Genomic DNA, 139,413 nt, shown 5'->3' with positions numbered 1-139,413 from the left:
TAAAATCTGGAACAGCAATAGAGTTGGTTATTTAACCCTTTTTCTTTCATGTTTCTGTTGGCTGCAATTATTTTTGTACTCTCAAAATAGTATCTTTTTTCCCCTCTGATAGTGCCTACATAATAAAGGACATGAAATGGGTGGTGTAGGAATTTATTTCAAAATCCTTTGGTTACATGATGAGAATTCAGGGTTTGTGGCAAGTTGCTGTGTTTATGAACAAGCAAACTCAGAGGAAATAGCTTTTTTTTTCTTAGTTTTTTTGTTGACATTTCTGAAAAGCAGAAAGTATTGCTTCTCCTGGCCTTCCAGGTTAGTCGCCTTTCAACAAGGCTGTGAGAACAGGACGCCCAGAGAGAAATCTGGATATACTTTATGTTGTGCTTAAGAAGTCATGAAAGTGTCTGGATGCAGCATGAGAACCTTGAACCAAAAACTCTCTGAAGTCTCTTGTTTTAATATAACCATCTGGACTTGCTCCACTAAACCCTGTATTTATTGGATTGGGGTGGAAGATGGGATAACAGTCCAACTGATAATGTTGAATGTAAATGTGCTGCCCAGGCTGAGTTCCTTTATGGACATAAACCATAAACATTAACTTTATGGAGCTTTTAGTGCCTGGTTGCTACTTTTACAGTTGATTTGCAACCGTTGTGCATATTAAATGGATCAACCAGAGAAATCTGTGTGCAAAAGAAATGGGTTACTATGTTCAATATGAACTTGAAAACGCGTTGCAGTTTGCCTTTTTGATCTGAAATACTTCAGTACTGGGAGCAAAGAAAATGTAAGCAGGGTCTCATGCTGGGGTGTGTGAAGTGTAGGGCTCACATGTGATAAACAGCTTTAATTTGATGTGTTTTCGAGCTTGTCACTAAAACCACTTTTACCAAAGACTTGGCAGCGAATGCCTGCAGCTGAATACCCAGGCCTAGCTCCTGTACTTCATAAACTTACAGTGATTCTGGAAACATGGGCCTGCACCGTGAGGCTTGCACAGGTTCAACCTTCTGGGTTTCTGAGTCTCTCCTGCCCCTGTTTTTGCTGCCCAGTGCAACATTGGGCTGCACCCTGAGTTCATGCTGTGTCCCTCCTGCCGAACTTGAGCAGCAGCCCCTCAGTTACCGACAGAGAATGCTTTTGTAAAATGAAAGGTGAAGTTGTTTCTTTATATTAAGAATTGCTTTCTAGTGACTCCCGAATAGGTTCAACTTTTTGCCACCATGCTTTATCTCTTTGTTGTCTTCAAGTTTGGGAAAAAATACAGCCCCTTGAGAATTTAATTTAAAAAGAACCTCCCCTCTTCCTTTCAAAGACATCATAGTCTGTGGAAAGACATAAAATAAGAGGCCTGTACTGTCCTGATTGATTCACTTGATGCTAATTTCCCAGTATTTTAAACTACTTCTAAATGGCAAATAGAAAAATTAAGTAACACTTATAAAACGCATGGCACCACCCAGTGTACCATTGTGGTGGGGTGATGTGTGTCACCCTGGTTTTATTGCTACCAAAACACAGAGTGCAGAATAATGCAAAAAGACCTGCCCTTGCTGTCACTTAACTTTCTCTAGCTCTTCTATAAAACTATTCATATTTTTTAACTGTTAGAGTGGATATGTTTTTTTCCCCATTCTTAAGCTATTGTGTAATGCTGTTATTGACAGATATGGTGATACCCATGCGATAAAAACAGCAGTATTAGGTTGCTCCAAGGGTCCATCTCACTCAGTGCCGTGTCTCCAGCAGTGCCCGTGAGTGGATGTCTGAGGAAGGTGAAGCTCAGGCTTGTTATTTGGGATACTTCCTCCTTAGCTTCTTCCAGCCTCCCAGCAACTACCCAGAGGGATGTGATTTCTAGGTATTTGAAATGGTCTTAGGGAAGAGAGGCGCACTGTGCGAAGCAGCATTGGGGGCTGTTTATCACCAGGTACCAAAGTGTTTGCTCTTACACTACTATGGTTCTGTCCTAGCAGTTTTGCAGGGTATTACAGATATTTAAGGAAGAACATATGCTGCCAGACTCAAGGAGAGGAAAAAGTTCAGTTAAGCTTCTGATTAGCATGACTTTCACTCAGTTTTCCCAGCTAGCAGGGTCACAGTTGTTTTGTCCATGATGGGATATACCCCCTCTGCAAGCATTTCCAAGAAAGCGCTTGAAGTGATGCAATGAAGAAAGCATGTGCTAGCTATAACATTTATCTCTTCCTGCTTGCAAGGCCAGAAGCTGGAAAAGAAAAAGGGGATGCAAATAGAAATAATGCTGAAGGCGTGTGCCTGCTTAGGAAGTGACATAGTCCCTTATATGGGAAGGTTTTCTGCTATGAGCTCCCTTTGGGATAGCTGGTGATGTCCCATGTTCTCCCCACACGTGAGCTGTTTGCATTCAACCTTTGCTGCTGGATTCAAACTCGAAGTCTGTGCTTTATGTGTGTTGTACAAGTTGCTCGTGTTCATCGTGTTTGTTTCTTGCAATCCAGATATGCTGTGGTGTAATTGTCTGCCTTTGGTTGTGCTCTGCAGGGAGAGGAGATGGTCGAGGAAGCGCATTCCTTGCTGCGAGGCAGGAAGTAACCTGGGATGCCTTCCAGGGATCTCTGCCTGCAGCCCAAGCCAGCAGGAGAGTTCCCAGTCTCTTGCAATCCTCTGCTTTAGTCCAGGCCTGGGGGCTGCTGGACTGTCAGAAGAAAGGGGGATCAGAGGAAAGAGCATTCTGGTCAGTATTACCTGCCCAGCTGCTGTGGGAGAAGGGCTTTCATCTGGGCTGGAACCGGTTTAGAAAGGGGCTGCTCGGCATCCAGCTGCAGCCATGTGAATGGCCTGGAGGAAGTAGCTGAAAGCAAACAAACTCGGGGTTTGCATTGCTTCCAAGAACTGGCTAAACAGCCTCCTTATCTGTGATTTATGTAGCTTGCAAATAGGCTGCTCGTCTATCTGGGCAAGGGGACTCACTGCCTTGGAATTAAAGCTGGGAAACGCTTCTGGAAAAATGAGAGAATGTGCTGGATGAGGAAAGCGTTGTCCCTCTGGCCTGGCTGGTTCGTGGGATTTTTTTTCCATTAAGAGGAGAAATTGATTATATTATTTGGAGAGAGGTATTCCTTGGAAAAATCACGAGTTACTTGCAAGCCATGTACATGGAGTCCTGTTGCTATGATCTCAAAAGAAACAAACAGCTGCCTTGCTCAGAAGTCTGTGACGCTCCTCAGCAAGGTCTATGTGCCATAAGCTCCGTGTCTCTCCCTCCTCATGCAGACGTGCCTCCCATTTGGTCCTTTGGATTTTCTTCTTCCCTTAGGTGTACTCAAAGGGCAGGTTGCCTTGTCTTTAGCTTGTCTGTGGATCTCAATCATTACCATCACCCAGGGCGAAGAAGATTACAGATCGAGCATGGGATGGAGCAACAAAAAAGACATTTGAACTGGCTTTTCTTTTGAGTTTTCTCTTTTCAAAATGTTTATAGATCCTTTTCTTTTCTCTGTATGGCAGGTTCTTCACCCCTTGTGGAGTTGAAAGTAAGATCAAAAGACAGTTGTGGTAAAGGATAACTGGGTTAAAAATAGCAAGTGGTGAGGTAGTTTAATGATGCTTTGAAGTCTGAGTTTATAATCGATGGACATAAAACGCTCAGTGTCAAATCTGTGGCTGCTAAGGAAAGTAGCCAAGTGTGAAGGACAAGGGGAAAGTAGCCCTAAATTGCAGGAAAGAGCTGGTCAAGCAGGGAGAATGTGCACTGTTTGTGCTTCAGAGTATTGAAATTATTGCAACAGTTGAATAAGGCTATTTTTTTTCTTTTTCTTCCCCCTCCTAGGTCTGCTCTTGATAACAGAGAAGTTTCCTGCTGACCACACCTCCCTGGGGATTTCTTGGCTCCTCGGGTAATCCCTTGTTTACTGGCTCCTCGACCTCCTGCAGTGTGGGGGCTCCCCTTCCTGGGATGGCTGTTGTTTGCTCTGGGATTTCCCAGTGCATCCAGGCCGGCTGTGGTGAGTCCGTTTCTTGCACGGAAAGCTCAGGTCTGTTGTAGAGACACAAATCTGTTGGATGGCACGTGCGCAACTTCCGAGAGAGATGGATTTCACTGAGCTGCTGTTCCACATTGCATAGGTTTGTCAGACACTTCCTCAAATCTTTGACTCGTGGAGAACATAAATTCCTATCGGACTCAATCTCTGGACAGGAACAAAGCACATGTATGAAGAAATATGACCTTATCTCTTTTTATCTTGCAGAGTATAGGTTGTTGTTGATTTATGTCTTGGTGCCACTGGGTTCTGCCTGAGCTGCAATAGAAGGAAATCTGTTTGATCACAGAGCTGCTGTGTTTGTATCTATTTCTGTCAAGCAAACTGGGTAAGCCCTTTGGGTCCCATTCAGCAGGTTGAGAGGGAAATGATTCAGTGGCCAAATTTAGACTCGTGGCCGAGTTGGTCACCCTGCCCCAGTACATACAGTATTTGTGTGTACACAGATTCACTTTGCTGCCTTGCTTGATGAGAGTTGTTTGTTGTATGCAGCATAATCTCATCCTGTTAATTCTCTGATTATTCTGTTCTTCCCTGTGCTCCACAGTGAGAAGTTAGAGCGTTATCACTTTTGATGCTTGGCAATGGATGGGCAGCCTATAGACTTAATTACATGGTTTTGGTCTCCTCGTTCTCATTTCCAGCTTCTTTCAGGGCATTTTTCTTCAAAACAGCTCATATCTTATGCATGCCCTTAATGAGGAGCAAGATTTTTGTAGTTTCTAAATAGATGTGACATGTAGGATGGGCTATTTTCAAAGCACACTTACTCTGGTAAACTCCACTTCTCTTGAAATTGGTGGTAAATGACCTTGATTTCCATGTGTCAGTTAGAACAATGGGAATTTCATAAAGTTCCCTGAATACTGAAACCTTGGCTGTGTTCATGATCCTGAATTCTCTTTAGAAACAGGAAAGAAAATCCAAACAGAAAAACCTAAGTGCACGTAAAGTCTTCTCCATTCATTTCAGGGCACAACTTGGGAGCAGGGAACTCTTGTGAACTTCTCTTAATAGTCCTACTTCGGTTTTATGCTGTAGAACAGATGTATTAGAAATAACTGAATAAAAGATGAACTTCCAGATGTGTAAATATGTAACAGGAGTGAAATGAAAGGACTTGGCCTTGAAGCATCGGGACATCTTGTGAATGGCCTCTGCTTAAAATAGAGTATTTCTACTGACAACAAGCCTAGGGGAGATGGATTTCTGCTAAAATTATCACCAATAACAGGCCTGGCCCTGAAACCTGGGTCATAAAGCTGTAGAGTTAGCACCTCAGCGAAACAAGGTTTCTTCCCTGGACATGGGTTTTGTGCCTCTAAAATGGCAAAATCGTCGTGAATTTATAGCTCAGAATGGGCAAGGTCAGAGAATGGTGCAAGGGGGACCTGAACTCTGTTAGGAGGCCCTTTTTCTGCTCTGCAGTTGACCCTGGCTGTCAGGGGGGCAGTGGATGTAGTATCTGCAAGCTGTAATCTAGGCTGCTGCTAAAATTCAGCCCAGAGTCACTTGATGACACCTCTGTAGTGTCTTCAGTGGAGAAAAGAGAACTGCCTTTTTACTGCCCCTGGGACCCAACTCAAGGACCTCTCAAAGAAAAGCGATGAGGCTTTTTCTTCTAGCTGGTTGAAGAAGTCCAGTGCCCTTGGTAGCATCTGATTCAGCAGACCACTGAAGCTTGAGCCTAAATGGCCCTAGAGCTGTTGTTTCTTTCAGGTCTCTCTCCCAAATGCACCCCCGTAAAGACAGCAGCTCCCTGAGCAAGTGGAGCAGAGCTGGAGCTCCCTGTGCACGGCCTGTGTTCCTGGCTCTGCCTGTGCAAAATAAATAAATAGCCATACTTCTATTTATTGGAAATATCGAGGATTTAATTATCATCTGTTTTTGAGCTCCTTTCAGCCGAGACTAAGGAGATATTAAGAGCTTGGCTGCTTTCCCTGCTCCTGCACCACCCAGCCGTGGTGAGAGCTAGGACAACTCTGTGGCTACTGTATTTTTAGGGGCCTGTCTGGCAGCAGGAGAGGAGAAGGAATGAAGTTACTTCAATATCCCCTTGTTTCAGGCGTGCTCCTGTCTTTCCCCATCAACACCCTTTGCTCTGCATGGCTGTCATTGGAGCTGGCTTTATATGAAAGAGGGAAAGTAAAACCTATTTATAGGCGGTCTGAGCGACACATTATTCGGGACTGGGAGGTTGACTCATGCCCATCTGATACCATTTAGAGGGTTAGATACTGCCAGTGAACAAAAATAAGTTCTGTTGCTCCCTTTGAGTCAATAGTTAGCTGTTCCTCAAAGAACAAGTCGTTTGTTTTTTCAGCACGAGAAGCGTTGTGTCTCGAGGGCCCAGATGTGGATGTATACATTGCCAAAATATGTTAATCTGGATTTCCCAGGGATCGTGGAGATATAGCCTGCAATATGAGGACAAAGCCAGCAGAAAGCCTTCATCTGTGCTGCGTATCTCATACCTGTGGTCTCTATTAAAAGAACATGCAGAAATCGGGGAGAAGGAAACTTAAGGCAGTCCCGTTAGCACCAACAGTTCCTGCTTTTCCATAGTCTTGGAGAAGGCCTTTCCTCGGGCTCATCCCAGCCTGTCTCAGGAGTATTCTTTCTTTTTTTTTCTTTTTTTTCTTTTTTCCTAATAGAAATAGTACTGTGTTTCCTGTCTATCTTGAGCCATTGGCTTTTGAAGTCAGTTTCCAAGCCCTGAATCCCTCTTTGGGGCCGCGTGCTGGAAAGCTGACGGGGACGCGTCGCCTATCAGCAGCTGAGAGGCAGTTCTTGGCTCTGCTCTTCTTGGGAATCGCTGTGTGCAGACCTGGGCCTGGACAGTGTCATGCACATAGTGTAAGAGCCCAAGCACTTCTCGTGGGCTGGGTGAAACCCTGAGGCAAATGCTTCCTGCAAACCTTGGGGCACAGGGGAGGTATGGGGTGGAAAATAGTAACTCCTAAAGCTTTGCCATTTGGCTCAGGAGAAGGAAAAGAAATGCAAGCAGAAGGAATGTAGTTCCTTTTCTTTTTTAGGTCACAGCTGAGGTTAACCACGAGATATTTACTGCTGTGAAGCGAAAGAGAGGGATCCAGATGCTTGAAAATAGATGCACCAAATGTGTCTTTCCAAAGACAGGACTTGCTTGGTGTAGGGTCATGCTTAGGAACAAGAGCCTCAGCTCCCTACCCTCAGCAGGGATAAAGAAACTGAGGCGCAGGCTCCAGGCATCCTGCAGAATCATAACATGAAGTTAAAATTGATGTGAAAGAGGCCTCCCATATGGTCCTGGAGGAGGGGATGAACTGGTGGGACCCCTAGGCTGTCTCTTCTCTCCACCCTTGAGAAACAGCAACTCTGGTGGCTTTGGAGACTTCCTTTATTCTTCTCAATGTGGTGATGGTGAGTGAGGCCACTGGTTCCTTGGCCTGTTGGACTCTGTTGGCCTTCCCTGGTTGGACTGCTACAGTGACAGCTAATCAATGTTAAATGGCATTTTGCCTGTAGCGTGGGCTTGGGTGACAAGCAGTTTTTCTGTTCCATGATAGTAGTGGCCATCTCAAAAGCATTCCTGGAAGGGTTTTGTTCGTATTGCAAACGAGAATGGTGGCAGAGACTGTCTCATAACAGCCTACAGCCTTGGAATTTGGTCCTGACCTTGGGACAGTCTGGGAGGCCTTCTTTAAACTGTTGCTCTGCCTCATGAGATGTATAACACAGAATTTAGTGTGCTAAATTCTGTGTGCAGAATGTTGTCAGCACTGCAAATGTTGGGCTGGACTCCCTCTAACTAGGAATTTTAGCTTGAGCATGAAAAGCCTTCCCTAATGTAGATAGATTTCTTTTTAATAAACACCCATTTTCTTTTTTTTCTGACAAAGCAAGATTTTTCATGAGACAAGTGAGGGAAAATTGCATCCAAAAGCACACAGCAAGAAAGCACATTGTGAGAAGATAGGCAAAGTAGCCATCAACATCAGAGTAACCTCTTGGAGAGGGGCCTGAAACAGCAAAATAGGCTGCTGGGCTTGTGATATGCTGATTAATGATGTGCTAATAGCCAAGAAATATCTGTAATAATTAATTGGTTTTAAAGAACCAAAGCAGATCCAAGCTCCTCTCTGGGCCAAGGGGGCATTTACAGTTTTCCAGGAAGGGCTCATAGTAGGATTGGACCCAGCAAATCTGGGAAATCATGGACATGGTTCAGCAAAGCCCAGAAAGCACATGCCTAATCCTACCCTTCCTCCAAAAATAAAAAAGAGAAGAAAATAGTGATATATATACATAGACAAGACTGAGCAAAACTGCTGCCATTGAATGAGCTGGAGAAGAGAAAGTGAGTTGGCCAAGTCAGGCAGGAGGCCCGTGTCAGAGCCAGGAGCTGAAATCACCTCTCCTGAGGACTGGCTTTAATGTCATTGCCAAAGACAGGCTCTTCTCTAATCAAGCACTGACCTCCCTGTGGCTCTGATTGTGCAAGATCCCTCTGCTTGGCAGGCTCTGCCATTTGGATCCAGTGTCTCATTTTTATCTTCCTTGCTTCTCTGCCCTTGGTCCGTTCTCTGAGTGGGCCTAAATGCTGAAAGCATCTCTATGGAAAGGCCTGCGGGTGGACAAGCATGAGAAGGCCGTTCCTATGGGAAGAAAGAAAATAAAAAATCTGACATTCTTTTTTAACCCAAACTCTCCCAAAAGTTTGGGATTGTAGCATGGGACCTGTGGTTGTGGGGTGGTCTTAAAGATAGGGAGCAGAGGGAGAGCAGGAATTAATCCTATGGGATACAGTTAGCAGACCCCCCAATACTGGGTAAGAGGGCCTTTGGGGACTGCCAGAATTGACTCTGATCAATCCTGGAGCAACAGAGTAACCAGGGAAGAGCTTCACCTTTTTCTCTGTTCCTGTCCTATAGGAAATCCTCAGTTTTGGAGAAAGGAGCCAGCCTACAAGCTAGAGGGGATGCAAGGACAGACTGCTGAGCCCTGTGGGCAAGAGATGGAGGTTGCTGCACAGCCTAAAGGAGGCGGATGGGGTGAGCAAACGGGGGGGACCTGGTATTTGGCAGGCAGGGGAAGCACGTGAAGCGGCAGCAGAGACAGCCCATGTGGGCAAGCCAAGAGGAGCTCGCTCAGTGGGAGCTCAGCCACGTGGTGCTGCGCTGGGGAAGGGGAAGCAGAGCTACAACCCTCAGGTTGATGCTCACTAAGCCAGTACCCTGGTTTCCCCTCTCCTGCTTCCTCTCCCAGGCAGCTCACAGCTGATTTGTGTTTGTGGGAGGCAGAGGATCTGAGGATGGGCCAGGGTTACCCAGAGAGGGGCAGAGAGGGTGGACAGGCTCTCCCTGCTGCGGAAAGGGGGTCTCAGGTGGCCAGGACAACACCTAAGAGGCTTGATGTGGAAGCAGGGGAAAGAGAAAGCAGGAAGGACGATGAATTCATTCCAAACAGTTGCACTGGTGCAGGCAGGCAGCAGATTAAGACACGTGTGACTCTTGGTTTCTGGGGAAAAAGCACATTTCTATGGGCTGGCAGGTAGGTCTTCCAGGAAAAGGACTATGAGGTGCAGGAAGGATGACAGGGAGCAGTGGAGCAAACCTCCCTGCGGACACCTCTTCCCTTCCTCATCCGTCTCAGCTTTGGGACTCAGCAAAGCCATTTCAAGGAGCAACGCTGCTGCACCACGCAGAGCCGGCGTCTCTGCAGCCGGTGGGGATGGACTCCCTGCACTTACCCAATCCCTGACCTTTCAGGTCAGTGGAAAGAGTCCCAGGGAGTCAGCAGGCTTGGGAAAAAGCCCCAAATGACAGAGGAAATTAGACCTTGGGATGTCTGAACTGTTGTTGCTGTTTGACTCACGGCTGTGGGTATTTTCCTGCGAGTGCAGCTGTTGGGAGAACTGGGGGTGGCTACTGGGAGATGATTGAACACATGTGGCATCCCAGAGGTAAAAGAGCTCTGTGGTGAGGCCTGTTACAACAGTCCAAGCAGCTAGCAGCCCTAACAGGCCTTACTGTATTGCAGGAGAAGGCTAGCAGCGGGTGGAAGAGCAGGACAGCTTTGGGGTCCCACTTCCTAAAGCACAACTTCCATGTAGCTTCTGCAAGTTGTGACGTTGATTGGAGTCATGCTGGGGCTCCTTGCCAGCACTCGCAGCTCAAACCCTAAAAGCTTTCTCAGTACATGGACATGAGCCCAAGCCAACAGAGAGATTCTTGCTGCCTTTTGGGGCTTGAGTCAGATCCTCAGAGGCACAACAGGGTAGGTAAATTGTGGGTGCCTCTTCTAGCCACCCTGAGAAGGTGCCTTCTTGAAACAGGCCAGCTCTCTAAGGTGAACTTAATGAGATGAGCAGGGTCCTGCCCTTATCTGCTTCTCATCTCCAGAGGGCAGGACCCAGAACCACTCAGTCCTTGTTGGCCAGATTCTCTGTGCAGGGGGAGCCAGGGTCAGAGGCAGGTTTTGAGACTTGATGAGAGAAATATGGACCTCCAATCTAAGAGGTGTAGCGGGAAATAATATCTAGAAGACAGGGTGTCCTTTCTATTATTGCTTTAGCTACATCCAAAGATCTGGGAATAAAGAGCTAAGGATGAGGGCGCAGAGATCCATCAGCCCGTAAAGCTTTTAGCTGTTGTGGAAACGCCTGTTTTCAGGTGTGTGCTCTCGGGCCACAGCTAAGCTGGCCGTATTGCAGCTGCTGGCTCTTATCTCTTCCCAGCTCGGCATCGCAGAGAGGTTAGAGTCAGGGCAGCAATCAAACTGCCAGGGAAAACTCTTCACGATGATAACTGCAGCTCTCCTCCATCTGCAAAGCCAAACACCTTACAATGATAATAATAATCCCCAATTCCCTCATCTCACCCCACCCTTTACTTTTCCCTTCAGGAGGAAAATGTTTCCCCAGCACTGCTGGCATCCTTAGCGGGATGGATCCAGTGGGGGAGTTGTGCTGAGGGTCAGGCAGAGAGACAGTGTTATGGGCTGGGACAGCACTCTGGGCTTTCCGTCAGTGCAGTGAGTTCAGGTTGTTACTAAGCCAGAGGTTTTTCCATGTGGCCATAAGCTTGTATTTTGTACCACCATCTGCCTCAGTTTTCTAGCAGTTAAATGGAGCAATACGTTTCTTTTTAGCTGTTTGTCTTGTAAGCTCTTTTCACAGAAGCAGTTTCTCCTTGCGTTCTTGTACAGCACCTAACGCACCTGACCTTGCTGTATCTGCTCTAGGGTTATCCCATCTCCTTCAGTCCCTGCTCGGCGCTGGATTTTCCATCAGAGCAGTTGTACCAGGCTCAAGAAGGTAGGATTTGACTCTGAGTTCTTCATGTCCTCAAGTTGCAAAGCTTGGCACGTGTTGAACCAAGCAGATCATGAAGCATCCCTGAACCACGTGCAAACCCTTTGCCAGAGCTGTAGGGAAATACATCGACTGCATCGGGGGAGGACAGCATTGCTGCACAGCACGAATTAGCCAGGCACATATGCAGAAAAGATGGGACAGCCTCTGCTCAGGAAGGGAAATTGCTGAAGGTTGTATGTCAGCCCTCAGCGTGTCCTGGGACACCGTGTGTACATTCAGCAGCTGGGTCCCTCTGGACCGCTGGGCTCTCGGTAACAGAGCTGGCCGTAGGACTCAGAACAGGTGTTGTGAATTTTGCTGGTTATTTATTTATTTTATAAGCAAGGCAAGGCCATCTGGTCTGTTAATTTCTTTGGCTCTGAAGTCATTAATGATTTCCACTTGCCAGGAAATAGAAAATATTTCCGCAGTGTAGAACATATAGGGCAAACAAATACTATATAGACATGCAAGACAACAGGCTGGGCTGCAGTATTTTATGAAATTCCTTAGCTCAGTGGCTTCCAGAGGGGTTTGCCTTAGGAAGCTGCACAGCTGTTTCAAGCTGCTGAGCACTTGGGGAGATGATCTGTGTTTGCATGACGAAGACAAAAACAGCGCAGCCTCTTCCTCCCCCCTGTCTCTGTGTGCCATGCTGGGGTGCTTTCCAGCACCCGTCTGGGATGGGGGACAGGACTCCCCATCCTGTCCCAGTCATGCACCACAGAGACACGGGGAACGTTCTCCTTTGCCCAGGCCCACCTCTGGTCTAGAGAACGTGGTGTTTTGGGTGGTAGCCCGGAAAGGAAGGCCTGCTGAAGCCAGTGGGAACCTTTCCATGAAATGCTCTGGGGTTTTTCCTTGGATTTCACGTGCTCTCTGCAAATCTGACCCCAAGCCAGTGGAATGACTCTGTTTTGGGATCCTTACGCTGTCCCTTTGAGGAGGGTCCTGGAGATGAGCAAGCGACAGCCTCTGGACAAGAAGCAGGGCCCTGCGATGCCGGGGAGCACGTGGGCTCCTTTGGATGCAGTCATGCCTCAGTCTCTGCTATTTTTTCATTGTCATCAAAACAAACCATTTCCACATCAGAGAAAAAGAGAGCTTTTATGTTATCAGATTTTTAAAAAATCAGCTTATGAAGGAAAACTCTTCTGTTAGTTCTGTGTTTTTGTTTTTTTAAACTAATTTGGTGTTATATTTCAATAAGGTTCTGTAATTGTAATTCTAATAATTCTATTCAATTGGCCTTATTCCATCAGTCACTCCAGCAGTTTGAGATTGCCTTAATAGAATCTATAAAACATCAGTATTTCACAAATCCATGTAGCCTGGCACTTAAGAGATAGTAGTAATTTAATATTGCCACTTTTGTATGAATTATTAAATCTATTTGAATTCCAGTAGCATCCAGGGGCCTTAGCTGACCTTCATGCTGGACACTATGCCAAGTGGAGAAGATCCCTGCCCAATTTACTAGTATAAAACAATTGGGAGAGGTAGTATTAATTTTCCTGTTTTACATCTGGGGAATTTAGGAATGGAGGGAAGAATTATTTTCCAAAGGCTGTGCTGGGAATTGGAGAGAGACCAAACCATAAGCGCAGATCCTAGTGTTCCCATGCCTTGGCATCAGGATCCACAGTAGCTCCCTCATGGCAGTCTGGGGAGCATCCTTCATTCCCATTTTTCTTTCCTGGCTGATGGTTTCTGCGGATCCCAGGTATATGAGATGAGAGGCCTCATGAAGGGCTGTCAGGAGTGACCTCTCTGTCCTTTCATTGAAAACTTGGCGGTGTCCGTGAGGAAGTTGTCTTCTCTCTCTTGAAATTTGTGGTATCTACCACAAATAGATATAATGTCACAGATCAATCAATGTTTTCCTGATGAAATTGTTCCATCGACAGCTTTTTCCCATCCTGATTGTTTATTATCTGCGAACTCTCAAGAGTGATGACTAATCCGTGCAGCTTTTGGATTCGCCCAAAGCTAGGAGTCCCCCACGAATGTTCCCAATTTACGAGCCACCTTGGGGAGTACTAAGACACTTAATCAGGCAGTTGTAGTTTGATGGTCCTCCTCAGGCCGCAAAGAGCATCTTTGTACCATGTATGTGGTACACAGCCTCCCAGAGAGCTCCTCTGCATTCCAGGGAATCTGCCGCAGGCTTTCCTGGTGTAAATCCCAGGTTCTCATGTGCTGGGGATGCAGGAGGCTGGGGATGTTGCAGGCTGACAGCCGTGCACTGGCTTTGTCCAGGAGCACTAAATGCTGCACAAATAAAAGATCTTTGAAGCAAAGAGTTGCCTTTAATTCTGTTTACAAGATGAGCAATGTGGTGCCGTCTGCAGCCTTTTATCCTGTTGCAGGCACCAGGCTTAAAATAAACAGGCTGTTAAGATAACTGGGAGGCTGCAGCTTTGCAGTGGCCTGCTTTATTGAGTCCTCACCTGCCAAATGCTCAGGCCAGAGTCAGCTCTTTTCTTTATGTATTTTGCAGCCTCCTGCGAGCTTTCTAGGAAAACAGTTTTCCGTAGACAGGCCCAGTATCCAGATATAGTTGTGATTCCTGTAGTGACAACACTATTGCTATGGTGTTCGGAACAAACCCACAGAAGCAGGATACTAAATAATTAAAAGAATAAATAAATAAAACTTCTTCTCTATTCAGGGCTCCTGTTCAAAGCCAAAGGGAATAAGAACCTAATTCATCCTGATGAGAACCCTGGCATTAACTTTGGAGATGGTGCTTTGATCTGGACAGAGCTATGTCATGCTTGTGGACTGTAGAAAAACACTTCTCTGCATCTCTGTAGGGCTCCCAGATGTATCTGGGACAATTACTGTATTTGATATGCTTTCCATCAAAAACAAAGAAAACTTCAACTACTTTATTAATGATTGGTGACTTTTTTAAAAAAAAAAAGTGACAATATTTTGGATGTGTCAGTAAGCAGAACTCTTTGTAGTATGAGATTAGCTTGGTATTGTTCATATTTATCATGTAATAAGGATGCAAATTGAACAGTGTCATAGAAGGCTGAAGTAACCTCCTAACCCCTTTAGTAACCTAAATTCAGTGAATTTAGAGGATTTTAAATTGGTGAAAATTGGTGTGTCCACTGTCACTTTTGAGAATATTGGTGTCCTGTGTGGCATATATGGCTTCATAGCAGAGGTGAATATGCCAGTCAATATGTAAGTCTCAGACCTTCTTTTTTATTTTTAGCTTTTTATTTCTAGCTTTGCATTTTACATAGACTCTTGAACTGAGTCCAAGATATTCAGTCCTCTCTGTGGACCCGTGACAAAGGGAGATGCTTTTCACGGCCTGAAACCAGTCAGTGAGAGCTTCACATCCCAAAATAGCACTGAAGCTTGAGGGACCCACCTGAGGGATTCAGCCAAATGGGTGAGGTAAGGTCTCCATGCGTGGTACCTCTTGGGGCTGCCACGTGAGAGCCTGCTGCTGCTTCACAAATGGAGCCTCTAATCTGGCGTCTGCAACAGCGTCCTTGAAATAGTGAGACTGAGCTTTTGTTAAGCAGTTCTTGCAGTGCTGGACTGACCTCATCTTGCTGTGCTTTAGACTCTTCTCACATAACTAAAATACCCAAACAAGTCACAATAATGTTCAATGTTTCATTTGCCTTTGGCTAGACGGCAGCCAGACTACAACCCTAATGTGTTTCATATGGCATTGGCCTTCTTTTTTGTCCCTGGGAAGGGAAAAAAAAAGATAATTGTGCATTTACATGCCAGGAAGATTATTGTTGATTAGACTCTAAGGGCAAAGGCTCACAGGAGAGGGGATTTGTGCCAAGGCTGGTTGTTGGTATAAGCCAAGCGAACCATTGCCCGAGGCAGCAAGCTGTGGAACCAGCCAAAATGACCATGACCTGGTTGTCTGGCCAGAGTAGCTGCTGGTGGCACAAAGGGAATCGTGGGCTGGAAGAAATGACAGTTACAGTTGGGAAAATGGCAGAATATCGTTGTTTCAACCCATTACTAATCCCTGAGGCAAGGGAGGAAATTGAATGAAAAAAAACGCTGAGTTTGTATCAACTCACAAGCTTCTTCTTTTCCAAGTTTTCGTTTGGTCTCCAAAGTTGCTCTATTTCTGAACTTTTGCATTTTAGACTCTGCATCTCTAATGCACCTTTATCGTGTCTCAGGAGGGAAATAATTTATGCTGAAAAGCAGAGGAGCAGAGGACAGAGCAGTGCTATTCAGCGCTCTGTGACTCTTGAAATAACTTGAGTGGGCAGGAGCCCTGCCCAGGAAATAGATCTTAATCTTAACCCCAGATCCAGCTGCCTATATCCTAGGAGAGACATTTCTTCTCTGCTCTGTGTGTGTGTTAACTGTCCCAGGAAAGCTTGTGAGCATCCTCCAGGCTTTGAAGTCTCAGTCTTCCTCGGGAAAATGAACTCACTTGAACCTCCCTAAAATGTGTTGGAGGCCTTCCTAGCTTAATGTATATTTAGTTTTCCACATTCTCTGGAGTCAGGAAAGGATTTGTCTTGTGTAGCCATAGGTTATCAAGAATTGGGAGAACTCTAGCAGAAAAGTGTCCCTCACCACAGACAAAAGATGGAAGATTTGTCTTAAAATCTTGGATCTAATTGAACTGCCTCAGCGGTGGAGACGGGCACTGGGTCAATTGTGTGGGCCCTGTGAAATGCACGGTGTGCGTGGGAGCCTTTAACCCACTGCTTCCATGTAACTTGAACTTATAATTTCTGTTAAGGGAGATTTAATTAGGAGATGTCTGCGATGTTTTTCAAGGATAAAAAGGAGGGTATTGGGAAAAGTGAACTGGCACCAGCCTGTTGAATGTCCAATAAATATTCTTGGACAGGAAGACATGGGATATGCTCTCTGGGGAGTCTCTCCCTTTTCTCTCCTTTGGCTCTGTGCCTCTTGCTAACAGTTTCCAGTGCTGTCATCGTGGTGATGTTCCTGTCTCACTTCTTCCTCGGCTATTGGATACGGTCCTCAGACTCACAGACCAAAATCCTCATCCTGGTTTGGCTCAGGGCCTACCTGGTCACCGTTCCCAACCTTCCCCCAACTGCTGCATGGACTTGGGCGCCCACGGATGCCGGCAGCTTTTTCAGACTCATAATCAGCTCCAAGGGGCCTCCAAGTGACTCATGGCCTGCAGTGATAGGGGTCTTTTCTTCCAGAAGGCTCCCAAGAGAGCACATTGTAAAAAGAGAGCAAAAGTCATTCAGAAAATGCTCTAATCTGCAGCTAAAATGTAAGTAAATAAATAAATAATGGGGCTTGCAGCCTTGTGGGGACAGCTGGTTTAAATATACATCCCTCCCACCTATCTTCAGGCAGGCTGACTGTGCAGCTCTGTGCAGCTGCTTCTCCCTCTCTGTAGGCTGGAGACAGAGCCCTCATGCATGGCCAAGGTGGGCATGTAGCTTCTAGGGTCCCTCCAGGTTGCTCTGTCACCTTAATTTCTCTTTCCAAAAGTCTGTTGTTGCTTAGTGTGTCATTAGACTATTTCTGAACAGTCATTTGACACATTAGAGTTCAGTCTGGCAGAGGGAAATAAGGAGCTGCTTTAGATTCCCTTTAGGCTCCTGATCCTGCTAGGTGAGCATGGAAAGGAGGAGCCAGTGCTAGGGTGGGTACAGAGGGAATGAACAGCTACTGGTAGACACTGGGCATTGCCTGATCCCACCCTGGTGGAAGCCCAGATATCAGCTTCTCTAGTGTGTGAACCTCCAGACCTGGAGTTCTTTACACCTCAAAAACTCCCTGCAAAAACATTCACTTCTTGGGAGGTGAGTATTCACCCTCATTATCAAGGTAGATTAAAACGACTCTTCTTCCCTGCTACTTCTGTGGGCTGGGAGCCTCTGGGCACTTGGCTTTTATTTTGCTTAAGTACCTGAATAGAAAATTAAACAGAAAGTAAAACTTAACTCATGCAAAATGTTTTACTTTGCAAGCATCATGTAGATGCACCCAATTGTGGAGAATGGTGTATGTGTGTGAAGGCAAAGTTTTGCTTTAAAGATGATTTCTCTATGATGTTGAATGAAAATAGGCTATTTTTAATGAACAAAGATATTTTTCCCATAGGTTTTTGTAGTTCTGTGGCTGCACAGCCCACTTTACTTACAGTACAGCCCTCTTCACAGTCATTACATCATGAAGTTAATATCTCTCCATGGGAAAAGAAACACTTTTTAGGAAAAAAAAATATAAAGGAAGTACTTAAGAAGATTAGAAAACCTCAGATTCCTCTGGGGTCCCCAGCTGTACTGTATGTTGTCCCAGCTGAACGCCAGATATTTCCGCCCTGCACGTTAATGCATCCAAGGAGAAATCAAAGCGGCCGGCTAGAGCCTGCTTTGGGCCAAGTGTGCACGTCCCACCTCCAAACAGCCCTGATCCCCAAGCTTACAGTGCTCTCATCTTACCCCCTAGCTTTCTGGAGCTCCTTCTGGAGCTCTGCACGTCACCAAATCAATGGGTGGACGGATCTTCATGTGCTTTGCAGTCCCACTGCCTGGAAGCCACATCCTTTGCCGGGCTGGTTCCAGTGATTTTTGCTTCCCTGTCGAGGGAAAGAGCACTTCCCTGCTTTCCTGCTCTCCGTGGCCTTTGGAGGCCCATGCTGGTGGTTGGCCAAGCGCCAACGGCCCTGGGGCAAGCCTGGGTGATAATTAATCCAATGCAATAGGAAAGGACCGCGAGACACAGTGTCCCTTGGGGCTGGCTCATTGCTGGGACACCAGCTGGGCCCAGCCCTTAGCATCGAAGCCAGGTTTTGGTGAGTCACGGCTGTTGATGGAAACCCTTGTCACAGTCCCCCTTTCCTCGTGTTGGTGGTGAAACTCTGCCTGGGGCTGGGACCGCAGAGCGGAGCCTTCGGCTGTTGTGCCTTTGGTCTTGGCCGTCGGATGGGAGCCCTGCGAGGCTGGGCACTCCCAGCTCGGCCCTGCAGGAGCATCTCCCCAGAAGAGGAGCAATGAACTGAAGAGCTAGCAAAAAACAGCCTTGCTGTGTCCGAAACGAAGTAAAGCTGCAAGGGCCTGGGCTGGGGGCTCTGGGCACGTGGCTTACCTGGCTCTCAGGTCTCTGCTTGTGCTGCAGTAGTCATTCACATCCATCCCCACACTTGTGTGGTTTGCCATCCCTCAGCCTGCAGTACGATGGGTTGTGTCTGCGTCCGTGTCTCGGGACCAGCTCTCCTTGCCTAAGAGCCATGTGTGATCACTTGCTAAAATGACACGTGTTACCCAGCTAAAAACAAAGCCATAAAAACTTAATAGCCAGTAAGTGATAGAAAGCAGCATTTCACATGCGTTGGCAGTAATTGCTCACCCTGACTATGAAGAAAACAATCACCAGCAAAAAGGCAGGTGTAAGGGCTGATTTGGGAACACTGTAAGGAGCGCTGTTGCCTCAGGACTGTTCTTGGCAGCTTTGATCTCCAGAAAAGCAGGGAAAATGGAATGGCAGGCAGAAGATGTGAGGTGATTTTTTTTGGAAGCATATGTATTTTGCTTTTCTGCAAGCACTCAGATACCTTGTTCTCATACAGTGTTTCCTCTAGCAGCTTTGATCTATTCTTTCCATGGACTTCAGTGGCAAGAGTTCGATTTGAGGCAAAGAAACAAAGCAGTTTGGAAAAAATACTGAAGCGAAAAGTGATAAAATGCAACATTACTCATGTACAGGATTCCATTTCATGTAATTCGAGTGATTTTTGGGATCAATTACAAGATTGTCAGCGGCCACGTTATTGCTTGATGATTCTCTTTTGAAAATATTTGAATTCAGTCGAGATAATTGAAAGCCAAAAACGGCAGGAACATTAACACTGAAACCAGCCAACTCCAAAGGAAGCAACAGTCTTTGGTTCAGGGCTTAAGAAGCGCAAATTTGATCCCTGGTTTTGCCAGGGACTTTGGGGGTGATTATTTTGGTATATATCAACACTGAGGATTAAGAAAGACCTTGAGATGACCTGGACCAAGAAGATCTGCCTGGCCTTGTTTTTCTTCTCTCGTCTTCCCGTGCCTGCTCTACATATCCCACAGGGGAAGAATCATGCCTCACTAATGTCTTTTCTCTGTTTAGGTTGAAGGCAAGGGCAAAGGTTGACTCTTATTGTTCAGATAAACAGTATTTGACACATAACAGAACCCAGCTTGGTTACTCTTCTCTCATTGATTACAAGGCCACGGGCTGTGCTGGCATGGTGTATCTGGTGTGGAGGAGAAGGCTGTGAAGTCAACTCCCAATATTTTCTGTTGGGGGGAAAAAAGCCCTTGAGATGCATAGACATTGACTGTCTTTTAATCTCCATTTAACGTGTTTCACCAGGGCTGTCCTCTGAGCAGCCATCACTGAGTGCAAACGAGAGGGGAAGATCTGCTGAAGATCAGAAGTACTGCAGACAGCAGAACATGTTGCAGAAGAGGGAAATGCTAGCTCGGAAATGCTTTCCTAAACTGGAAATACCCCAAAACGTTATTCCCAGCACAGGACCATCTCAGGGGGGAAATCAAGGAGCAGTGAGTAGCATCTGCAGTGTGCCCCTCACCGCTGCAGCCCTGCGTAACCCTCCGGGGAAGGAGAGGAACACTATTTGCCATAGATCCCATGACCTCATGATCTCATGGCAAACCACCAGGGAACTTACACCCTGTAAAATTCCCTTAATTTGACTGTAACTGCCAGTAAATCACTCAGCCTTCCTGAAAAGAAGCTACTGTTCTGTGGCACCCGACCTCAGCCCATTAGACAGTCACCGCTCACGTCATTCCCGTGCTCCTGGGGGCCTAACAAATGTGTCTGATGTGTTTTTAGCACTCCTGGCCTGATCCTCACCTTGGGGCCTAGCACCTTGGAGGAGGCAACCGTGCTGCTTACGAGCTTTGGCCTCTTGCAAGAAAACATGGAAAGTGGCAACTCAGAAAGTCACTTGCTGGAGGTTTATCTACAGGGTTATTTGTACTGTACCCTAGATGACATCTGCTCTTAAATCGTGGAGAACAGCCAAGGAGCCATCTCTGCTACGCAGGGAGAACGGTTGATGGGTGACAGTGGAGGAAAACTAAATGTCCTGCTATCGTGGCTTTGATCTCGTGTGTTTTCCTTAGCCAATGGAGGTAGGATGTTGAGCTAGATACTCTATTTTGTTAGCAGTAGCTACAGATGTTGATGTTGTCAGTGTCTTGTCCACAACCACCTATCAGTTGTGCTGCTGTCTGCCTTGCCAGAGCCCATGGGCAGAGTTTGTCCTCATGTTGACTGCAATGAATCTGACTGTTCTCATCTATTAAGGAGTAATGACTTGAATTCCAGTTCCCCACTATTTAGCCGTTTGACCTACCCAAGGTCTTGTTTGTTGTCTCCACATTCACTCCACCATTAAGACTTTGCCTCCACCTCTCCAAAAGTTTCTTTCTCCCACATGTTTTCCTCCACTAACCTCCTTTCTTTTGTTTCAGGACTAAGAAGGCAAAAGAGTGAAAGTCTCAGAGGCCACGAGGACCACAGAGCAGGCAGTGCGCGTGCTCGAACCCCAGCTCACTAAGGCTCAGAAAGTCCCTGGTCCTCCTGGTTTCCGAGGAAGTCTTGAACACAACCCCCCCTAAAAACCACAGGAATGAGTGCGAAAAAAGGCAAAACTTTTTTTTTTTTTTAATTTAAAAATCAGGCTTTTTTACGGTAACAGAAAGGCTTTTCCCTACGTTTGACTCATCTCTTCAGAAGAGCCAGAGCTGAGGCGCAACCTCACCAGGAGGCCCCGCGTGGGACGAGGTGTCCAGGTGTGTCCAGGTGTCCCGGTGTGGGCAGGGAGGGCTCCTTCCCGTTTCCCTGAGGTAGAGCTCGGCTCTCACGTGCCTCGGGAAAGAGCTGGATAGGGCGCACGCCTCTTCCCAAAGGCCCAGCCCCACGCTTGCTGCGTGGGTTTTTTTTCCTACTTGCTGGCTGGAAAGCTGAGGGTTTCTTGGGAAATTGAGGTTTGGTTTAACTGCAGCTCGTTCCTGGATGCTTTGCCCAAAATCCCCCCTTTTGCCATGCCTCTCTGGCTCAGGGCTGGGATTTACTCCGTCCGGATTTGGTTGTTTTGCTCTCTGTCCTTGGCGCTGGAGGGACCCGCGCCATGACTAAACTTTTCTGACTGCAATGCCAGCACAATCATGTGAGAGGTTCAGAGGCTAAAGAAAATGCTGAAGAATCCCATCTGAAAAAGGAGATCTCCAGCTTTTCGCACATTAGGCTGCAGAGGAGAATGAGCAAATTTAGGTGAAATTCAGGTGAAAGCTATTCCTTGTAGGCAAGCCAAAAACCACCCAGCATCTTTCAGTGCTGGGGCCAGAACTGCTAAAACGGAGAAGAGTTTTGTGCTGGGATGCCTGCAGGGTCTGGGCTGAGTATTTGCTCTTGAGGAAACCCCTTGGACTGATGCATCTCTGAGCACTCAAAAGCTCCTTTCTGTGTTTGCCTGCCCATCACAGCAGCACTGTGGCAGACAGCGCAGAGCTGCTGCTCACTGGTGGCTTTTTAGGGTGCAAAATAGGGTGTCTTGCTAAGGAGGGAGATAAAACACCCTCCCCCATGCTCCACAGCAGTCACATATTGCCAAAAAACCAAAACAGGTGAATGGGGTACGTGCTCCCATCAGCTGCCAGACTTGCAGATGAACCTGTGGCCCCAAAGCATAGAAGGGCTTAGGGGGCTGTGTCTCAGGAACAAGCTGGGCTTTGAGATGGGGCCCTCCCACAGCTGCAAGCCCTAGGGGTCATTGCCCAAGGGGTAACGAGGTGATGGGGCTGGCCTGGGTGCCTGCTCACAGCTGGGTTGTGTAAGGGTAGGTGGGTGGGGGGCTTTGGCTTGGGCTATGAAGGTCTGGAGGAGGTTGCTGTGCTGTTCTGGAGGCTTTCTGGGGATGGTTTGAAGTGGGGAGAGCTCTTTATTTTTCTCTTGGTAGGGTAGCCAAGAAGTTGTTGCTATCAGAGAGGCTTTCTTCTAGACAGAGTTAGCTCAGTTTGGGTTAAAAAGGGAGAAATTTGCTGGGAGAAGCTGTGTTCTCTTCACTGGCTTGGGCAGAGCTGCCTGTGTTCAGCAAAATGTCTCCTGTTTCTAAACTGCTGAGAGGGGCTGGGTGTTAGCTCAGGGCTTCCTAAGGAGCTCTGTGAGCTGCATCCAAAAGCATCTGCCTGGCCCAGGAGCTTCCAGCTGCTTTCTAGAATAATGCAGGCTTGGGAGACCTAAGCAGCATCCTCAAAGCTAAGGTAAGACTGCAGTGATAGTGCAAGCATGGAGATAAACGTCTTGGGTTCCTCATCTCTGCAGTCACTAATGCCAAAATAACGGGTTTAATTGCTGGTTCTGGACAGCGAACTATGCTAGAAACACACGTTGCTCCCCTGTGCTGTATTTAGCAAAGGAGAGTGTTAGAAAACTGTTAGCAAAGCTGGCTTCTTCTTTGGGCTTTTCTTAAACTGTGTTTAGCCTTGGGTATAATTTCACTCATTGCCTGTGGCTGTGTCCTGGAAGAGGAGCTGCTGTTTGGGGGGCAGTCCTGGAGCACCTTGGAGCTGGTACAGAAACCCATGTGTTAAATATTGGAAGGGCAAAGAGACAGTCCCCTTGCTCCAAGAAAGCTTCCATTTAAGTTAGTACTTGTATTAGCTCTGCTGCAAAAGCAAAGAAACAGAAAAAAAATAGAGAGCCATTCACCCATGTGAGTTAAGATATCATGGAGGAACATTGACTCCTTTCCCTGTGCCCTGAGAAAGGACATCAAAAAATGCCAAGGTACTGAGGCAAGTGTGTCCTCGCTTGCATTCAAACACCTCTTTGGCCTTCCTAGGACTCCTGAGCTGTTCCAAAATCCTGTTGGAAGCGGCTAGAGGAACGTGTGGTGCATGCTAGCAATCCCTGCCTCTGGCCCAGGGCATGTTGTCGGTCTTCTCTCTCTTCCCTTTGTGTTTTCCTACAAAACCTGATGAAATATTTGTAAAAATACTGTCCCAGGACTATTTTTTTTAACTACTTCCTCTCTCCCCTCCTTGCAGTGGTTAGGCTCCAGCTGAGCTCAGCAACAAGCTCAGGCCGCAGCAGCCACCGCTGAACCGCTGCAGAGCTCCCCGGCTTCGCTGATAGAAGAGGCAAAAGCGGCTCACAGGGAGCCGAGCGTCTCGATGTGCATCTTGGCCAGGTAAGCAAGTCCCAAAGAGGCAGCGAGAAAATCCATTCCGACCCAAATCCTGACTCGTGCTCTGCATTACTGAGGCACTTGCTGTCTGCTACCCGTCCCTTCAAGCACTGGTGCTCAAAGGGGACACTTAAACAACTTGTTGTGCCATTAGCTGTGGATAGGTTTGCCTTGGTTTCCCTTTAGATATATGCCTGTGTCTTGTTCAAAATTCCTATGGCTTTCCCAGGGCGGACTCTTTGCTCTCTTTCCTGCTCACCCACCCATCCCTCGTCCTCCTGTAGTTATCATGGTGCAGTGTCCTGTCCTTATCCCAGAGACCTGGAGCCGTGGCTCAAGCTGTGACCAGGTTGGTGCCTGTTAGGGTTTGTCCTTTTTTAAAAAATGCGAGTTTCACGGGAGGATGAAGCCATCGGGAGAGGGACACAGGGACGCTTTGAGCTTCACATACAAAGCCTTGCTGGCAGCGTCGCAGCCAGGCAGCCTGAGCAAAGTTTGCAGAGCTGTATGCAGGAAGGCAGAGAGAAACCAAAAAGAAACAACGAGCACCATTATTGTTGTCTTCACTTGATGAGACAAATTGTTAAAAGCCTTAGATGAAAGGCGTCTCGAGGGAGAAGTTCTCATCCAGCATGTAAATCAAAAGTTCACCTATTTTTTTCCCCTCCCCGTTTGTGCCAGTGTTTTACGTCTCCTGTTTTATTTGGCAGCCCTTGCTAATTTGCAGAACATTAGAGGACTGCATTAGAGAATTAGACTTTTTCCTCTGCGGGCTTTGCTCAATGGCCTCTTGCCAGCTCCTCACTGGGATGGGGACCAGCTACTTCTTTAAGTAGCATCAGTGCATACAAAGGGGTAGCTGGGTTTTCCGTGCCCTGCCCAGCCACGTGTTTGCCCCGTTCTCCACATGTTGGAGGGTCTCGTGGGCTCTCACAACTCGGCAAGGGCCAGGAGTGCCAGCCTGGCTCTCGCTGGACCCTTCTTCATGGCTGGTCCCCGCATGGGACACTGGAGAAGTCTCTTTCTCTGGGCACAGGGGTATTTTAGCAGGACATGAGGGCAAAGAGTGTTTCTTTTCCCAGAGCGTCCTCCACAAGCAGCTGCAGCTATGACTAGTATCTGCTTTTTAGTTTTCTTAATGATTGCCCCCTTGTGAGGACACAATCAGGCTCTGCAAAGAACTTCTTAGTTGCTGCTGTTTGATAGTCCAAGTGAGGATGAAGGAGCTGCGGCTGGATGTTTAGGAAAGGAGAATGATAAAACGGGGACTAGGCCAGAGAGACAGGAGCGGGACTTGAGTGCCTTTCATTTGGGCTTCAGGGTCCAAGTGTCTCCAAGCTGCCGCGTGTGCTCGTGAGCTGCAGGAGGGCTCGGCGAGCTGGCTGCACTCACGCTTGCAGAGCTCTTCACTTCCCAACCACATTCCTTTCACTGCCTTTTGCTGGTGTGCCAGCTCTCTGGTTGAACGGCTCCTTTCCCTCTGTGGTATCTCCCCATCCCAGCAGATTTACCCACAGAAGAGTTTTGCTCTGTAGGGATTCATCAGCCTTGCAAACCTTGCAAAATTGTGCAGATCTTGCAAAAATGCTGCATAGCCAGGGCCACCGTGCTGCCACTAGCTGTGTGCCCTGGCCTCTCCCTGCCCAGGGAGCGCAGCGGGCAGCGGGTACATTTTGGGGTCTTCCCCCTTTCCTGCAATAGTTGCTTTGTAGTGGTGTCCCCACGCACTGGCACTGCTGGCAGCCGTGTGTCACCGCAGCGAGCACGCAGCTGTGCCCTCTAGCAGAGACAAAATAAAGCAATGCGTTCAGTGAGTTACACCGAGGAGATGGATGCTCCGGTGGGGATGTTTCCTGTTACACTGTGTGCCTGGATTTTGCTGAAGTTAGAAAAACTGTAACTCCTTGGAATTTGGTCCCCCTTAAAGCGTTGCACCCTCTAGGTGCAAGCTGGCAGCTGTATTGTGCGGGGCTCTGAGGAGCAGCTTAGTTCAGGCTCTGCTTGTTTTTTTGCTTTCAAGCCATTGCACCGAAAAATGCCTTTTCACCTGAGTGTCGGGGAAGGATGAAGTTTGTAAGTGACTCGGATAGAGAGGGGGGCCGGGGACGTGCCGTGCGGCGCCGCGCGCTGCTCCCTGCCAGCTGCATCCCGAGCCGCTGCCAGGAAAGTCGCGCGCTCTCCTGCCTGGCTCCTGTTTGCTCTGAAATGTCACTTGGGTGTCTCTGCTGAAAGGCAACCGGGGAAAGGGCCAAATAACCAAGCTCTTAAGGACAGTGTTTTGGGGCCAGCAGAGAAACTCGGGTGGCAGGGAGGTGGGACAGGGCTGTTGGAGGTACCGAGGGCTCTGCTGCGTCTCGCAGCAGAGGTGTGTTTGCCGTCTGTGCACCAGAAGTGTAATCTGAAATAGCTCTGTGCACATAGCTGGATTCTGTGCATGCTGTTTGCAAAGGATTAGGCATGCACTCTGCGCTGTGGTTTTGAGTAGATATCTTCCAACTTTTTTTTTGTAAATAACACACTTGAATTCTTTCTTTTCTGGAAATGCAACCAATGGAACGGAGGTCGGGAAGAGGTGCAAAAGCAGAACAGAGGGATTTTGATAGGTGATTTTGAGGCGATAAGTGTCCGTGCTGGGTATTCAGGGGCCATTTTCTAGCTAGTTTGAAGTCTTTAGGAGAAGCGATAATTTAAGCAAGTTCAAATAACCTGTATCTGTAATGTTCACACTGAAAGTACATCCATGTCTTGCTACAATCACTACCTGGAAGATTCTCAGAATCAGGATTAAAATGGTTTAATCTGAGCCTTCGAGGGCCAATCCTTGGGCAGTGTATGCATGAACACCCTGCAAAACATGAAAGCCTGCATGGCATGACAGAGCTTTTCTGCAGAAAATGTTGTAAACGCAATGAAAGAAAAAGGTAATAATTGGGGGAAATTACTCGAAATTCTGCTTAGGACAAGGCTTGGACCAGCCATTAACGGTCCCTGAATTCTGGGAAATAACACAGCCAAAGGGCTCGGAGTGCTGGATTATTTATGGGCTTATTTTTATGGCTTCCTACCAACTAGCCACGTTGGTAGGGCCGGGACAGACATCACTTTGTAATTGTATCAAGCCTAGTCAGGCAGCTTGGTTAATGATTAAGATGGTATGAATGCACTGCGAGTAAAAGCAGTATAAAAAAAGAGAGAGAAAGAAAAAAGACCGAGTGTCGTTTTTTTTTTTACAGACAGCTTCCTGAAAGCTGCTTGTAGCCAGGAAAAGACTACTGGATAAAATAAGTAGTACTCGCTTGAGTCACTCAAGGGGAGGCAAGGAGCTCCATGTCATGTATTTTTCTCTTTTCAGGGAGTAAATGATGTGGGGAAGGTGCCTCTCCAGGGTGCCGGACAGGGAGGGTCTCTCCTCTCATAATTTATAGGAGGATGAATGGGCGCGGGGCGGCTTCGGCTGCTGCGTGTTGGCCGCGTGCTGGGCTGCGGGGAGGTTTCCTCCCCATCGCTTGGCCTTTTCCCAGCATCTGAACACCAAGAAGTGGCCCCGGCTGCCAAGAGCGCTGCAAAGACCAGATTGAGGTCTCGGCCGAAACGGGCTGGAGATTTAATGCTGCCCTTTTCCCTCCAGAAGGTCAATCTATAAAGGCTATAGGAAGACAACGAGGGTTTGTGCAATGCGTGTCCAAGAGGATGCTGGCCTGGGAAGACGGGATCATAAAATATTTTCCATTTTAAGCAGAGACTTCCTCCTCTTGTTCCCTTCCCATCCCCAACACTTAACTCATCCCCCATCTCCTATTTAGCTCTGATCCAGCAGATCATCACTGGCGTGTGCTCAAAACCATCCAGCTGAAGTGCGTTTTGACTTGTCCTTGGGACTGAAGTGCTAGGGACACGAGTGTCCCTGAGCCCCAGCCAGGCACGAGCACCCCTGATGCCTCTGCATGGCGAGGTGGCTTCAGCAGAGGTAGGGACTGACATATAGCCAATGCTATGTAATCCCCAGTGTCAGCAGGTGGCACTCGTACTGCTAGATACCCACGTGTAGGTGGATGTAGGGCATTCAGCAGGACCCAAAGCTGCTGCTTGGCAAGAGACTTTGGCCTCTAGTCAATGCAGGAGTTTGCAGATAGAACGGTCTTGATACCTAAAGCAACTAACGCTGGCAACGGGCTGAACTGCAGCGCAATTTTGTCCATTTGGGTTCCCAGCAAAATGATGAAAATTAGACCAAAAAAGGTGGCATTCATCTCAGGTCCTTGATCTGAAAGACACTGGCCAGAACAGATTGTAATGGTCAACATCAGTTAGGATCAATCAGTTTCACTCTCTAACTCTTCAGGCTCTAACTTTTCATCTCTAAAATTACAAGCAGCAGAGCAGCGTTTTTTCTTACTCTTCTCTTCTCTGAAGTTCTTCAGCCCCGGGACATCTGAGCACACAAACTACCATATGAAGGGAGTTCAAACAGGGATGTGAATCCCATCAGCAAAGTAAGTGTTTCAACTGGCATGGAGACTTGTAATACAAACATCCTGCTCCGAGTATTTGGGCAACCAGAATAGCTCCCCAAAGCACCAACAATGGCTGTGTCCAAGTCCACCAGGGCTTGGAAAGGGGAAAAAAAAACCCAGCTAATTGCTGCTAATTGCATCACATTACAGCTAATTTGTCATGGGAAGGATTCTTTACGGAGGAAAAGGGGATTCCCTGTCCAGCGTGGTCCCTCAGTGTTTGCTTCAACAAACACAAGCTCTCCCTCCTCCTGCCACTCACTAGCAAACAGGAAGAAATTGTTTTAAGTTCGCGGCTCGTTTTGTTCTGATGGGCTCCAGAGCTCGAGTGCAGCATAAAGCCTTGGCCAGTTCACACGACCTCCATTGTAGCCTGAGGGATTTGCCTGTGTTAGAAGTTCCTCCTGCTTGGTGCTGTGAAAGATTTAAGAGATGCTAATCCAGCCCTCGTCAGCTTGTTATCCCAAAAGTGTGGTTTGGCTCCGCTCTTTTTTCCTGCATGGAAAGCAAGTTCATAAAAAAGCCTAGCCCAGATCTATAAGAAATGTCCTGTGGCTCAAATGAAAGACAAGCTGTAGGGCTGTCTTGTATATCCATATGTACAGTGTGTGATGGCCGTTGGTACTACATTTGAATCCCAGGAGGGAAGCATGGCATCATCCATAGTTGAGATCCCATTGAGGACCATCTGGTGAAGACAGAGTGGGATCCTTTGATGAAAAGGTCATATAATGTGGAACTGCTTGTATGATAACAAACTCAGCCAGCAAGCTGATGAGGACACACATCCAAGCCATGTTTTGGTTCCTGTGGATGGATAAAACCTACTTCCATCTAACCTCTTCCTGGAGCCCTCCAGCAGTGGAGCTCCCCCATTGCCTGATTTTTCCAACACCCCACCTAAAACTCACCATCACAGTTTAATTAGCCTCATTATTTTCCATACTGACAAAGGCCAGCCAGCAGCTGTGACCCCCCTTTCCTGGAGGAGAAGTCACTGGAGCTTCTCTCATTGATCCCACCCGTGTCAGCAAGCGCAGATATAAGGTGGAGATGCCAGCACTTCAAGGAGAGTGTCTCTCTGTCCTGCTCTTTGGGAAATGGGAGCTGCTATGCAGGGGATGGTCCAGCAGTTTTACCTAAGGACAAGGAACACACAGGAGGAAAGGTGTTCCCCCCCCTCTTTGGGCTTTTCGTCCTTACTTTTGAGGCATGAGAATGTTATTTTAAGTTGGGTAGACAAGGTACGAGGGGAAGACGTGATGCTTCCTGGGTTGTGATTCCGGGTGCTGTTGTTGTGAGGATTAACGCTAGGTTTCCTAGTAGGAGACGTGTGCGGGAGCCATAACGAGCTGGGAAAGCACCGGGAGGTCACGGAGTCAGGCCTCTGATTCAGAGCGAGGTTTCGCCTGCAGCCGTTTCCAGTGGATTTGCAAAGTTTTAGGCGTCCCAGGCAGCTGGGCTACTACCATGTCCGTGCTGATTGCAAACAGGCCCGTGGGTTTGGTCGTACGTCTCCCTGCCTTGATAGCTGGCTCGCATTCGCGGTAGTTTTGCCTCCAGTTCCTCTTTTAGCTCTTCCAGGATGTGTTAACTCTGCTTGCTGTCCCCGTGGCTCTCGTGCACGTCCTGCCCTGACCCTGCTGTGCAGCCCATGGGGCTCCTCCTGCCCCAGCGCTGATGAACCTGAGGAGCTCAGGCTGCCTTGGCTCCTCCTGCCAGGCTGCTTTCCCAGCAGCACACTATCCAGAGGGATCCCTTGCTCCCATTTTCCCCCTCCTGCAAGCTCCCCGGTTAGGAAAGAAGTCCTCAAATTCCCGGAGCAGGCTGTGGCTATGGTCCTCCCATTTCCAGTCACATTTCCATCAACCTTCTGTCGATGGTTGCGTTGTTCGGTTGGGGATGGCGAGGCGCCCGTCCAGACCAGGCCTCAAGTTTTGCATTCCTTTCCTTTTTTTCCCCCTTTGGTCCTCCGCTTCCTCGCCTGCCTCTGCTCTGCTCTCCCCTCATCGGCAGCGCTGGCCGCCCGCCAGCCGTTACCTCACGCCGCCGCCTCTGGATGCCGGATCCGCGTGGGAGGCGGCCAAGGCCCGGCCCCTGCAGGGGCCATGGCGGCCGCGAGCAGGGCCTGGCCGCGCCGGCGCCCTGTTGTACAGGGGCAAATCAAGGCAAGGGAGCACTCGGTTTCCCTTGAAGGGCTGGGAATGGGTTGGAAAACTGCTGGGAAAAGCAGCTGGGCCAGTATTAGAGTGAAATAGTAGTGTGTGTATGTGTGCTCATCGCCGCTGCAGGCACCGGTCCCCAGGATGGAGAGTTTCCTCGTGAAAACACATTGCTCCTCTGACCAAGAGGGATGTTTCTGATGGTGTCAACTTAGTGATGCACAAACATGCAAATAGAAAGGCCTATATCTTTTCTTCGTAGCCCTATGTTAAACTTCCAGGTGTTAGCCCTGCTGATTAACAAATAGGATAGGGTTGTTTGCCTTTTCTGCTCTCCAAACCGACCCGCCAGAGCCTTGCCAGGGTGTTCAATGTAACCTTGGTGTGTGAGGGAGCCTGGGCCCCTCTGGAGGGTCTGTCCAGGGCTGTCAAAGTGCCCTGGGGGCTGCCAGGGGCTTTTGCAAGCATAGGAAATGGCAGCTCTCTCCCTAGGCAGCCTGATGCCACCAGACTGGTGAGCCTGATTTCCAGAGCTGTGGTCTGGAGCTGGTTCCAACTTCTGGCGGCTTTTTGCCACAGTTGTTCAGGGCAACTTGGGAAACGGGTGATTTCTGGTTCAGCCCCACAACAGAGAGGTTTTGGGTGAAGGGCTTTGCTTTGTGACCTGTTCCTTTTTGTGAGAAAAGCCTTGGAGGGAGGACTGAGCTCTCCACAGATCAATGCTTCGGTGTCTGCTTCACACCCATACCATGGACCTCATCCTGCAGGTTTCGGGCTTTACGCCGCAGATTAGGGAGCCTGAAAACTTGAGGCACTTAATTGCGTAGCCTGCTGGCACTGAGATGCTGCTCGCTGAGCTGGGTGGCTGGAAGGGAGCGGTGGTTTCCAGCAGCAGTCCGGCTTGCAGAGCCGAGTCCCCTCTGGATGGACGAGCTGTCAGAGGCAGCTCAGGAGGGGGATGTTCTCATCCCGGTTTTTACGTGATCGCCAGCCTCAGACGGTCCCGGAACGGAACACAGCTGTGCTGCCGCTGCGCGCGTCCGAGCGGCGCGCAGCCCACGCTTTCGCAACCACGTTGGCTCCGGACTCCAAGCAAAAATGTCTTTTTTTTTCCTATTTTCTTTCAAAAAAAAAAATGGGGCTGTTCCTGTGGCTGGCTGTTGGAGCAGGAGCGGGAGGAGATGTGTAGGTACCATTTTCAGTAGGCCGCTTCCAAACCCAGCGGTGTTGAAAGGCCTTTGAGCAACACTGAGATCTTGAATAAGGGCACTGCAAAAGCAGAGGTTAAACGGACCAGGACTTTTCAGCCTGGCTATATAATCTGTATTGAACACATACGTGCTTATATGATTTTGTGCCTTTTTTTTGGTGGTGATGGGAGGAAATATCCCCAAATGGAGTCATCTATATCTTGGATAAGATTTCCAACATGGCAAATGATATATCCTGAGGAAACCACGATGTGGTTAGGAGATGGTTGGCAGTGATGGGCTGTGCTTAGTTCTCTCAGCTGATAGAGTGACTGAAGGAGCAGGATCATACTGCCAGTGTGTTTTACTGCCTGTCGGGATTTACTGCCACTCAGGATTAGCGCAGGTTTCCTCTTGGCACGGCTTTCTCGAAAGCATTATCAGTCCTGGTGGCCAGAAATCAGCTTTTGCATGGAAATTAGGGAGGAACTGGCAATAGGTAACACATGTGTCTCCCACGGCCCCTCTCTCTGTGGGTGGTATGGGAATTTCCAAAAAGATATAAATTCCTGCTATGATTCAGGCATCTTAGAAGTAGGTGGTGTGGATTCGAGGGTCTCATTCAGGCTTGTGGAGCTGCCTGGGTTGACTCAGCATCCAGCCAAGCTCTTACTGGACGTCAAGCCCTCGTGGGCTCTCTGTTGTGACGTGCTCATCAGGATGCCAGTCTGAATCCTTACCGTCACTTGTCCTTGTTCTTATGGTAGCCCTAGTCTGGGGCACTGAGGTGGACAGCGGGGGGACAGTTGTTCTTTTTGTCACCTATCTAGTGTCTTGCTCTGCTGTGTGGCTTCAGTCCTCGCCTTGGTTGCAACCTACTCATCCACCCGCCCCGCCAGCTCCAAGCCCCCCATCAACTGCCCTTGCCCAGCCACCCTTTCCTGGGGAGCACAGCAGGAGACGTGCCTGTTTGCAAACCCCCAGGCAACGATCTCCCCCAGCGATAGCCTTTTAATATCGGATTTTAATAGAGTCGTGCGGTGAGGTCACCGCAGCCGTCTGCGCTTTTATTTCGTGGTTGCTATAGCGGCCATTGTCAAAACATATAGTTCACCCAAGCAGAGTTTCCTGGCCGATGGCATTCATTTTTCTTTATGAGCTGACTTTGGAAGACGGCAAAGCGGCAGCTAATGGAAACTCCAACGTCTTTCCCTCTCCCCTGTCTGCTCCTCCAGCTCCGCAGCGATCGAGATAAAGGTTAGACATCTGGTTTGGATCTGCGCTGTTTAACCGAAGGAAAGACCCGCTCCTGCGGTCGCATAAATCACCGCGCAGCTGGAGCGCCGGCCTGGCTAATCGCCGGGGTTGTTTACCCCGCTACGTCCAACTGAGTCGGGGCATTTTGCTTTTCAAAAAGGGCTTCCAGGAGGCTGCCTCCTGGCCTGCTGCGAGCTGTCAGCAGAGACGCTCTTTCCATGCCGTAAGGAGGAGGAAACTGAGGCAAGGGGGGCAAAGGATAAGGCCATGGCCAGGTGGAAAGTCGGTGGAAGAGAAAACCCCCACGTTGATGTCTTAGTTGTCTGAATATCATTTTCTCCAAGATCAGCTGCTTCAGGCAAGTTATCTACAGTGAGTGCCCTCAGCACAGCCCTGATCTTTAGTAACGCTCTGCGTGGAAGGCACCAGTTTTCTCAAAATCTTGGCCTTGAGATGTCCAAGTTTAGAGTATACAGCCAGAAAACATGCCCTAGTTGAAAGGGATTATATATGTGCATGGATGTATATGAGTACGTGTGCTGTATATACGTACATGCATACCTATGCACATTTGTATGCATATACACATACGTTTATATGCTTAGACTGGCCTCTTTTACTAGTGTAATAAACTTAATACTGGCTAATAAAGTATTTCAGAGGCACTTCTCCTTGTAAAGATGTCCCAAGATGGACAGAATCAAACATAAAGCTGTAGTCTAAAGAGAACTTTTAACCAAGGATTTGGAAGTTGGTGCCTTCCCAAGGTTAAGGGTATGGCTGCAGTGTTGAACCCTGCCGTGTGCTGCTCTCCAATTTTGCAATACCTATAGTAGCAGAGGAGACTGTTCTGGTGTTGAAACTTTTTTGTTTTATTTTTTTAACCAGCAGATTTGTAGCTCATTTGCATCCAAAAGCAGAGTCTTCATCCACATCCTTTTGGGGTTCAGCTAACACAAATGAAATGTGAGGTAGGCTCTTGCAAATGCCATGTGATAGTTTATCCCAAGGACTGTCTGCTTTACTGCTTAGGGCAGTTGTGGAATTGGTCTCTTTTGAGTTTTCTGCAACAGGACAGACAGCTTTTGCCAGGGTGCATATAGGTAGGGATGATCCTATCTTGGAAACCAGCATGAAGAGTCTGAGTGAGTCTTGGATTTAATGCTCGTTTTCACATCCTAACGCTAATTCTGTCCCAGACTAAAGAGCTCCTGTATGTGTACTTCCATGTGAGAACCAGATCCAAGTGCCCTGAGGTTGGTCAGGATGCCAGGGATGGTCATAAATACCTGTGTGGGGTTGAGAGATGTGACCTTGCCTATAGAGGACATGGCTGTCCTGAAATGGCACGTGGCACCTATGTGTAGGCAACCAGATCTTGTCCAGCCCTTCCTAGCATGTGATACTCATGGCGCGAGTCCTACAGACTAGTTGTGTTAAAACTGTGGAGCTGTGAAAAAGATCTACTGGACCAAATCAGAAAAACAATTCAAACAGCTTCTTCCTATCATAGACGTATTTCAGTGTCCAAGCCAGAAAATGGATTATTCTTGGGAAGAATAGCGGATACATATATCTTTTTCTAATTTGGTTTTTGAGTTTGTCTGAGAGAGCATGTGGAGAATATTACCAGCGTTCACGCCTCAAAGTTATAGCAGCTTCACAAACCAGTCTGTCCGCACTGGGCAAATTCCCTTGACCGGTCTGTGCTCCCAAAAGGTTTCCGTTTGTCCACAGCGGGAGTTGGTGGATTTTGCCTACGTGGCCAAATGTCTTCTCTTAACGGCCTATCCAAAAGATGTAAGGAGGTCAGAGTAGGACAAGGTTACCAAGACATGCGCTCCACTGAAACTGAACTATTTTATAGGATGCCTCAGCAATTAGTAGAAGATATGATGTAGCTTTTGCGGTCTAGCATTGAGAGAATGGGTCACAGGGAGTGATTTTATGAGCCTGCTGTACCTCCAGAAAGCCAGACTTTCAGGCACGCAAGTCCATCTTCCAGCCAAGTGGGCCGTGAGCGCAGCAGCTCGGCCTTGGGGCGCGTTCTCCAGCTGCCCGCTCAGGCTTTCACATCACCCCAGAGCTTCTGATACTTGTCGAGACTTTCCAAACGGTTTTAAGACCACAAAACAGCTCACCACCAAGTGACTTTGCTTCTCGTGAAGCTGCTCTTGCTTCAAAATGTGTCCTTAGCTTTTGGGGAAACCTGAGTTTAAGCTTGGCTTGATACCTTTGTTGTCTCACTGTCCAAGCAGGGGTTGAAAACTGATGTTGAACTTCTCATAGCAAAGCAGTGTATCTCCTGGTAATGCTGGCAACCCTTGAGTTTAAAGGTAGAAGGCTTTCCTTTGAATCCGGGAAGCAAAAAAGTAGGAAGTTATCAGTTGCTCAGGGTATTAATTTTGGTATTGCATGGTCTGGTAGGCCATCTGCTAATGAAGTTCAGCCATTAGTTCATCAACTAATGAAGTACTGTCTCCTCTGGAGTTACAGCATCCTTTATTTGTACATCCATCACTTCTGTGTTGAGTTCATCAACACCGTGTGCCTCTCTATGTGTGTATTTTTTTTCTAAGATGCTGCAAAGCAGTAGTTTCATGAAGGAGCAGAAACTATTTCACCAGAGGTGGGGCAGACCCTGTCCTTTGCTTGAAGGCCTTGAAGCAGACTAGTTTTGCTTCCCAAGACATCAAATGTTGACCTGATATGGGAATTACATGGTGAAACACATGACTTAGATCTCATAGGGACCAAAAGGGGATCAGGGAGGTCGTGCAAACCACCACTTCCTTGGTGAGCCAGGGATGATGCAAAGGCCCCGTCTGGCAAATGAGGGAATGGGAACATTTAATTGGGGTTGGATTTGTGAGTAGGAACAAGCAAATGCAGATTTTTAGAATTGTTTTATTTCTTCCTGGAAAGACAAGGAAAGGAGAGAAGCAGCGAAGGGTGTGTGTTGATGGAGTGGCTGCGCGCGGGAAGCGTGTGACAAGAAAGCCGCCACACGGCCCCGCGGCACGGAGGAAATGCCGGCGAGTTAGTCGCGAGACGCGGCCGCTCCCGCGGGGCGCCAGCACCGCGCTCACCCCCGCGCTCCCGCTGCGGGCTTGCGGGCGCTCGGCGAGGCCGCCCAGCCCTTCCGAGCATTCCCCGCGTCATTAAAAACAACAGAAAAAGATACTTCCCCCCCCCAAATCACATGTGATTTTCAATCCTAGGCCTCATCACAGAAGTGCAGGACCGAAATCCCAGCAAAAAGCCCTTTCCCTTAGCACAGGGGGCTCAGCAGGATCCCCGTCGGAGGGGAGGGCGCAAGGCAGGGCCGGAGCAGCCCGGAGCCGGGCGCGCGCTCCCTGCTAACTGGCCGCAGGCGGGCCCGCGCGCGGCGCTGCCGGGCCGAGCTATTTTTACTCCTGGTCGGCTCCCGCAGCCACGTTGGCAGATGCGCTCCCAGCTGCAGATTGCTTCCATGTGCAGCCCCGAGCGCGGCCGTGGGCCGGGCGCCAGGGCCGGCCGCGCTTCCTTAAAAGGCTCGGCCACGGCACACTGCAGCGCCCTCGCCACCGGGCGTGGGATGGCCGCTGCGTGGTGTGGTAGCGGCGGGAAGCTTTGGGAGCCATGTAAAAGTTGGGGTGTCTAAGTGACTTGATGTGGGGAGGGAGCGCCGAGCAGCCCCAGGCCTCGCCTGGTGTGGAGCGGGGACGAGGTGGTGGGGAGGCTGCGTTACGTGGCGCGTGGCCCCGCTGCCATGGAGCGTTTGTGTCCACAGGGAGCAGGAGGTGTACAGTGAGCCCTGCTCTCAGGAGCACGTGTGATGTTGGACGGGGAGCTCGAGGTGTCTTGCCGGTGCTGCTTGGTCCTGTCCATGGCATTAGGGAAGGCAGATGGTATTGTTGGAAGGCCTGGTTTGGAGACATTGTGTGTAGCCCACGTGTAGCCCCTCTCCCTGTGTAGATCTGGCCAAAGCACCTCAGAAAGGAGCACCCAAAAATACCTGGCAGGCGGACACCAAGTAAGCGCTGCCTCCTGGCAGTCCTTCCCCAGCTGGTGTCCTTGGAAGGACACCTCACATCAGCTCTGACCAGTGAAACCCTGTTCTCCAGAGGGGAATCAGTGTCCAGGATGGAGACCTCAGCCCGAGATGTCCCGGTGCCCACCTTGTTTCAAGCCATGAAAGCCCATGTGGCCGGCAGCGCCTCAGTGGTATTTCCCCCTCAATTCCCACACTGCATCCATCATCCTTCATGGATCAGCAGCGTTCCCCTCCAAATAAAGAGCTTCCAGACACTGGGTCTGTCCTGGAAGTGGACTGTCCTGGGGCAGGAGGCTGGGACCACCAGTACCAGGGAGGGCTCTACCTGTCCCTCAAGGCCCTTCATCTCTGAGGGAGGGGAGTAAGACACGCAGCCGATCACCCCACCAGTGCCCACCAGGGCTTTCCAAAAGAGGGGGACAAGAGCTGAGTTTCTCAAAACCTCCTTTAGACTTTATTTAAAAGTTCTTTGTATAGACTTCCCGAAACAAAATCCACAATAAAAATAAAATTCCCTTCCCACCCTCCCACCCMCCCCCCAAATTGCTTTGCTTTGTGTTTTATAAAACATACAACATCAGAGGAATGCCAGAGACATTCTACACCACAATTTAAAAATTCTTTAACTGAGGCCTTGGTCCCAGCAGTGCATTTGCATTCAAAACCTTGCTTCATATTCCTGGCTAGTTCGGTTGGCCACATATGGTACAAATGCATACAAGAGATCTAGTCTGAAGTCTAATCCAGCAAAAGGCAAAAACGAAAGGATGAAAAGTTGAACCATTTGTTTATCAGAATTAGCTACTCCCTTACACAAGGCTTTCCACTTAAAGATATGCTCAGTTACGAAAATGATAAAAGCAAGCATGTAACAGTGAAATTATTATTATGATTTCTTTTTTTTTCTCATTTTTACATTGCCTTAGATAGGCAGACTGCCGGAATCGGAAGGAGAGGATAATTTAGAGACATGTTGAGACACGATAACAATCTGCAATTGGGTAAATATTTCGTAATGTTGAAGCTATACAATATAACCTGGACACATGTAGCACTCAGTCCACAAACAGTTTAGCACCATATTGATAGGTCATGCAGCAAAACTCTTTCTTCAAGGTTTGCTCGGCAGGTAAAAGCATGAGATAGAACAGTGCAAGGTAGTCTATACCCTTAGCTTCTATGGGGGGAAGGTGGCAAGGGCCGATGTTCCTGGTTGTCTCCGAGGTATGTGCTGGCAGGTCGCTGCCTCTATGTTCCTATTGTCGTCACGACGCCGGGGTTGATGGCACCTGCAAAGGTGGGGTGGGGAAAGAGGAAAGAAATGAGGTTGTTTCGTGCATGGATGTGAAGGAAGAGAAAAGCTGTGGGGGGAAGAGGTAAGTCCATCTGGTGAAGATGGCAAAACTGCTCTGTTACCCGTCCTGGTACCATCCCCATCCTGGTGGGGAGCAAGTCCTTCTTGGAAGGAGTAAAAGGCAACGTAGTGTGATGGGTAACATGGTCAAGAGCAAGACTTTTAACCAAAAAGCTTCATAATCAGTTCACAGCCTGTACATGTTATTTTTTTTTTAGAAACTATTACCCAGCTCATTGCGAGGAACTTCTCCTGCAGCCAGTGCAGCGGGCTAAAACCAGCCTGCTATGGCAATGCGCCAGAGTGCTGCTGGCATGAGCACGGGTAGCACCAAAGCGGTGCCTTCCCACACCAGGGAATTCCCTGGCCCTCCTCCCCGCGCGTGCAGCGGCCGGGCACGCGCTACTTACCGGGAGCACAAACTTTTTCACAGTCTTTCTGCGTGCTGAACCTGTTGTCGTTGCCTCCGCAGCCGCCGTACCAGAACCTGGCGCAGCTCTTGGTCTTGGTGTCATAGTACCACTTCAGCACGAAGTCCCTGCAGGTCCCCTCGTCTTTTTGCAGCCAGCAGATGTCCGTGGCTGCGAAGAGATGCAGGAGAGCAGGAAGGTTTAGCAAGGGCTGGGGGGTCCCACAGCGCATGCGCCCTCGCTGCCCGTGCGTGCTACTTGATGTTGGTGGATGTTAGTTGAGCCTGATCTAATGACTAAGGATTTTTGCTCCTTGTAGTCAAGGCTTGTGCCTTTTGTTGTTGTTGGCACCCAGGTGCCAAAAATCAAGCTGCTTAGGGATCATGGTTAGCTGTCCTGAGCCTTTCTGAAGTCCCTTTCTGAACCATAAAAGTCTTTGAGAAGTAACAGAGAAGGTCCTGAGCTAGCTGCAGCCCTAGCACTGCCCAGCTGAATGAAGGATTTGTGAGAACAAATCCGTAAAAAGCATTTTATATTCTGTGTTTTTGTGATTCTGGCTCTGGCAGTAGGAAAAAGCCATCAGTCGCTATCAGAAGGGGGTTGATTGATCCTACCAGGACTTTTACCAAGTCCCAGCATAACAGTGAGTTGAATATATGAAAGAATAGAAGGTTATGGGATGAATATATAACAGCTGCATCGCAGGCAAGTTTCTTTGGCCTTGATTAAAGAAAAGGCACATTAAACTCTCCAAATGTTTTCAGGGCAAGAAGGGGGCCGAAGCCTCTCCCTGAAGCCCTGACTAGAAAGTAGGTCTGGCAACGAATCCTAGCGAAGGGAAAAGTTGTGGTGGCAGGTTTACTTTAAAGGAAATTGCGGCGGGTGCTGGCAGCTGCCCAGAGCGCAGGAATGCTGCACTAAGCCCTCGAAGGCAGCCGGGAGCACGGAGCGCCCAGGGGATGCGGAGATCCGTGCCACAGACCGAGCAGCTTGGAGCACGTGGGTGAACATTGCTGCTCTGCTTCTCCTTATAGCCACAAAGGAAAAAAGCATTTCCACCCTGGCGTTTTAGCTCCTTGTTGTCTCGCCTGCTTGCTGGAGCCGCGAGCAAAGTGCGTTGTGGAGCATCTTTGCTAAAAGAAACTCCATCGTGCAGCGAGTCAAGCTCAACTTGTCCGGGCTCTGCGCTGCAACCCACAAGGAGATTTATCGGTTTGTTTTAGCCCTGCGCTGGCTGTTTAGATAAGAGGAGCTGGTAATAGCTCCTCTCAGAGAGAGAGGTCATTTATAAAGCGAGCATCCTGGCCATTGATGGGTTTATATGTTCGGTTATAAACGTAGCTTTTGAAAGCAGGGGTTAGTTTTTAATCTCTGGTTTTCCTTGGAATTTGAAATCAGTATTGACCTTTCAATTCTGCTTTGCTGTTGGGCTGTTAGAGCCAAAAGCTGCCTCTGGCAAGCTCCTTTCCTTTTCTTTTTTAAAGAGAAAAAAAAAATGAAAGAAATCCATTTCCATTCTTTTCTCTATTCTAAACTATGGAAAGCCAGCAGATGCAAATGCAGGAACGACTCGACCCTGACGCCTGTGCACCCTTCAGGCAGTCCAGCCACGAGTGAAAACATTCGCCTCTCGGGAGGCACAATATAATTTTTCTCCACAGTCCAGGGTCCAGACAGCTACATGTTTTTTCGCCCCTTCTTTCTCTTCAGGAGCGGAATTAGCGCTCTGAGTCAGCTGATGCACAGGCTAATTCAACTACCATTTTTAGCGGCAGATCCTGTTTCAGTGCTGGCTTCAAGGGAGACTTCTGCATTATATTAGCTGGAAATTCACTCGAATCCTGATGCTGAGGTGAAATCCCTTCATCCTTGCACCGCCCTCCGCTTTCTGAGCACAAAGGATGTGATTTTTATCAAACCACATCTGGTGAGTGTCCCAGTTTGAATGGGTACTGCTCAGTATTCCCAGGGATCCCTTTGCAGTTCAACTACTGCACTGACTACTGAACTACTGAACTACTGAACTACCCTCTCCCAAAAAAAAGCAGTGCCAAAGCAGGACAGAAGAAACAAAATCTTAGCTAAAAATTTCAAAGGACCATTGGACAGTGAGTACTGGGCTGTACTAAAGTGTGGCCGGCTTTGCAGGTTCAAAGGATGGGGCAGCCACCATGAAACCAGAGCTTAATTCTGGGGAAAAGCCTGGGCTCCTCATCTGCGCTTCCATTAAATCCTGCCGCGGTAAAACAAAATAATAATTAAAGATTAACACAGTATTAGCAAGACTTTCCTTGGCAGATGGTTTGGAGTGCTGCTCCTTCTCAAAAAGGATTTGGAGGATAAGCTTAGTCCTGAGCATTGCACCTGGCTGCTGTGCTGGGTGCGGGCTGAGCCGAAAGCCAGCTCCGCAGCACAGTCTATTAGAAGCTGGGCTTAAAGCCTGGCTGTGACCTCTTGTGTCTCTTTTTCCATGAGAGATTCAATCCCCAGCTTTGCAGCAAACACAAAAAGCTGGTGACTAGAGAGAGGGACTCTTGTGGGGAGGGCAGAGAGACAAGCATCCCCTCTGGGCCCCTCGGCTGCTTTTCTTGTCTATCTGCCCAGGGCAGAATGGCGCCAAGTTGATGAAATATCAATTTAGGCCGAACAACAGTGGCTGGAAACATCATCAAGGCATGTGATGATGATCAGAAGGGGCTGGTCTATGGTCCAGGCTAGCAGAAACACGTAGCCTCCAGAGAAAAGCCCGCAAGCAGGCTGCCCTCCGCCGCAAAGAGACGCTTTCGGTGTCTGCACCAACGATGCTTGAGCACGTGTTTGATCGGGAGCTGAAATTGTTGGCCAAACTGGAAGTCAAGATAAGGTCCTTGGCCAAACTGAAGCCATAGGTTTCTGCAAAAGCCATATGCTTCCTCTGGCTGAAAGTCCTCGAGTTGCAACCGAAGGATCTGTGCTCGTGGTGCCTATTTCCAGCACAGAAGCACCTTCCAGTCTCTTGCCATTGTACGGGGCAAAATAAAATGCTGATAGGGGAGACTCTAATTTGGCTTTTCGAACACTTCTGTGCATCTCTCGGGGTTATAGCCCTGCCATTAGGTACCCGGGCTCCTTTTGCTCCTGTGTTTCTTCCCGTTCTCTGGGAAGGGGCCCTGGGAAGTGTTAAAGGGCTGCTTGTTCCTGTCCTGAACCCATCCCTGTCTAATCAGTGCAGGGGATTCCATGTGTCTGCTTTCTTCCCAGGTTTTGTGGGTGTAGGAGGGTTACTGACTATACACCCTAATCCCAGAAATTCTGTGGGGAGAGGAGCTCATTGTGATTCCCCCATGTGGCTCTTCCTCACCTTTGATCTTTATTTTTGGGTGCAAAAAGCAAACCTCTTCAGGGTTCCGAGAGCCACATGGAGTGGTTTTCCATAGTGGTTTTCCATACAGTTTTCCAAAACTCCAACATTTGCCGTCCTTTGCCTCTCAGCAAAGGGCCAGGCTGCCGAGGGGGGTCACGGATGCCGCGCGCTTTTCCCGGGAAATGTGGCATGCACATTTCCCGGGAGCTGCCGTTTGCTCTCAGGTCATGCAGGTGGGGAGAGGTGCAGTGCAGGGGCTCATGCACAGCAGGTGACAGGACACCGTCGTGCCAAGGAGCAAAGGAAAACCCGCTCCACGCTATCTTGGTGTCTGCCAGGCTCGGGGAGGGCAGCCGCATGCAGTGCCGGGCTGGAGAGGGAATCACGGATGTGCGCTGTTCTGTGAGGGGTTGTTTCTGCTTTACCTGACAGTAATCTTTTCTCAAGGGGTGGCTGCTGCATTGCTTTCTCAGCTGCTGTTGAAGGAAAAAGTGTGTGAGTTTGACTTTGAAGTTGTATTTTCCCTCCGATGCAAACATTGCTTGACAATATGATGAAGTACAAAAGGATTAACCCCCGCTCGGTACTTACGTGGCTTCAAGCATTTGCTAACACATTCAGCTTCGGTCTCAAATCTATTGGCATTACCACCGCAGCCACCATACCAACCCTGGCTGCAGATCTTGTGTTTGTAGTCAAAGAACCACACAACCTGATAGTCCTTGCACTGCATGCCCATGTCATAGTCCAGCAAGCAAGGGTCTGGCAAATCTGTGTTGCAAAATGCGCAAAGGTCAAATGAGTCTGCAAGGGTTAAGAGCTCAAAAGGCAAAGAGATTCAGCAAAACGAAACAAAACAAGAAAAAACAAGCATTCAAAAATGTTGGGAACTCAAGGGTTGGGTCAAGCCTTTGCAGTTGACTTGGGCCACCCCCCTGTTTCCTTGCTTTTCTATATACAAGCCTTTCCCCGCTCTTGGTTTCATTGCTCCTCCAAACCCGCAGCCCTTGAGCCGGAGCAGCGGGAGCCTCTTTCTCCAGTCACTGGTCGGGCCCTCAGACATTTGCCCCTGTCTCTTTCAAAGCTATTTGTTTTGGCGTTGACTTTAATTTTTTGAGTGTGTTTAGTTTTAAAGGCAAGCCACACCTGGTGGATTATAAATGCCTTAGCGAGGATTTAAACATATGTTCCTTTTTTGGCTAGAAATGATAACTTAGGACCAGATCCCAGTATTTTTATTAGGAAAGCAAGGCCGTCTGTGCTAGTAGCGGCTTTGCCTATATAAGGACTGCTGAATTTGGGGCTTCCTTGGAGCTATGTGGGAAGATTTATGTGCAGTCCTCCTTCCTAAGGCAGAGCATTCGCACAGAAGGCTGGAGAGGACTCAGTTAAACAAGCCCTGCAAATCCCCTGCTCTGCTTAATGCCTTTGGTCTGCCGAAGGACTCCAGAGGAGCGAGGCCCGCCGACCTCGGAGGCCCCGGGCAGCGTTTTCCCCACACTGCCAGGAATTCTTGGGCAGAGAAGCTCGCAGTAAATGGGTCACGATACCCACCCCTCTCCTAGGAGCAGAGCTGTCGATATCTGCATTTACATTTAAACCCCAGGTTCGGTGTGCTTGCAGTCAGCTACCTAGGGGGTTTTGGAGCAGCTTTGTTCCTTGTTGCCCTCAGAGTGCACGGTGTGTCCCCCTCTGCTTGGTCAGACTGACCTACATAACACTGCAATGCTGATGGGTCAAAGCCAAGAGGGTGGTTTTCATCTTTGGGAGACAATCCAGGTGGTGGAAGAGAAGAAATCTATGCAGCACGAGTGGAAGCATGGAAAGGGTGGGATGTTGCAAGTGCAGAAGAGAGGAATGGTCCAGAGCATCACAGTGATGATGAGGCATGCAACAAGGCAGAGAAATGAAACATTCCTTCCTGGTGACAGCCCTGCGGCCTGTCCATGGCAGCCAACCCCACCGGTGTCCACAGGAGGCTGCGACAGCCTGGCCTGAGCTCCACGCTCTTCCCATTCAGTATGAATGTCCAGATCCCAGTGGCTGCTCCAGAGTTCTTACCATAGTCCAAAGCATTTAACACCATCTTTCCACACTGCTGAATCTCCTTACAAAGAAAATGAGCTATGATGGAACCAAACAGGCTTAAAAAAGAGCCTACAGGACTGACCATTTGGAGGACAAGGTTTGTATGCCAGATCCATCCCCTGTGCCAGCAATAGGATGCTGCTTTATCAAGGCTGGACACCCCTCCACATTTGTGGAAGAAGGAATACAGCCCAGCACTTACAGTACAAATGACTGTAACAGTATTGATATAATGAGCTTGGCATCGATGAAAGTGATGAGATGAGGTATTAACAGCTACAATGATTGTGGGTTACTAAAAAAGGTTAATGTGATGAGCGATAGAGTAGGATCTGACAGCTTGCTCGTTAATGTTTGTTTTGATAAGCCATTGATGCAGAGAAAAAAAAAAAAAGAAAGATGACTGGGCTTAAACTAGCGCGAGAGACTATAATTTAGTTGATTTGTACTCCGCTGTTCAACACTGGATCCCCTGTTCTCCTTTTACTGTTGGACAAACCATTGGTTAGAGCTCCGTGTTAACCCCAGACCCAGTCTCTGCCCCAAATCAGGAGAGACTGAGCAAACAAGCATCAGGTGATGCTCAGCTATATCTACACCTAGGTCAGCTGGGGTGGGTACTGTGGGGTGTTGAGTGTCTCTGTCAGGGGAGAGAACAGCATGTGCTTTAGCCCTAACTCAGCTTTTTCCTGTGACAGAAATGGGATCCAACCCAAGTCCCCTGTGAAGCTTACGGTGACTTCGGGGAGCTCTGGATCAGGCAGAGGACCTAGATCCCCCCACAAGCTCTGCAAAGGTAGGAGGCTCTGCAAAGTGAAGGACTGGGTTGTTGCAGCTTCTCTGATCCTAGCGGGGCTATTCCTGCTCTGGGTTTGTGGAGGGGGCGATGGGAAGACTGGTGCAAATGGCCAGGCCCCTGGCAGGACTCGTGCTGTGGTGCACGTGTGTTTCCGTGCTCGCGCCGGTACTCACCGCCTTCCGGCCCTTCCAGCGGCTCCGTGTTGAGCATCATGTTGTCCAGGGCTACCTTGGCCTGTGGCAGGGTCTCTGTGGGAGCAGAAACAGCGGTCAGCCAAAGGGAAAAGGAGCTTGCAGCAAAGCTCTGGGTGAGCTCCACCACCATCAGGCAGGAGTCTCCAGCCAGAACACCGCCTCGGGCAGCAGCGGAGGAGGCCGCGCCGAATAGCCAAGGCGCAGAAGTAAACAAAATCGCTGGCCCCGTTCTAGCAAGGGGGACGCAAGGCGCGCTAGCTGCAGGAGTCAGGCCTGGATCTGTTTACCCTAGCACATACGTTTCAGAAATGTTTATTGGATGCAGCTGACTCCGTGAGTAATACATGACCGCCCAGCAGCGCCAGGACAAATTCGCGTTACTCTTCCCAGCGGGCTGCTCCATTGCGCGGCCGTGCTCTTCCTTCGGTGGTGACTCCAAGGGGAGCTTCTCCTGGTCCCCCACATGAAGAGCTGCTTCCCATCACTCACAGTCACTGCCTACAACTCGGCAGTGACTGTGGAGCAGTGGCCGTGAACACTCTGTAGCTTAAATTTGTATTTGTTTCTCTGGCCTCAGAGAGAGCAGGGATTATAGAGAAAAAATATATTCTCCAGGAGAACAAGTAGGTCCTGATAGATCTAGCAGTCCATTCTCTTTTTTCCTGTGACCTTCAGGAGTTCTCCAAGTGATGCATAAAGGCCTTTTGCTGTTAGAGATGCTCCGATTGCTCTCCTACCATAATGGCCTATAGGAATTAGACCAAGTCGAGGTCTTCCCTGGTAGAAGTCCACCAGGAAGAAATGATAGAAAGGGGAACTGCACTTCATATTACATCATGCTCTGCATGATTGTATCATGTTGCATCTCACGCTTCGCATGGCAAACTAAGGCTCATCTTCCATGGGACTGTAGGGCAGGAAAGGGATGGAGCCAGCAACAGTTGGACTTGCTCTTTTGTGGTGGCAGAAGGTCATGTGTGGCTTTGGGTGACTAGTAACAGTGAAACCTAATAGTCCAGGTAGCAGCTTGTGGATATGGGTGGCTTCAGCCACAGCTGTTCCCTTTCTGGATTTGCTCCATAGGCAGTGTAATTCTTCTTGACCTCATGAGTTTCAAGTTATGGCGTGCAAATGTTACTTCTGCAAATTGATGTCTTTTCCCAACATTTTTGTGGGCCCATTTATTGCTCATGAAGGTAAGAGACTTCAAGCCTGATCCAAACCCACAGAAGTCAATGGAAAGACTCCCTGCAAGCATTGGAAGAGGCTTTGGAGTGCCAGAATAAGCCAAGCGCAGCACTGGCAGGACCAGCACAAGCTTCTCCGCACCACCTATGCCAAACTATTGAAATATTGCCTTTGTTTTATATAGCAACTTTTGCCTATGCCAAAGGGCTTGGGCACATGTGATCTCCCAAAGGATGAAACTTGCCATTTAATCCCTTCTGTATGTTTTTGTTGGATGCCATACTATGCAAAGCAGATAGGTGCTATGGAAATTGCCATCTGAAAAACAGCTTTTCTTGCTTATTTTGCAATTGGGCTGGGCTGAACTGGGCTGAATTTGTCCTGTTAAAGACCAGTTTAACTCTCATTATTAGTTACAGCAATGCCTGCTGGACCCCACCAAGACACATTGTGTAAAGCCTTCTGCACGCACAATAAGACAAATACCCCTCTGGGACTGGCTTTAATTCCACTGTAATCTGTCTTGATTTAACACCACTGAAGTGTCAACTTGCATTTGCCAAAGCAACATACTCTCCCTGTTTCACAACCAGGTCCTGCTGCTGGGCTGTAGGATGCAAGACATGCAGGAACACAGCAGAGCATTGTCAGGACCTGGACCATAGCTACCAACCGATTTCCCATCTCTAACATACTTTTTTTCCATGTTTTTCTGTCCAGCATTTTAAACCGAAAAACAAATGTTTGTTTCATTTTGTTTTCCCTGGTGGCCACTTACTTGTGCTGAATGTTCCCGTGTAGGTCACTCTGGGTTGGGATTTCTGGTAGCCGGTGATGACTACCAAATATTTCTGTCCGCTCCTGAGGCCTCCGATGATGCGCTCGGTGCCCGTCAGGTTTTGCTTCAGCACTAGCGAGTGGTCATGTGCCAAGGTGATGGTGATATCAAAAGTAAAGGAGTTGGCAGGCTCCGGGCTGACCCAGCGCAGCCTGGCACTGTTTTCGGTGACGTCGGTGATCTGGATGTCATTTGTCTTTGCTGCAATTCAAAGTAAGCACCAAGTAAGGATTTTGGAAGAGGAGAGGTCTTAAGCAAAAGATAGCTTAGTGCTGCGGGTGTTATTTTCAATTCACTGAAAAAGTCTGTCCAGAGACTGAATTTGCCTGAAAGCAATTATGGATCATTAAAAACAAATTGTGCAGAGGTGCCTGTTGGCTTTGGCATCTCGAGTGCCCAGCACCAAGTGATTTTGCTTAATAACCTGCTGCAATCTAGAAACAGGCAGAAAGCAAATCGAAGCAGACCTTTTATAATATGTGTTTATAACATGGGTGTAGAGGTGCTTTTACCCCCTTGCAAGAGCACACAGGGAGGCTCTCATGCTAACTTTGCCCATCTGGAAGAATCTCCTCATTCTCCAAGAGGCTCCCAACACTAATGAAGTGCTGAACAAACCACAACTATTATTTTACCAACCGAGAGTTCACCCAACCTCATTGTATGAATGACCATAAATAACAACATTTAGCTAAGCTGAGGTGAAAACACTGAAAGCAAAAGGACTATTCACATACCACCATGTCTTCTCCTACCACCTGCAGAGGTGGTGGCGTTTGCTGCGGTGCGGCCGCTGGCTTTGGCCTGGGCCCCGGTGCTGGCTTTGGCCTGGGCCACAGTGCTGGCTTTGGCCTGGGCCGTGGTGCTGGTCGTGGTCTGTGGGGTGGTGCTGGCCTGGGCCGTGGTGCTTGTGGGGCTGCGGGTGGAGGCTCTGGTCTGGGCAGTGGTGCTCGCAGCCGTGGTGCTTTTGGCACGGGTGTTTGCAGCAGGCTTCACGCTGGCACTGACTGGGGTGCTGGCACTTGTCGTTCTGCTTAGAGTGGCGTCGGGAGCCACGTACCTGAAAGAGTAGGACCCGTTGTATGTTAGGTCCTGCAGGCGAAAGCAAAGTTCCTGGTGCTGCAAGTGGGGAAAGTCCCAAACTACTTAGTCATTTCTGGAATTCTTGACCTGAGTGATGACAGCAGCAGCTGCTTCCTTCATACCTTTAATGCATCTTTAAATACAAAATTAGAAGCAAAATCATATGTGTGCTTATCTACCTCTAGAAAAGAGATTTGTTGCTCCTTTGGTACAACATTAAAGAAATGGGCAGCAGGCTGATAATCCTGATTATGATTGAAGCAGCTTTTTCCTTTTTCTTTTTTTTTTTTTCTCTTCCCAAATGGAAATTCAGAAATGAATGTTCTGCCCTAGGTAGCCTTCCAGCAAAGCTCCTCCTCCCATCGACCAGCCGGTACTTACACTGCTTTGTGCCCAGTGTGACTGTGGTTCTTGGCTAGCTGGTCACCCTGGAACCACTCGCACTGTTTCTTGATCTCCGGAGGCAGGTAGAAAGCAGAATCACCTACAGACAGGAGAGCCTGGCATTAAACAGCGCCTTTGAGGATGGAAGCTGCTTATCAACGCTGCCTTACATATAGTCCATCTTAATTAAAAACATTCCCCTCTCTCTGCTTGCTCTGTTCAAGACTGTGTCAAATCTCTTGAAATTTGATGCGGTTCCTGCAGCATCCAAGGATGGGAGATTTGTTATTCCAGTGTATAAACACGAGAGCAGTAACTGCAGCAAGGGGTATATACATCTTAGTCTGCCCCATGTAAACAGCATCCTTATAAAAAAGTACTTGTAATCACACAGTTAAGAGTATTTTCCAGTAGTTAGACATTTCCAGGAGTAAAGAGGGGAAAAATGCAGAAACTTAAACATAGGAAAGATATGCAGATGTTTGCTTCCTATTCCACTGGAAGATACTTCTGAACCAGTGCTTTGTTAGCCCAGTGGATTGATCATCGAGGCTTTTTTGATAAAAACTAGTTTTCCTAGTAAAGGTCCATTTCTTGTCCCTCCTGGCTAGACCTGTTTAGGATATCTGCTAACTAGCTTTAGCTGGAGATGTGTCTTGAGATCTCTAGTTAAGCTGAGGTATGAATTTTCCACATATGAAATATGTAGGTGCACCTCAAACATAGCAATGTTATTTATCTTTGAACAAAGACTCTTGTCTCTCTGGTTCATAGATCTGAATACAGCAACTTCAGATCTCTGTCCGAGCAGGGCAAATGTCTGCTAGACAAAATGCTTATGATGAAGTTCGGAAGAAAGATCTACTGCGTGTTCAGGAGGCTCTGTGTCAGCCTTAGCCTGGTATTTGCACTTCAGATTGCCAAGTGTCCCAGCACAAGCAGACCCAATGGAATACAACATCTTGTGTGTAGCTGTGCTACTGGCTGACCACACTCACGTCAAGTCAGTGAGACCAGAGAGATAAGTCAGATGGATAGACGTGCAGAATCTACTTGATGGACCAACTGACTAAAAGGCTAGGAGGACAGGGAGACTAAAGAGAAGGGCAAATTCAAGTACACAGACCTATGAGAAGTAACTGACCACACAGTACGGATTTCATAAAAAGAAACTGGACAAAAAGGCCACTTTAGTGGGACCTGCTGGTCAAAGGAGGTGATCAGGCCAGAGCACACTCAGCAAACAGTCAGCTAGATCAACCCTATCAGACTAACTGTATTGATATAATATGTTGCCACTTTCATAGTGCTTGGTCTGAGGGATGCTATACTTACTTCTGATAAAAGATGGGAGCAGTCTCCCGAAGCGTAGGAGGGGCTCTTCATGAAGCTCTCCTGGCTTATCAATCAGCTTGAAGAACACATCATTGGGCTCACTAGCTAGGTTGTAGATGTTCTTGACGTTCACCTTCCTGCCGATGCCCAAGACAACAAAGAAATATCCTTTGCATTTGGCATCGATAACAACTCTTTGCAGGTACTCAAGTTCCTGTTTTTTCACGTTTCCAGTCATCATCAGAACTATAACTTTTAGATCCCGAGGGTTTGGTGCAGTTTCAAAAATATGAGCCATTGTGTGTTCAATGGCACTTCCCATAGCCCTTGTGCCATAGAGCTGGGTCATCTGGTTGTGTAGGTAATTAATCATCTTCTCTTTGGATGCGTAATCAGTTAGTGAAAACTCCGTTTTTACTGGTGAGAAGCTGGAGTTGGTTTCATATTCGTAAGGAGCTTGCTGGAGAACTGCAACTCTTGCATGGTGTTGAGATGCTTTGGGGTCAGAGCTGATCTCCAGGTTACTTACAAGGTGGGAAATGTATTTCTTCATCTCACTGAACTGCAGAGGGGTGGTGGACTCCGAGCTATCCAGGATGAAGGCTATGTCGGTGTCCACATCGGTTGGGGCTGCCCTTCGGTCTCTGAATACAGGTCTCTGACTGCCAAAGCCACAGACAGGGTCAGGATCACACACATCTAAGGAATAAATACAGAAGGTTTCATTTGGATGAGCTGAAAAGGAAAAATCCCTGTCCCTGTTAAAATCCCTTGCGTCATATGAAATACTACCAAGCCATAGACATTCACCCCTCCATTACTTGATGCAGAAGTCATTTCATCCCACAGCACATGTAGTTATGCACTTAGTGTTTGCATGTACTCCTTTGTCCAAAGGCATCCCTGAAGCTCTCTGTCATAAATGGCAGAAGGCCATTTTTTAGAATGCTTAGCCAGTGGCGTTAGGGCTGTCAAAATGGGAACAGGCCAAACAAGAAGCTCCTCTTTGCAAAGCAGAGAACGCCCATGCTAAGCAGCGAGCCTCACCCACGATGCCAATGCTTTCTGCTCAACCTGGGACTCTGAATGCCTTGTCTTCAGCAGCGAAAGGGCTGAAGCCCAACTGGGCTCCCCTTCTGCATTGCTGACAGCTGGCTGCTGCGCAACCAGTAGGATTTGGCATAGTCTAGAAGGGGAACGTGTGCTTTACCCAGACAAATGTGACAAGTCAAGAGTCTCCTGATAGTTTCGTTGAGCTGACTGCCACTGGTTGGAAGAACGATTGCGTGTCCGACTGCTGTGTTGTTGATCTGGAATAGATGCAAAGAAAAAAAAAAACCCACGGCATTAGTGATTGTGTCTTCTACTGTTTTCAGTTCCAAGTAGGGGCAAGTGATTTTCTGGTTAATTCTAAGAGATTTTTTTCCCCAGCACCCTGCTGTCCTGCCAGGGAGGAAGCTACAATAGTTCCATCTTTTATCTATTGCCTTTCCATCTCAGTCATTCTCCCTGCGAGCACTGTCCTTTCTGTTTCCTCCAGCACCTGGCACACTGTTGCGATGGTCCAGGATACAAAAGACTCATCACAACATTAGTGTTTTACAGCATCCCATCCTGCATTGTGGAATTCCTTCCTAATAGACAAGTTGGATGAATTTGCTTTGAAATACTTTCTTAATGGTAAGTGCTTGATCCAGTCCTAAAGAAGCCAGCAAAAGCATGACATTGATCTATCCTGTTGAGTTGGACTGAGGTCAAAATATGATGATACCAACCTCCAGAGCTCTAATGAGAACCTGGTCCTGTCTGTTGGTGAGGAACACAGGCGTCACCCCAGCATCGTAGAGCTTCAGCACTGCCTCGTTGAGCTGTGGGGAGGCTCTTGTGTCCCCATTGCTGAAGAAGACAGCCACCTTCCTCATGAGGAACCCACTCCGGGCACGCTTGAAGGTATTCCTGGCCACGAAGGACATGGCAGTCTCCAGACTGCGTGGCTTTGTGGTCAGGGTCGCTTGGAAGTTTTGGATCTGCTGGAGGAGGCTCGACTTCTTCCTGGCATCAGCAAAGCGGATCTCCGTGGTGACCTCGTTGTTGTAGGTGACCAGGGCCACCCGGGCTCCCCGGGGACAGTTGCTCTCAGCGATGGTTAAGTTATTAACCACTCTGAGCACAGTTTGCTTCATCCTGTTGATAAGTTCCCTCCCGACATTCGAGGAGGTGTCGATAGCAAATGCCAGCTCCGTTGGGAAGACGGGGCACTCCTTGGGACCTGCCAGAAATGTGTGTTGGAAACAGTGCCAGATATTTTTTATTAGGATGCAAGGACCAGATCCTCAGCTGGTGTAAATCAGTTTCACTGCCAAAGAGCTGCCATGAGCTGATTTACTGACTCAGTGAGCATCTGGCCCCCAGAGACATAGCAGGATTTTAATGAGTCAAGGGGGACTTACCATAGCAGCAAGCTGTGGAAAAGATGAGAAGAAAAGAGCAATTTAGTCAATGCAGTTCATATAACACGGCTGACAGACAAGGTGAGCGGCAGAGAAATAGCAAAGCACTGATGTACTCACGGCATTTGTCTTTGATGTTCCGGACAAGTGCACATTGCTTTAAAAAAAAAAGAAGAAAAAGAATGAAAAGGGGGAAAAGATACGTGATGAAGTAAACAGAAGAATATTTCAGAACAGCAAGGGAGAACTGATGTCACACTTACATCTCTGGATTCTCCTTTATCTCCTTTAAGTCCCTGTTTGAAAAACAAAATGACACTGATTGAGTGCGATATGTCTTTCAAGAGTGTCCCGTGAGGTTATTTGCACTTGCTGTTTAGCCATGGATTGTGCACAAGAGAAAGGGAAATCTGGCTTTTTCCTCAGCTGTGTTTCCAGCAACAAGTAAGAAACGTTTTCTTCTTTCCTCATTGACCTTGCTGCATGACCAGCTGAGCCAGGTGGTCAATGCTGTATGCTCTTTCTCTCCCAGTTTGGGCTGTGGGGTGAGCACAGGGCACTTTCAGGCCTGCTGAAGGGAGCTCAGTGAGCACCAGCATTTTGAGCAGTTTTGGTGATCTCCAATTGTTTAAAAAAAAAAAATAACTCAAAATAAACCCAAAACCACCTAACCACGCACTCTCTATCTCTTGCCAGGGGTCCCTGCAGCTATGGACTTGGCAGTATCTCCTGCATTGCTCTGTGTGGGAGATGTCTCTGCGTCCTCGTGATGCCGCAGGGTGGGATTTAGCTGTTGTGGTTGGCGGATTTCCCCGGCACCAAATGCTGCAAAGGAAATGTCCCACGTGGGACAAGCACAGCGAGAGCAGGCGGATCTGATGGACTCCTTGGCCCTGAGTGCTCTCAGTGCCATCAGCCCTGCTTTTGGACGGCTGAGGACTCCTTGGTGGCCCCGGCCAAGAAGGTACAACTCCTCCCCTCTTGCTACCACTTACAGAGGCGTAAAAAGCCCATCTGATGACTGTCCTGATAGCACACCCCCTTCTGCAGAGGGGAGATGTGCAGGAAACTGAACAGAGGCCAAACCAAAAGGGGAGCATCATATATGGTGCAGGGAAGCCAGAGATGTGATCAGCAATTCATGCAACGAACACTTACAGATGGTCCAGGATATCCAACCTCTCCTTTCTGACCAGGTGTCCCAGGATCTCCTGCATTTCCCTAGAAAGAGACAAGGTAAGTCCTCTGATTCACTGTCAAGATGACAAGAAACAGAGATTGGGGGCAGGGAAAATCTCATGGGTAGTGAGCTTCCTCAGAGGGCAGCATGGCAAAGCTCTTAAGTAGGGCTTTCATAGTGGCTTGTTTTTGTTCAGTAGAAATGCCTCCTTTCTCCAGAAAGCCTCTATCCATGAATATCTGCAGGAGGGCTCCTAGGAGTGTGGGTCAACAGACAGGGGGAAAGACGTGCCCATCTTTCCATCCATGCATGCCCAAGGGCCCACTGCCCCGAGCTGAGACATGTCAGACTTACTCTGCGGCCTCTGTTTCCTTTAGGGCCTGGGCCTCCAGCACTACCACGGTCACCAGGTAAACCCTGAAGTTAGGAAAAAAAGCACAAACAGTAGCTCTAGATCTGCACAGGACAACAGGGATTGCTACATTGCTTGGAAAAGGAATTCAGAGTACATTGGCTGCACCGTACCTTGGGCCCTGGGTAGCCTATGAAGCCTCGTTCTCCCTGAAACAACATAAGAGTTCATTTGAAATAAGAGTTTTGGAAAATAATCCTAGTTCTGCAGACAGATCCGCACCAGTTTAAGATGTTAAATGATACAGTGAAAAGCGAGAGAGACTGCAAGTTCAATTTGCAGTGTTGTTCCACGTATGATTAATGGAAAGCAAGCAGCTACTGTTTTTAAGGTCTCTAAGACTAATGTCAACAGTGAATGAGCTGTCAGAGATTCTGGCTTATTATTTTTAAAACTCCACAGATGCTCCTGGGGCTTTCTGGCTAGAAGTAACCAAAAGGGCATGCTTCCTGCTAGAAGCTAATGCAGGTGGTGAAACCAAGACAAAAGCAGACAGGAAGGATTCAAAAGAGCCTTGCTTGATTTTCCACCAGGTTGCACTTAAGGCTGATTTCTGTGGCTGTATGGGAGATCTCTCTGACTTTACCTAGGCTGTGAACCCCTCTGCTTGGTGACCTTTGTTAGTTCCTTGTCCTTGGATATGATAAGCCCGATACGGGGTGTGGCTGTTGAGGACATGCATACCTTTCTGCCTTGAGGACCAGGTCCACCAATTCCATCTCGTCCATCATCACCCTAAAATCACAGAGTCAAGGGAATTAACATGCTGTCTTCCAGGAATACCTTAAATATCACAGATCCAGTGTGCAGGCACTTGAATAGGAAGAACCCATTGATGCCCCTGAGAGGACCTTTTTCAGGTGAAACTTTTGTTAGAAAGAAGTGGGAAAAAAAACCATGACAGTGCTAAAATTACAGATGAAGTTAAAACCTGCTTAGCATGTACTCACAATGTGTAAAATCTGCGTGGAGGTCAGCAGTGGGAAGCAGACTAGGACACGACTCCCCAGTTCAGCTAGTGCTGGAGGGGCAACTAACAGGTATGTTTGACCCATGCTTTTGCTTCCTTATTTTCACCCACTGCTTTTTCACACATGACCCCTCAGCACATAAAGCAAGCCATATTATGAATGAGGCTCAGTTAATTCCTAAACCCCATTTATGGGATAATTTGAACTACTACACATAGTTAATTCAGGATGTCTACTTATGCCTCATGCAATGAGCCAGGACAAGACCAAGCACCTACATAGGAGAGATTTGTGTCCCATGCTCTACCTTGCAAAAAGTCTTCCCTGTGTTGCTTTGTACATCTGTCTGCAGGCAGATCTGAGCTGTTAAAGGTCACTTTTGAAGCAACTACCATTTCAAACTATGCTCGTGCCGGAGCACAAACAGAGCCTATTTCCCTCTTGCACTGTGTGAAATAGAAACTCTCTGCTGTGGAGGGCAGTGGCCCATTAGCTCCAGGAGAGGGTTTAGTCCAGCATCCCTAAAGGTCTGAGTGCACAGCCACACTTACCATTTCTCCTCGTGGTCCCTGCTGCCCATTTGGTCCTCTGGGTCCAGGGTTTCCAGGCTCACCCTGAAGAAAACATCCACTAAAGTATATGATGAAATTCCAGGGGAGTCCAAGCCTTTCCCACCCCATAAACATTGGTTTCTCTAAATAAAACTGGTTTGCAGTGGTCCTTGCAAGTGGAAGGGCATGACTAGGACTATACAGCAATAAAACTCCTTGCCCTTTAGCCAGACACAGTCATCTCAAGAAACCTGAATGATGTGGCTTAGGACGCCAAGAAGTCCTACTCACTTGATGGTACTTTTAATATTTGCCTTTATTCACACTTTAAAGATAAAAGCTCCCACACCCAGGGTGTTTTGTGTGTGCATATTGGCAGTGGAGCAGCCATGGAAATGACCCAGGGTGTGCATATATCTGGAGAGGGAAAAGCACATGGATGGCCTTGTGAGGTCCAACCCAACCACCTTCCTAGGTGGGCACTGGCTGAGAATCTGCTGTGGAAAATTATTCAGGGGTCTCACAGCTGCTGTCATGCAGCTCCTTTCCCCCATCTGTTCAATTAAATAGGGCCTTAATGAGACAGCCTTGGTGTTTAGCCATGCTTTAGTCCACACCTATGCAAGCCAGTAAAGATGAGCCGGTTTTGCTCCAAAATGTTCCATTATTCTTTTTAATCTTGCTCCTATCCACCAAGTTTTCATTGCAGCTTTACCCAGTGAGGTCCTGTGCTCATCCAGACGTACCTTTCGCCCAAGGGGACCAATCCTGCCACGCTCTCCTGGCGTTCCTGGTGGTCCTCCACCACCCTGAACAGAAATAGAGGAAGAACTGAGGACCAGGTCAGTTCCACGTGAATTGTTGTAGCAAGCTATAATCTCTCTAGAGGAACCCCCACTCCCAGGAAAGGTGCATACAGGGAAGGCAAAGTCCTGCTCAGGAGATTGGCTGAAGGGGGAAATGTAAGATATGTCTGGCATCTTGAGTCTTGCTGGGATAAACAGCAAGAGGGAGAAATAATGTCAGGAAGGAGCCCCCAGCAAGCACATGAGATGGTTGTGCTGTGGTCTGAAAGGGTGCAAATGCCCTGCAGGTCTCTCGGTGACGTTAATTCACGTTATTCAAACCATAATGGGCCAAACCCTCAAGTCCTGGCCCTTTTTGTGGCTGCTTTCAGTTCCCCCCTTTTATGTCATTCTTGGTCAAGAAATCTTTAGCATAAGTTGAGAGGAGAATCATTCTGGAAGAGTGTGTTATTAAGGGAGAACAAAACAAATGTTGGAGCCCTATGGGAAAATGGGAAGACAATTTAACTGGCTCTTATTTGGGCTTATTTAGCCAAGATTTTCTTGATGAGTGGCCTTTGATACTGACTGAGAACAAGCAGAAGGATTTACCCTAGGTCCAGGAACTCCCTGCTCTCCTCTCAGACCTGGTGTGCCAAGCTGACCAGGAGGACCCTGTGTGGGGAGAAAAGAGAGACCGTGTCAAGTCCGAACGAACACAGATGTCACAGAGCAAAAGCTACCGCAGCCGAGAGGTGATTTTCAGCATGTCACACGCTGCATGGTGTGAACGCCTGCAAATCCACTGACCTGTGGCCCTCTCATGCCTTGTTCTCCAGCCGGCCCTGCTTGACCAGGTGAGCCTCTGTTGCCCTGTAAGTGTAAAACAACAGGGAGGATTAGTGTGGGGTGACATGGTCCAGACTATGGGAGCAGCAAGGAGGTTTCAGGGCAGGGAACGCTGCTTTATAGTTACATTGGAGAGAACCTTTTTTTCTAGAGTGGGGTTACGCAGAAAACAAGTACAGAACCACTGGGTTAATCTGCCTCCTACAAAGAGTGAGCATAATTCTTCTTCATGTTTTGGTCCCTTTGTGCTGTTCCTGCTTAGCTAAGTCCTGGTAGCGTATCCAGGGCTGAATTAGAGGTCCTCTCAGCCAGGACAGGGAAAGAACTTCATAATATTGCCCATGTGGCTGAGAAACCTTGATCCAGCTCTGCCAGGGGAGGCTGCTGCCAGCCCAATCTCACAACAGCAGAGGAGGAGGGAAGTCTGGAGAAGAGACAAGGCAGAAAGGAAGAAGTAAAACCCACACGTCTCTCCTCTTGGCACATCCCTCTGAGCTCTCTGGCTGCCACCACCTAGGGCACCACAGGAGCTCAGGGTGCATTGCTAGGGGTCCAAGATATTGGGCACCAAACACTTACTTTAATTCCAATCGGTCCCCTTCGTCCTGCCATACCCTGTGAACGAAGAAACGGTGAGACTTGTTAGGCAAGGCATGTATGGGTAAGTGCATGCATTTCTGTGTTGCCCTTAGATCAGCGTATCTCTACTTCTTATTATCCAAAATTTAATTTTTAAATAGTTTTAAACTATTGAAGGGGGAATAGGGAGAGAGAAACCCATGTTCCACCTTGTGCAGAATAGCTCATTTTCACAAACCTTTGCACATTTACTTCTCCCTTGCATTCCCCCACCTTTCCTGGAAAATGAGTTGCTTGCTCATGTGTGGCAGCATATGTTTTGCCCCTGTTTCATGCACAGTCTCCACAAATGCCTGGGCCAGGTGCTCTCGGTGGAAGCAGAGCAGCAGGGATTGCATCCCAGAGGTTCAGAGATGCTGGCTCAATTATATTCTTGACATATTAGCAGGCAATTACAGCTGTCCTATGTTGCCAGAGTAAATGAGGTGTACCTTCACTGGCATTCACACTGGAGTGAATAAAACCAGGATTAGACCTTGTAAGTATGAAATTGTAGAAAACATCAGGCTTTTTCATTCAAGTGTTTTGTTTGTTTTTAAATCATTTCTGGAAAGGCAAAAGGCAAGGTGTTAGTGCCTAGGAAAAAGATTTTTGCAGAGAGGAGGAACAGATCTTTGGGTGGTGTAAACCAAATTTGCCCCTTTTGATTGCAGGTCTGGAAACTCACCTGCCTCCCGACTCCACCATCTTGCCCGCCTACCCCAGGACCTCCAGGTTCTCCCTATGGGAAATACAAAAACTCAGGTGAGTGCCCTGCAATAAGCAGGCACTGGGAAAACAGGTTCAGTTCTGTGAAAATGTCTCTCTCCACACTTTCACACCAGTTATTCAGTATTCTAGTATTGATGGAAATCATTCTAACAACTGATGGGAGACATTACATCAAGAGTTTGGGAGAATTCAAGTTGACATTTCCATTCCTTGGGAAATGCTATCTGACATTTTAAGATGCATTTTTATTCTGAAATGAATGGAAAAAGAGTTCAGAGGTTTTGGAAGGGATATGGGCTTTTTTGAAAGGTTTCGGGTCAATCAGAGCATTTGGATTTGAGAGTTCTCCACTTTTCAATCCTGAATTGTAATAGCACATGAAGTTAATTTGCAAGCACCAGGTTGTTTTCAACGGCAGTCTCCGGAACGTTTTGTAAATGAAAAATAGGCCTTTTACACAAAACATCACCCAAACTGAGCTTTTCCCGGGGAAAGTTTTGATTGCAGTTTATCAACTTTTTCCAAAGGAAAGCTGTTCCATCTACAAACACAGGATGAGTTTAAGAAACTTGCACCTTTTTGGCAGCATCATTTTTTCTTACTTGTTTGTTCTATTTTACTGTAAAAACAAACAAAAAAAAACAACAAAACACAACAAAGAAACTTTACCATTGGTCCAATTTCACCCTTCTGGCCTCTGGAGCCCCGCTGAGTATTATCAGCTCCTGAATCTCCCTGAAAGCAATACAGCAATGAAAAACAGCTGTGTAAGTGGGACATGAAAGTCAGACACCATAAACTATTCCATGATAGCTCAGAACTAACATTTCTTTTTTTCTCTCTCATTTTATACTGGATTAGTTTTAATATTGGTGTTTTCATACAGACAGACCATTTCACACATGAAATGTCTATGTCTTATTCCACAGCACTCCAGAGAATAGCCCCAGCCTTATTGCCCATTGCCAGCAGCGCCTGGACTGCAGCTACATGGGCTGTAGCTGTTGCCCTTGGCCACGTGTCATTTAGTGGGACCAGTAGGGAGCTGTGGAAGATGAGAAGATGCCTAAGTCGTATTTACCGGATCTCCACGGAGCCCACGGTCGCCTCGTTCTCCTCGATCGCCTTTGACTCCCTTATCACCCTGTAGCAAACACACAAGGTTAGTGAGAGGGATATGCAGAGAGCTTTCCTGCTGTGTCCCAGTCAATCCAGCTCCCCGCCCTGCAATAACAATCCCAAGGGATACACTGCAACGCGACTTCAGGACCATGCCAGGCTTTCCTCACCCTCTATTAGTTCAAATCCACCCTTTAACTATCCACCAAGCCATTTGTAACAGCTAATGTAATAAAACCTACCCTCCTGCCAGAATATCCCTTCTCTCCAGAGGAGCCTGGCAAACCTTTGTCTCCCTGCAACAGAAAAAGAAAAATGCATTAGAGAAAATTCTGCTGCTTCAGAGCATCTTGTTATAAAGAAGGAAGAGCAATTAAAATGACTGACCTCTTCTCCATCAATACCATCCAGACCCATTTCTCCTAGTTCTCCCTGCAAGAGAGAAGCAGCAAGGGGCAAATGGTGAAGCATTTACCACGTTCAATGGGAGCGTAACGGGGGGAAACACGGATGCATTCACCCATTCACACTCATGGCTGCAGCATTAGAAAATAGCTCCATACCTTCTCTCCTGGGAATCCGCGAGAGCCCTGAAGAGATCAGAAAAGGTGGTTATTCAACTTTTGCCCATCTCATCCCTGTGGGAAGTGTTGGGGAAGGAGGGGCTGTGCTTGGCAGCAGATCCAGAGTCTAATGCTGTGGTGTAAGCTGTGAGCGGTGGTGTTAGGCCGAGTAGATACTAATACTCGAGGAGACGCTGTGGCTGTTGCATGAGATCCTCAAGTGTCTGGAATTGGCCTCAGGGGCTTTCCACCAGCTGGACTCTGGGTCTGCTCTTTGCAGGCTCCTTACAAACATACCTTTGTTCCTCTCTGCCCAGGACATCCCTGGAAACCTTGGGTCCCGTTGACACCTGGCGGCCCACGCTCACCCTGTCACATGGAAGGAAAAGTGCAGTAGTCAAGGTTTGCCCAAGGCACATGTTTTTTCTGCCTACCTATATGTACTTGCAGAGCTGGGAGGTGGCTTCTTGGTGCCACACTCATGGAAGCACTGTGGGATTAAATGGAGCATCAGGCTCTGTAAAGTCAAGACCTGCCCATGGCTTTTGAAGTATCCCCACCATCTCTTGCCTTTGTTGTGCAGAAGCCAGTTCTAAGCCTTCACTACTGAAACACTCTTTTTAAATTATGTCTAGTCCTCAGCTCTGAAACAGCTTTAAAATTTCTCCTTTAAAAAATGACAAGCAACCCTTGGAGCTATGCACAAAGCTCTCATCCAAGTCTGACCTTATCTCCTCGGGAAAACATTGCGTTGCGTGTAGTATCTGACGGCAGCATTTGGTCCCTGCCTCTGATACTGAAAAAGCAAAGAGCAAAGCCAGCCCCATGGCCTCCGTTTAACCTTTGGGGCATGATGCATGGAGAGTTGTTTATTCCAGAGGTGATGTGGTATTTCATGAGGTAAGAATTTGGATGAAATGCTGCTTGTAAGAAATCATGGGACTCATGTTGTCTGCCACTGTGAGTGATAGAAACACCCCTTTTTGGTCCCATCTTCTGAATTACTTGAATCTCCTCTGTGCTGCATCCAATACTCATACCTTTGGAATAGGTTACTGCTTTAATGAAATCAAGGAGTTTGTTCTGTTCGTGTTCAAGATCTCTGTGTCCTGCTTCAAGGGGACTGGAATCAGCTGCAAACATTACCCCTTGCCTTGCAGGGATAGTGTAAAGCTGAGTCACCTTGAAACATGGGAATTATTGCCCCCCACTAGGCCCTCTCTAACTCTGAGGGAGCTCCCTGCTCCCCAGGAGCATTTGGGAACTGGACCAGCAGCTTAGCACATGAGGTGAGAGGGGACAGAGTAAAGCCCTCTTTGCTCTCTCATCTAATCCACCCACCTGTCCTCATCAGAAAACATTCAGCAAAAGAGCTCCTCAATACCACACTGACGTGGTTAGGTGCCCGGTACTTGGGCAGTACTGTGCACTTCAAGCAGAGCAGGGGCGGTCACCTACCGGTCCTCCTTCATCACCAGGATAGCCTCCATAGCCAATGTCACCTGTCGCACCCTGGAAGACAGCACAGAGCGTTTTTCATTTCCTTGCATACTCCAGTGATCTCCCGCTAAAGAGATTTTCAAGACTTGCCTAAATTCGTCCAAAGCGGTTGCTTGGTCATCCATATAAATCAATTACTGAAAGAAACAGTCTCCCTTAAACCTCCCCATCCTGTTTCATGAAACCCTTAACCATCTACTTTCCACCACCCATTGCTCTTGCTGCATTTTAATTTGGATTTGGATTGCAAAACCACTAAGGGAGGCCTTGGCAAAAGACCAGCCCATCATCACCGTGGCTGGCCAGGCCTCGCGCAGGGCCCCGCGTTTCGGATGCCACCTCGTGGGACCGTGACTCACCTTCGGTCCGATGGGGCCCGGCACCCCCCTGTCTCCCCGCTGCCCGGAGCACTTGCACGGGACCCCGCAGCACGTCCGCTCCGCAATGTTGTCCTGCAAAGAAACGTCAACAGCACGTGGGACGGTGTGGAAACCTGGCAGAGCCCCTACACCAGGAATCCTGCTAGTCCTCAGGGCAAGAGGGTCTGTTCCACAGGTAACATCCATCTGGCAGACATTTGGGAGTCTTCTTCCACCTTGGAATAGTCATGACAGCTATCCAGAGAGAGGTGTGTTGTGAGACAGATTAAGTTCTGCGGTTAGAGAAGATAAATTAATGTTACCTTTTGAATATAGACACCAGAGGCAAGAGTTAAATGGGAACTGAATAGAGTGGAAGTTGGAGAAGGACCTTTCAGGGGATCAGTCTTTAAAACAGTAGTTGTCACCAAAGAGAACAAGCTCATCTCTGAAGAAACAAGTCTAGACGGTGAAAGATACCAAGAGAAAGTCTTTGCAGTGAGTAGCTCACCAGCAACCCACAGGCTGAAAACAGTTGGTGAGCACACCCCGAAAAAAGGAAAAGAAAAAAAGAAATGAATTCAGAGAAATCACAGCTTGGTTTTGCATCATACACTAGAAAGGAAAAAAAATCCCTTTCTTTGCCAAGTACGTTGCTGGCTGCAAATGTTTCCTGCCCGCTTTGCACATTTATATTTTGAAAGAATTTTCCTAGTCAACTGAATTGCATGGGAATGGGCTGAAGTCTAGCTCTTATCCTAAAAAAGAAAGTTCTCTACTAAGTGGCATGACTACACCCTGATTTGCAGAAAACTTTACAGAAAAGTTTACAAAAATTTGCAGAAAAGGTTACCACAGGGCTCAGTGGTTATGTCTAATCTTGTTTAATGAATTTATTAACCTGCTGGAAAGGGAGGTGAACAATGCTGGTGGCAGATGTGAAGCTGGGGAGGCTGGGACACACTAGAAATAATTGTTAATTAATTCAAAGATCCCTAGAGAGATTACGTACATGGGAGGGAGAAAAATCTCTTCAGCCTGGAAGAAATGCAAGATTCTTCAGCCATCAAAAGTATGTCTGAAAAACAGGCACTGTCTGGAGAATGAAGGGGAAGAAACCTAGAAAGCTGTGCTTCTGCGAGAGGTTCAACACGGGCAAGGCATGACTGCCCGTTAGCCACAGGCTTGCAGTAAGGTTACAAAAACAGCAGTGTAAATATAGGCAGGGGACTGGCTTTCTGGCGTGGCTGATTTTGGCGCCTGCTTCCCTATCCCGCTGAACCCAGTCACATCACACGTAATGCACTGTGATCTCTGCTAGAGCAGGGCTTCTTTAGGGGTAGTAGGAGATGAAAAAGTGCCGTGATTAGCTCTTAACTTTATCCGTTATGACATCTGTAAAAGAGCTCATGGGACATAGGGACAGGAGAGGGCCAGAGCCAAGCGGTTGTAAATCAATACTGGGTCAGACCAGCAGAAGATCCGGCTGTTGGCTTTTCTCCAGCACTACAAGGCAATGGGTGCCTGTGCCAAGTTACTTACAAGTTGTTCTGCCAGCTCAAAATCCAGGTCCAGGAGATTAACTCTGAGAGGCCGGTTGTAGGTGAAACCCCGTCCGAACTCTAGTTTCATCACTTCATCAAAATTTTTCACTCGGTCCAGGCCGACAAAGATAAGAGCGTTGACACCTGAAGGGGATGAAGCAGAAGGTGCTGTGTCAGGGCAGGGTGCTGTGGTCATCCTCTGCCTCCTTGACTGCCAACGAAGCATGTTCAGTCAGAAGGGGCCATGCTGCAGTGAACAACCACTTTCTGATGGAAACCTCAGCCCTTGGCAGACTTGTTGGGTCTAGTGTTTTAGCTTTGGTCTTTCTGCAGTGCCCAAGAAGCTCTGGGGGACAGTCTGAAAGGGTAAGACCTATGGTTGCCATCACACGGGATGGTCTCCTGATGTCCCCTAGGAATGCTTGCTTTGGCACATGTGCAAATATTAACTGCATTGAATGAAGTGAGAGACTTGGGATCTTGTCTTTTCTCTCTCTGCCCATCCCTGCCTTTCCATATCACACCTTGGCTTGTGCCAACAGGTAACTAAATAGCAAGGTGTTTGAGAACAGCAAACATATGTTAAATTTACTGCTAATTTATTGAACGCTTTATTCATTGCTGTCCAAAGGTGACTTGGTTCATTAGAGTTGGTGGTAACTTGGTGTGTATATTAGCATGGGCTGTAATCTCTAGCTAGCTCAGTGAAAACATTACCTTCTCTATGCAAAGCATCTGAAGTAGCCTCCAGCTCATCCAGGGAATCATCAGCGCCGTCAGTAAAGTGGATTACCACCTGAGAGAGAAAGTAAGTTATTTAAGGCCCAGCGTGAGTCAGCTGTGAATCACAGTCACTTGCAGCCTGGTTTGGCTCCTCTGGCTTCCACAGAATTGCACCAGTGAGAGACCCAGCCCTGGGGTTTGGGAGGTGGTCTTGCTGCAGCACATCTGCCTTCTTCCAAGGGACTTTTTGCATGAGGTAAGTCGAGTTTATGTTCTTTGTGGGCTATGACCTTTTGCATCTCTGATGGATTCACGTGTGCTGCATTACCCAGGTGTGTAAAGTGTCAATGGTTAATATTTGGAAAGCAAAGTGTGTTTGGCCATCAGTGTGCGTGGCCACTGGCTGCAGCAGTGCTGGGCAGTTGTTGGGACAGCACCTTGGCTGTGCTGTGAGAGTGCAGGGAACGTGTTGGGCCTAAGCGACCCCAGGACAGTTGCATCTGTGAGCTTTGTGAATTAAAACTCATCCTAAGGCAGCTTTCCCACACGGTGCTGGCTCAAGGGCCTTGACTTTGTGCACTGCTGGATAGCCAAGCTTGGTGCAGCACAGGGAGAAACCCGAGGAGGACAGTGCTGACTTACCTTGGTGCTGCCGGAGGGCGCCGAGCTGAACTTGTTCAGGTAGGTTCTCAGGGTGTCTGCCGTGAGGAAGTAGGGTCCCCGCGTGCGCATGCCTTGGAACCTCTCGAACAGCTCGGGCTGGTACTCGGAGAAGTCCAGCCCTTCGATGGGTCCGCCCCGCGCCTGCGCCACGATGGCCACCCTCACGGTCGGTGCCTCGTTGCCCGTACAGCTGATCTTCTGCATCTGGGTGATTCTGTTCAGCACAGCCTCCACTCTGGACTCCAGCCCTCGCTGGGAATTGAATATATTCTGCCCAGGCCCAACATCTGAGACATCGAAGCCAAGTATCACATCTAAGTCGCACTCTGAAAAGCAGACCCAGAAAGATAGGAGGTGAGCAGTAGAGTGGTTGCTTTATTCAATAATTGTCTTCCTAAATTTTCTCTTGGGCACTAGAAGGGCTCTGGGTTGAGGACTGTCACCTTTCGATACACTAACCTGATAGGTCCTGATTCTGCTGCAGGCTTCCTTTTTTTTTGCCATAACAGTAACTAAGCAGCTAGCATGGGAAAAAATGTGGATTTTTTCTGTATGACTTAGCATTGGGTTAAGCTTTTGGATTAAACCGAGTCCAAAAGAAATCTAGTTTTTCAGCACGCAGCCGAGACTACCCCTTTCCTTATGTTGTATGGAGCCTGTCTGTAGTTTTATGGCATGCAAGCACCTTCTGACTGAGTTTTAAGTGACTGACCTCCAGTCACACAGTGTAGAGGTAGGAGGTGAGAGCCAGTTGGTTGCTCTCAGCTCTGCAGAGGTGTTTTCACCATGGCTGGCATTTATGTGGGACACCTGGATGTGGGGTGGAAAGATTCTGGCTATACAGACAGTGAACTTGCTTGCTCTGAGCTTGGTCCTTTCCTAAGACTATCAAATCATCAGACTCTCTGCAGGTCCTCTCTCCAGTAATAGCAGAGTATGACTCAACTGCAGAGATCGGGGCTGCTTCTGTGCAATACCCGGACTACAAATGGGTTGAAAGTGGTCCAGGACAGCCAGAGATCCTGCATGATTTAAATCTTACAAATGTTCCAGTGACCCAGAAAGGGCAGATCCAGAAGCCATATTAAGTGAAAGGGTCATTGCCAAGACATTTCTTTAACATTAATCATGCTGAAACTGTAGGGTGGTACCGTTCTTTCCTGAATTAGGAAGGCATTTGCAATTACCACCAGTTGTGCTTTTCTTTTCCCTGTGCTTATTTTTTTTTTCGTCTAGTTTGGAGCTGCTGCTCTGTTCAGTCACTGTAGCTCTTCATTGGCTTCTCCAGAGGTTCTGGAGATGTCTCTCCTCAAAAGCCAAAGGCAAGGCTGAGGTATGGTCAGCAGAGCAAAACCACTTGTGTGGGGAGTAGGACTCGCTAGTAAACTAAAGCAGCTGAGAGGACTCTAGTCTGACAGCAAATAAAATCACTTGTCATAGTTTCCCTTTTCTGACTTCTGAAATGAACAGAGCTATAACTCTTCTTGTAAGGCAATTTTGCCTTAAACTATAACCACTAGTGCCCTAGCCTTTTCTAGTATACCTGCAACAAGACCAGATGGACATTCAGGATCTGTTAATACCATCCATCAAGAGAAGTTCTTATTGCCAAGCTTATCATGCACCTCAGAGACTGAGTGGCCAACACTGGTTAGATGTTAAAAGACTGCGCATGGGAGTGACCTGGATTAAAGGATGGGCCTTACCTCTTGTAACGTCCGTTGTTCCCGGGCACAGTTTCTCCTGCATGGCAGCAGCCAGCGTAACCAGAACTTGCTCGTTCAGCTCAGAGAGCTCCTGAGCTGTCGCCGCTCTGAAACTTGTGGCGCTTTCACTGGCCAGCTTGCTCACTTCCTCCAGGTCAATGTTTCTCACACCCACTGCGAATACCTTGACACCCTTCTGCGCTATTCCCCGGGACGCGGTCTGCCCGTCGTCCGAAGACTTCCCTCCCGTGACGATGAAGGCGATCTGAGGCACCCTCTGATCGATTCTGCTGCCAGCCTCCTTCACAAAGTGTTTTGCCTGGAGATGCTTGATGGCAGCACCGGTGTTTGCTACCCGGCCTCCTTTGTAGATCACTCTGTTGATGGCATCTAAAATCTGGGGCTTGGTGGAGTAGTCTTTGAGGAAGAACTCATCGGTGACATCCGAGTTGTACTGGGCCAGTCCTACCTGGATAGAATCACCGTCCTCATAAATGGCATCCACTATTGAATACACAAACTGGATAACTTCTTGGAAACCATCTCTCCCTAAATTGATGGAGCCATCCAGCAAGAACACAATGTCAGCCTGCTTTTTAGTACCTGGAAGGAAGAAGAAAAAGTTGTTATAGAAGCTGTAAACTATTATTATTTAAGGTGATTAGTTGTTCTGAACTAGCATTATGTTTCTGTGGTCTTGCTACACTGTTCATTGGTGTTTTTTCATGATTTTTTTTTTTACATGCTTACAAGAAGAAGGGCTTTATAAAGTGCGTTTATTACATTTCACATCATGTTATTTGTTTATCTGGTAGAGATTGTCACCTCTTTGCAGATTAGATTCTTTTTTTTCTCCTACTTTCAACACGTTTTTCAAGGTGTTCTTTAAAGTAGCACAAGTAAACATTTGCACTTCAAGGAGTGCAAATTTATGGAGTCATTTACGCATTATATAAATTATCTGTGCACCAACCAGCAAAGCCTATAGGATAGTCAATAGTCTTACCAGGTCCTATAAATCCAGGGGTTTCTGTTGTAGGTATTGGCAGTTCTTCAAGGATACTTTGGATCTTCTTTTCTAAACTTGGGAGTTCTGTAAAATCTTGTACTACGAGTACACGGCCAGGATCATTGGTGATGACTTGCAGCTGGCCCCTGTCTACCTGCCTTGCGCCTACACCCAGGGGTTTAATGCTGCTTGAGGTGATCACATTAGCAGGTCTGTTCACGTCGTCCTGGGACCGATCTCCGAGGAAGAGCACCAGGTGCTGGGGCACTCCATCCTCTATCCTGCTCCCTGCAGACTTGATGAAGTAGTTCTTCACGACATAGTCTAGGGCTCTGCCAGCGTTCACAGGGGACCCTCCTCTGAGCCTCAGGCGGCGGATGGCTTGCAGAACAGCATTTTTGGATTTGTGGGTTTTCAGGTAGAACTCGGGAAACACGTTGTTGCTGAACTGTAGCACTCCAATTCGCACTTTGTTTGGCCCAACTTCGAGCTGCTGAACGATTCTGCCGATGAAATCCCGAATGTGAGCAAGCCCATCGGACCTAATGGTGTCTGAGCTATCGATGAGGAAAACTATATCCTTTTCTTCACCAGAAATATCTGCAGGAAAGCAAGATGAGGGGAAATACGTGTTACAAATCTGCTTAAGTTTTGTAAACATTGTAAGCACTACAGTCTTTGACTTGAAAACTAAACTTTAATTGCAATGCCTTTGCCTTTAACTATGGAACTATCTGTTTAGAGAGAAGAGGTGGCAAGTTATGTATTTTGGCAGCATCTAACTGAATAGCAATAGAAAGACGGCTGATACTTTACCTGGGATGGTTGGAACATCTCCCAGGAGCTGTCGGATTCTGTCCGTGGTGAGGGTTTCAATAGGGGTCAGCAGCTTTTGTTCAAGGCTGGGCAATTCTTGGAAGCTATTTATTTGGAATACATAATCAGGACTCAGAGAAATCTGTATCATTTCCTCGGGATCCACATTCCTTGCTACAACCAGAGGTGCCACCCCGACTTGTTTGACTTGGAGCGAAGGGTACTCTAAGTCATCGTCAGACTTGCGTGAGGAGAGGATGATCAGAAACTGAGGGACGCCCTCCTCTATGCGGCTTCCAGAGGGCCGGGTGAAGATGGTTTTTGCCACGAATTCAAGAGCCTCCCCGACATTGACCTGCTGGCCCCCCTGCGGCCGCAGCCGCCTCACAGCACTTTGCACCTCATCCTTGGTGGAGTAAGCGTTGAGCAGGAACTCAACCCGAGGGTGCTCACTGAACTGGACCACTGAAATCCGCGTGGTATCAAAGCCCACGTCCAGGTTGTTCACTATCCTCTCAATTAAATCGCGGACCAGGTAGAACTCCTGGGCAGAGTACCGGGAGCCATCCACAAGGAACACGACATCTCTCTTCACACCCGCTGTGGAAAAGAAGACAGTGGTCAGAGGATGTATCATACGCTGCCTACAGAGAGCCTCTATGCTCTGAAAGCCATTGAGGCATTCAGAGGCAGGCTCAGCAGAGACCATGGGGAGGACACAGGCTGTTCCTTTCCCCGTGATATCTCCTGCAAGCCAGCAGACAGCTCTGGGTTCAACCCAGAGACAAGACCAGTCTACTGGGCATACCCCTAGAGAGCACAAGAGCAGAGCAAAGGGAAGGAAAGGAAGATGGGGAAACGCAGAAGAACAAATCTTAGTGGGATTTCCTCCCAAGACAACGTTGCTTGGTGTTGCTCCTTACTCAGGACGGGTTGCCAAACAGCCCTGCCTTGTTTTATACTCACTACCACCCCTGTTATGCTTTGTCCTCTGGGGGTTATTCTCCCAGCTTCTGCTATTTCTGAGATGACTTTGCTTCCTAAAGAAAATGCTTTTTGCAGTGTTCCAGGTCAGAGCCCGAATTACTTCAAAGGCAGTGATCTGGGGTGGGTATGCTTCATCCCTTGAAGACAGGCATATGCCAGTTGGATTTCACTCAAATCATGACCAGAAATAGGAGGTCTGATCCTTTTCCTGATACCCACTTCCAGCTTCTCTTTCCCCGGTTGAATGAGTTGGAGAGATACAAGACAGATCAGAAAGTTTTAGCGTGGCTTTGAGCAGAAGGGTGGCCTCGATTTATAGCGGTGTGAAGGTGCCAAGTGCATTGAAAGATACATTGACAGGGAGACTCGGAGTTTCGTTTTTCTCTGTTTGTGTTGCAACCATGATGTTAGCAAACATCATACTTTGCCACGGGCTCTCAGTGCAGACACAAACATCTCACCTGGGCTCGGTGATGTAAAAACCAGGTCAGGGGCTAGTGATTCTATCTCTTTCTTGGTTAGTCGAATGACTCTGTTGGAGACGACCTGCTGTACTGAGTCCAGCTGGCTGAAGTCAGGCACAGAGATAGCAAAATCTGGGAGGAAGGAAATGGTCTGCAGCTCTGTGAGGTCGGCATTTCCAATTCCAATGCCAAAAGGCACCGTGCCACTGGTCTTCAGGACCACCGAGGGTCTCCTCACGTCGTCCTGGGAGCGGTCAGCAGTCAAGAGAATCAGGAATTGAGGGACCCCCTCTGCTATCCTGCTCCCGCTTGACACCGTGAACACGTTCTTGATGAGGTAGTCCAGGGCTGCTCCTGTGTTCAGAGGAGACCCTCCCATAATTGTCAGCCCCTGAACGGCGTTGATTAAATCTGCTTTGTCCTCGTAGGCGTCTAGTAAGAATTCAGGCTTTATGGTATTGCTGTATTGTGCGACGGCGACGCGGATCTTGTCACGACCGATATCCAGGCTTTCGATAACCCTTTGAACAAAGGTCTTCAGCAGAGGGAAACCTCTTGCGACCCCATCAGAGCCATCGATTAGAAACACCACATCCTTCTTCTCACCTCTCTCCACTACTGTTTGAGACAATTAAGGGGAAGGGGAATAAGTGAGACTCTCTTATGAAGCGATTATTATTCTCTGACCAAAAATGAACCAAAGGAACACAAAAGTTAGGGGAGGGGAAAGCGATGTGTCAGAAGGGTTGATTTGCTCCTTTTGCAATGAGGGGCCCCTGGCAAAGAGGCAGATGGGTGGAAGCTGGTGCCAACCCCAGTGCAGCACGTGGTGTGCCTTACCCACCAGGTCATAGAATCATAGACTCATAGGAAATAGGGTGCCTCTGGGCAAAGGCATAGCTGGACATGCATAGTATCCAGTACCACGGTGCCAAATTATAATTGGTTGTGCGCTGCTTTTTATGGTCTTTTTCCTAATCTTAATTGATCCATATTCAATTAGTTGTAGATGTTGAGCATCTAATTTATTTGTTGGTGTATAAAACGTAGGAATTGCAGTCAGATCACCTAAGAAATAAAGCAAGTGAATCCTGATGCTGAGCAGTGGGATCGCACTGATTCTGCAGTGCCACTAGGTGCTTCTGTTCCTTCCATCCCACCTTTCCTCCTCTCCAAACGGAAAGAGCAATGGAGAAAGGCCCTTAATTTGCTGCTTCTAGCCCTTGTCCAGCAAAGCATATAAATTTATGTGAGACCTGCGGCAAAGACTCTCTGTTACTGCATGTTTGTACCATGTTTTACACACTGGTAGTGGGATCTACTGCAGCTTTTGTGGCTGTGCAGAAGCTTTTTCCTTTGATCGAATTACTTAACTTTAAAAATCAGTTTCTGCTTCAGTGCTTTACTGAATCAGGAGCTGACCAGAGAAAAATCCAAGCGCAATAACATTTTCTGTGTGATCGTTTTAAGCATCACTGAGCCCAGTTGCCTCATTTGCTGAAGTGACCAGGGCACCTAAGTGATGCACTTCCACCTTTCAGAAAGCGAAGAAACCCTGGGCCCCGGTACCTGTTGGCTGAAGCTGGATAGTTTTCAATAGGTTCACTATGTTTGGCTGCAGCTCTGAGATCCTAGGGAGGGAGTCGACGTCCAGAATGAATTGCGGGGCATAAACTATCCTTTCCAGCTCCACAGGGTCTGCGTTTTTGGCTTTGAGAGCGAAGGTCACAACTCCTGCTTGCTTCAGTATGTCTGAGGGTTGCTCCACATCATCAGTTGATCTTCCAGCAACGAGCAGCACCAAAAACTGAGGCACCCCTTCTTCAATCCTGCTTCCAGCATCCTTCACAAACAGCCTTCGTATAGCTTCGTCTAGCGCAGCACCAATGTTCAGTTGCTTCCCAGTTTTTATCTTCATCCTTTTCACTTTCTGAAGCATATCTTGTTTAGATGGGAGTTCAGAGAAGTCAAACTCCACTTGGATGTTGTCACTGAATTGAGCTACGGCTACTCTGGTGGCGTCTTGACCCACGTTCAGGTCAGAAATAACTTTGTGCACAAAGTCTCGGACGGCAGGAAAGCTACCCAAGAGGTTTGCTGACCCATCAATCAGGAATAAAATATCTTTCTTGCTTTCTAGAATAAATTTACAAATGAAAAGAGGGGAAGAAAAGATATGAAGACATGTTTTTTCTTCTTAAATGTTATCCTAGAAACGTCTCTGTAAATTAGCTCAGTGTCAATATGCAAAATAAGTGGTTTTCATTTATTGAAGCATTCAAAAGTGAAACGACTAAACAGTACCTCTGACGTGCTTTTCCAAGGAGGAGAGGAAAGCATGGGCAACCTCTGAAGACTGAGTAAATTCAGGCACTAGAATCTCATATCATATATCATGTTGCATCGTATCACATGCTATCAATCATATCATGAAGTGGCTATTTTGGAATAGGCCAGTGAGTTCTGCTCGCATTCAACATTCTGCTGATAATACAGGCATGCAATGCAGAGCAAGGGAGGGTTTTTCTTTTCTGCTTAAGGGCTCAACAGATAATGAACTGACATTAATTCATACAGAAAGTGTTTTCTGAATTCTCTTGGAATACTTTTCTTAGCTGCATAGCAGAGTAATCAAATACAGAAATGACTTTTGATTTTGGGAGGAGAAAAATCCTTTTACCTGTTCCGCTTGGTGCCCTTGTTATTTCATTGGAAAGACATGGCCAAATCAAGCACCTCTTGTCTATGTGTCTTAACATCTTATTAGCCCTAACAGTCTCTTTTCCCTGGTAAACAATCAATCGGGACTGTTTTTCTGTTGTCATATGCACGTAACCATAATAAAAGAATGAGTGAATATCTGTTGTTGGCAGGTTTAACCCCATTCAAGTCTTTCAGTTTGATGTTAGATGACTAAATGTGTTTGTTTGGAGTCAAAATCAGCCTCCATGACAGCCCAATAACCACCTGTACAGAGTGGCTGTGGGGAAGGATTTGACCGATTGTTGCTGCTTAGACTCTTGCTCCTCTAAGCTCTTTGGCACTGCCTTTAACCTTTTCACATCATTCCTCATGGCCAAAAGCAACCGCTCCTGGTGCCCAAGCTAGTACAGATGGTGCATTTGCAAGTTGTGTAGGCATTCCAAGTTATAGGAATAGAAAATAGAAAAGGAACATCTGAATAAGTGATGGTGGTCATAGATTCTGTCTGATTCTGACATACCAAAGGGCTTTAGTCGTGCTGTCTTTTAAGCATGCTAGCAGGGACTTCAGCAAAACTAATTGCTGACCATGTCAAGCCACATGCTTTAGGTTAAACACAATCCTATATATTCCAGTAGCTCAGGGTCTTGGTGAAACACAAAGCTGTGCACTTTGAGAAACAGTTAAGATAAACAAGATTAAATTATTGCAGTCAACATGAAGGAAGGTGGTTATTACCTGTTGGGGCGAGTGGAACCTCTTCCACACCTCCACTAACATAGGTGGTTATGGGCTTATTTAATTCCTGGGGTAAAGCTGCCAGAGAACTGAAATCATCCATAAAATATACCATTCTTGGATTAAATGCAATCTGTTCAAGCTCTGCCTTATCCGCACTCCTAACTCCAACAGCAAAAGTCAGCACTCCGGCCCGAGCTAAGTCATTGGAAACTTGCAAGAAGGGATCGGCCGAGCTCCCTGCTGTCACCAGGACTAGGACCTGCGGCACTTGGTCATTTATTCTGCTCCCACCAGCTTCGGTGAAGTGATTTGAAAGCACAAAGTTCAGTGCAGAGCCAGTGTTCAGCACCGACCCCCCCATGGGCCTCAGCTGCCCCAAGCGTTGAATTATGTCTGATTTGGTTTGGTACGAGTACAAAAAGAACTCGGTTTTAGGAGTGTCGCTAAATTGCACTAAGCCAACTCGTATTTTGTCGCTTCCGACATCAAGGTAGTTAACTAGGGTCACAACAAAGTCGCGCACAAAGGGGAAGTTGGCATTTCCGACGTTGAGTGATCCATCCAAAAGAAAGATGATATCCCGTTTGGTTACTTGAACTGCAGTAGAGCACAGAAAACAACATGAGACATCACAGAAAACAAAATGGAAAATTATCACGTGTGCATACAGTGTACATGTGCACACATGTACACCTTGTTAGCAGGGAGAGGGAATGAATGTGATCGACAGAGAGGGAGAAAGGATGGTGTTGGAGAGGCCTGAATCTGGGAGGAGGAGGCTCTGATTTGTGTTGAGAAGTGTTTTAAATGGCACCTTTTAGTGGCAGGGCTGAGGGTGGATGTTTTCAATGGCTACTAATGCCAAAGTTGCCTATTCTGGACCAGATTGTCGACTGCTATGACATAGCTTCATTTAGTTTGGTGGACCAACACTGATTTATGCCTGTAGAGACCTTGCTTATCTATAAATCACGGCAGGTTTGCTTGGGGCTTTCCACCAAAAGGTTTTGTGTCTGTTTTGGCTCTTGTATGCAATATACTGTGGCAGTGCCGTCGCATACTGCTGAGCCCTCCCCTGGTGCCAGGGGATGCCCACAAGCACCTCCAAATGCAGCGAGTCGTGTGCTGCTCAGAACCACTGTGACTTCTGCCATCTCTGCTCGCCATCTGAGAGTGCTTCTGCAAGTAACCCACGTCTTGGGTAGGTGTTTAGAACAGCTCTTACTGATAAGACATGAGAAAGTTGGTCCTGGTGAGGCTGCAGTGGTTGCCTGAGATGCTTCTTTTGATATCTGCCTGACTTAGATGTCTGCATTTGATACAGAAAGCTCTGTTTTGATGTCTGTGGTCTCAGGTTTACATTTGGCTGGCAGAGGTTGCAGACAGGGTGAGAGAAATTGGCCATTTTGGGCACTAACTGGCAGATTGTTTCTTGGCTCTTTCTTTAAGGCCAGACTCTTCACGGCCTATGTTTTAGCACCAGAGGTGTGAGGCTTAGACCTGCAGTATCTGCTCAAAGACACTGCAGGATCCCCTCTATTCTTTTTGCTCTAGATATATCCTGTCCGTATGATGAATCAAAGATCTGAAAAATTGAAGTATGGCCTCATAGAGGCCCCGGGAGGAGCTTTGGTGTGAATCCAAATGGATACTAGAGGGGTGGCAGTAGAAACCCAAACAATGGATTCAGAGATGTAGATGTAGTCTGAGGTATGTGATACATTGCACAGGTGTGTGATAAATCTAAATATATATAAATATGTATATGAATGCTGTTTAACATCCTTCTGCTTAAAAAGTTCCTCTGGATCTATGGAGATATTGATTAGGGAGATATGATTAATCTGCCTAGTTTATCTTTTCTCTGCAAGCTAACTGTCCTGTACTAAGATTATTAAAAATAAGAGAGAAATGGACCCTTTGGAGTACAGTGATTCCTCTCGGATTCACAGATTGTCTTGGCTTTCTCTACGTTTAATTCCTCCCAGAGGAACAGCATTCAAGGCTCAGGGTGAGATAATTTCCTTATATAATCCAGCTGAAATGTAGTGGGAGGTGTTCAATTGCTTACTGTGTACGTGTACAGCTATGAGTACAGTGAGCACAAGAACTGGAGAAAAAGAGAAGCTGCATGTATAAGCTTTAAAGAACATGGAAGTTTATGAACATTTTTAATTTACATTGAAAAATCAAAATGTCAGTTTTGGTGTATAGCCATGCAAAATGGTATTAGCAGGAAACACATTTTGACAAAAGCTAATGAAATGATTAAATCCCGTGATATTCATCTTAATTAAGGACAAGTCCTGGCAAACAGATTTTAAAATCAGATTTTAAAATGTCAGCTCTTCATAAAGATTAGTCATGAGGGTCTTTTTTGTTTTGTTTTTTTTTTTTCTTAAGGACCCTTTCCAAAAAAGCTCAAGTTTCTTGCTTTATAATTTCAAATTACTTGAAGAAACAGGGCAAAATACCAAGGACGTGGTTCGACACCCACTTAAGCCTGTGGGAATCTCACTGTTGACCTTGCAGGGAGCTGGAAGAAGTCCTCTTTTCAAAATGTTCATATGCCATGGGACAGAAATGCAAAGTTAATGTATGATCTGGCACAGCAAGAGTTCAATTTAAGCATTTTTATTGGGAAGAAATCCTGAGCATTTTAGTATTAAAAATCTCTATGTAGATAAAACACCTCCTAAAGTGCGGGGAAAAGTGCTTCAAAAGACACTACTCTAGTTATTGGATTGCTTCCAAAGTCTCCTGATGTCAGTGGAAAGACAAAGTAAAAGAATCCACTGGCTTCGCAGGGCTTTGGATCATCATCTAAACAGATTAAAGTAAAATCAACATTGCAACAGTCTCATGTGCCCTTTACAGCTTGAGCTGAGCAATGAGGAGAAAACTGTGTGTTCCTGAAGAGCAACTCTCAACCCAGCATTGTTAGGCTAACTTTCTCTGACCATCTAAACAGTGAAACCTTCTTATCTTCTTTACACTAGGAAGAAATGTTTAAGCTTTCCTGAGCTCCACTACAGATGATGTGCTTACTGTGTTAGAGATTAAAAATGTTCACAGTGTGCCCTGCTGGTAACAAACCTCACTGAAAACCTTCAGCAAATGACTTGAGTACCTCACTGCTAAGGCACATCTTTCATATCTGAGCTCTGAATGTTGGTAACACACATGGCATGGGACAAAACCTCGGGGGAAGGAATGACAAACTTACTATAAACACTAGCAAATTTATCAATCTGTTCATGCACATTTTGCAAAGGAAAGAGATAATATTGAGCTATGCATCAGCGATATCTCATTTGCTCAGAGTGAGGTAATCAGTTACCTGGTGGCGGTTCTTGGATGATTATTCCTCCAGATAGCGTACGGATAGGTGACAGCACTTCGGGAAGAATGGCTTGCATGAACTGAAGGCGGAAGTCGTTTGGATTGAACACAAAATCTCTCTCGTGGGCAATTTCTTGGAGTTCTGCTATGTCTGCATTCCTCGAGCCAATGGCAAGGATCACTATCCTGTTCCTCTTCATCTCTGCTGCGGCTGGGCCAACATCATCCCTAGACTTACCGCCCGTGATGAGCACCAGCATGGGAAGGACCCCTTCCTCCATCCTGCACCCAGCAGCACTAGTGAAGAAGTTGGTCCTGACAAAGTCCAGCGCTGACCCTGTATTGAGTGCCGTGCCACCCATGAGCTTCATTCTCCTCACGTTAGCCATCACATCCTTTCTGTTCTGGTGAGTATTAAAATAAAACTCAGGCTTTACAGTGTCTGCATATTGGGCCACTGCTACTTGAATCAGGTCGGGTCCAACTTCCAGCCTTTGGACGATTTTGGCAACGAAATCGCGAATTGCATTAAAGGGGGCGGTCCCCAAAGCTGTCGAGCCATCTATCAGGAAGACTATATCCTTCTTGTTCACTTCAATAACTGCAAGTAACAATATACACACAGAAAAATAGCATTAATGGAGGCCCTTGCCAAGCTGCGCGCATCAATATTTCCTCAACAGTCAAGCAACATTTAGGACTTCTTGTTTGCTTGAAGTCCTGTTACTTTCAACAACTTTATAGAGGTTCCAACACCTTTATAGGGTGGTTCAGTTCTGTACCATGAATCTCACTTCTAGGTGTCTTGCTTCAAAAGAAAATTATTTTTCAGCTCTAGCACAGAGCTCGTAGGAAATCTGATGAAATATTTTCCCTGTCTAAAACAGACAAGTTGAAAAATGACATTGTTTACGAAGCGTAATTTAAAAATCACATTTCAGGGCATAGTTTAAAATGCGTCTGGGTGACAAAACAGCAAAGGCAAAACGTTGCACTAAGCTGGAAATAAGCAGGTGATGCTCCTCTGTCTACAGTGGACCATATTAATTTTGCCTGGGAATGATGTGGTCTCCAAAGGCCTAGGTTTGCCAGAGCAACTACAGAAGCAAAGAAGAGTCACAGTGTATTCCACGTACCTGGACTTTGGGTCTTCACATCCTATATCTGATTCCTTATCTAACAGAATTAAGTTAGGATTTTTCTTGGCACAGACAGCCTTGGAAGAGCAGCGTTTTGTTTGCCATATCTTTAACAAAAGCGGTCCCCTAGGTTGTAATCTCTGAAACTTACTGACGATGGCATAGGATGCAGAAAGAGCACACCTAGGTATTCAGGTACCTGGCCAAGTTTGGAGGAAGGGAATTAAGTGGGGAAAAATGTGTTGTGTGGCACTGGAACCAGCCCACTGTCCTATTTAATAGAGCAAATGTATAAAATACAACAGTAAATAATCAGACTAATGCTTGTTATGATAAATACATTACACGTGAACATTATGGGAGATTATTTTAAGACTATTCTTTAGATAATTCATGTTTATCCATGTTTATTCTTTGAAGCAGTGAGTCAGGAGTGACAGCTGACATTGTGAAGAAGCTCCTTCACAGTCTCATCTACCCAGTTTCATGTTGTTGAAGTGAAAAAGGAAACCTCGCTTTGTTCCTGGTTTATGTTGGATCAGGTCTTAGTTTGATGTCTGCACATTTGAAAAAAAACATTTTCTGTTTAACATCCCTGATTTCCAGAGAGCTCTGACAATATACAGTGATGGAAGATGTGGCCCAAATCACAAAAAGTTTATGATGAAGGTAAATATGTTAACAGGGTTTTTACCAGGACCTGTTGCATTTTCACAGTGTTACTAAGTAGAAAATCAAGGATGGACTTCACCAAAGAGTGAATGGATGGAGAAAGACTTTAGTTTGTCATTTTTAACTTGCACCTTTTTTAAAACCTCTTAAACTTCATTTCTCTGGATGAAATAAGAACAGCAGATGTAAGGCGGCTGAAGCAGAAGACTTGAGAGTATTTTTACCAACATATTGCCTTCACCCTGGATGGCCAGAATACTCAAAAGCTCCTACAGGCTTTGAGCATCCTCTGCTCAGATGGTCTATCTACTGGCTCCTGAGATCAGGCCAAGATTCAAGGTGGGAGGCCCTTCACCTAGAAGGTGCTACAGCCAGCACACGGATGGAAAGCAGGGAAAGGGACACCCAAAAGCAATGGAATCACGCACAGCTCAAGGTCAGGAGTAGCGAATACCCTCCGTGACACCACAGGGGAAAAGGACAGCCCCTCAGCCCAACAGAGCTCCCCTGCGTGGTGCTGTTTACTTTGGATTTGAGTGAAGAACAAAGATTTGGCTTCTGTCCTTTCTTGGACAATTCCCAGCTGGCTGCAAAATGCAGCGCTCGCAAAAGTCGACTTTTGCCTGGGGAGGCCAGTCCCCATTGCGTTTCTCATCGCTGGCTGGTGCGATGGGGTTGGGGCACCCCAAGGAATGATTCAGAGTTGACCTCTGTGACTTGGCTGTAGAGCCAAGGACTGTAGAGCGAGACCTCGGAGACCTTCCTTGGCAGGCAAGCCCATGGCTCCGCGAGGGCCCATCGGAGGCTCTGTTGGGAATGGTTTGAGCAAGAACTGCTTGGGGACTGTCAAGCTTTGCAGCCTGGGGAAAGGAGCCGCTGTGGTGCTATCAGCCACGAGGCGATAGGATCCGTGCACAACGAGCACGAGAGCTCTGGTCTCTGGGGCAGGGCATCCCCGAGCCACAGCCTCACTTTGTCTGTGAGTGGCTTGGAGTGGAAGAGTGTTTAGTGCCTGGGCAGTCAAAATACAGCTACTTGCACAGCAACGAGGATTTGTTTAAACTAACCCACTTCACAGCGCCAGGTCTCCAATATTCTTTCCCCTGGTCAGATTTTCTTTTGCCTCATCAATTACTCCAAGGAGAGGTCTGAGCAGAGGCAGCTTTCCAAAAGGATAACAGCGCCTGCAGCCCCTGCTTTGCATCATGCAGAGGAGAAGTCCAAAAGCACTTCCATTGCTTGTCAGCAGCTAGACACCCAAAAATGGAGACTCTGGAAATTTTTTGCCTTTATATAGAAGTTTGTGGGATGCATCAAAAGGACTTTGCAAAGACAAGGGAGGCCAGGAAGGAATAATTCTCTCCATTAGTAACTCCGCTTGCAGCTGTCAAATTCTGCAGAGTATTTCCTTGAAGATGAGGAATGCAAGAACTGAAACCAAAACCCACAGGAAGAAATACTCTGTGGTGTGAATGTCAAAGAACACAATTAAAGAAAAAAAATTAGGAGAGGCTGTAGATATCTCTTAGAAGCTCATCCAGAGCCTGGTGAGGCTGATGGCTCCCACGAATTTCAAAGGATTGGGATCAAAAAATCTGGAAATTGTTGCCTTTTCTTGAGAATGGATAATGGAGGGAATCCAGTCCTGAAGAGCTTCCCTTCTCATCGCTGATGTCTGAACTATGTTTATGGGAAGTACCTAATCTAAGCTAGTCATCCAGGATCCCCTACTAAGGACAGGAGAGCAGGGAGGCAGAGAGATATTTTTAGGAAGCTATTCATCATAGGTAAGGGAGGTAAATCTCTTTTTGAACAGACTGACTTTCCTCTATGTTTAGGAGATACAACTGCATGCGATTTTGTAGGCTGATGCTATTGTGCCTTCCACAAATGTGCTGGTGTTGTGAACAGGAAATATCCAAGTACAAGGGAAACAGTACGTACCAATATTTTCAGTCTTGCTATTCCCTGATTAAATAACTGAGGAGAAATGTGTTTCAATTTTAAAAGCTCAAAACATTGAAACTAATTTCAATCCTTTTAGCCCTCTGCAAATGCCCCTACAACAGGGCTTCAACTACCATTAAAGTCTGAGGGGGACAGAGAAGGGGGGTTGCTGTTGACTTGCATGAGTCCAGGCAGGTATGCTTTTAGGTAGACATATATAATATTTAGTTTATTTAGCTAAATGTGGTTCATGTGGGATGTCATAGGTAAAATTTCTTTATGCTGTTTTCCAGAATAATCAAGGCAAGGTTGCAAAATAATCCTTTAAGTCAGTTGCTCCTTTTGCTATTAGCCATGGCACAGCAAGTATATTTAGATATAGATTAGGGAAGACATCTGGGATGCAGTTTTATACGTCAACACGCATTAGGAATTGAACAATATGTACAGAACTCCAAATTGGCATTCGCACATCCCAAAAATGTGGTTTGCATTAAGAGTGCTGGTAATTATGTGCATGAATTGCAGGCTTGCTCTTTCCAAGGGCCTTTGCAATATGTCCTGTTGGGCTGTTTGTAAAAGCTCCCCACCTGTAAATGTAACTTAGCTGTAAAATTAGAGGTGAGAAACTCTTAAATACCTGCAACTTCATAAATTCGGCATATAATAACTAGGTGTTTGTTATTCAATTGTATCCAAGTTAATGTAAGTTCAGAAATAATTGTGGCGAGGTCCTAAAGTGGGTAAGCCATTTAAGTGGAATATCAACACCCACGTTTCCTGGTTCTCAAGTAAAGCTGCAAACGTGCTCAGCTCTGGGACTAAAGAGAACTTGGCAAACCAGGGATTGCCTTCCGGGAGAAATAAGGGCTGTTTTGCTCTTAAATTCAACGTTACAGGTTTCTGGATGGGATCACACTGTTTTAGCAAGGATAATGCACTGTTTTGGCTGGCAGTTAATTTAACTGGCTGACTAAGTTGATTACTTTAACCCTTCAAAACAGGGATCCGTTTTACATTCCTGTGAGCTTCCCCAGTCCAGTTCCATAGAGGACTCCCATGGCATTGTCCACTGTCAAATAACATAAGCTTACATGCCACAAATCTTTTCAGAGCTGAGCATGCAGCAGCATTTATCTCCGGGGTGCTTAGATACCACAGTGACAGTTACACACATGCTCTGCTTGTGTCCTTTCGAGCTCCTTGCCATGCCAGTTATTGCTCCAAAACCAATAATAATAACAGGGCAAACCAATATCCGTATGTTAGTGCCAGGAGCATTTTTTTGGAACCAGACCAGAAAGATGCTTTTTTTTTTTTTTTTTTTTCTCCTTTTAAGCGTGCAAAAGCGCATTCATTTCATCAAAATGCAACAGTCTAGAAAGGCATACATACCTTCGGTAACAATGGTTGGGGCCTCTAACAAAATGAGTCTTTGGGCCACTCCAACAATGTTGGGCAGTAATAAATCTTGCAGCGCGTCAAGGTTACGGATATCCAGGGCAGTAAATGCGAAGCTTCCGTCAGTGGCAATCTGCTGCAGCTCTGCACTGTCAGCATTCAGGACCCCAATGCTAAACGAGAATATACTAGCTTGCTTCACCGCTAACAAGCCCTCTCGGATATCATCACTAGACTCTCCGCCACTGATCAGCACTAAAATCTGCGGCACCGCTTCCTCTATCCTGCTGCCTCCCGCCTGGGTGAAGAGGTTCTCCACCACAAACTCCAGGGCAGCACCAGTGTTAGCTTCCTCGCCACCGCGGAAACTAAGCGCCTTCACCGCGGCCAGAACGTCCGCTTTGGTGGGGTAGCTGTTCAAAGCGAACTCCGCTCTGGGTCGGTCACTATACTGCACCACCCCAATGCGTATCTGCTGAGCTCCAACTCTGAGGCTTTCAATCAAATTTACAAGGAAATCACGTATGGCTTGGAAATTGACACTTCCGATGTTGTTTGATCCATCAATAAGGAAAATAAGGTCAGCAGACTCTTGAGCTTTAAAAAAAGAAATGCAAAAGGTGAAAGCATTAAAACAAGTGATTACATGCGGTTGTACAGTGTTCTGACATGTTTCCTGGAAAACCAGTAAGAAACACAAAAATGAGCAAACAAAACACGTGTTCACTAGGGAGGTGAAATTTGCCTCTTAGTTCTGCATTCTGATTGAATATGAGTTACCAGACCCAGCAGCTGCTTCTTGAGGGACCATCACAGCTGGGGACAACCCATGTAGCTCATGGCTACAGTTACACCAGCATTGATGTTTCTAGATCGTGAGGAGAAAACTTTACAAAATGTAATTTGTGGGAATCTTGATCCCTTTCATCAGTATCCAGCCTGCTGTCTATATGTTTGGGCAGATATGGAAAGCTGAAAGAGCAAATTTTCACTGTGAAGGTGATAGTCAACCACAAAATCATTCATAAAAGGTTTTGCTCATGGCATCCAAGGGGTCTCCCAAAGCAAATGCAACTTGAACATGGAAATGTTGCTCTCAGCCAGTATTTGCTGGATACATGGAAAGTTTCAGCCTTTCTTTTGCAATTCTGCTGGATTTTTTTTTTTTTTTTTTTTTTTTTTGATTCCAAGGAGCAGCTGAACATAGCGGCTCTCCTCACCTTGAGTGATTATGGTTTGAATGCATTTTTGAGGAACAACTGTAAAGTTTGGGATTTTTACTCTTTACTGCCTACAGCGTACCATATGCACAAGGCAAAAGGTGCAGCAAGGTGACCCACCCGCTTGTCAACCTTTGCCGTGCAAAGCCTGCACCTGCCATTTGGTACAAGGATGCATTGATTACCACTAGAGGGGTCTGGTTTTCATGTAGACACTGGATATTCAATCAAGGAATGCAGAATCAGGTTAAAACAGGGTGATGAAACCAGTCATGACACAATTATCCAACCATCTATGTTGTGCCCATGCCCAGAGGGTCATGAACAGTTACAGAGAATATGTACACACCAAACGAAGCACACTTTTAGGTGCACTAGAGTGCTTATCAGAGGGAAGTTGGGTTTTTTTGGTTGTGAGACTTACCGAAGCAGACCAAAAATACCCTGGTGTCTGCTCTTCCTTCTTTTGTTCAAGCAATTACCATCAGCATCACCAGGACTTGTATCCGTGCGTTATGGAGAGGAAGAAGACCAAGCTGGGGAGCACTTGCAAGTGACTGGCTAGTCATGTCTGAAAATCAGGTCTGAGTTGTAGGGTTTTAAAGCCATGGGTGAAACCGGTAGCAAAACTGGCACTTATGTTATCAGAGCAGGATTTTTTTTTTTTTTTTTTTTTTTTTTTTTTTTTTTTTTTTTTTTTTTTTTTTTTTTTTTTTTTTTTTTTTTTTTTTTTTTTTTTGGCTATTAGCTAGTAGGGTCAATCATTTTCCGGTTGTTTATCTGGTAAATATCATCAAAAGATGCAGGAAAAGGCTTTCTGGTCCGTCTTGGCTCCGTGAGCCAGGCAAACTCAGTTACCACTGCCATTTAGACAACATAAATGCGGTTAAGAATAGCAAAGGGCTCAGAAGTGGATATTTTCCCTTTTTCATTGCTGAATCAAAATTTGTGAAAGTGCTGAGGTTTGGCTTTAATGTGCCAGTTTTGGTTGTGATGTACGTGATGTACAATATAAAGCACTGAAAAATCTCAGAGCAGTCTTATCCTGCTCTGGTTTGGACACCCTGGCTGTGTTTGAGGAATGAAATTGGCCGTGCTGATGGCCCCAGCTCCCACAGAAGAGCAAACGGCCGTGAAACGGATACGAGTGTTGGATAATTTGTCATCACTGTAAAAAATACATGGTGTTTCAGTGCACATTTATGGAACAAGCCGGTGCTGGAGGACATATAAAAGCATGCTGGTTACACAACTAAGCGAAGAGATGAGGCAGACAGATCTAACGAATACACCAGGGCAAACTCAGGACTGACTGCCCATACTCACACTAGTCAGCTCTGGGGACTGTCACAGACCGGCAGCGTTGGTACGCTATGATACTATGGGATTCTATGAATTTATTCCTTTTATATTTCAGCTTCACGTTTGGGCTTGTTCCTGGCGTAACAGTCATGGTATTTTTACACACATTAGACATATCAGCTGAATAAACAGCCTCTTAAAGTGTTAGGCAAGCAGCTGTGCGTGCTATGCCTGGCCCACTACCTACTACCTGCCCATGCTTGGGACCCAGGACAGCGTTTTTTGAGCTATAGTTGCACTTTACAGCTCGTCAGTGTGAACCATATGGGGACAAAACTGCGCTCGTTGGATTAGCTGGAATTTTGCTCCCTGGGTGAGGAAGGAAATACCTGTGCCTACTATCTCCAAGTGGAAATCGGCTTCAGAATACTCCTTGACCTGCATGACGTGGTGTGAAAGCTCCTAGCAGGACATCAGTGGCTCGGGACGCTTGTGGGCCAGCCGGTCGCTTGCTGGTGTGTAATGAAAGGGGGCGAATGTCCACGTTGGGCAGCGTTTGCGGGGTGCTCAGCCCACCTTTGGGGCGCTGCTGTCCCTGCCTGCGGCTCGCTCGGGCGCTGGGGGTTTTGCCCTGCCGGACGCTTTGGCACAGCAGCACACGTGAGCGCGGTGATTCCGTGACACTTTCGGGGCCATGCAGCGACGGGCAGCGCCCGGGGGCGACGGTGTTAAGCAGACAGGACGACACAAAGGGATTAATGTCACACCTCGTCACACCGCTACTGCCTCGCATCGTCCCAACAGCTCTCGACCTTCAGATGGAGCCTCAGGAGTAAAAAGAAAGGTTTGATCTCTCGGGCTTCTGCTCTGAAATACAACACAGCCTCTCCGAGGTTTCAGGGGAAGACCAGATTATTTTGGCTGTATTGTGGCAGGAAAATTTGGTTGAGTGCTGACTCGCTGAAGCTCAAGTGTCTTGGAGAGACATTGCGGGCAGGTTTGCAGCTCTGCCTGGAGAAAGTCATCAGCTTATAAAGAAGGTGTCTAAGTGCTGTTGCAGAAGGGATCTGAAACCACACACCTCCTCTGAGCACGTGAGATGCCAGGCTTATGGACAAGCTCAGGAAGGCAATTCAGTGAGGGCAGTTCTCACCCTAGCTGCTCCAAGCACCCGTGACTTCTGCTGTCCTTGGCCAAGAACAGGGAATGGAAGGTGACTTTCCAGAGTCACCTTGTGCTGGTAATCTAACTAGGGTCTGCCATGGCCCCTTGCGACTGCTGGGGTGTCTCTGTCCTTAGTGCTTAGTGGCAGCTACGCAACCAAAAACCAAAGGGGCCATGAGGTTGTGGGGCAGATGCAGTGCCCGGCCCCATCGACACCTCTGAGGCACATGGTTGGATGTTGGCATGTGTTGGCTGGGCAGAGATGTCCTTCGGTGTCTCTCTGCAGCCAACAGCCACCTAGGGTCTCCAGGGACATTTTGGTCAGGGTCTTACAGAGTTGTGCTCAGGGCCACGGGGTTATTTCCTATGTCTCTGTCTCAGGAGTGGATCAGTTTAGTAATCCTGCAGGGCCACCCTGTGATTGATGGGGTTTGTGCTTGTAACTCCATGTGATATGTGCCACCACTGGCCACCAAGGCCATTTCTCACCAGGGGCTCTACGCTATCTCCTAATGGCAAGACCTCAAAGCTTTGGCAGGGATTTCAGCTCAGCTTATAAACCTGTGGCCGCACGTGTCAAACCTTTGTTTTTAGACCTCAGACTGTCCATCTCAGTCTACTCCTACACCGGCTTCAGGCAGCATGACGCCAGCACACCCCAGACTGATCGGCACCATCAGCACGCAGCATCAGAGCGCAGCAGTTGGCCATTACCTGTGATGTCTTTAACCAGTCCTTTGGCCCCAGCCTTTTCTGGAGTCATGGAGGTACGGACACTTGCCACTAAGTCTCCAACTATGCCGTGGAGAGCAGTAAAATTCTCTAGGTTGAACAGGTGCATATCGAAGGGTTCGCTTGCTATTTCCTTTAATTCCCCTTCCACTGCATCCTGCACTCCGATTGCAAACATGTTTACAGCGGCCGACTTCAGGACGGAGGACGGCAGAGCCACATCGTCCTGGGATCGTCCATCGGTCAACACTATAATAACCTGGGCCACGCCATCACTCGCTCTGCTTCCAGCAGCTTTAGTGAGGTGCTTCTCCATTAGGTACTCTAATCCTTTTCCAGTCTTGGTGCCTCCCCCTATGTACGGCATGTTTGCGATATGGGCCAGCACGTCTTGGGTGGCGTTATACGTATTTAATTGGAACTCTGTGTGGGGGTTGCCGCTGAACTGGACCAGTGCAAAGCGAAAATCATTTCCGCCCACATCTAACGCTCTTACAACATCAAACAGAAACTCTCGAACGAGTTGGAAATGCTCCTTCCCAATGCTCCAAGAGGAATCCACTAGAAATATTATATCAGCCACAGCAACGGGTTGGCCAGCTTTAAAAAAACAGACGGGGGTTTAGGATTTTCTACAGGTCAGCGCAAGCATCCCTCCGACGGCCTCATCACCAAAGTGCAGCTCGCGTTCCCTGCCCCGTGCGGAGCAAACCGAGGCGCGCAGTGAGAGCTCTGCACCAGCGGGCGAGGAGAGCATGCACCCTGTCCTGCGCAACCCTCCCCGAAACGCCTCCTCTTCCTTCCTCCGGGACCCTCGAGCCAGGAAAAACAGGTATGCGCACAACATGTACGGGCTTCGAGCACCGAAGTCACCCATGGTGGTTTTGCTGGCTCAGTGGTGGCATCTGAGCAAGGAGGACGCCCTTAGCTGAAGCAGCCTGGCTTTCCTATGTGTTTGGCTTCCCTGCAATATAGGTGACAGTCCAAGAGGAGCCAACGTGTCCTCCTAAAACCTGCTGCGCGGCGGCAGCGCTCTTCTCACCGCGAGGCGCCCTTTCCTTTCCCCTGCTCCTATGCATGCAAGGAGGTCGGGGTCACCCCGTGGGTGTCCTCCATCACCCGGGGATGGAGAGAGCCCGTTGCAGGGGCACCCGGGTGCGAGCCCTCCGCCTGCGAAGCCCGAGCGTCGCCGAGCGGCCGCCACCGGCTAGCACCATGCTGGGAAAAGGTAACGCGAGGCCCGGGTAGAAAGGGGCCCTCGGGCGCTGAGGAGCACCAGGTAGGTCACAGTGGGTCACCAACATGCATGTGGAAACCAGAGGAGGAGGAGGCATTGCCATCACTCACGCTCTCGCAGAGGAACGGTGCCGTCTTACCTGCTTGCTGCTGCGCGTCGACCCAGCTAGCGCCCGAGAGGAGGAGGAGGAGGCCGAGTATCGCCCCGAGGGGCGAATGTCGATATTTCTTCATTTTGCTCTTTTGGTTTGGGCTCCTCTTATATGAGTATTTTTTTTTTTCCAAGCACCAAACGTGAGACCTAAGGAAGAGAGAGAGGGACACTGAGAGAAAGTTTTTGGATGCTTTGATGAAGCTTTTGCAGCAACACACGAGCTTCACATGGGCTGTGTGTGAGCGAGCATGGCTTTGGAAGAGCAACCACCATTCATGCAACAGTCATTTAATCACTTTTGGAGGCTTCCTTTTTTCATAGGAGACCCCAAGGTCACATCTAATATAGGAGAGCAGTCAACCTACATCCGTCCCATCACAAAAGTACCAGTAGAAACCTCATTATTCCAGGCCCCCATGAACTGCATTATCCTGAGTATTTGGGAAAGTGTCTTGCAAAAGTGGCCCCAGCTGTGGAAGAATCTGCACCGGCTGATCACATTCCGGAAGGGCGCCAAGAAAAATGTCTCGCGCGCCGCCGCCAAAGCGCAACTCGTGTGATTTCCTTATCTGTGATTCCCCTGGCAAACCTCTGAAACGATGTCTCCTCCGGGAAAGCTGTGTATCTGTTGTCATAGAGACGGCCAATTTATTATTTAATACTCATTTCCAAGCTTGCCTAGCGTAAGCCCGTAATGCTCAGCTTAAAAAAGATAGCCTCCCCAAAGCAAATGTAGTGATTTAGGGCTTTTCAGTCACCAGCAGGACTTCAGTTACTCAAATGAGCCAAAGGAGATTCAAATATATCAAAAATATATATAATATCATCATCAAAAATATATATAATATTTCTTTTGTTACTAGCCTTGCCAACTCCAGCAACTCGGTGAGTCCCGCACAGTAGAAAGGAGCGCAGGTGAGATGTCTCACATCTTTTTTAACACAGCCTTGGAAATGGTATGCTTGGAAGTTGTCACTTGGAAGTGACCATAGCTGGCATGTCTGGAAACAGATCCAGAATTAAATCCAGAAATAGATCTGGATTGAAAATTCAGGAATAAGCATCTTGTGGCTGTTTGGGAATGAACTGTATATTTCCCAGAGATTAGTAGAGAGTCTGAAACTTACACTGGGTTGCTATCAACTGCTGAAAATTAAAAATTCTTGAGAGAAAGAATTTGCAATATCCGCTCTTCCAGATGCTCCAAATGGGCTGTGGGGCTCATTTCTCCATCCAGCTTTGTCCTTTTCTCACAGTGTTTATTAAAGCAAAGTTACCCACATGCATCAATGTCTGTGCTGCACAGGGCTGAGGTTTGCAAAAAGCAAGGAGTTTGCAGAAGTTGCACATGAACCCCCAGCTGGAGCATCTCGGTAAAGAAGAGGTTTATAGAGAGAGGAGAAATGGGCTGCTGAACTTTCATTCCTATGCCTAAGTGCTGACTTCCATGAGAGCGCTGATATTTCTTTCCTGACACGCAGGAAGTGATATTATCATCCCATTTAATAACTCCTGGTGTCCCATCCTGCCAAGGAACTTCTGCTTTGGTAACAGCTGGGGAGCCTGAAACATGGAGACAGATCAGTGCAACTCAATCCCTCTCCAGTGAGTGACAGGAAGGACCAAGCATTTGCTTTTGTTTTTTTTTGTCTTTGTTTGTTTGCTTTTGCTTTCAACACTGAGCAGCTGTGGAGAACCTTGCAGGGCCCTTTATGGACCACGAAGCTCTGCAGTGTCCACATGCTTGGCCAAACCCCCATTCGAAGGAGTTCAAGATCCATGTGGGGCAGCAGCAGCTTGAGGGGCGGCTCGCACTGCACATCCTGGCAAACCCAAACATCTAAGAGCCATGAGTCAGCCCTTAAGATAAACTTGTGTGTTGCCCTATATTAAATAAGAATCTATCCTGGGTTTGTTTTATTTGTCCTGGCCAACTTAAGAAATATGATGTATTTTTCAAGCAGAAATAAGTTGGCTGCTTCTCCTTTGCCTTCTGTTTCATTGGAGCCTTCAGGAGGCTTCTGGCTCCATTTCTGAGCTTTGTCTGCAACCCCAATAACTGTATTTTGGCCCCTATGAAAGCTGAGGTCCTTGCTGGTCCTTGCTAGGGGCAGGGAGATGATACCCTTTAATGATACCTTTGCCCAAAGCTGCCGTAAAATGTTGGCTGTCAAGAACATATTAAGTTGGTGACTAGAGAAGGAGACAAGTTTTGTGGGAAGAGGTGATCTCCTTCATAGTTTGACGAGTGTTTTGGTGGAAAAGATGGGGTCTTTAAGCACAGGTGTTCCCTATCAAATTTTCTCCCTGATCTTCCCACCCCAGCAGCTGCTCTTGATCCAAGCAGCAGTCCTGGAGCTGCTGGTAGTGCAAAGGTGTTAAGAGACTTGCAAGAAACAGCAAGCAGAGAGGTTGTGGTCCTGGGAAAGAAGCAAAGTCAGCAGCATTTTTACAGAGGTAAGGTGCTTTTTGGGATGGTTTTTGGTTTGGGAGACTGCTCTGGCTTGGCTGGGTCAACAGTGAGTCTCTGCTGTGGTGAAAGAAGTGGGCTTAGTAGTGTAAATGACATGGTGTTTATAATTTGGATGCCTGGGATTAAGCAGTGCTTGGGCTGTGGAGGTGGTGAGGCTGCCTGGCTTAGCCCATCTTGTTTCATGGCCCAGAAACGCCCCTATCTGGAGAAGCTGGAGGTGGCACCATCCTGTAGGAGGTGGAGGATGTGAATTTGTTATAATTCTCTCACTTTAACCCTTGATCTCACAGGCTAGAGAGTTGGGTTTGCTGCTTTATTCTTTTTGGCTTTTTGCTGTTTATGGGAAAAAAAAAAAAAAAAAAAAAAAAAGTGAGTAGAAAGGGACTTCCAGTGGTAGGTACTGGAAGGAATGCTTGCAAGGAAAATCTGTCCCCAAGTGTGGCGTGACAAAGCCCAACACCCAGGTGCCTCTGTCTAGTGATAGTGGCATGGAAAGGCTGGCTGGCAGGTTGCTTTCATCCTGGGAGCTTTGTTTGTCATGGGAATTTTCTCCCCGTCTTGGGAAAGCCGTGAGGGAGCTCTTGGTGTAACCACTGCAAGGTGAAACGCAGGCTGAGAAGCGCGGAGTGCCGTAGGGATCGCCAAGCGCTTTGCCGAGCGGCTGATTTGGCATCGAAGAACTAGCTCGTGTGTTAATAACTCACGTGCAGAAAGAGGAACTCGTGTAGTACTCGGTAATCTGCAGGCTTTATGTCTGCCTAGAGTGTATATAATGTGCAGTGACCCTTTACTGTAACAGTGCGTCCTCGCTTTCAGCAGTTGATATCCATCTGGTCCTAATAATGCTTTCAAAAGGCAATCATTTCTACCGCGAGCGCAATGAAGTGATTTCCTTAAATATTTTCCCCAGCAGCTATTTTCTGCCTCTTGCATACTTCACTGTGCATAAAGTTTGACATTTTACATAATTTCGTATTTGAGAAATAAAATCCCCTTTCTAAAATTGCCTCCCCACCCCTCTCTCTTTCAGTATATAGCTGAAATTACTAAAAAAAAAAAAAAAAAAAAAAGTGCAAACCAGATGACTAAACTGGTCACTGAAAAAGCTGAACATAAAAGGCAGGGAAAAAATCACTACAGCTGTTGCATATCACTTTGATTCAGTGCATATGCCTGTCAGCTGGGCTTGGGGAAGCAGCCACGGCCCCAGCACGTACATAAAATGGGATGTGCGCGCGCATATATATGGATGTGTGCATCCATATGGCCGTAGGGAGAGAAGTTCCTGCTTCAAAATACCAGGGCATGCGGCGGCACAGGTTGCCCTCTGGTGTCGGCCCGATGGTCTCGGCCTCCCGTGTCCCCCTTACACTGCTTGGGAGCGGATGAGATGAATCCTGCCCCAAATCCCCGAGCTGCGAGTCGGCTGGGGAAAACGTGAGCTGCCCTCGGTGGTCATTTAGGCACCTCGAGGCTAAATGAAATGAGTTTTTCCACATGAAATAGTTGGGTTTCCCTTGAACGTGGAGACCAGTCCCCAAAGCCTCTAGGGCCCCTCTGTCTCGTGGCAGCAAATCCTGCCCTGTTCAACAGCTTCAGGGTGAAGTGAGGCCGTTCCTACGGGACCATGGATGACATCCAGTGTGTCGCAATGAGCTGCCTGGGACGGACCCTGGGTTAATTCGTGGCTCCAAGGAGTTTGGTGGAGCCCTTTCAGTTTACACGAACTCTTTTGAAGGGTTTTCATTCATGTTGCTGCCATCTGGCGTTGATGGCCCTCAAAATGTGAGGGTGGTTGGGTGGAGGGCAGCTTCTGAAAGTGCTTCTTCCTACTGAGTGAGACCCCAGCACTAAAAAACAACCAGGATGGCAGAAAACCTTCCTCTTGCTATATATGTTTTTTGCAACCGAATCATTTTCCATAGTGCTGCTTGGCTGAATGTTGGCTTTGAAGGTTGGGCACACATTGCAACACATCACACTGTCCTCAGCCAAAAGCCCCAAGAAAGAGAGACCTGGAGAAAAGGATAGTGGTTAATTCCCACTCATCTTGGAGGGAATTTCTCATCCCCAAAGTGTGCGGGTGGCTTAAAATCTGGTTGGATTTTTCCTTCCACATCTGAGGGCTGAGGCTAAAGTAGTCATACGAGGGAAGGGAGTATTTGCTGAAAAAATTGGGGAACTCCCTCCAAGATCAATGTCTCTTTATAGAGAGTAACCTCAGCCTGGCAGCTCCTCTCTGCCCAAACAACTGGGCTCCTCAGTGTGGCAGGCAGAGCCTTGTAGAGGTGGAAAAAGTGATGGGCACGGGGAGCAGCATCACTTCACTGATGATTCACAGCAGAAAAGCACAACCTGGAGCAAAGCCCACGCCACGAAGGGGGCATCGGGGTCCTCCCTGCACCGCAATCTAAGTGCAAGCACATGGAGAGCAGGAGGCAAGGCTGAGGCTGGCAAAGCTACGCTGCCATTTGAGCTGGCTCTAGCTCAGGTGACGAGGTGCTCCCTTCCCACCCATTCCCAGATAGACACGGAGGCAAAGCTGAGAGTAAAACCATCTTGAGGGATAAATACAGAGGGAATTGGTTCAGCTGACCCTGAAATTGGGGGAAATCGCAAATGTGGTTAAATAAGAAGAACAAAGGGAAAACAATGGGGATTGACTCCCCACCAGAAAAGGGATAGATGTGCACTGAATGAATGGACGATGCTGGTCAGCAGTGCGCGTGCTGTCCTATGCTCCCGTTCCCGAAACAATATCGCATCCCTGGTCACAATTTACCTCTTGGCAACGAAGAGGGTGGAATGAGGCTAGGCGCTTGTGATCAACGCAGCGATTACCCAGCCACAAATACCAACCTATAATTTGTTTTTAACCAGCAACTAAGAGGGTACAGAGATGTTTTTGGGGAAAATGAGCAGCCTTGCTCCCCAGAGAGGGGGAGATGAATCACGGCGAGGGCCAGGATGAGCCACGCGCTTCCCGCTGTGTTTGCTGGACGCGGAGCAGCTCGGGCCGCCTCCGCCGCGGCTCCCGGCCGCCGGGCGCGCTCAGGAAACCCGCCTGGCTGCGAGGGCCGCTGGCAATGGGAAGCGAGGGCGCAGCGCCGGCAGGGACCTGGGAAATGGGAGGTGTTGGGCAAGCTTGGAAAGCCCTTTCCCTTTGCAGGGGGGGAAAATGACATCTGGCCAATATCCCTTGGGAAGGTCCTTGGCCAGACCTGTCCATGGATGCTGTAGATGCTCCGTGCCCTCCTTAGGCCACTTATCCTGCCATCTCTTTGTCCCAGCTGGGCGCATCCCACCGGGACACTTGCCTTTCCCTGCCCTGTCCCGAAAAAGCTGCTCCAATAGTTTCAAGGCATCAAAGGCCATTGCCAGCCCAAAGGGCCAAAAGCAAAACTGCTCGCTTTTATTTTAATCAATATCTCGGTGTTAATTCCCTGCCTGATGGCTGGTGCTCGCTGCGCACCTGTGCTGCATCCCGTAGGGTCGCAGAAGGCTGGGAACGAGCAGGGCTGCAGCGCAGTCCCGCTCTCCCGAGCACCCCAAACGCCTGCAGTGAGTTTTTTCCACTGGCGCAAGATCACCGCAAGCGTGGACGCAGTTTTGCCTAAAATGCCTTGAAGATGCCCCAAAGCGCAGTCCCCTGCAAAGGAGGATACTCAGCAGGGACGCAAGCCCCTCTCCAAGGCGCTCCGGCGCGGGAAGCGGCACTTACCCCTGAGCCAACCCGCGGAGCTGCTTATTCCCAGAGCTTTCCCACCGAAGGGCTTCTCTTCACCCTTGCTGCATGGCAGTGCTCGGCCTCCCCGCTCCTCCGTGCTCCCCAGCGCCGGGGGGTCCCGGGAGTGCCGGCGCGGCGGCGGGCGCGAGCGGGCGGGCGGCGGGGACGGCGGCGGCCGCGCTGGAGCCCGGGGCCGGAGCTGCTGCAAATGAGATCCAGATCGGCTCTGCTGGCGCTCGCAGGGCTGAGGTCAGAGCGCCTCATCACACGTACCGCCTCCTGGGACGGCTCGCGCCGCGGCCCCCCCGCCCGGCCCCGCTGCCTCCGAAACGCCCTTTTTTTTTTTTTTTTTCCCCTAATTATTACTTGCTATTATCTATAATAAGGAAGGGGGGGAAGCACATGGATACCCCCGACGTATCTGCTTTTAAAAGCACGTCTGTCGGTCGGGAAGTGCTCGGCGTGTGTGTCGGGATGTGCCGAGGGCTCTGCCAAGTTGTGCCGGGCTTTGTTGGAGCCCAGGACGGAGGCTGAGCCTGGGAAAGCTCAGCCTGGCTGTGAAGGGGGAGAGAGAAGGGGCTGCGAGGGGTAACTCTTAAACCCCCTCTCCTTTTTGCATGCGGCAGTTTTTGCATGTCCCAGCAGGGCAGAAGGGCACGGGGTTATCTCCCCCACGCTACCTGGGAGAGAGGAGTTACAGACATAGACAATATACTGAGCAATGTATGTGTGTGTATATACATATATATGTGCATGTACATCTCCCTAAAATATATATATATATATATGCAACAATGTTTTTTTATGGAGCAGAAGCTCACAAAGTGCTCTTATCAAGTCGGGCTCAAATGATGAACAGCTGCCACATCAGTTAGGTGACTATTTCCTCCTGCACATACACGTTTCCACCTTCTACCTTTCCTAAGGAGAGGCAACGGGACAGCTCTGGGGGATATTTTTAACCCTCTTCCTCTGAACCAATTGAATGGCATTGACAGGATTTCCATGTTTCAGTTTGGATCAGGTCTCGTTAGTACAGAATTAGGGTAGGGAAATGTTAACTCCTGTCTCATACCCTTGCTCGTGTCCTTATAAGGCTGGAATGGAGAGGGTTTCATGAGAATCAAACAGCCAAAATCTCTTTGGTGGGTTGAAATAGAGATTTATTATGTTTGCTCTTGATTTTTTCTTTTTTGTGTGCTATTTGAAATACTAGCCACATGGAAAAAAAAAATAAATAGCTGGAATGCTTCAGGGAAGTGCTGAGTTCTTGAACTGATGCAAGTTCAGGGTTTTAGCCCTGGTACTTGGTTTCCTCACTGTGCTAAGGAGCAAACGTGTACACAAACCTGGCAGAGGGATGCAATACAAGCATCCTTAGCAGGTGTCCAAAATAAATTCAGTCCCTTGTCTGCAACAGCTGTCTGTGGAGCAGGCCTTTGCTGCGCATGGGCTCGTAAATCCCTCTCCTCATTTCCAGCTAAATGAGGATCAGTGGGCGGAAAAATCTTGCAGATCCACAGCAAGGTCTGCAGGGTAGATTCTTCAGGGGTGGTTCAGGTTTGATATTAGGAGAAATTTCTACCTGAAAATAGTGGTGAAGCATTGGAACAGGCTGCCCAGGGAAGTGGTGGAGCCACCATCCCAGGCAGCATTCAAGAAACGCTGCCCATGTAGGGGACATGGGCTCTTGGGGACATGGTTTAACAGGTATGATATTGATGGGTTTACAGTTGGACTCAATGGTCTTGAAGGTCTCTTCCAACTGTAATGATTCTATGAAGAGTGACAGCAGCGTGGATGGAGTGAGGGACTGCTGAGAGAACCAAGTCCACGAGGTGAAGGTGCACTGTGGTGCAAGTGTCCAACCCAAAGGATTTTCCTCTCAAATCCAGTTGTTTGGTGGGGGTAGGAGCCCAGCAGCAGTGCAGGACAGTGCCAGCACTGCAGGAAGTGGCAGTAAGCAATGGGTGCTCCACGTGATGGTCCTTGCTCTTGTGTTGCCACCACTGTCATACACCGTAGTCAAGCCTTGAGCCTCGTGGCTGCAGGGGTGTGACACCAAGGAGGTCTCCTACATCTGTGCTAAAGCCTTTAGTTCTGCTGGGACACACTTGCAGCTTCAAGAAGAGCAGATATGGTCTCCTACGTTAGCTGTAGAAGCACTTCAACCAAGCGGGGTCCAGCATTGCCCTTGGACACGCTGCTGTCCACCAGCCAGGCATGCAGAGCTGTGACAGAGATGCACACCACTCTTACTTTGGCTATGCATGAAGAAACATCATGAAAGTCATCAGTAAAAGAACGAGGAGAGCATTTAAAAATGATGATCAATCATTAAATGAGAGTAAGAGAGATCTCAGATCCCCTTAAGATTGGCTTAAGGGCTGTAATCACCCAGCTGAAAAGCTTCTCTTCCCAAAGATCTTCATAGCCAGCTGTGAGGCCGTGCAGCCAGCCAGGATGTGTGGGGCCATGTGGAGATCAGCTCATTTGTCCATCAGCTCTCCCTGCCTGCAGAAACGTTTCCTCCAAGGAAAATGGTGCAGGCGAGGAGCGCTGCTCCGAGTGCTCCCTCACTGGGATGAGCTGGTTTTCCGCCAAGGAAGAGCACGGGGAAGCGCAGCGTGCATCCATCGAAGCAGCTCCATCTGCTGGCGTCTCCTCCGGGGACTCTGCGGGCATCTCTGCTGGAAGGGGACACTTCCAGAAAACTCGGCCAGATCTCACTGCTGGTGCTGCCAATGCCGTGGGTCGCCCTCCCTTCTCTTTCCCAATGCCCCAGGAATGTGCCCGGGACATCGGCTGTGCTGGGCTGGCCATGATCACCGCCGGGAAGATGCTGTCCCTGCTCACAAACACAGCAGAGAGCTGCTCTGCTCCACCGAGGGTCTTGTGTCCCAGCCTGCACTATAATCCTGCTTGCTCTAGATGTTTTTCATTAGTTCTGCCGGGTTTGCCATTGCCTTCTTCCAAATACTTCCGCCACTTAGGAAACGATCCAGGAGATGTTTTCTGAGGCTTTTCTTGGTGTCTCTAAACCTTCTGTTTCGCGTTGCACCATGTTCAGTATTGTCTTTGACACGGTGATGCTGGCTGCAAACTGGGCTTGATTGCGGTCAGGGGCCAATCTCCTACCCGGCACTGGGAGCTGGGCATGCAGGGAGTCACCAACCCCCTCTGGCCCACATCTAAGCTCCTCACAGCTCTGCACGTGCTGGAAAACATCTCGCTTTTCAGAAATCAGCAATGGCTTACAAGGGGAAATGTTCTGTTGGAGCGTTTCCAAGGGTCCCTAATACTGCTAATAAATCATAGTGGCAGGATAAGCCCTGAAGTAGTAATAAAAATAAGTCTGTGACAGAGCTGTGTAGATTGTGTGAATGTATGTGCTCTTGGGCAGCTATTGGAGAGAGAGGAGAGTCCTAGCCCAGATGGAGAAAGCTGGAGCCTGACCAGCTAAATCCTGCATCGAGGTCTCCTGTTGCAAGGGCTTTTCCATGCCTTGCATGCCAAGGAGCAAACTGCTGTCAGATATGTAAATAACTTGCATGCTTTTCCCTCCTGCATAGCTTGTGGGTCAGTAAACAGTCCCTAAGATGAACCTCAGCGCAGAGCTTGTAGGAATGAAGTTGGCGCAACTCCGTGGCTCCCATTTCGGTGGCTTGGTGCAACTTTGCGTTTCGGGAAGGAAAGGACCAATACGGACTATTTGGGAAAGAGGCAATCTCGGATTGGGGAGGAAATCCCACGATGGCAGGTAGGCCTAAGGAGGAGTTGGGTGCTGTCCCCGGTGTCTGCCCTGCCTTGTCTTGCTCCGTCCGGCCAAGCAGGACATATATACATGTATATGTGTATATATTTTAAATACATAAAATCACTTGTTTTATATATTTATATATATGTATTCATACATACACATACTAACTACCTGAGGGCTTATCTGTGTTTTCACTGAACGTTTGGGGCAGCTTGGATTCCAGACATTCAGGTCTGGAGCATCCTTTGAGGAGTCTGTGCTTTCAGCAGAGAGGTAAAACTCCCTAGCTGAGGAGGCATGACTTGGGAGATGCCAAATTTCCCACTGCTGCAAGTGGCAGAAGCTCCTTTAGAAGCTCAAGAAATCTTTTTTCCCCCAAAAAAACCCTCCATCTATGAGCTCTCCTGAGGCTCAGCTGCATTTCCAGCTTCTCTTGACCATTCCTACAGCATTGTGTTTCACTGCATTGGAGCAGAAATGCAGATGCATCAAGAATCATTGGCTAGATGTGTTTTTCTTTGACCAAATACCAGTTTTTCAGCAGTACCAGGTTGCACCTGCAGCTCCTGGTCCCCTTTGGGCAGCTGCCAGCTCTTGGACGTGAAGCTGTGTCACGGCCTCCCATCGCCCAGGATATCCCGGGATGTGAAAAATCAACCTGTGCCGAGGCAGGAAGAGGTGGGGAAGGCTTGCGTGGTTACTGTTGCTGTTTACCACCCTCTCCAAGGGCTTGTGGCAGGAGGGAGTGGAAAAAAACCCTTCAGCTCTCCTTATAAAACATGGATCCGGCAGATTTGCCAGCCTTACTAATGCGGTCTCGGTCAAACATTTCATTCATTCGTGGGACACGCGAAAGCCACATCACTTGCCCAAGGCTGAACAAGGACACATTTGTCCCTAAAAAACCCCTTGCTGTTTTGCAGAAAGTCACCTGCCAGCCGCGAGGCAGCCAAAAGCTGCGGGACTGAGCACCTGGAGGGGTAAAACCCAAGGGCAATGAGCCTGGAGGACAGCAAAGCCCCAACGTGTGGCCCTACCTCCCCATGGTCCAGGAATGAGCTGGCCAGGCACCACGCTGGCCCCGCTCCCCATCCCTCTGGAACAGTGTGTTACCAACGTGCAAATTCCCCGTTGACGCTCCCAGGGAGGAGGCAGGCGGAGAGAGTGAGTCTGTGGCTAAAGGAGGCCTGGTGGTGCTTGCAGACAGGCACCAAAACCCAGACCCACACCATCGTGGGCCCTCCCGGGAGCGTGGCGGGCAAGGAGGTTGTCCAGCTGAGTGTGCAGTGTCACCAGCAGCTCCCGCGAGGTTGTGTTTGCTGCAGGCTTTTGGCTTTCTTGCAGGCTTGTATCCAGCGTGCAGAGGGTTGTCCACCTTTCTACATCTCCTTGGGAGGTTCATTAAAAGTCTGGGACAATGAGATCTATTTGCTTTTCTCATCTGGTAAATGAGATGGCTTTAGCAATCTTCTGTCCTAAAGGCCCCTATGCGTTAAACCATCTGGAAGATGCTGGGCTAGTTGGGCTTGCTAGGTGCAGAAAGACTCGCTTGGGTCATTTTGAGAGAGTGGAAAGATGCAAAAACTGCAGTGCAGAGGTGTGTTCCCTCCTGCCATCTCCAGGAGGGCCTTGAGCTTCTCTCAGAGCACAGCCGAGTGCTCAGCTTGCGCCATCTGTAAATGCCAAATTTATGATAACACAACAGATTTGCTCCCATGCACTACAGAGGGCTGTCATTTGTTTCTTCCCCCAGATCGTGGTTAATCCATGTTCTGCACCTTTCTGGCCATCAGAGAAGTCTAATGGCTGGGAAGCCTCTTGCTCTCTGCCAGCAGCAGCAGCTTTCATTCCTTAATCCATCAAACTTGGTGCCTTTCCATCAGAAAGCCCCGGGATGGCCCCAGACCCCTCAGCCATGTGTTTTTGCTTTGTGCCGTCTCATGCTGGCCGTGCCTGCCCTGGGAAGGGGGGTTCTTTGCTCACTGGCCACCAGCACGAGAGCAGCGTTGGCGGGAGGCACGATGGCAGCCAGGAGCCTTCCCAGCCTGCGCGGAGCTGGCAAGGGCGAAAACGTCCTCCTGGAGAAGGTGCCGTGGACGTGCGGCGATGTGCAGAGTACAGCGCGTTCGTCCCACGCGCTGACAGCAGCATGTTCTCACCAGCTCCTGGGCTGATCTACAGCCTTCAGGAGCCTGCCCTCACATCCTCCGCAGCGGAGCGCACGGCTCCTCGGGAAAACATCTGGCCGTCGCCTTTCACCAGCTCTCTGCAAGGCCCTGGGTAAAATTAGCTGCTCGCAGGCTGCACGGAAAAGCATCGTACGTGAAATGCTCCCCTCCTGAGACTGGTGCCTCCACACCACAGGCAGGGAAGTGTGCAAAGAGCTTGTGCATCACTTCCCTGGAGGGATCGATCCAGCCTAGGTCTCAATTCTCCTCTTAGCAGAGCTGCTTTGGCAGCTGGACGTGCCTTGAGTGCTCAGGCTAGTTAGTGCTCCTCCGTGCCCAGCCTTGCCAGAGGGCTGCTGCTTAGGAAGTCTATGGCTTTACATATATTTGGGTAAATAGGATATATATTAATATATTTAAAGCTGTTGTGCCAAGTGCTGGACAAATCCCCCAGGAGCAATGAGCTCAGACCCAAAGGATTCGTGTCCCGATGGATAAGGCCAAACAGGTAAGTGGCAAACGGAGCCACATGCACCATTTCCACCTGAGCCAGGCGCCTCCCCATCACGAATTGGTGGTCCCCATCCTCACAAAGTTAATGTGGCTGTAGGGTTTTTAATGGGGGTGTTTGAAGGAGGATGGAGTGTTTCCCTGGGACAAGGTAGACCCAGATGCATGGGGAACAGGGGACAAACCTGCTCTTTTCTGAAGCAGCAGGACAGGCTGCTATAGAATGACTTTAAAGACTTCACAAAAATGCCAGTTTGGCCTTTCCTCAGCTAGGATGAGGAATCCCAAAAGGAAAGAGGAGGAGACGTGTGTTTTTCCCCTGTCGGAGGCCAGCCCTGGCTGGGCTTCACCAGTCATGGGACAGCGGTTGGGATTTTTCTCCTCTAGCAACCAAAGGAAGAGGGAGGAGAAAGGGCTGTGTTGAGCACTCCCCCGGGGCTGGGAGAGCTTTCCAAAGGTAAAAAAAAAAAAAAATACATAAAGGGACTCTTAGAGATGGTGTTTGTTTCTTTTCCATGGTTTGAGCTTTCTGGAGGGTGGGGAGGCCACCTCTTTGTTGACGGTACCTGGCAAGTGAGCTGCTTGGAGCAGTGTGTGGAGGAGTGTATGCAGTGTCTTTGTTCAGACAAAAATCCCTCGGGTTTTGTCTCTGTGCCCAGGCCCAGCCCGGACAGCGCTCGGGCCCAAACCAGGCGCTGGGGAATGTACAGAACGTGCCCGGTGAGGGAGGCCCCACGGCTGAGCCGCTCTGTGGCGTTGGATCTAGGGAGATCTTGGCGGCTGGAGGTGGCAGAGGGAGGTGTCTGGAGACAGGCCGCAGCTACCATCACCTTGGGCGAGCCCGCAAATCCTCAGCAGGAGAGAGCTGCAGCGATAGCGGCCCGTTCTGTGTAAAATGTGTGCTCCGGGCCCACAGCCTGGGCTCGGAGAGCTGGTGACGGGCAGTGATGGCTCCCCCTGCCTCCGTGAGGACTCTGGGAGGAATGCGCTGTTCCTGCAGAGCGCGCTCGGACGCGGAGTTGTTTGTTTGATTTGCCGCGTGTCACGCGTTGCTTCAGTGTTTAGGCACTGAAGTGCGATACAGCCAGCCCGTAGGATGTCTCCAGGTCCTGGCCAGCTGGATGGGAACAGCAGTATTTTACCTCAGCAAATCCGCTGCTCTGGAGGAGGCCAGCAACTGAGCACGACGTGTGCTTCCATGTGCCAGTCCCAACTCTGCTCAGGCCACGCAGAGGGGTGCGTCCTGATGGTTCATCCCGCACCAGGCCCCTGTGAGGCTCCTCCAGGTCCCTGGATGCACCACGAGTGACAAATGGTCATTTGGGGAGGATGGAGAAGTTGCACTCTTGGGAGAGGAAAGAGCTTTGGGAAGCTCCCACCCTTGGGTCATGATCTGAATTTGCTGAGACCCCTTCTTGCAGCCTTGTGGTGTCATAGAAATGGCTCTCCTCACTGTTGGTGGAGCAAGCAGGTTGCTCCAGACACTGCAACTGGGAAGGCAGCAGGATGAGCGTTCCTCACTGAGACTCCTCTTGGGTTAATGTACAGCTTGGAAATCGGAGCGCTCGGCCGGGAAGCGGAGACGAGAGAGAACACAGAACAGCTTAGAGGAGCCAGAGTTCCTCTGTCCTCCAAGAGAAACAAACCCCAGGACTGCTTTGTAGTCCTCAAACATTGGCCTCAAATATGAGCAGGTGACCATCTCCCTGCACAAAGAGGGAGAGCCGTGACAACCCTCCTGCCCAGGCCTGGCTGCCAGAAAGCTGCAGGAGGTGGAGCAGGACGTGGCACCTTCTCCCACAGCAGCTGAAAAACGCAATTCCTGATGCCGACCCTGCACGACAGCTCTTTCATATTGCCCTCCACAGCAGGGCTGTTCGTGTGGCTTCTCCTGTGCCACCCAGCATTGCCAAGGAAGGGTTAACCTCTCCCCTTCCAGAGATGGGCCTAGCTAGTGATTCTCAGCCCAGGGAGCCCTTGGTGACCTCTCTGTCAAGGGAGAGAGAAGTGATTTGCAGCGCTGTCCAAGGAGGCTGTCAAAGCCCGGGGAAGCCAGAAGGAGCATTCACAGTCCTCCAAGCCAGCCAAGCAACAGAGCAGCGCGCTCCCTAGATCCGGCTGTGATTCCGAGTCCTAAGGCAAGTGCGTGGCTCGGAGGAGACATCTCCACATCAGATTCACAAGGCACCAGCAATAGCAGTTGCTGCTCTGCAGAGCCCCTGCCCTTTCTCAAGAACATCTTCAACCTCTCAGGCAAAGGAGAGATGTCCTGCTTTTCTCTTTAAATCAAAAAGTGCCTCTTTCATTCGCGTTCCTCCCATGCTTGGGTGCTTGTATGTTTTACCAGAGTCCACAAGATGGCACAAGGAAACTGCTCTGTCTGCTGGGATCCAGCAGGAAGACAAAAATGGGGCTGATCTCACTGAGCAACTTGCTCTGCACTTCCTGCTGGATCCTCCATGTGGCCTTGTGCTAAGTCAGTTATCTGAGGGGACTTTGTGAAACCTCCCCCTCCCCACAGCTTTTTGGAAGGGCCCCTTCTGACTTCTGATACCACTGAACGTGCACAAGCCTCTTCTTGCAATCCAGCCACCCAGGTTGGCCAAGTGACACTGGAGGGCTCCAAGGCCCAAGGTGCCTCCAGCCCTGAGCACACCCCAGAATGAAAACAGTGGAAACAGCTACAAAAAAGCTATTTTGAGTCTTAATAGCTTAATAGGAGGAAGCTCTACTTTAATTAAGTGTAACTGATTTTCTGAATGGGCTTGGATGTTCCCCTTCTGCTGTAACTCTTGAAGACCTCAAGAGTGAGATTCTCTTAGAACCAGCTCTACCTCCCCTGCTGCTCAGGGTGCATCGCTGCTTGCGCTCGAGTCTGGAGACATCCATGCAGTCTGTCGCCTCTCCTGGCTCCCGTGGACACTCCTTTACCCCTTTCCCTCCCCTGCCCTCCAGCAGGAAGGCCTCTGAGTGGCAGCTCCCACCCTCAGAGCGAGTGAGCAGTTTGGAGAGGGGCTGTGATCGCCTTGGCTTTGCCCCCCCGTCCTCCTCAGCACCGTTGCTCCCAGGGCTGGCAGGGCTTGGTGGCTCACGTGCTTTGGACAGGGGGGTCATGCGACTTGCCCCAAGCCAGTGCAGCCTCGATGGCTGCGGGAGGAGAACAGCAGTGCTTATGTCTGCTTGTGATCGCGGCCAGCCTCGTGCGCAGAAGGCTGATAAGTGCTGATAAGCAGCTGATTTATCGGGCCATCTCAAACGGCCGAGCGAGATGAGCGGTGTCCCGAGGAGGCGGCGCGTCGCGGGTGCCTCTTGCAGTGTCCTGCTTAGGAAGCCTTGCCGAGGGGTGTCCGAGGGCAGCGCGGAGCCGCCTCCTGCCCCTTTCCCGAGCCGAAGGGAGCGCGTTCCCCTCTGCAGAGCTGTGCTGGACGGTTGGTTGCACACAGGCTTTCCAGGGGAGGGAGCCTGGCCAGCCGGGCTGTGAACAAGGAGCGTTTTGTTTGCACTGGCGTGCCAGAGGACCAGCCCTCAGTCCCTGCCTTTCCTTCAGCTTTGGCATCTTTAAAACCCCAGTTGTTCAATCAGGGTTTGCATCGGGGATGATGTTGAGCCTCTTGCCACCCCTGCCTCCTGACCATGCTCCCTCTTGGGTGCATGGTAAATTAAGAAGCAAAACCCTGCTCCTTCCCTGGGCAGCATGGAGGTCCTTGGCAGGGGCTGCTGTTTGGGGTCAGAATGGTCAGCTCTTCCCAGACTCAAAGCACTGTAAAAGGAGCTTTTAGTCTTGCCTTGCTCTCCATTTGTCTCAATTGACTTCCAGGGACCTCCCTCTGGTTTTCCTTAGGCAAGCGGAGACCTTTGCTGTCACCTGGGTCATGATGTCATCTCCCCAACATCAGCCCTTAACAGACAGGCAGTAAGTAGTGGTTCTTCCCAGCAATATCAACTCTGCCCTTTTCCTCGCCGAGAGACCCCCCTCATCTCTGGCGAAGCAGGAACCAGTTGGGCGATGGCAGCTGCCTCTGCAGACAGCCCGAGGCGAGCGCCGGAGACGCGAGCGAGCCGCTGGGCGCCGAACTGCGCCTGCGTGCCTAAATATAGTTGGTTTTCGACCCTGCCGGGTGAGCGAGCAGGAACATCCAGTTAGCGGCCTCGCTTCATAATCGCTCTGAGTTTTCTCTTGCATCTTCTCTGGTGTTCAGGGCTTTGAGTGTGACTGTCAAAGCCTCCAGCTTCTTCTGCCACATTACTCTCCCAATGGACACTTCTACTTCAAGTCCCCAACCTAAGCTGTCATCCTGGGCACCATGTAAATTACATGCAAGACAAAGGAGAGAACAAAAATAGTATCTCTTGTTAATTTGGTAGGGTATTTATCTTCAGAAGAGCTTCCATGTTATTCAAGTAATCAAAGACCTTAGAGGTTATTATAAACTATTTGGGGCCAGTCAATGGGAACAAAACAAAGAAGAATAGCACATCTTTTGCCTCAGGAGCAGATACAGACGTCCTGTGTTATATGCATATTTGAGCTATTTATAAGGACTTCCATGTTTGTGATCTGATCCTTTGAAATACTTCTGCTCCTGGCCCAGTCCACAAGCATTTCACCTGGGCTGTACTGAACTGCTGCTCTCCAGCATGACCCCCTCAATCAGCAATGCTGAAATTGGTGGCAAACTCCACCCAGGTCCAGGTGGCTCTGGCCCTCCGAGCATTTCTTGAGCTACATCTCCCAGGCTGCAGGTAGGATTCAGCCACAGCTGCTGCCAATCTGTTTAGCCCCAAATCTGCTGTGTTTTTAGCTGTTACTGCTGGGTTGCAATACAAAACAGTCCATTAAACACCTGTGTCTGAAGTGGCCTTAAAGTCACGTTGATTCAGACAGGATTAACTCATGTTTGTTCAGCTCCTGTTTACCTTGGTAAGTTCCACGAGCTTTGGAGGGTGACAGCCTTTGCCAAGTATTTTACTACCTGTCTGCAGTCAGATGCTTGCATTATGTTTTTAATCTCTGCAAATGGCACAGGACCAAGTTCAGCCAGTTCTATGCTGAAAATGCGAAGGCAGAATTCTGCTGCTGTGCAAAGATTTAATTCCTGGTGGAGCTCTCGCCTCCAGCTTTCTGTAGGTGACTGTCCTGTTTTTCCTTCATACTCAGGCACTACTCAGTGAACAGAATTTGGGAAAATAACTGCTTTTCCAAGTCAAGAATTGAAACTGTTTGGGCTTGCTCTCAGTAGGAAAACAAACATTTTCTCTTCCTCTATGGCAGTAGCTTTCTAATTGCAACCAATGTCGGAGCATTGTTTTCCATAAGAGTTAAGCAAGAGATGTTGCAGGACCAAATTCTTTGGGCAAAGCTGGTGGAGTTATTCTGGCTGCCTCCACATGATATGTGGTCATGCAGTAACATAATTAAATAGTCATATTAATAGTAAGACCCATAACAATGCCTGACGGGTCTCGTACAGAAATAGATGCTGTGTTGTACCCCGGTCCGTCCTACTTGTTTTGCTCTAGCATGACCATGAGGAGAAGAGGTCTTTATAAACCTGCCAAGAAGCTGAAGGGAGAAGGAATGTGATCACAGACCTAAGAAATCCCATGACTCGGAGATGACCGCGGGAGGTGGAGGGAGAGACGGAGGCACCGGGCAGAGCGCAGCGAAGGCTCCCTGTTGCAGCCGGGCTACTTTGGCTCCGCTCTCCTCAATAAGGGCCTTGTGTCCGGCTTGCCTGCGGCGTAAGGACGGCCTTGAGGCTGTGCTGCTCCGGGCCCAACTCCATCCGGCGCTCGGGAACTCCTGCAGCCTGGCCGGGTGCCTGGCATGTCGCCACGTTGGGAGCAAGGACACTGGTTGGAGATGTCCGTGGCAGACCATTAGCTGCCTTTGGTGGTTGATGTGGCTGCCTATGTGCACAAACTCCACTGTTTCATTATCTGACAGGACCAAAATCTCCAAACTGAGCCCAACTTTATCTTCACCTGTTCTAGCTTGTAATGTTTTCGTCTCCTATTTAGCCAAGAAGAAATCTAGGCGAAAACTTGGCTGAAATCAAAGGCTCTGGGGTACACTAGACGGCCAGAGGTGCACAGCTGGTAGGACACCCTTCCTTTGCCTCATCCCTCCCACCCCACTCAGCTGCCGCCACTACAGACCCAGTGTCGCCTGGCTTTTCTGCTTGATACTAGTGTCAGTGTGTTTCTGTTTGTTTTGTTATGTTCTTGGATGTAACTTAATAAGATCTGGAGGCCTTTGCACACGCTTGTAAGAGGAAGAAGTGATGGGGAAACTGCTGTGGTCTGGCAGATTGAGTTTTCTTTCTCAAAGCAGAGTCCGTGCTCGCTAGAAGCTGGTAATTTCAGCAAAATTCAACAAAGTGCTTTGCAAAGGGAAAGGAGGAAACCCCCCTCTGCTGATTTACATGCTCATCTCCGGGGTGCGTTTCCTGGGAAAAATGCCCCACTTGCAATTCATTCTGTGGACCTACGTGCAGGAAGCTCCCAGGGGATGGTTTTCCAGCTAAACTGTTGCTTTCTGCGGCAGGGGGCTGGCACTTTGCAGCGCTTCACTGACACTTTGGTTGAGCAGGGGGCCGCCTCTGCCCCCTTTTATTCAACCTCCCCTCGTTCCGGGGCTTGCAACCAGTCACAGGACGTTGGCCACTGCCCACCAGCCCCTTAGCCTGGTGCAAGCGCAGGCGCTGGGGCTCTTGGCGTGTTTGCCCCGAAACGTCCCCGAACAGGGTTCCCTTGTGATGTTAATTAGTATCTATTGACCTGCTGCGCTGTTCGGGTGCAGCGAGGCTCTCAAATGCGCTTATATAAGGAGCAGCTCGACCCGCGTGTCCCGCTCCTGCCAATAATTTAATTGCTCAGGGGGGTCGTGTCTCTGCCCGCAGGGCAGCAGGGAATCAATTGGCAGTGTCCAGCTCCTCTCCAACGTCCAGCTCGCGGTGGGAGCTGCAGCTATTGCAGTTTTCCAGTGCCAGATTTGTCCGGGTCCGGAGCCCCTTCCCAGCTCTTCCCGCAGAGGTGGGTCCGGTGTTTGCTTGCAGCAGGGCACATAGGCAGGCGATGCGCGGTGGGAAGCCTTGGTGGCCGCAGGACGGGTGGCCGGCGGCGACGAGGGCCCTGTTGCGGCAGCCTTGGCTTGCTCTGCTGATCTCCTTCCCCCCATTTCTGGCTCTTCCTTTGGCTGCCTGCTGGGGAGGGGTTAAAAAATGGGTGAACGCCGATATTAGCTCTGATAAGGGGGAGAACCGGCTGTTTTCCCCCCCGCAGGCCTCAGGGGAGGTGCTGCCTGGGGGCACGGGGAGCGACTTAGAGGCGCGAGGGGGTGTTTGAGGTGGTGGGCGCTGCCCGCCCCATGCCAGGGGCCGGCGGGTTTGCAGCCGGGCGTCTCGTCCGAGGCAGGCCGAGGGCCCGCGGCGCTGCCCCGGGGCGCGCGGGGCGGCCTTCCCGGGCGGGATCCGCGCTGATAAGCTGCGGGCCGGCGCTGCCGCCTGCCTCGCCGGGGCGGGCTCTGCTGGCGCTGCGCCCCAGCCGGCCCCGCGCGCTGCGGGCAGACCGTGCCCCGCTCTCCTCCTGCAGCAGCGACATGGGCCGCAAGCTGGATCTCTCCAAGCTCACGGACGACGAGGCCAAGCATGTCTGGGAAGTCGTGCAGCGGGACTTTGATCTGCGGAAGAAGGAGGAGGAGCGGCTGGAGTGAGTATCTGCTCCGGGGGTGTGCACGGCACCGAGGACTAAGGCCCCTGGTTGAGGCGGTGGGTGAGGAGGAGCAGCCCGGGCTCTGGCGGGACTCGGCTGCCGAGATTCCCGGGCTGTGGGCTGCCGGGCGATGCCTCCTGCCACCCTGGGGCCAGCCGGCCTCCTCGCCCTGCCACCAGGACAGTGTCCGGCTCTCCGGCCATATGGAGGAAACGTCCGGGCTAGAGTTGGGTTTGGTGCTTGGGTGGGTTTCACCAAGATCAGCCATCAGATCTGGCTCCCTCGCTTTACTGAGCCATGCAAGAAGATTCCCCAGCCTTGTTTATCACTACCTGGAACTCAAAGTTTCCCAAGTTTATTTTAGGCATCCTACTGGGATTTGGCCAAGCTTTCCTCGCTATCGGAGCACGATGCTGGTGCTCCAGGACCACCTTCGGGCAGTGCAGCCCTTCTGCTAACCCATCTAGCTCCTGATTTTGTGAGCTGGACAGACAGCCCGGCTGCCCCGAGGGTCTGGAGGGAATCATAGGGATCATGCGGGCAAGGGTCACGCTCCTCCAAGCTCGGCATGGGATATTGGCATCTGAGCAGGGGCTAAAGCTGGTTGGGGAGCAGAAGAGCTCAGCTGTGATGCAAAACTGTTGATATCTGTTTTCTGGCAAGTTTATTAAATGTGATAAATTCTTGAGGCTGGTCTCTGCCCAGCTGTTTTCGTGTATTACATGTTGATTTAGAAAACTGTGCCTCTTGATACCTTGTTTACAGGGTTAGCAGTTTGCTGCTAAAGGAGGGCCAAAATCAGGGCCAATCACTTAAATTTCACAGCAGTGTTCCGGAGCAGTCAGCATATAGGCGCTTGTTTCCTTGGTGGGAGCGAGACCTTGGGCAGCATCCGCAGGGAGCCTCCCATGCCAGGATGTCCGGAGAAGCCTTTCCATGCAGTGGAAGTGCCTGGCTTGGGATGGGGGGGCTGGGAGACCCATGGAGTTCCTGGTTAACTCCGACGGGGAGCAGGGCACATCTCCTGGGTTCTCCAGAAGAGTCAATATTTTGGGGAGAAAATGGCCAGCAGCTCCGCTGCAGCCGTTTCAGGGACCCATTTAAAGAGGCTGGAACAAGATTTCTCGTCACATTGCATGCTCTGAAAGAAGTTGGCATCGCTTCTAGCAATGAAAGGAGCAAACAGGTTTGGAAAAGTCACTTTTCATGGAATGTGAGGCCATGCAGGAAGACTCTGGTTCTCACTTCTGCCATTCAGGGTGCGTTTTGGTGACAGCTGGTGAGAGGAGCTGCTTCCCCTGCAAAGAGGGGTTCCCAGCCCCACATCGTGGGGCCTTCCCCGTGCTCCTGCTTGCACAGAAGCTCGCGGGTGATCCAGAAAATCCAGCCCATGAGGGCGGCAGGGCTGACTCGGCGTCACCATCTGTTGCCTTGCTCTTGGGAGCCCTCGAGTGCAGCACGGAGATCAGAGGAGGGTGTTTTACAAACTCAGACGTGATTGCCTAGCAGGGCCAGGCGTCTCCCTTAGGGCGGCCCCGAGCTGATCCTGGGGGAGGAAGGAGGGAGCTGACGTTGCTGCGCCCCACGGCAGAGAGGAGGGCGACGCCGAGCCCCTCTCGGGGCCGCGTGCTGGGCTCCCAGAGTGAGCCTCAGCCCCAGCTCGGGGCCTGCCCCCCTGCGCATATAGCGCCCATCACGGGCTGCCAGACGGTCCCGGGCTGCCAGACGCTCTCCCACGCCTGGCCGGGAGCATTTTTCTGCTTGCAACAAGTCGGGACACGATGCAACTGGCCTTCAGTACCCACGTATCCTCTTGCCCCTCTTCCCTTGTTTTTCCTCCCCTCGGCTTGCCCCAACATGCAGGCCTTGGAGGAACATCCAGCCACCCTCCTTGGTCCTTTTCTTCCCTCCCCGCGCCCCCTCTGAGCTTTCTTTTCTGCAAAAAGCTGTTCCTGGCTACGGGACAAAAGCCCTGGGCAGCCTGAGGCCGCGTTGACGTGCAAGGGGAGCGCTGCGCCTGCGAAATGCCCCGATGGCCAGCGTGCAGACTGCTCAGCTCGGGGCTCGTCCTTCCTCTGGCACCTCGTGCTGGCGGGGCAGGGGGTGGAGGGGTCTGACCAGTTCTGAGAACGAGACAGAGCAGTTTGGGGAAAGATCGGACGCTGCCGGGAAGAGCCCGAGCGCAGCAGGACGACCTGGAGCTTGGGGTGGCACCTGGGAGCCATGGCCAGGTAGGACCTGTTTGCAAACCGCGGATCCACGTTCAAAGGGGAGCAGTGTCCCCAAGAAAGGCGCTTCCTCTTCCTTGTTTGTTTTCTAATCCTCAGGCTTTGGCGCTGCCGTCTCGACGGGGTTAAGACCGGGGCGCTGCATTAGGTACCTGCAGCACCTGTTTACAAAAAAAAAAGGATAAATGTGAGTGCAAGCAGGCCCATTCCCATGGCTTGTGTGGTGGGTTAGGGGGTGGTGTGTAAAGCTGCCACAGGCTGTGCCCCCTTGGGCTTCTGCTTTAGGAGTTAGTATCCACGGGTGAGTTGACTGCTTAACGTGTGCACTAAGCGAAGGTGAAAACTTGGGTCGATCCTTGTGCTGGTTTTACACGGTGTGGGTCTGCAGCTGTTAATGCGAGCGGGCGCCGCCGCCGGGCGCAGCGAGCGCGGGCAGCAAGCGGCCTGGGAACGTCTTCCCGGGGGAAACGCGAGAGCTCGGCCCTCGTGAGCGCGCGCGGTTACACGGAGGTTTCTTGTCGGATTCTGTTCCTGCCGTGCGGCTGCCCCCTCTCCGGGAGGGCCCGAGGAGCAGAGCCGGAGCCTCCTGCTCCATGCCAGGCAGCCCCCGGAGCTTCCTGCCTGCCCGGCTGTCCCAGGGCCGCTGCAGGACGGTGCTTGAGATCAGCTGAGCTTTTGCCTCCTGGGCCGGCGTGGTTAGTCCAGCCGTGGCGCCTTCCGTCTCCCGTTCCACCTGCGTCCTTCGGGAAGCCCCGGAGGAAAGTTTAGCTGCGGCACCGCTGCCGAACAGGATGCAGACCTGGTGAAGCCGCCTGGTTGCTTGAGGTTTGTGGGCCTGATTTCCCTGCTGGAAAATGCAGCTTCCTTACCGTGCCTCTACAGAAAACAAGCCTTCTAGGACCTTCCCTACAAGTCAAACACTGGCTTTAGAGCATAGCCCCAAAGACAAACATATTTGAGTCAGTGCGTTGCCCAGAGAACAAATAGCCTTCAGGCCAGGCAAGAGGTCCTTGCCTCCGACGTGGAGGCTCGGTAGCTTGCAATGTGTGTTTTGGGTGTCCCTGGCTATTGCTGGGGGCTTGGTCCTGGCCTGAACCCACGTGGGGACCTAGCCAGGCAAGTCTGTGGTGGAGCAGGGTGCCAGGAGAGCGTGCTCTTCAAAAGCACCCACATTGGCTGGGCGCTGGTGGGTCTGGTGTGAGCATCTCCTGCAGCTGTTTGCTCCAGAACAGCCTGAACCTCGCTACACCTTTAGCTGCTTCTGCCTTTAGGAAAAGCCTCTGCTGAATTTACCCCCAAAGGTCTTGGGTATAAGACGGGTGTTAGATCCCACGGTGATGCTCCGTGCAGCAAGGGTTGGTGCACGCAGGGCTTGCTTCTCTCCTCCAAGCGCCAACAGGCAGCTGCTTCCCAAGCTCATAGCTGGACATTTCAAATATAACCCGTTTTTCCAACCTGTAGAGCATTCTTTGGTTGGATCATCTGGCACGGTTACTTGACATGTCCTTTTTAATCTCCGATTGCTTTTTGCCATTATGAAGTCCAGAAAAGCTTTTAATTCCCGGCTGGACTCCAGGCTCAAAGGTCACGGCGGGTTGGGATGTGGCCGACGTCTTTGCAAGAGCAGTTGCTCTGCCGGGACTCCTGACATTTGTGTTCTGTACTGTGCAAGGTGAAACAAGACAGATTTGGGCACAGCCAAATTGTGCCTGGAATGCAACAGCGGCAGATCCTTGCTCGCCCTGAACCTGCAGCCCCATTGTCGCTTCTTTGCTCAGCTCCGCTCATTTACCCCGTGACACGTTCCTGAATTAGCTCTGCCCTGCAGCTGTTTCCACCCCGCAACTCGGAGACGTTCCCTGGAAAATTGTTCCCTACAATGGTCAAGCATGGAGGTGGCCATGTGGGAGGCTGCACAGAGTGGTGGGATTATATCATGTTGGTAAAAGCACCCAGGGTGAATTAAACAACAGAAATCAGTGGAGAAATCCTGGATGTGGGTGCGCTGATGTCAAAATTGGTGCAGTGCTACCACTATCTCTGGCATTGCTGCAGGTTTGCAGCAATGAGAGCAGGAACGGCGTTGGAGCCCAAGGCCACAGCCCGAGTTCTTGTTGGCCTGGGGTATCTGTGTCCCCATCCCCTCCCCTGATGCCCGCTGCTCTGCTTGGGGGGGGGTTCCCGCAGGGATCTCAAGTGCAAGATTGACAAGGAGAGCAGCAAGAGGGAGTTCCTGACGCGTCAGTCCCACCTGAACGAGACCCACTGTGTGCACTGCCTCCAGCCCTTCAAGTTCCTGCTCAACAGCAAGCGGCAGTGCCTGGACTGCCACTTCTACACGTGCAAGGGCTGCAGCCGCTACAACAAGAAGGAGCAGGGCTGGGTCTGCGATCCCTGCCGCTTGTCCAGGTACCCGCGGGTCGCCGGCGCTCGCACGGGTCCGTGCAGGGCACCGCGGTCCCCACGTTGAGGGTGGGTGCGTGTCCTGGCTCATCCCTGTCTTCTCTCCCCTCCTCGGGCAGGATTGTGAAGATCGGGTCCCTCGAGTGGTACTACGAGCACGTGCGCTCGCGCTTCAAGCGGTTCGGGAGCGCCAAGGTGCTGCAGTCGCTGTGCGGCAGGCTGCAGCCAGGTGAGGAGCGACGTGGCGCCTCCTGGGCCCTGTGAACGGGCCTGGCCTTCCTCGAGTCCCCGCTGAGCCACCCGAGCCCATCCTGTTTCCCCCTCGCTGCCCCGAGTGCCTTTTCCCAGTCGTATGGGTGCAGCTGAGGTCCCATCCCCAGTGTTTGCAGTCCCACATGTTGGCGGATACCAGTGCTCTTCAGCTCTTGAAACTCTCCTCCTCTTCCTTGGTTCTGCCTGTACCTAAATAGGCCCTGCATGGGGCTAGTCCTGGTTTCTGCCCTCACCGCTGCTGAGTTTTCCTGCCAGTGGTGCCTCATGCTCAAATTGCAGTGGATTTCAACTCAGACACCTGTTCTGTGTGATGTACCTGAAGAAAATATATTTATATATATTTTCCCCTCCTTTTTTTTCCTTCTCATTTAGGTCTTCATGACAGAGTTTACAGCCTGCCAGACATTAACAGTGAGTTTATTCTTTGGATTGCTGTTTGAAAGAGAATTGTAGCAGGTTTCAAATCCAAGCCAGATGCTCACTGGCTTTGACTCTTCATGGTCTCCAGCTGTGGGGACTGAGGGTGGTCCCTGAAATGTGGGCTCCTGCCATGGTCACTTCCATGCTGGTGAGGGGCAGAGCTCAAAGGTGATGCAGTGAGAGCCCATCCAAGCTTATGCAAGGCCAAGTGCTACCCATAGATATCTGCACTGCCGCCTAGCAGCTGCACCCCAAAAAGGCCACTAGCTTCCAGGCCATGGTGGGGCTGTCGTGGGAATTTGCTGCCCATTTTTTATGCTTTTTCCCCATCTATTTAGTTAGGCAGCCTGCTGGCTATGCTGCAGATTGTGGAGAGGAGAAAAAAATAATATTAGGCATTCCTTATCCATCCTCTTCCAACCCAGATAAGCAGCACAACCTACCTACAGGTGTGCCCAAGGGGAAAATGCCAGGCAAGAGGGTACTGAGGTTGCCCACCGACCCTGTGCTGTTGTCTTCCTGCAGGTGAATGCCAGCTGCCCACCAGTGGTGGGACAGGGGATGACAGTGACAATGAAGACGATGTCCTACGCGGAGCTGAAGCAGAGGGCTACAGCACAGTGAGTGTTTCCACCTGTGGCCTCTTCTGCCCAGCTTAGTGCCCTCAACTGCTGCCCTTGGTCTTCCTTGGGTGATGGTGGTGGTGGTGGCTCTCTGTGCCTTGCTCAAAATCTGCAGTAACCCCACTTCAGATTGTGTAGAAACAGCCAATCTGTGAAACTACAGTTATTTGCCCTCTGTAAAAGGACCTGGTCCTGACAGTGAGGGAGTCCTTCACAGATATGAAAGTCCCAGCTCCTGCCCATACACCTCTCCTTCACTAGAGGAACAGATACCCTCCCTCCTGTTTCCCAAGATCACCTGAGTTTCACACTGAATTTTCCCTCTACGCTGCCTAAGGTGCGCAAGACCAAGCGCCTGCTGTCTGTTCATCCCTTTGACTTTGAGCTGGACTCGGACTACTCTGCTCAGTCCCGGCGCCAGTCTGCACAGCTCTCTCCAGCAGCCAGCAGCCCGGAGGGCTTCCAGGTACTAGGAGCAAGGCGGACGTTGCAGTTCTTTCCTTCCCTCCTCACTACCTCTGTTTTCTCCTCCAGCTATCAACTGCGTGGTGGTTTGGGCAGGTGATGGCCTTGCCTTCCTCTTGCCCTGCTGGCTGTCCTGTCTTTTATTGCAAGAAATCCCTTGTCTAAGTTTGAGTCAGAAATAGGATGTCAAACTGCAGCAGGGCTGAGCAGCAGGATGGGACAGCAAGGGGTTCTCTGGCCTTCCTGCTGATTGCTTTGCTGATGGCAATGGTTTTCTTCTGCTGTTTTTTGCCCTTTAGTCCATGTGGTGGCACTAGAGACGTAGTCACCCAGCAGCACCAAGGGACAGACCTACACTGCCTGTGTGAAGCTCCTGTAGAGCTGGAATGACCCTCATGAGCATACCTGAGGGACAGGATACTGGGGGAGAGAACTTGGGGCACAGAACTGTGTGAACATTAGATTCTTTTTCTTTTTGTCTTTTTTTTTCTCCTTTTCCTGAGAGCTACCAAAAAAAAAAATGGATTTTAAAGGTTGTGAAGGAGGACGACTTTGCATTAGTATAAGCTGGTTAGAGCTAGGGATAAACAAATAGGTTTGTTCTTTTTTTACCTGAGCTTGCCCGTGTGCTGCCAAATTTGACGTGAGGCGAGGGAGGGCTGAAGTCTGAGAGCATTTGGCTCAGCTTGGAGTTTGCAAACTACCTGAGGGACAGAAGGTTGTTTTTTTGTCTTAGTGAGAGGATGTGGTGGTTTTTAAAGGCCAGATCTTGAGGATGTTCTAGTAAGTGAGGGGACGTGATGGTTTTTAAAGGCCAGATCTTGAGGACCAAGGTTTTTCAGCCTGAGCCTGAAGGCAGCCTGTGCCCAGATTTCATAAGACTTAACGCTGCCCCCTGGCAGTGGCTATAGGTAGTGCTGGGGGTTCACAGAAAGAAAGAAAAAAGAAAGATATATGTAATATAATAATAAGATATATGTAATATAATAATAAGATATACAGTAAATATATTTATATACTATATATAATATATATATATATTTAAAAATCTGAAGTTTTAAGAACTGTCATTATGAAAGGTCAATGTATGCGTTTATTAGAGGGCAAAACTAGTCTCTGTAGCTCAGGAAGGGGATGATGGAGAGCAACCTCACGACAGCTCCTCAGCAGCAATCCTTGTCTCTCAGGCCTTCCCAGACTTCCCCGATTCCGCTGAGGATGCCTCCCAGAAGGAGACCGTGGCTGAGGAGGCAGATCTGGCAACAGCCTTCCCCCCCGTCCTGCAGGAACAGGGACCATGCACGAGCCCTCCCAAGCAGGAGTTCAGCACTGAGGTTCGGTTCACGGTCAACTCGCGGAGAAGGAGCCTGGAAAGGAATGTGAAACCTGGTAGGTGTCTCCAGCCAGACTCCTCCTGCCTCCTTTTGGGGAGGAGTAACTGTGAGTACTTGGAGCAGAGTGAAAGAGGTAACTTTGGGCATGAATCTCTTGTGTCTTTGTATTGAAGCCTTCTTTCTCCAAAGGCAGCCCCTGGAACGAGCAGCCTCGGTCCCCGTACTCCGCAGACATGGACACCTCTGATGAGGATGCAAAGGGGCCCCAGAAGTTCACCAGCTACGCATCCCATTACGTGAAACGCAGGAACAGAGCCTCCTCCCAGGAAAATGTCAGCCCCTCTGGAAATCAGGTATCCAGCAGCTGTTAAACTTCTTGTAGGACCAGGTTGGTGACCATAAACCATGCTTGTTATTTGTGAGGTGTAGGGCAGTGCTTTGGAGAAGAAGCAAAAGCAGTGGTGGCAAACTGATGCAGCCTCTGCCCTGTTAGGATCATGCAAATATACCCTGGAGCTCTGTCCTCATTCCACCACATTCATGGCAAAGAGGAAATCAAACACTGTTGTTCCAGCCTGAGCCTGCTGCTGCTGTAATAACCACCCTGCCTTCAGTGCTGCTGATTTACCAGCCTGTCCCTGCTAACCTGTGTTTCAGCTGTGGTTTGCCTTGTCCCCAGAAGGACCTTTCTCAATTGAATGTACTGGTGCGCTACGATCAGCCCAAAGCTTGGAGAGGGATATTTAATCAGTGTCAAGATCCCTTTCTTTTACAGTGTGGAGAGTGTTGCAGGCTCGGTAGGACGGGATCAGTCCGACTTGTCACATCCCTCTCCTGAACCATAACAGAGGAGCTGTCTAGAGGTGTCTGAAGGGCTACGAGCACGTGCTTTAGTTGTAAAGCAGGGACCTGGAGTTCTTGATGACACCTTTAAGGATGCTTGGCGTGGCACAAAGCCTCGCCCTCTTAAGCTGCAAAACACACATTGTTGTTTTGCAACACAAATAACATGGGAAAAGCCAGTTCTGGTTTCTGCTTTCAGCTGGTAGCTTTGCATGTGCTGGTGGACACTTCTGGGTAATCCATAACCTTTCCTTTGCCTTTATTTTTCTCAACGTGTGTTTTAATGAGCGAATGTTCCTCATTTTCCAGTCAGCAGTAAATGGGTGTCCTTAACGAGACCACGGTACGTTAGGCATGAAATGCAGAGTGCTTTGCAGTGGGGAAATGGGGCCAAACTCCTACCAACACTTCAGATGACTTCCTTCACCAGCTGGGCAAGCTCTCACCTAACGGTGCTTCAGCAAGTTTTGGTGCAACATGTTTGGCTCCATCTCACCCATCCGAAGGCTGTCAGGAAAGCTTGCCACTCTAATGGTTGCAAGACACCTCCTAACTCCCAATTTAACCCCATTTGTTCTCATGCCAACACTGCCCATTAGCTTAAATAGCCTTTCATCCTTCCTGCCTTCATGCTGCTGATGCGTTTACAGCTAGCAACCACCTTCCCACACAGCCTTCCCTCACCCCGTGCAGCAAGCCAGGCACCCACCGGCCCATTAACTTCAGAGCAACACGCGCAGCGCGGGTGCCCTTGGCTGTGGAGAGGCCGGGTACCAGCCCGGAGATGAGAGCGAGGGAAAACGTCCTGGAAAACTCCAAGGGAAATCACGGTTCTGCAGCAGACAAGAAAACACAGGTTTCAGTTCTAGCGTTCACGTTGGCAGAGCTGAGGGTGGCTCAAAAGGGGTTCTTTTTCTTCCTTTCCTACCCAGGATGGGGGGGCCTGAGGAGGGACAGAAGGCAGCAGACTGGCTTCTCCTGAGCTCAGCGGGTGCTTCATGCAGGTTCTTCAAAACACGGGGTTGAACTGAGAGTCACCATGCATGCACTAGACTGCTTTGGGTTTGCTTTAACCCTGGGCAGGGCATGCTTTTCAGCCCGTTTTCAGTCCACATGAGAAACTTACCTTTTCTGGGAATAAAAAGACCGCCCCTGGCCCTGTGACTCCATGAGCTATGAAAACCTTTCTTTTTTTCCTTTTTTTTTTTTAAGAAGCTTTTTTTACAAAACAGAAACAAAAAAACACACGCTCACTCAAACCTGACAAGACTTGTGAAGAGCCCAAAGAGGTAGGACATTGCAGCTGCATAAACACCGCTTGATTTCAGCAGAGACCCAGGTCTTTGGCTGCAGTAGGAGCAGAGCCAAGCCACATGGAAGAGCACCAGCTTGCTGGTTAAGTTTCTCTTAAAAAACTATTTGTATTCTGCCATTCCTCAAGAGAGCTGAGTGGTTCTACATGTCCAAGGCTCTGCCCATCTCAGGCCTTTTCCTCTCTTTCCTGCAACCTGTCTCCTCTCCTTCACGTAAACCCTTCACCTAGAGGTCTTGGAGCTCCTCCAAGTTGCTTTTGGGCAGTGGAGGCAGAACCTTGCAGGGGAACCTTGCAGCCCATAAGCTGGTGCGAGTTTGTGTAACTGGTGTTCACCTTGCAGGCTGCATTTCCTTCTCATTTCTTCACTTTGCATGTTCTAATACACAGCAGCATCTGCCAGCCTCTGTCATGGAGGGAACACTGCAAGGTGGTCCAGGCCTGATGGGGATTCATGGAGGAAGCACCTAGCACAGCTTTCTCCATGACCACGTTTGAATAGTCTGGAGGAAGCTGAAGCTCTAAATTGTGTTTGTTGCCGTGTCCTGCTCAGAAGTCGATGACCTTTCACTGTCTCCTCATCACCAGGGCAATGCTCTCATGCTCTCACAGATGTATGGGGTCACCTCCTGCCTGTAGGTTTAATGCTGCTAATGACACGTTCAATTGGGGATGGTAATCACAGCGCTCCGCTCTCCCGAGCATCAGGGTCTTATATTCACCTTCCAGTAAGGTGGCATAACCTCAGCAAGCAGATGGAGATGTTAGAGCACAGGAAGAGCTCTGTTGCTCTTGAGCACAGAAAGCATGTTCTCTTTGATTTTTTGGGAGTTTGTGGTTCCTTCCCTCCTCCCCTGTGTGGGCTTGATGCTACTTTGAGTTTTCCAGATTTGAGGAGAGGCCAGGCACCTCTTGGAGGTCTTATGGGTTACAAGGGATGTCTTTTTAAGCCCCATCCTCTTTTTGGTTTGTTTATACTCTTTTGGTCACCCACTGACAGTCAGCACAACGTGTACCTCCATGGCTTGCTTTGACGTGTCTGCATCAATCAGATGAGTGTGATTTCAGGGCTGGAACTGCATTCAGACCCACAGTCCCCTGAGCAAGGCACCGCTTTGCAAAGACAACATTCCTGGTGCTGCTTGCTGCTCTGGAGTTAATTGAAGCTCGTTGTGCACACCAAGTCCCTACATTGCCCTCTGTTATGTGGTGAAACCTCCTGCCATCCACCTTGCCTGCGACTGGGTTGTGCTCAGGCCATGGTGATGGTTTCTCACTGTTTTCTTTCTCCTGCTGGTTGCACATGTCCCAGGCTTTAATCTCACTGTCTTGGTGGTGGTGGCTGGTCTGCTCTCTACTCCTTTGCTCTCTCCTTTCCTCTAGATCCATGAGCTCAACAAACGCATGTCCGCAATCGAACGCATGCTGAACCGCTTGGAGGAAAAAATCCTGGTGCGCTCCAATGAGGTAATGGGGCAAAGCCAGGGTGACTACAGCACTTCTATCTTCCTGGCCCTTTCCCAGCCTCCTTGAAGGTGGAGGAGATGCTAGGAGCCAGCCTGGTGTGGTTTGCATCCATCCTTCAGCTGGCAGGATGGTGCTCAAGGAGCACCAAAGGATTCAGGGCTGGTTGGTTGATTTTAATCCTCTGTCTGAGCCTCGGAAACTCCTCTCATTTCAGATCTGCCTTAGAAACTATTGCGTGGCAGGACAGAAACAGAAGTGAGTTCAACCTGTGGCCTTTGAGCCCACATGCAGGCTAGTGCCTCTTCGGCACAAGAAGAATTGCGCTTCAGTTCGATATTCCGTAAAATATTAATTTTGGCAATATTTTGTGACAGGTGTCAGTGAGCTGTCATAGTTCATTTGGAGCTGTATAGGGGCATGACCTGGTTATTGTGAGTAAAAGGTCCTAGTTGAAAGGACTTCTTGTCTCTCTTCTGGGCTCCCTTTGCCTTACAAGGCTGTCAAGCTTGCAAGAAGGCAGCCAAATTAAGTTAAAGCTGGGCAGCAGCATAGTATCTGGGAATATATAGGTCGCTTTGCATTGATTCTAGCCTTCTAATTTTAGGCTATGTTCTTTCCTTTACCTTAATGTGAACCCATTACAGTGAACTGTTCTGGCTGCTGATCACTCAGTGGAATGGATGGTAATAATTACAGAAAACCCACCTAGGCATAAGTAAAACCATGTGATTTCTTCTTCTTTTTCAAAATTCATAATGGGGGCAGCCACATTCGTAATTTCCGTAATCAAGACGCTCGAGTAGAAGACGAGCACGTTACCTTTGTAGATGTCACCAGGCTGAGAGCTGCAGTTGTCAAGGGTGGTATCAAGAAAACCTCTATAGTTTTGATCAGCTGGGCTCCATAAAAGAACAACCAAAATGGTTACATAACTATAAGAAGTTATATATGAGATGGTTTGGAAAATGCAAGCAGTTCAGCCTCCCAGAAGGTGAAGATGAGGTGGATAAAAGTGCCCACGTAGGCAGAAAGCTCCCTCAGAGAGCAGCAGTGCTCTGTTCTCGTGGCCGTGACAGATGAGAGCAGAGGTAACGGGGTCTAAACTGCTCCAGGACAGATTCAGGTTAACTATTAGGGAAAGCTTTCTAGCAGAAAAGATGACAGAGCCCTGGAATGGGTTGCCTGGAGGGAGTATTGCCTGCTGGAAATGCTGCTGCTGCTGAAGGTTGTTAAGGACAGAAGCCATCAGGTATGAGGCAGGTAATTGCATTCCCATGTTAAGGCCAAGGACAGGGGGTTCAGTATCTTCTGGAAATCCCTTCCAGCTGCTGAGATTTTGTTAGGATTTCTTCCTGAGTTAAAATAAATTGTAGGCAATAATACTGCCAAGTGGAAATATGGCTTCTTTCTTACAGGACAATTTCCTGTGTGCTTTCTCATTTCTTGGTACCTAAGAAGTTCTGGTCTCGTATGGCTAAGCTACCTTGGGGAACAGTATTTCATGCGGCTCCTATCTCAGCCAAGTGGGCTGGCTGGGGCTGGGTGATCTCTAGCCAGGTGGCAATTCAAATGAAAACGCCGCAGTGTTTGGCCTCAAATCTCTCAGCCTCCCCAGTGTTAGCTTGGTGGTGTTTTTTTTAAGGGTGAGAAGGGAGAAAGCCAATTTTCCACAGGGGAAAACAAATATGTCCTATGTGTGTGGAGGTGTAAACATCAAGAATTTGGACTACATTCCATTTTGCTCCCCTACTTGCCTGTCCTGCATGCAGAAGGTGTGTGAGCAGGAGCGTGGAATGTGGTGTGGGATGTCACTGTTGACACTGGGCAGCTTCTGGTCCCACCTTTGTGTTGGACAGCAGGCCTGCCTTGGTGTGCATGGACCCAGGCATACCCCACAGCCAGTCTTTGAAGGCTGCAACCCTTACAAATCTCCTTCCTATTCCCTCAGCCTCCAGCCCCAGAGTCACAGCTTGATCCTGATGCTGAGGAGGAGGAGTTGAAGAGGAAGCTGGAGGAGCTGGCCAGCAACATCAGCGACAAAGGAATCTCTTCGGAAGAAGAGGAGCACGAAGAAAAGAAGGGAGCGAAGAAACCAGAGATGAGTTCCTCCAGTGATGACGTGGCGAGCGAGGCCCACCAGGTAATCTGTGTCCTCCTATCCATGCTTTTATGGGCACATTTGCGATTCCTTTTGCTGTAAGCCTCTTAGAGCTGTGCTGTGACAGGACGTCTGTTGTGCTGGCCAACACTTCCACCTCACGGGCTGCTAGGACCATGGCCTGTTTGGTTCAGCCTCTTGCTGACGCAGGATGCCCAACCTCACCTGCCAGCCCGCAGGGCTGTGTGGCAGCCCCGGTGGCGAGCGACTGATGACGGGCCAGGCGATTCAGATGTGCATTAAGGGAAGGGAGACTGTGTGTGTCTCCAGCTGTGCAGATCAAGACGGTCCATTAGCACAAAACTGAGGTTAAGCATTCAAAGGTAAGCGTCCCCGCGGGTCTCTAATGGCTTATTTGTCCATCCCTTCCCTTGCTCCACGGTCGTGGACGGAGCGTGCATGGGTTTGTTTGACACATCCGCTGCTGCCGAGCCGTACAAAGGAGGCGAGCGTGGGCTGCGCTGCCCCCGTCCCCTCGTAAAAAGCTCCTTTCATCTGAGTTTGCCGACGCTTTCATTTTGCCACCGGGCGCCGTGTTTCGTACGCCTTTGTGCCTAGGTTTTGTAAGGCAAAGCTTGGCTGCTGCTGGGCAGGTGGCTTGAGGAGTGTGGTAGGAGCAGCCATGTGCACACATGTGCTGTGCATTTAATGAGTGCACTTATTTATTTTTACAACTCTCTTTATGCTTTCCTGATATTGGCTAGAAATAATTCATAAAGACACCCCTTGTTAGGATACCCAGTAACTCTCTGAACCAAGTTGCATCCCCAGTCACATGTGAATTCGTGGCAATGGGTACAAGCTTTCATGAAGCTCCACTCCACCTCACTGGCCTGCCCACAGCAACATTTGGGTTTTGTGTGATTCAGAGTTTGTTTCTGTGTGAGCATCCTGCCTGGACGGGAAGAAATTTAACTGGGGAACACTGCGATAAAAGCAGCCTTCCTAATGGAAAACATACAGCTTGGCTGTGCCACTGAGGCACAATAAAATAATAAAAATATCAGCTGGATGGAGTGAGCTGGTTCGTTGCGGAACGGCTTGCCTGGAAATACGTGTGGTTGTGAACACAACTGTTTGTCTTTGTCTCCAGCGCATATATCACCTCCATCTCCTTGGTATCTAGGGAATTATCAGCAGAGAGGACGATGATGAGTTTCTTCAGTCTATTTTTAAATATGCTTAATGCCTTATCAAGCAAAAGGGCTAATGCAGGCAGCACTTACAAGACATACTGTTGTCAGGACTCCTTGGGGTGAGAGAAGGGGGACACTTCTCCCAGCTTTTAGCAGAAGGGAAATGCAATGCTAGTCTTTGTCTTTTGCCACAGACTCGGCTTTATTTATATCCCAGCTCCAACCCACTGAAGTATAAAGCAACCTCAAACGGTGCTTTCCTGGTGCAGGAGGAGAGCTGCCCATCCCGGGTGGCAGCTTGGGGGGAAATGGGGCGAGAGGGCGGCTTCCTCTCCAGGTAGATGCTGGCACTGCAGGGAAGGCCCCTCTGCAACAGAGAGCTGCTAGGATGTCCCTCAAGGTGCCCCATCCCCATGTCCCATGGGGCTGCTGCCAGCCGGCTCCAATGGCCAGGCCAGTCACAGGGAGGAAACGTGTCCCTGGATCACTTCTTTCCAAAGCCCCTGTGCCGTGTTGGGAGCTGGGAGGAAACGAAGGGGCCTTTTGCAGTGCGGTGTTGCTGGCTGTGGCTAATGGCAGCCCTCTGCTTGCGTCGAGGGGATTTCTTTTGTCACGGCCACCACCGAGGACGCACGGGCTGAGATCAAAGCTCTGCGTTAGCCGCATTCCCGTCTCCGCTCAAGAGCCCTCCAGGGACAATGCGAGCCCTGTCATTAGCGCAGCTCCGTCTTCCTCTGGCTCCGGAAGGCCCGGTGCCCCTCTCACCCCGTTCACGCTGGTCTTATACCCCCGTGAGCGCCTGCTAAAATAACATCCTTTCTTTTCCCTTCCATCTTCCCGCCCGCCCTCCGCCTCGGCTGCGCCGGGCGCTCGCAGAGATCTTCAGCTCAGGCTTTGAGCGACATCACGGCCAAAGTCCTGAGGGCCATAAACGCCACGGAGAGAGCGGTCCATGAGTCCGTGCACGGAGAGAGCCAGGGCAGTGGCACCTGCGCCCTCCCCGGCCTGAAAGACAGCAGAGAGGTGGCTGAAGCATACCGTGACCTTGAAGCACATGTAAGGCTCCCACACGTTTGTGTGAGCAGGGAGGGAAGGAAGGGGGAATGCAGGATAAAACCCCTGGCAAGAGGGTATTTTGGCGTTAGGAGACTAAGGATCCCATAAGAATCGGGAAGTTGGGTGCATGATCTCCATGTGCATGTAAAGATGCTGGGGTGTACCCAGAGAAGGGGTAGGAGACGCGAGGGAGGAAGGTGTGGAAGGAGGCTGCCAGGCTCATGGTCCTGGCCTGTATTCCTTGGGCAGGAGGGGTGTGAGAGAGGAGCCAAGCACAGGAAAACATGATGTTTCCAGCTGCACTTCTCCTCCTCTGGAATTTGAAGCAGTTGCATAGTAAATTGCAGAGTTGTAAGATTCAGGGGAGTTTAGGGAAAGGAAAAGTTTTTATCCATCAGGCAAGAGGTAACCAAGGGATTGACTGATTCATCACACTTACTTAAATGCCTCATACAGCAGGAAGTGGTAGCAATGGATGAAGAGCAAAGGCCTTTTAGCCCAAGGCCTTGTCTGATGGAGGCCAGGACCCTCTTCTCAGTTCGGGAATAGCTGGCTGTTGTCCCACTGGATTCCTCTCCAGTAGTGTAAGGTTTTCATGAAGGAGACTGGACCAGCGTGTCTCATAATCACAGGTCTCATGAACGCAAGGGGGCTGATGGGCACTGCATCCCTCTGGGGCTTCACCGGAGCCATTCCTGTCTCACCGCCCTCCCGGGAATGCCGCCTGGGTGCTCTTGCTCCCAGGAAATGCTCAGGCTCTGCCAGGTAGTAGCCTGACACACGTCTCCATCCCCAGGACTGGCGCATTGAACGGCTTGCAGCGCGGGGTGGTGTTTGCAGCTGCATTCGTGCTGCCTCATGGCACGAGCGGGACCAGGGGGATGGAAGTTGGTACCTCAACATGCAGAGAGGGCTCGTGCCAGCCAGCCGCACGCAGTAGCCAGCCCGGGAGAGGTGCAGCAGGACGTAGGTTAGCAGCACCAAGACTTGGGGATCATTCAGCAAAGCGTGGCAGCCACCAACAGCTGCTGCCACCACAATGTTATTGCACATGGACACGTTCATGCCTCGTAAACGGCCTTGCTTGGACTCGCATCCTCGTGGTAGCCAAGGAGGAATCAAGTGACAGTAAATTCGGTGGGTTTGCTAGGATGGATGGTCACACTCCTTTCATGTTGCTTATCTAGGCAGCAAGGTAAACGTGTTGCTCCCAGGAGCTATCTGCATCCTTAGTCACCTCATTGTTGCCTTGGGCTCCATGCTTACCTATGTCACTTGGGGCACCCAGCAGGGATCACTCATATCCAGAGCAGCTCCTGTGCCCAGGTGCCTTTTGCATGGGCAGGATGGGTTAGCTGCACCGAGTCAAATTCCTAAATCCTGATCCTACCCCCAGGCAACCCAGCCACATAGACACCCTTAAAAAGGAGCAAATTTGGAAAGTCAATCTGTCTTGATCCTCAAACATCCTCTTTCTAGCCTGCCACTATGAGACATGGTAGCCTGCACTTGCTTGTAGGTATCCACGCTCACCAAAGACATGACCTAAAGATGCTGACACTACTTGAGTGGGTCACAGTTGTACTGCTTCACATGGTCACGTTGAGCCTTTTACCACTTCACCCCCTTGGTAACTGCTCTTGAGAAGCCCAGGGCAGTGAGAAAATGAGATGAAAAGCCCTACCAGAGCTGAATGGTACTGGCTGTGCTGCAAGGCGGGACGGCAGTTGTAAATAGTGGCCATCTTCTCAGTGGTCGATGTTGTCTCTGGGGCTGCGGGCACACGAGTGGAGGAGGCAGACAGGGACGTTAGTTGAGCCACGGTGGCCCTTCTGTTTCAGGTGTACCTGACTGCTGGAAAGACATACCGGCTGGAGAAGACCCTGGAGGAGCTTGAGGAAGGGGCTCAGCACGGCGGCACCACCGACTCGGAGCTGTCGGAGCTGGAGGACAGAGTGGCCTCGGCCGCCGCTCAAGTGCAGCAGGCAGAGAGCGAGGTGAGGACCTGACCTGAGGGAGCTGGTTACCTGCCTAACGCCCAGTGACAGCAAACAGAGCTGCAGAGGCCTGGCCGCTTTCATTACCTGAGTGCCTCGCACTGCTGGCAGGCAGCTGTGCCTTTCTGAGTACAGTTGTGGGCAGCCTGGACACTGTGTATTTGCCTCTCTCCAAAGGTATCGGATATCGAAACCCGAATTGCGGCCCTGACAGCCGCAGGGCTGACAGTGAAGTCGGTGGAGAAGGCGAGGAAGAAATCCGGTGCACAGGTGAGTGTGAAGATGGAGGAGGTGAAATTCCAGCCCCGAGCCATGGATGCTGCATCATCTCCTACTTCCATCCCTGGCATGTTGGGCAGGGGGATTCTCTCTTCTCCTGCAAAGAGGGGATTCAGGGCTGTTGCACGGCAGCCTGTTATCAGCCTAGGACATTCGTTGCAGCCTGTGCTTCAGCAGGAGCCCTGCTGGGTGTTCAACCATGCATGTTTGCATGATCCAGGGCAGATCTCCTTCAGGGTCTCTCCTTAAATACTTGTTCTCTCGCCTCTGAGCTTGCCCACAGTAGGAGGAATCCCAGCCTGATACTCAGTAGTCTCAACCTGTGCATTTCTGTACTGATTTTTATAAGAGCAGCTGGTCAGAGAGTTCTCCCCACGGCAGTACCCTGCCTTTCTTATTTACTCACCTTAGGATCAGGCCAGGCTAAGCAAAGTTGGTGAGAAAGCAAACAAAGGCAGGCTGAGTTGTCCAAAAAGCCATGGGTAAAGCCCATTCCTGAGTCCCGTCTAGTTCAATGCACAGTCCCTTAGCACAGCTTTTACCTCTGCACGAATCTTGAACCTTTCTGTGAAACCACGTAGCCACAGCCCATTGGTCTGACAGCTTTTCCACCCGTTTCCACCGCCCCACACGGAGAAACCTTTGCTTTTCCCTCCATCTGCAGGACTTTCGCCTCCCATCTCCTAGGCCTGCCAGCAGCAGCCCGGGGTTGCAGAGCGCCGAGTCACAGGATGACATTAAAGTGAGTATGTGTTTGGTCTGGGCTGGAGGTCTTTCTCCAGTGCTCAAGGAGGCCACTTAGAGCAGCAGCCAGAGGAACAGAGATTGAAAAATGGCATTTTGAGGTGTCCTTGGGGTCTCAGTGAGCATGGGGACCATGAGCTCTGCTCTGCTGGGGCGAGTCTCATTTCAGCACACAGCAACAGGTCTGTCCTGGCTTAGGTATTAGTGGCATTGGTGGCTTTATCCTCTCCATGACCTGATGTCTAAGACCTTGGGCAGGTTTTTGTGGCCTGAGCTGCCTGGTGTCACTTTTGGCTGCTGATGTCTTGGCTGGTAGAGCTTCCTGGGGTACGTACATGTGCACGCAGTGCAGCATCAGGCCTGGGGGCAATGAGGCCAGCGTGTGTTGAGAGGACCACATTCAAAGTGGTAGAAATGCAGCCTTATGGTGGGCTTCATCCTCCCATCCCCTTCTCATCTACAGACTGCTCCTCTTCCTCTTGCAGGCGATGTCGGGACCCCAGGTGTTCAGGAGGAAGTTCAACAGCAATCTTGAATTCGCAGGTAGGACTTGCTGCCAAGAGGGCAGCGGGGAGCTGCAAGTGCATCGCCCAAGCTGGGAGGACACTCAGTCCCCACACTCAGCCACCGTTGTGTCTGTGTTGGGGCTTCTGTCAATCCAGCTATTGCGAGCCAAGTCCTGTGCCAGAGAGGAGACCAGTTTGGGTTTTTGCTAGCCCAGTGTCCAGGGACACACTGTGTTACTTATTGCTGGGGTTCCATTGGCTATGCATTCACATGTAGATCTCAGAGCTTCACCTGAGCCCACCACTCTTCTTCCAGCAACTTCTTCCTCATAGTGTCGTGCTGGGGAATGTATTGTTCGCCCCATTGCCTGCCTGCCTCGGCCACTGGGATCCACAACCAAGACTCAAACCTCACGGCTTACAAGTGCTTCAAAGTAGGCAGCGACCTTCAACTTGGCCCGGCAGCTTGTGTGGCAGGGAGCAATCACTGGAAATGGTTTCATCCGGACAGACATCAGCAAGACCCATTAGGAAATGACTTTGCTATTTCTTCCTTATCTTGACTCATAAGCTCACAGACAGAAAGAAAGGCTCTCCTTCCAGATAATGCCAAATCAAAGATGAAGTCAGGAAAAGGGAGAAAAAAGATCATTTAATGCGGGGAAGGAATCGCATTTCCTCCATGCGCAGAGACAATTAAAAGTTCTCTTTCCGAAGCTGAGGCTGTTAGGTAGTAAGGTCCTTTCTCCTTGGGCTGAGGAAGAGTCATCTGTGCTCCCTCCTGCAAAGGGCAGCTCAGAGGACACGTCAGCCCCACAAGGAGATAGACGGATGTGCAGTGAGATCTGATGTCACCAGGCAAGCCTAATCCCCTCTCTGCCCTGGATGGGTGATTTGGACGACTGTCTTCTGGCTGTCATCCATGCAGGTCCATGGCTCACAAAGTTGGGCTTGTCAAGGAGAAGATAGTGGAAACAGGTGGTTGTGAAGAGGAGGTGATTTAGTAAGTCAAGAGTTGAGATGAGAGCTCCTTGCAAGGTTGGGCTTTCCAAGGAATTTCATTGACTGCAGAGAGGCTTGGGGCAGAGATCTTGGGCGATGGCCAGTGGCAGGCTGACCCAGCTCGCACTCGCGTGCAGATGTGTCACCGTGACTCTGCTCTTCCGACCCAAGTGGTGGCAAGCCGAAGAGCACTCCACAGCCAGGATTAGCCGCTGCCAAAGCAACAGGAAGGCTCTCGCTGCGCTGTGCGGGCACGGTTGTGAATTGCGTGGGGATAACAAAAGCCGAGCGCTTTAGTGGGAAATTGAAACCTCCAGCAGGGTGGAGCAGGAGCTGCTCTTTGGGGATACTTGCCTTAGACCCAAAGGTCAAATCCTCATTTTTGTGTCCCGATGGGCTGCAAGTGAGCACTGTGAAGTGAGTGGCGTTACTGAGGGGGATGTGCCGCGAGTGAGTGGAGGATCAGCACCAATGTGCCCTCAGGAGCTATTTCTAGTTGCCCGAGCTCCACATGGATGATCGTCCCCTGCCTGAGCCACGCTCATGTCTCTTAACACAGGCAGCGACGACTACTTTGACCGCAACTCCCTGTACCGCGGCTCTCTGACGCAGAGAAACCCCAACGGCAAGAACAGGAGGGTGGAGCGCCTCTTCGCGGTACGACTCCGGCAGCGTGGCAGGGCCTCGAGATGTTGGGGGGGATCTGCAAGGGAGCAGGCCTGGTTTCCGTACTCCCCATGGGCACCAGGAGTTTCTGACGGGTCCCAGGCCTTTCCCCGAGGATGTTCTCCTCGAGTCTACTGCCCTCGTGGTGGGGTGGCTGGTGAGAGCAGAGGCACCTACCCGCCAGCCCTCTGAGACCTGGGCTGTCAGTAGCTCCCAGAGGGGGAAGTAAAACAAGACTTACACCCCACTTGAGTCCCACCACCCCCAGCGTGGCCCATGCCACCCAGTCAGCTGTCCCGGGGCCAGGACAGGGAGGTGGGGGGAGAACAGACCTCCTGTCCCCTGGGGCGGCCACGGTCACAGCTCTGCCGTGCACTGAGGTGCTCCCCTTGGTCCCTTGCAGAAGCCGGTGATGACCCACCTGCCCTGAGGACAGGAGGCCCCTTCTGCCCGTGGATTTCACCGACGAGCCACGACCTCGGCACCAAGCATCGCCTGCTTTCCCCTCGCCGCTTGCCCTTCCTTCTCCTGCTCCCTGCTCTCCTTGACGCCTGGATGGAGGGAAGCAGGAGGCCATGCTGGGAGCTGCTGTGGGGAGGAGCAAGGCCCCGGGGCCAGGCCGCGGGTGGGGAGCTGCACGTGGGAGGGAGCGTGTGTGGATTTTTGGCTCCAGCCCGGTGGAGTAAGGGGCCAACGTGTATGGGGGTCTCGATAAACCCTTCGTTGTCCCTGAGTCACCTGCTCAACCAGCGCTTGTAAGAGTGACTGTCGATGGTGACGCAGGGACAAAGACTCCTGTAGCAGAGCTGGACCCCACCTTGTCCCAGGCCTGGATTCTTAGCTCAGCCCCAACTCCTTCCGTTACCCCTTTGAGAACCACGCAGCCGCTGGCCCTGAGCTGTGACACGAGGGGCAGACAGGGCTGGGGTGCTCCCAGCCAGCACCTTGCCACCCCGCTTTGCACAGCCCTGTCTGAGTACACCCGGAGTGCCCGGAGCAGCGGCGCTGCCGGGGCCCCCAGTGAGGCCAGAGCGTTTCTAGACCAACTTCAGGAGAGGCTGGAGAGCTTGCTGGGGCTCGGGCTGCTTTTGTGGCTTATAAATATGTCCCTACTGGTTACTGGAGCGAGTCCAAAAGCACTTCAGCAAGCAGAGCATAGGTGCCCCTCTCGGGACATGTGGCATGGCTTTCCTCCACCCCTGCCTCGTGGCTCTTGGCCAGCTCCTGTCAGCCGCCCCCCGGGCTGTTCCCCTGCATTTGAGCTAAAACACCCTGATAATGAACTCCCAGGATGTGAACTCCTGTGCAAGTACCATGTACGTTTGGGTTTGGTGCTGGCAGAGACTTGTAACTGTCTAGGAATCAGCCTTGCCGTCACCTGAGAGCAGGGTGATGGGCTGGGTGGTGTTTACCCTTCCCGATGGAACAAAACCAATTTCTTGCTGAAAAGAAAAGAAAAGAAAAGAAAAGAAAAGAAAAGAAAAGAAAAGAAAAGAAAAGAAAAGAAAAGAAAAGAAAAGAAAAGAAAAGAAAAGAAAANAAGAAAAGAAAAGAAAAGAAAAGAAAAGAAAAGAAAAGAAAAGAAAAGAAAAGAAAAGAAAAGAAAAGAAAAGAAAAGAAAAGAAAAGAAAAGAAGAAAACCTTCTTTCTGGCGCCATGCTCAGAAGGGAAGAGAACCTATTCCCACAGTGAGCTTGCCCTGTGGAGTCCCAGCTTGTACCGGGGAGGAGGGGGTCCTGTGGTACTGGTCAATCTTGTTTCAGAAAAGGTCAATTTGAGAAGTGCACCTTAAAAGCAGCCAGGGGCGCCTTCCCACTTTGTTGCAGCATTCCTGGGCTTGACAGGTTTTTTAACACTTTCCTTAGAAAATATCAGTTCCCATTGCAAGTCAGGGACATCCATGAGGATTTGGGGACTGCTGTGGGTTTGTTCCAGTGCAGACGCTGGCCCAACCTTTTGGTATCAGGATGCAGCTCAAACCTCCACCCTGGACCTCGCTCGTGCTAGAGCTGGTTTCAGCTGCAGCTCGAGTCCTTCCACGCAGCCTGTCCCACTCCTGACCCCACCAAGGAGTCTTTGCATTGAGCCGTGGCAGCACAAAACCCGGCATCGCTCGGTCTGCTGTCACCTACGCTGTCACTTGCCTGCTTCCTGCCTCTTCCACTGGTGTAGAAATCAAATACAGGTATCCAAAATCACACAATAAAGCTAATTTTGTGGTCAGAACCTACAACGTGTTTCACAGTGGTACTTTCTCAGGGTGGGAGACTGAGGTTTGGGCATGGGGCAACGTTGCTGTGTAGGGCAGTGCCTCTTCCCTTGCCCTGCACCCGCATCTCACCCGTGCTCCAAACCCCTTCCCAGGTGCCTGTCCCGCTCCTTCACCCGGAGTCCTTCTCGCCCCGGGATGCAGATTAGTGTATTCCCTGCTCTCTGCCTTTGGCCGAAGGGAGATAAAATTCCGGCCCCGCGTGAGTCATGAAAATCCCTCTCGGTGATTTGATGGTGCGGGGAGGGGAGCGGCGGCCGGGCACCCCGCCGGGGCTCGCCGCTGACATCAGCACCCAAGCGGGCATAAAAGCGCTCCCGGGGGAGCGGCGCTCGCAGCACGGACCGCCGCGCGCGCCTCGCCTCCGCTGCGACGGGTAAGTGCTGCGGGGGGGCCCTGCGCCACAGCTGCCTTTGCGTCCCTGCAGGGCTGCTCCGCGCGCCGCCCTGCATGCCTCCTCGCTCCGGCTGGGCTTGGACAAAGGAAGAGCCTTTGCTTTGCTTTGCTTTGCTTTGCTTTGCTTTGCTTTGCTTTGCTTTTCCTTGCTTTTCTTTTCCTTGCTTTTCTTTTCCTTGCTTTTCCTTTCCTTGCTTTTCCTTTGCTTTTCCTTTGCTTTTTTGTTCCAAAGGCTGCTCTGAAAATGCAGGGGCTTTTGCAAACTTGAGCTGCCAGGCTTGCTTTTTGAGCATGTCCCACCTGAAGAGCTGCTTCTCCTCTGCAAAAGCCCCCTGAAGTGATGCTGCAGCCACGCCGTGCCTTGCTCAGCTGGTCCCTCTTGCTCTGCATCTCACTCCCTTCCTTAGTTGCAGGTGGCTGAGCAAGTCGAGCCAAGTGCTGCGACCTCACTGTAGGGTCGTGCTTGGCTGCTGAACGTGCTGCCCTGAGCTGCAAGACACTTAGGGTTCAGGAGATGCTCCGGGTTTTTCATGTTGGCAGTCGGCTCCAGGGGCAGCCACGGAGCGCCTGCTGCAACGGGGCATCGAGCAGCCACGTGCACCTCTGCCGTGCACCGTGGCCGTGCCCCAAGGTGAGCACCCCGGCTGAGGTGCCAGCGCTTGCTCAGGGAGCGGGAAGGGGCCGAGCAGATGGGGTCTGCCTGCTGCTGCAGGGGCAACGCCGGCTTTTTGCACAGCTTTCTTTAGCACGCTCCTCTTTTCACACTCCTTTTGGCCCAGCTCTATTTGCAACCCGCCTTTGCGGCCACATCAGAGGCTGCTGCTCTCACGACCCTAGCCATCCCCAAACCAGCGTCCCCGGGCCGTGGTGAGGGGTGTTGGCGCGGCGGCGGGTGCGTGAGGCGGCCGTGTCTGTGCCCGCAGGCCCGGCCCTGCCGCGCCGCTCTCCTGCCCGCGCGCCCCGCCGCCAGGAAGAGCTGCCAGGGATGAAGGTGGCGGCCGCCTGCCTCGCGGCGCTGCTGCTCGCCGGCCTGGCCCTGCGCGACGCCGAGGGCCGCCCAGAGCAGCACTCCATGGAAATCAGGAGTAAGGGGCGTGCCACACTCGGAGCCGGGGAGCAAACCCTGCTTTTTGCCCCATTCGGAATGGGGAAGCCCATGGCCCCCTCACCCTTGCTGCCTTTTTGCCTTGCAGACCCGGACATCGACCCCTCGTGGTACACGGGCCGCGGGATCAGGCCCGTGGGGCGGTTCGGCCGGCGGCGAGCGCCGGGCGCTGCGGAGCCGGCCCACGGCTGGGCCCGGCCGCTGCGCCGCCCTGCGCCGGAGCAGCCCAGCACCTGAGCCGGCGGCTGCCGGGCACCAATAAAGGCTCCTGGCCTCCCTCCCACTGTGTCCAGCCTCTCTCTCCAGGGCCTCGCGGTGGCTGGGGGCGTCGGAGGCGCGGGGAGGTGGCGCACGTGGTGCTGGCACAGCAGGACGTGCAGCTGGGCCCGTTGCTCCCTGAGAGCCCAGGCGCTGTCGTACGGATCGAGCCGTCCCCAAAACTAAGCCCTGCAGGCTCAGCAACTTCTCCAGCCGTATCTGCAAGATCCTGGGACACCCGGCTGCCCCCAGAGCCCCACAGTGAGAAGCGGCACCTCCTGAGGTGCCCTGAGTCCCAGTGCTTCCTCCTGTGCTCTGGGCTCGGAAATGCCCCCAGGGCCACCAATGCTGGTGCCTGATCCCGTCCCCATCCGCGTGCCTGGTGCTGGGGAGCACCCAGCGGTGACTGTGGCCCTGGCACAGCTGTGCCGGAACGGGCATGGAGACCCTCTTTGAAGGGGTGATTTGCACATCCCCGCCTCCCGCTCACCCCAAACACCCAACTTCCCAGTCCCTGATGTCTCTTGAAGTTGTGACTTGCAGCTGGTCCAAGTGTGTGGGTGGAGGATCTCTCTGAATCCGGCCCCGTGTCACTGCCCTCTGTCACATCCCCACAGCCTCGTGCCCCAAGCTGCACCCGGAGCCAGAGAAGCTGTTCTGCACCCTGCTCCTGTGGGTGGTTACTCTCCCTCTCAATGATCCTACTGCTGGAATTGTCTGGCAGACGAAGGGTTAACTGCAGGAAGGTGAGATGGGTGAGGGGCAGCTGATGAGCCAATTAGCACATCCAGTGCTAATTAATCCCAATTAAGGAGCCAGGATGTAAGCAGGAAGGAGGAACAAGGCTATTTTCTCCTGGTGAAGGGTCTTGGGTGCTGCAATGCTCCTCACCTCCCCGTGGTACATCATGCAGGTGGGTGCTGCCTGCCCTGAAGCATCTTGTGGTGCTCTGAGGGAGCTGGAAGTTAAAGGCTGTGTTTTCAGAGGTGCCTGGGCTTTCTGTGGGTGGGAAGGAGTAGGAAAACATCCTGCTCTATCAGAATGAGCCTTTTGACTTTTTCCTTGCAGTAGTTTGGGAAGGTTGTTGCTACTGTCTGGACACTGCAGTAAGGGAGCCTGTGCTCAGCACGCCTCTGCTCAGTGCTAGTACAGCTCTTGGCATCTGCTTTAGGCCAGTGCTGAAGTTCATTGGGCTTCTGTTGAGCATCAGCTTGAGCAGTGCTGTGGCTGTGCAGAACTGCTGCCCTGCTGCAGGGTGCAGCACCTCCAGAAATACCCACTTGAAAAAATAAACACTGCACACACTTTTAGGATGACATTATCTTTGTAGCCTGTGCTTAAAGCCATCAGGTGGTATTTTCCTTACTTGAGAAAGCTGAAAATCCCCATGAGATGGGGGCTGACACTAAGGAGGTGCTTCCCAGTACCTGGGGCTGAAGCTGTGGTTGGACTGCAGCCTTGTGCCCCAGGGTTCTGCCAGCACATGGGGAAGAAAAAAGTCTCTTTATGGTGGTCTTTGCTGTTGGAAAGGTGGTGGAGAAAATTGCTGCTCCTCTTCTTGCAGGAAACAGTTGGTTTAGCTGTTGAGATGGCCCACGCATGCAGCCAGGGCTGCCAGCTTGCTCAGGGCAAGTAAAAAGAAGAGTGGCCTGAGGTGGCTGTGGCCACCTGAGTCGCTTCATGGTAGCTCACTCGCTGGCTGGTGGTGGCAAGCACAAGAGCTGCGAGCTGCCTGTCCTCGCCCCGGGGTGCTGCTCGGTGGCTGGTCGCTGCTCAGGGCCTGCAGCACCGCGGCCCCGGCCCCCGCGGCTCCTGCAGGTCTACGGGGGCTGCGTGCGGCGCTGCTGCCTTCTGGCCTTCCTGAGCCACGAGCTCTTGAGCTAGGAGGCGAGGCAGAGGGAGAAGTGCTTAATCCGTGCCTCCCCTCGGTGCTGTGGAAAGGATGGGCCCACTGCCCCCAATCCCACGGCCCCTGGTGGTGTAATTCAAGAGGCACAGTTGCGCTAAATCTCTTTGAAGAGCTGTGCTGGGGAAACTGCTGAGCTTAGATTAGGTACTAGAAGAAAACTGGGCCTTGCTCAGGTGAGGGCCTAAAGTGTGGCCCAGATCTAGGATCGCTTTGTAACAGTCCTGGATGGGCCTGTCCCTGTGCTATATGTCTTGCATGTTGTGTTGCACCCCTTCACTGTTTTGTCATTGATTCTTGCAGTGACATAGTGAAACCCATAGTGCTTTCCCAAAAATACTTGTTTGCTGGAGGACAGGCTTTCCTATGGTGCTGTCCCGGACAGCCCCTGGTCCTGCTCCCATGTGTGGGGCACAGCCTTTGTGGCACGCTAAAGCTTTGGATGCTTTTTGGATGGGGCACATCCTCAGCTTTGGATGACAGTATTTGTCACCACACTCAGTCAGGGAAGGGCCTGGTGGCTTCCTTGGAGCACTGGCTTTTGTCAGCTCTGCTCATCTACTACTACTGACCTACCTACTGCTGTGAAGAGCTCATTCACTTGGTAGTTGGATTTTGCAGATGTCTCCATATACAGCAGGCTCTTGCTCTGTGCAAACTCCTCTCCCTCCTAGTTAGGGAAAAGCAGAGTTACCTCCAGGAAGAGTAACTGTGCTTGTGCTGCGACAGCTGAGCAGGATCCAACTTAATGCTTGTGGGTGCTGAGAGGGAGGAAAGGCAGGCCTGGCTGGCCCCTGTTAGGTGCTGGCCTAGCAAGGCCTACCTCGGTTGTGACTTCTCGCTCGGCGGCCAGGTCTGCCTTGTTGCCCACCAAGGCTATCACAATCTCATCGTGGAAGAACTCCTTCTCCAGCTCCTGCAGCCACAGCTTGGCCCTGCTCAGGGTTTCCTGCAGAGACAGACCCAAATGCCTGGTAGTAGCACCCAGCTGCTTTGGCACGAGCCTACAGTCAGCCTGCCCCTGCTGGGACGAGCCTATGGATCTGGTGCTCGGGTGGCGACTGGCAGGAGAGTGGGAATTCATGGGTTGTCCAAGTGCCCTGCCCAGGAGCTGTGTGATGCTGTACCCACAGTATTGTGCTTCCAGCATGGCAGAGCTGCCAGCCCCTTCCCTGTTTCCTGCAGCCTCCTTCCTTGGCAGTGGCTCTGCACTCACCTTGCTAGTGATGTCGTACACGAGGAGGGCGGCGTGGGCACCCCGGTAGTAGAGGTGGCAGACGCTGTGGTACTTCTCCTGGCCCGCCGTGTCCCAGATCTCCAACCTGATGGTGGTGGCCTCCAGGCAGAGTGTCTGTGTGAAGAAGGAACCTGCCAAGGAGGCATGGAGAGTGTGTGTTGGGCTTATGCCAGAGCTGGTAGTTTTTCATTCCTGTGTCTCCTCTGTCTAGTCTTCAGGCCCTTGACCTCTGTGCCTCTCATCTTCCTAGGGGCCCACACAAAATTTGAGGATACTTTGCAAAAATGAGCATATAAAATGTCTAAGTGCTGACTTCAGTGTGCATGGTGGTCTGAGAGAGCTGGAGCTGGGGCACACAAAGCTCCTGTAGCTCCTGGGATGACTTGCTCATGTGTGTGTCCTGCTCATGGCACCCACCTTCCCCTTCTATTTCTCATGTGCACCCAACTTAGCAGAGATAGCTCAATCACCTAATAAACTTCTGCTGAGCTTTGAAATGATTAGAGGAGACTTTTCTGATACCACCTGGCATCGCTCCAAGTGTTTCCAGGTTGGCCACCATGCTTGTGAAGCTTTACATATTTGCTGCTTCCTTATAGGTATAAAAGGAGCCTTAGAATCCATATCAGATTTAAGGAAAAATGAGACAAGTTATTTTTCCCCTTGAGAAAGGACCTGCTGAAATAAACTTGTTGCACTCAGCTTAGGAAACAAGGTTTCTATGAAAAATGAGATGCATGTGCCAGGTCTGCTCTGCTATCTAGAGGCATCAGCCTACTAAAGCCACTCACTCACATCCCACTGTGGGCAGCGATTCCTTGAAGTCATTTTTCACGTAGCGATAGGCAAGGCTCGACTTCCCCACTGAGGTGTTCCCCAGAAGGACCACCTTGTAGGTGTAGGTGGGATGAGTCCTGTCCAGGGAGGTGCTGGCCACTGCGTTTGGTGTTGCTGTCTGCTCCATGCCCTGCAAGGGAATCAGTTCTGTTCAAAACAGACCTGCCACGATCCCATTGCCCCAGCTGCACCTTCTATGTCAAGTTCCTACTACTGGTAGGGGAGCAAGCGGAGTTTTATTTAAAAAGGAGAGACAAAACTGTGAGCATCTTGATGAGATTTAACACTTGAGTCTGCCAGTATCTCAACTTCTAGTTACTACCAGAGGGGGGAGATTTGGATAGAAACTTGATTGGAGGAGACTTTTTGGGTGATAAGGCTTTTCATGTAGATGATATTCAATTGGGTCCATCTGATTTAAGGAAAGGAGAGGCTGGAAAGAATTAATGGCAGAGAACCTATGGATGTGATTTGCTTTGAGCACCTATCCTTCCCCAAAGTCCCAACCCTGGAGGCAGCATGGTGAGCGGTGTGTCAGGCTTGGGAAGAGCTCTGATGTGATGCCCTTATGGAGCTGGACAAAAGCTGGGCTAGGAGAGGGAGATGAAAGTACACTCTTCCAAGGACTGAAGAAAAACCCTCAACCTGACTCTAAAAGCCTTAAGGACAGCTGAATGCACCCAAAAAGACTTTTCATTCTCCTGTGCTGCAGATTAAGAAAATCTGATGAGACTGAGACCATGAAGCCTCATGCCTGTGTGATAGCCTCATTGGGGAATGTGACTCAGTGTCACTCTGCTAGAGCTGCATTCGTGTTGCCACACGGGATGGAAGGGTGATGTGGCATGATGATGTACCTGGGGACAGATGGGCAGGAGCAGTGCAGAAGCAGTGTGGAGGTGCCCTGCTCAACCCTCTGCCCTTGGCCTTTCACAGCCTGTGCCTTACCTGCTAGGGACACAGGTACCTGTTGGGACACAGGTCTCCATTTCTGATGCTTCTGGTGGATGGTGACACTGCCCACAAGGAGGCCAGGCAACTTCTTCCCCTGCTGGTGACTATTCATTGGATATTTTCTAACTCTTCCTGCTTGTGGCAAGTTCATACCTGGTCCTCCCTGTATTCAACAAAAGCCCCTTGTTTTCTTGTTTTTCTCCTTTAATTCCCCTGTCTCTTCCCTGCACCTCCCCAGGCTCCAGGCCTTTAATTTTTGTCCCTTTTCCTGGCTGGATACTCCCCTCATACGCAGGTGCCTTGGTCATGGTGAGGACTGTGCTCTCAAGGAGTCAAAGGCACCATGCCTGGTCTTTGTGCAGGTAATTCTACACATATACCTGAGAATCATCTTTATTTCCCCCTAGAAGACCTGGGCAGGTCCACTGGATTGTGCTGTGCTTTCTCTTTATCCTAAGTGCTGTTTGGGAGACCTGCCTTGTGTTCAATGTAAGGAGCTGGACAACATCAGCCTAGACAGACATTTCCCTTCAGCCACCTACAAATATTCTCTTGTCAGGTTTAGTCTCCAGGCACTGCTTCATATTTTGATGGTTGCAACTACCTGGATGGAAACAGCCTGGCTGGCCTCATGCTCATGAAGGAGGTTAGTCCTGAAATGGCTGTAATTAAGGTAAATTCTCACTTGCCATTAATAAGCAAAGCACCTCTGCACCCATGAAATTATTTCTTGGGCAGGATGGGTCCAATGGGTATTAAACACCTTCCCCTATGGAGCCAGAGTGGCATAGAAGTAATCTGTGTGCTGGATAAGCAGCGCTTTTGTGTTAATGCTGGAGCATGTGATAGGTGCTATTGCATTTGAACTCCCTGGCCTGACTGCCCCCAGGCTGGAGCCTGACCAAGCTGTTGATCGGTGTGACTCAGTTGTTTGCAATTAGCAGGGAAAAGAGGACTTTTATTTGAGGAGCATCCTTCCAAACTGCTGTTTTACAGGCATAACCACTAGCAATAAAAAAAGGCAGATGTGAGGTGGCTGGAACATAACAGCAAGGATTTGTCTTTTACTACTCAATAAAGTAATCTCTGCACTGTTGTTAACCTTGGTGAGGGATGTGGGGGGAGATCCTGGCAGGCTTACTACCAGAAGGAGTAAAGGACCTTTATTTCCAGAGGACATTAATATAAAAAAAGATACTGGTTGGTTGTGATGAAGCTGTTGAGAAGTGGTATTTAAAATTTCATTTGTTTTCCTGCGGTAGTGATACCTAAGCCTTTCTAAGCCAGAAGCACTCAGATCCTGAAGCCATTTAACACATCTCAATGGGTGGCAGGGCACAGCAGTAAATAACCAGCCCAGCTCATTGAGAAAAGCAGAACCTTCTTACCTGTGTGAGTGTCTCTGAAGCTGGCAGTGTCCAACCCTGAAAGATTTGGAAGAGTTTTTAGGGTCTTCTGGATTTCCTAGATGGTTTTGTATGTGTTTTTTTTCTCCCCAGGTGGCAGTCACACATCAAACTCCCCAGTTACCTTATTTGTTGGAATTAAGCTCAAAGGCAGTCATCTGTTTTTGCAAGTCTCCTCACCTGTGCAGGCTCTCGGCAGTGTTATTGTATGCAAGTGGCTGCTTTGAGGGCTTGCTTCAGCGGAGGTTACCAGGGGATAGAGAAACCAGAACAGCAAAGGCACTTTA

The 139,413-nt window shown here is 49.6% G+C and overlaps 4 protein-coding genes and 1 long non-coding RNA gene across 6 annotated transcripts; 3 read left to right on the top strand and 2 right to left on the bottom strand.

Annotated features, from left to right (window-relative positions):
- The first annotated feature begins 22,420 nt into the window (after positions 1-22,420).
- On the top strand, positions 22,421-44,708 carry LOC112954477. Its single transcript, XR_003250721.1, has 3 exons — positions 22,421-22,640; positions 23,427-23,569; positions 44,619-44,708. It is a non-coding gene; the product is annotated as an uncharacterized LOC112954477 (long non-coding RNA).
- COL6A3 (collagen type VI alpha 3 chain) lies at positions 37,371-87,575 on the bottom strand. The gene is made up of 45 exons (XM_026047649.1): positions 87,482-87,575; positions 86,088-86,705; positions 81,682-82,284; positions 76,527-77,129; positions 73,184-73,783; positions 71,312-71,878; positions 69,740-70,360; positions 68,292-68,891; positions 67,473-68,075; positions 66,467-67,069; positions 64,740-65,086; positions 64,092-64,170; positions 63,373-63,518; positions 61,831-61,923; positions 61,430-61,483; positions 60,269-60,340; positions 59,972-59,998; positions 59,796-59,840; positions 59,651-59,704; positions 59,371-59,433; positions 58,959-59,024; positions 58,246-58,299; positions 57,519-57,554; positions 56,901-56,963; positions 56,703-56,765; positions 56,052-56,114; positions 55,306-55,368; positions 54,468-54,518; positions 53,897-53,932; positions 53,726-53,788; positions 53,350-53,412; positions 52,455-52,487; positions 52,312-52,348; positions 52,192-52,203; positions 51,517-52,010; positions 50,952-51,051; positions 49,742-50,440; positions 48,404-48,506; positions 47,677-47,999; positions 46,880-47,140; positions 44,893-44,967; positions 42,424-42,603; positions 42,258-42,308; positions 38,490-38,660; positions 37,371-38,014 (listed from the first exon to the last, which is right to left on the bottom strand). Exons 1-45 carry the CDS (start codon positions 87,573-87,575, stop codon positions 37,974-37,976), a joined length of 9,693 nt encoding a protein of 3,230 aa, XP_025903434.1. The 3' UTR covers positions 37,371-37,973.
- A 20,147-nt stretch (positions 87,576-107,722) lies between these two features.
- On the top strand, positions 107,723-129,288 carry MLPH (melanophilin). 2 transcript variants are annotated; one of them, XM_026049721.1, is made up of 17 exons: positions 107,723-107,843; positions 112,262-112,483; positions 112,597-112,706; positions 113,123-113,161; positions 113,696-113,790; positions 114,131-114,259; positions 115,446-115,647; positions 115,782-115,945; positions 119,131-119,214; positions 121,163-121,354; positions 123,385-123,564; positions 125,406-125,561; positions 125,739-125,831; positions 126,505-126,582; positions 127,070-127,127; positions 128,652-128,749; positions 129,162-129,288. In XM_026049721.1, exons 1-17 carry the CDS (start codon positions 107,734-107,736, stop codon positions 129,186-129,188), a joined length of 2,037 nt encoding a protein of 678 aa, XP_025905506.1. In that variant the 5' UTR covers positions 107,723-107,733; the 3' UTR covers positions 129,189-129,288. The 2 variants fall into 2 exon arrangements, with proteins under 2 accessions (XP_025905506.1, XP_025905513.1); XM_026049728.1 differs by lacking the exon at positions 123,385-123,564.
- Positions 129,289-132,408: 3,120 nt separating this feature from the next.
- Positions 132,409-132,765, top strand: PRLH (prolactin releasing hormone). The gene is made up of 2 exons (XM_026048510.1): positions 132,409-132,508; positions 132,617-132,765. Exons 1-2 carry the CDS (start codon positions 132,409-132,411, stop codon positions 132,763-132,765), a joined length of 249 nt encoding a protein of 82 aa, XP_025904295.1.
- A 1,794-nt stretch (positions 132,766-134,559) lies between these two features.
- Positions 134,560-139,162, bottom strand: RAB17 (RAB17, member RAS oncogene family). The gene is made up of 6 exons (XM_026048500.1): positions 139,109-139,162; positions 136,725-136,896; positions 135,909-136,060; positions 135,516-135,641; positions 135,269-135,362; positions 134,560-134,666 (listed from the first exon to the last, which is right to left on the bottom strand). The coding sequence occupies exons 2-6, from the start codon at positions 136,891-136,893 to the stop codon at positions 134,560-134,562; spliced, it is 648 nt and encodes a 215-aa protein (XP_025904285.1). The 5' UTR covers positions 136,894-136,896; positions 139,109-139,162.
- Between the last annotated feature and the right edge of the window lie 251 nt (positions 139,163-139,413).

The sequence above is a fragment of the Nothoprocta perdicaria genome, unplaced genomic scaffold (genome assembly GCF_003342845.1).
Source record: "Nothoprocta perdicaria isolate Ctin4 unplaced genomic scaffold, notPer1 scaffold_11, whole genome shotgun sequence".
Taxonomy (NCBI): Eukaryota; Metazoa; Chordata; class Aves; order Tinamiformes; family Tinamidae; genus Nothoprocta; species Nothoprocta perdicaria.
Note: the sequence above shows the minus strand (reverse complement) of the source record. Positions and strands in the feature narration are given on the sequence as shown.

Excerpts from the sequence above, each read along its gene's own strand:
- MLPH (XM_026049721.1), top strand. The coding sequence starts at position 107,734 with ATGGGCCGCAAGCTGGATCTCTCCAAGCTCACGGACGACGAGGCCAAG. Across the intron at positions 113,162-113,695 it reads CAGCCTGCCAGACATTAACA|GTGAATGCCAGCTGCCCACC; the intron begins GTGAGTTTATTC and ends GTCTTCCTGCAG. Across the intron at positions 125,562-125,738 it reads TGCAGCAGGCAGAGAGCGAG|GTATCGGATATCGAAACCCG; the intron begins GTGAGGACCTGA and ends CTCTCTCCAAAG.
- RAB17 (XM_026048500.1), bottom strand. The coding sequence starts at position 136,893 with ATGGAGCAGACAGCAACACCAAACGCAGTGGCCAGCACCTCCCTGGAC. Across the intron at positions 135,642-135,908 it reads TGTACGACATCACTAGCAAG|GAAACCCTGAGCAGGGCCAA; the intron begins GTGAGTGCAGAG and ends CTGTCTCTGCAG. Across the intron at positions 135,363-135,515 it reads AGCGAGAAGTCACAACCGAG|GAGGGAGAGGAGTTTGCACA; the intron begins GTAGGCCTTGCT and ends TTCCCTAACTAG.
- PRLH (XM_026048510.1), top strand. The coding sequence starts at position 132,409 with ATGAAGGTGGCGGCCGCCTGCCTCGCGGCGCTGCTGCTCGCCGGCCTG. Across the intron at positions 132,509-132,616 it reads GCACTCCATGGAAATCAGGA|ACCCGGACATCGACCCCTCG; the intron begins GTAAGGGGCGTG and ends TTTGCCTTGCAG.
- COL6A3 (XM_026047649.1), bottom strand. The coding sequence starts at position 87,575 with ATGAAGAAATATCGACATTCGCCCCTCGGGGCGATACTCGGCCTCCTC. Across the intron at positions 77,130-81,681 it reads CCCAACCATTGTTACCGAAG|TTATTGAAGTGAACAAGAAG; the intron begins GTATGTATGCCT and ends TGTTACTTGCAG. Across the intron at positions 42,309-42,423 it reads TAGCAAATGCTTGAAGCCAC|CAGCTGAGAAAGCAATGCAG; the intron begins GTAAGTACCGAG and ends TTCCTTCAACAG.